This window comes from Mytilus galloprovincialis, chromosome 4, assembly GCF_965363235.1.
Source record: "Mytilus galloprovincialis chromosome 4, xbMytGall1.hap1.1, whole genome shotgun sequence".
NCBI lineage: Eukaryota > Metazoa > Mollusca > Bivalvia > Mytilida > Mytilidae > Mytilus > Mytilus galloprovincialis.
In genome coordinates, this window is record NC_134841.1 from 9,678,709 (window position 1) to 9,822,887 (window position 144,179).

General features: G+C 31.8%; 1 protein-coding gene and 1 long non-coding RNA gene across 3 annotated transcripts; one reads left to right on the forward strand and one right to left on the reverse strand.

Annotated features, from left to right (window-relative positions):
- Nucleotides 1–22,100: 22,100 nt before the first annotated feature.
- LOC143071315 (zwei Ig domain protein zig-8-like) lies at nt 22,101–88,281 on the forward strand. 2 transcript variants are annotated; one of them, XM_076245554.1, is made up of 9 exons: nt 22,101–22,377; nt 34,366–34,997; nt 77,140–77,270; nt 79,005–79,224; nt 80,024–80,047; nt 80,526–80,828; nt 83,831–83,869; nt 84,100–84,129; nt 85,090–88,281. In XM_076245554.1, exons 2-9 carry the CDS (start codon nt 34,919–34,921, stop codon nt 85,206–85,208), a joined length of 945 nt encoding a protein of 314 aa, XP_076101669.1. In that variant the 5' UTR covers nt 22,101–22,377; nt 34,366–34,918; the 3' UTR covers nt 85,209–88,281. The 2 variants fall into 2 exon arrangements, with proteins under 2 accessions (XP_076101669.1, XP_076101670.1); XM_076245555.1 differs by lacking the exon at nt 83,831–83,869 and having other exon boundaries at nt 22,105–22,377.
- Nucleotides 52,778–54,838, reverse strand: LOC143071314 (uncharacterized). The gene is made up of 3 exons (XR_012976862.1): nt 54,212–54,838; nt 53,736–53,837; nt 52,778–53,253 (listed from the first exon to the last, which is right to left on the reverse strand). It is a non-coding gene; the product is annotated as an uncharacterized LOC143071314 (long non-coding RNA).
- Nucleotides 88,282–144,179: the final 55,898 nt, after the last annotated feature.

Sequence of the window (144,179 nt, forward strand, 5' to 3'; positions counted from 1 at the left end):
TGTAACCCGGATTTGTTTTCTCTCAATCGATGTATGACTTATGAACAACCGTATACTACTGTTGCCTTTATCTATGACATCATTTTACTAATTAGTTCCTTATTCCTAATTACTACTTTTTAAAAATTAAGATCAGTGTATCTTAACTTAGTAATACACTTATTATTCATTGACATTTGGTTTCAGTAATAGGAACTAGAACAAGATCTCTGTCATTGCGATATTGGGAATATGTATATAAATCACCAATACCTACCTAATTCTTGCAAAAAGAAACAGTTTAATAAATCCCTCCGGATCACCTGAGATCAGCCCTAGTTTTTGGTGGAGTCCGTGATGCTTATTCTTTAGTTTTCTATATTGTGTCATGTGTACTATTGTTTGTCTGTTTTTTTTTTTTCATTTTTAGCCATTGCGTTGTCTGTTTATTTTCTATTTATGAGTTTGACAATCCCTTTGGTATCTTTCGTCCCTCTTTAATAAAATTCTCGATTCGTGTTTTAATATAGTCTTGGGATTGGAAAATACGAATAAAAAAAACTTGATTCCTGTTGTATTAGTATGCAATTGGAAAACAAGGCTTTTTTCATCGCACATGCTAAGGTGATTGTCATTATCTACCCATTTTATTTCATCATGTAAGCAAACACTTTATTATCGAACCAATTAGAGAGTGAAAACATAATGTAGGTTTGGAATAACATAGTTTTGGGCTCAATACATATATTATTTCCATCAAGTGATACAATTTCAATGTCTCCTCATAATGAATGAAAAACTTTCGAAATCATTTGCGTTTTATTGTGATGAAAAGTGATTTAATCAAATTGCACTCTCTTCGGCAGATCCTAAACGCCTTAAAATTATTGGAGAACTACAATTAGTGAAAAATGTCCTACTTATTCAGAGTTAATTTGATTGGGATGATGTCTAGTACCAAATATATCTATGTATTGATGTCTCAAAATTAGATATCTTAATTGACATATTTTTCTCTCATTGCTCTTTACACTCGCATATCTGACACCAGCATCATGGAGCTCAATATAAACCTTCTGCTGATTTCAATCCATAAAATATTTCTAGCTTTGATTAAAATATAGCAATTTTGTACTAGTATACTAATTAAAACTTATAATGAGAGGCATCAATAACATGACATACTTTTTATGTCGTTTGACCTTTTTTTGTTGTTGAGATATTGTCGATGTTTTCTGACTTGGTGATAATTCGCTGTCAGGTAACCAAATATGATAAGTTATTATTTATTCCATGGAAGTTATTTTGACAATAAAATAACATACAGTTCAATGAAAAATCAGTCTGATCGAACTTTTATAAATTCGTGTGTCAGATGCCAAAAACATTATTTAATGTATGAACTGAACGATTTGGCAGCGTACGATATCGGGATGACTTTTCATTAATATATATGAATGACTATTATTAAGCTTTTTGAAAGTTACCTTGTTTATTTTCTCGAGATATTCGTTAAACATCAGATTCTATAAAGACATGGTTGTACGTTAGTATGTCTCTGCGTGATGAAAGCTGATGTGTGTTTTTAATTGTTCAGCGCTCAAATGAATGACAAGCGAAAACATTTATTGAAATCGTATTCGTCTACTGGAATCTAATCGTGATCAAAGTTCAAGGGGTTACCAAAGAATTCAAATGCTACGTAAAACGTATATACATTTGATATTTGGTTGGTATTGAAATGAAATAAATCTTGAGCATGTCTTCGGAAGTTTTACAAATTACATCGTTCTAATTTCAGACAGGATTAAAGGAGCAATGTCAAACACATGTAAAGGCATCTAAATAAATGAGCATACCGTAACCCTTACGTCATATCAGATGCTGAAAAAATCTGCCGAGACATAAAATCAATTCTTGGTCGGTGTGATATTCTTTTATACATTCATTCGGTCTTATTGAGGTTAAAAGGCAAGAAACTGAAATATGTATTACAAGGAATTCTTTATTGAAACATTGTAAAATTGGCATCATATAATTCTTTTGAAAAAATACATACTAAGAACATTTTAAAACTTATTGATCATGTAGTTAGTTGATCAAAATCCAAGTGAACTGTCGTTTTTGAAATGATCTGAGATATATTTTTTGGTTGATAAAAATCAAGAAATCAACAGCTTTTAAAATTTCATCAAAGACGTTTATACGTAAAAACACATTTTGAATCATCGGATGACATTCACCAATAAGCAAAACCTTTTCTGTATTTTAAAATTAATGTAGCCCTGACATGACAAAATTCAACATAATTCAAACTAGAACCGTGACTTGAATTGTCATTTTGATGATAAACTCTCTTAATGGTATACGTCTTACCAGAACTAAGATATGTATCGTACAATGGAATAAGGAAAAAAGGTTCCCTCTATGGAAACATCAGTAAAATTACTGATTAATTAATATACTAGTAAATTAAATGATTACTGTCCTGGTATTCTACGTTATTAAATGTAATCAGTAAAATTAATTCTCATTACTGCAATATGTATCAGATTTGCATTTACATAAAAGAAAAAGAGTCCAGGGTACCGTTTCACAACGCCTTCGTACGTCCATCGTAGATAAATAGTAGGATTTACAGTCGTTTTACAAAGCCGTCGTAAGTTAAGATGGTCGTAAATAATGCGTAAATCATATGGTAAATGAAATTCTGAAGACGTACTGACGAATATGTTAAAATAACAAAAGAAGTTTCTAATTTCTGTGTCAGACATTTTGAGTACAGGTACATGTATAATTATGTTTCTTTCTACCTTTGATATACTACACTACAATTTATGTGGATTTGTGGTTTATAACCTCGTGGTTATCTGTCTTTGCAGTACTCATATTGAAGAAATACAGTCATTCTTCTACAAGGAAGGCAGAAACATACACGATCTGGTTTTATCATTAGCTTTAAAAAAAGACGGATTATGAGTCCAAACTTAGGAACTTTGTTTCGATGATGCCTCTTTTAAAGATGCATTTCAAAATCAAACTGAAAAAATGATAACACTGATATAGAGTTAAAAATTTCATTTTGTTATGTTATTGTTATCCCGTTAACTCAAACAGTCTAATGTTGAGTTAAAAAAAAACTATTCATGACAATCGAATAGATAGCTGTCGCAATGATTTGTAGTCATTGGTCACCACTGTTTATATGAGTGATGAATACACATTTATTTTTATATATCTCTAATGTATATAAATTGTAGTCATCTAACAGAATAAAAATGGTCTATCTTGCGCATTACCGATATGAAGTTTCGAAAAATTAACAGAACAAGAATTCATAAAATGTTGATGGGGTAGATTAGCAAACTGTCTTTTTACCAAGGTATCCACTTAACACTAGTGCAGTCGATTATTTTACTATTATTCTGATAATATGAGAAACGATCATTTACTCAAACATGCTTGTTGACAATCGTTTTTAATCTAGTACAGTTAGTTAATAATCTAAAACATTTCGAATGCATACTTGTGATCAAATTAGAAATGTCTATAGTTCTCTTTTGCTGAAACAGAGAAGATGGCTTGAACTGTATCTGCGGAACATTGGACGAAATTGTTTGCTATTATTGGTTTCCGGATTTGCTTACGTCTAACTTCAAGAATAATGTCTCAGTCTCTGTAAATTCAACTTCTATTAAGAAACGTCTTTCCCACCTCTATGAGTATTATCTATCTTCAAAGTATACAAAGGGCACACTATTCCCAAAGAGAGTTCATGATATTTGGTGTCTTTTTCAACAGTACTGTTCGTTTCTCTCATTTATAAAATTACAAGCTGATTCATTGTCAAAGTCGTTTTCATCAGTAATGGCCGGATAGTATTACATTGTTAACTTAAATTTTAACCAATCAAACATCAGTATTATATTTTTATTATCTTCACCAACTGACCCAATTACATTGATGATTTGTTTTTACACTTGTAACACACCCAAAGCGGTTGCAGTTGCGATTAATCTTATCATTTTCCAGGAAGTTCTTAGTTACACATGTTTATAATAGTTTTTTCCGTATTCGTTTAATCAATTTGTGATACCTATGAAATACGTTTCCTTTTCACCTTTCAATTTACATTTGAATGTTATTTTTTTATACATAAATTTGACCCCAGGAACAGACCCGGTAGTCCTGTGGTAGCTTGCTCACACTTTGTGCAGGAGGTAATGTGTTTTTGCACCACTCCAGGTTAGTTATTTTAACCGGTATGTGTAGATAAGTAAAATATATTTAAGAGTAAGTGTGATAGAGTAGACTGTTACCTTATGAGCTTTCATATATATTTTCGACGTCAACAAAACATTATATACACAGTAACAACAAGCTGAACCCAACAATAAACTCGAGGGTTACAAAAGCGTCAGTTTTATGTATAATCTAACATTATTATGTATAAAAGATAATCTTCATTATATATTCAAAATGTTTATTCATCACTTACTCAATCATCTATAACCAACCTTATACTGATTTTTATTTGTGTAATACTAAAACACACCCTCGATATCGCGGGTCTGTGACTGAATCAGAGTTTCTAATTATGTGTAAGCCTTATTTTAGCCTGCGTGTTTAGTATTGGTATTGTCATCTGATAAAGTTATGCTGAATGCAGTTTTTTCTGCTTTCAAAAATTGTCTATTTGAACCCGTCAACCTGGAACTTATCAATTATTAGTATTATTAATTATTTGGAAATCAAAAGGGCCTGGAATGGAGTAATTCATCTGACAAATGCGGAAAGTTTAGATAAGGTAATAGGTAACATGTAACATATAATGATATGTCTACAAGGAAATCGCAACGGAACTTATTAATTTGTCTAAATGCTTATTTTTTGAAACAGTAGTCGATGTAAAACAGTAAAATTTTCAGTGTACCCTATCAAGTATATATACCCTTATATAAGTTTGACTTGTAGCTTTCTTCGGCTATACCTTTATTAGGTGAACAGAAAACGGTTTTTAGATTTATTAGTATAGATGTTCAATCGTTTGCTTGGTTCAACCAAAAAAGTCTAGCAGCCTGTGTTCTGCATCGAAACAAAATACGCTCCTTAAATTCAGTTTAAAGTAGGACATAAACGAACTTTCATTAAATTGTTTAAATACCACGCTGTACATTCAATAATTATCTTTCGAAATTCTATAATAAACTATGAAAAAGTTTATTTTTCAATTTACATCGTTTAACAATGAATAATAATCAACGAAACAGCTTTCAAACTGAAAATGAATAAGGAACTTGATCATTTATCATTTAACTGTAACACTATAAAAAGTTTCATCAAATAGTATATTGTAGCATAAATTGCATGTCTTATTTTACAGAAAAGGCGAATAAAGGCTTTCGTGTGTTAACATGTATGCATAGCTGTCATAATTATAATTTATTACCAATTTTTTTGTTAGAAATGAAATTACAAGGAAATAAAATGTTCATTTGAGACCTATAAATATATTTACTACCTTATCGCTCAACTTAATTTCCCATAGAGGATTCCTGCATTCAGTAAAATGTCTATATGATCATAGAAACACATTTTTTCTATTAAATTATTTTATTTGATACAAGTGATACCAAAGTCGACAGAAAAATAATTTCAAATATTTTATATCATAATTGCAAAAATGAAGTGTTTAGTAAAACTGATGGATACAATTGCTAGAAATCAAACAACACTTGTTTGTATATCCAAAACACACAACGAACTTAAAAAAAGAACGAAAATCAAGCTTACGAATTTAGTTTTCTCAGTGCAATGTACCATTATCTTTTCTTTGATTGAAATGAGTTTGAAGAGGGTCTGATTTTGTTGGTGTTACTCAACCATACATTCAGATGGTATCAAGGCAGCAGGGATTCTAAATCCGCTGAGGGAATTACAGAAATTTTTAAAAATAAGAGATCTAACTATATTTGGCTAAATTTGAGATGAAGTAAATAATAAGTAAAATATCAAAAATATCAAACTCCAAGGAAATTCAAAACAGAAAGTCCCTTACCAAATTGGAAAATATAAAGCAACTCAAATTCTGGTGTTAGACATGTTACACTGTATATATGATGAAGAACTTCTGTAGTAAAGTTGTCAGATAGTTATACTTTAAGTTAAATTTGATGTGACGACAAAATGATTAACATTATCATCATTTACGACACAGAAAAGCTAATCTGAACAGTACCTTTTGTGTACGTACACAATCTACTTGTTACTTTACATCATGTAATACGTTATAACCCTAGCTATATACTACCATATAAGAGATAAAGAAGGACTAAAGAAAGATATATTTCAATAAAGTCTATTTGACTGAGTGTACTATTGCGCTAGAAGCTTGGTCAATATGGGAAGTTCAACAATGGTTCCTTTCATGGTCAGAAATATGGTGATATCCTCAATTCCAACTACGGAACGTTCTAAGATTAGTGTATAATGTGTAACCAACACCTACACATTTGCACAGGTTTATGTTACTAGCTATACAATCAAGTACTCAGTGAACGTGCTGAGGTGGTAGAAGCAAAACACATAAATACTTATCTATTGATATCCAGTGTGCGAAGGAGGGGGAAACTATGTGAGTGAACAAAGTATGTCATAAAGATTAAAACCATGCACGCATTTGACGTAGATCTAGGAAGGAAGCAGCAGCTGCAATATCCTAATAAGGTAAAATCTAGCATACGACCCGACCTGATTTTCTGGTTTCTTCAGGCAGTAAGATATTGGTAATTATAAATCTGACGGAAAGAGGACAAAGTATGATGGAATGTTTATTTCGTGCAGAGGTTGAAAATGGCAGTTGTGAAGCTTTTTGTTTTGCTTCAGAGGTTTACCTGCATAAGCAGTATGTGGATGTTTTCTGTAGTATTAGTTACTGGCCTACATAGACAATCAGCTATACAGACAAAGGCAAATCAACAGAGATAAGAAAGATAGTAGTAGCTGGAACCCCCATGCTATGAGCAGTGATTGATTATCGCTGTGGATCCCCATCTTGAGAGAGTACCGAGTTGAAACACATGCCAATGAATTGCATTGGCTGTGGACAGTGTTTGTAAGTAACTGCTATCCTTTTTTAATGAAATATAAAATACAAACGCAGCTTCCGAAAATTATAGACACATTCGATGCTTAATGGGAGCTTTTTTAGTTAACATTTAGTGGCAGTTTTAGCGATTACTTTTCTTGTCCAGTATAAACATATTTGTTTAATCTAATAGATTTATATTACTCCAGAAAACTTGATCAAGGTCATCCAAAAGTATGATTTGATAATCTGTGCATCGGGTATTAGACTCGACATTTATGTGATTAAGCAATCCGACCACACGTCCAACATAAAATCGAATGAACAAGTTTCAATAAAATAGAAGAAAATAAAGTCTGATCTTTCCATCTCGGTATGACATATCAAACTGTTTGTAATAATCTGTAATACTTAAACAATATATACAGTAATATTCGATCTTACCATGCTAAATGTTTATTAATAAGACTAATGTTCTTTTTAGCACGGTAGACATACATTACAATGCGACGGTTTATCTACACTTTTATTACGTTATCAATAATAAAATATTAACAACTTACATGGTATTTTTTTCTTTCAACATTTTCATTACCCCTAGACTAGTCTGTAATGTCCTCAAAGGTATATATTGCCGACATTCAACATTCATACAACCGTATAATTTTCTTCTTTACGAGATTCAATCAAATTAAACAATCTCTTAGAAGATGAAAAATGCATTTATGCATTCCATGATATTCAATTACAGATATATATTTCCGTGTTTTGTTGAGTTAATGTAATTTTAACGGTGTCTATATCAGTCTACAGTCCCTAATTGTGTAACAATATCATGTAATTAGTCCTCAGCCATATCTTCCCAGGTCACAAAACTAATGCTTCACGGAATTGATTGTTGAAATCATAAATACCACGACGAACACGATATGACGAAAGAGACATTTCTATTCATAATAATTCGCTACATTTTACGATATACAATTGACGTCTTTTGTGTGTAAAATGACATAAATGTCATGACATTTGACTTTGTAAGTCTTTTATTAACCATTTTCTATTTTACGCAGATTTGATTTTCTTGAAGTAAAGTGACAACTCTGATAGCATTTCTTAATATTCACATGTTATTACATGTTCCTTGTGTTAACTCGACCTATTCATTCAAACAAAGGATACACAAAGGAATATTATCGTATTAAAATTATCTGCTCATGCATGAATGGTCCACATTATATACATATTTTGAATAAAACACTTGTTATCAATTTGTTTTGTTCACGTATCGGTGACAATATTAGGGAATTTGGTGCGACTGTCATACAAGAGGTTTAGATAGCTATAAAACCAGGTTCAGTCCACCATTTTCTACATGACAAAATGCCTGTACCAGTTAGGAATATGACAGTTGTTATCCATTCGTTTGATGTGTTTGAACTTTTGGTTTTGCCATTTGATTGGGGACTTTTGTTTGAATTTTCTTTGGAGTTCAGTATTTTTGTGATTTTACTTTTTGATACGTTTGAGCTTTTGATTTTGCCATTCGATTTCGGACGTTCCGTATTGAATTTTCCTCGGAGTTCGATATTTTTGTACTTTTTACTAAATTCGCGGCGTTTCTTCTTTTAATTCAACCTTTCAATGGGTCACGCATCAAATGTTATTGAAAGGATTTGTCTAATGGTTTTTCTTAGTTATCTTATGTATATAGTTTTTAAAGGTACCAGAATTATAATTTAATACGTCAGACGCACGTTTCGTCTACATAAGACTTACCAGTGACGCTCAGATCAAAATAGTTGTAAAGCCAAACAAGTACAAAATTGAAGAGCATTGAGGACCCACAATTCCAAAAAAGTTGTGCCAAATACGACCAAGGTAATCTATTCCTGGTATATGTTTGGCGACATTTTAAAAGTCTCTTCAGTGATGCTCGATGCGTAAATGGTTGGAAAAAACGAATACCAATGACAAATCGTGCGCGATTATGTCTTGCATTGTCATATTGAATAACTGGTCTATCATCTAACACGCACGATAATCAAAATGAGGCGATGATACGATTATGATCAGGGTGTCATCCCGGTATCATGGTTTATGCAGGATATCGCAAGTCATGGGAAAACACCACCCATACTGTTACACAAAGCAGTTGTACCAAGGATGTTATTGTCCTCATATACGGTGTTTCTTCCCTCAAAACACGTGTTCTACCGTCGACAAATTTCAGCAAGAAACGACTTTCATCAGACCAGTAAGTTCCTCTCCAGCTGCGTAATTTGCACATGCGTATGTTCCTAGTCCACTGCAATTTAAATATGTGTACGAATGGTGATGAAACTACAACGGTTTGAACAGCGGTATACTACTGTTGCCTTTATTTACTATTTACAGAAATAAAACTATATTAGGCAGGATATATTGCCTTGCAACATAATATAACTATCTGTATCACATACAAACCAAAAGAGTACAAGGCACTCAACACAAGACATCAAATTAACTGCTCTCATTTCGACTACATTTTGCTGCATACATATTGAATACCCCGTGAAGATAAAAACAGACACATCTTAAAGGATAAGTTACGTCTTGTAGCTTACCTTTATAATCAAGTCAACCGAATGATTTTGTTCATCAACTTCAAAACAAAACTTATGGTCAATATTGTAAACACGAATAAATGATCATGCAAATAAACTCATTTTATACTGTCAAAATGTTCAACAAACGTTTGGACAACCTTAAATATTTTGAAACAATAAATAAGCCAGATATTAGCAATGTGTTTTACTGACGAATATCAGGCAAAGTTGACCATAGTTGTATTTGGACATTTTTGTTTCTGTTTTGGTTGTTATACATCCTTGGCTGTAAGCTTTCCTGATGAAAGAGAATCCAGAAAAGAGCTTTGGACGCAAAGAATTCGAAGTGATGTTTATTTTCGACTATGCGTTTATAATAAAGTGCTTGTCGCTTTTGTTTTTTGTCTACGTTTACAAAAAGATAAAGGTTCGCTTACCAATTTGATAGTTCAAAATAAGCAATCATCGGTTACAATTAGTATAATCTTGTCCAAGAACGATCTCAACCAAGATTGATTGCTTCAATGACAGAAAATATTGATTGGGTATATCCTTGACCGGAAATCTAATTCCAGATCTGAAATTAATTTCTGGCTAAAACAGTATCCTTCTTTATTTTTCTCTTCCAGGAAGTATTCCGATTTACCTTTACTCCAAATATAACAATGTAAAAATACGTACTTTATTTAAAAGGTCTTTTATGAAATTTGAGATCTCCAAATTGTTAAATTATTGGTTTGCCATTTTAAATATATTTAATCTGTCGTATACCAATCAAATACTAACATTGTTCTTAGTCTACATGTACTGATTGTATTATAAAGTTAATGTTATTGCATGGATATTCCTGGCTATATGTTTTCTTTACTTCGTTATATAATTATTCAATAAACAATCAGAAATTCACAAGAGCGTGCTCTTAAATAGTTTAATGATTATACGTAGTACACTTTAATGTGAATTGTATGTATTTACAAGATTATAGTCCCATCCTTTGCATGACTGACTAAAAGGCTTATATGGATCCAAGTATGTTATTGCTATTTTATGTACACAGTGAGATTCTTTAATCAGTTAAAAAGGGGCATTCAAGATTGTGTACAATGTTTAATGGTAGCGAGGTGGTAACTTCTAGGATAGGACAGATTTATTCAGAAGCCGATGTTCTGTTGCTAATATCTAGAAAAGAATCTAAATAACAAAAGCATGTACTAATTACATTTAAGTTATTTTCTTAAAATGGTAATTATTTGGGTGCTATATTTGGTTTTGCTCTTGCAGCGAAAGACGACATGTTCACACTTAATGAAATAAGCACATGATCAGTCTTCTCATTATTTGAACAGAATTAATTTAGAGTAGGTTAATGTAAAACCATCGCACTAGTAACTTAGGAACTACTAGTAAACAAGTAACACTAGTGCATTATCGACAATTGTTTTTCTATACAAAACAATTGAGAGTAAAATAACAAAAATCCTTCAATAAAGTTCAAAACAAACAGTCACTTTTCAAATCACAAAATCAAAAGCTCAAACACATCAAAGGAATACAAAAACAACCACAACCACAACTGTCGTATTAATGACTTGGCAGAGGCATTTCCTTTTGTAGGAAATGGTGGAGTAAAGGCGGTTTAATATTTAGGTTAACCTTTCACTTGTTTGACAGTCGCAGTAAATTCCATGATATTGACAACAATGTGTGAGCTAAACAGACAGACATAATAGGTCCAAGATAGAGGTTCAGCAGTCAACATTATTTACAATCTTAATATCTATATATAAAAAAAAAACACAACAAAATAAAATAAAGAGAACCTGACTGTTTTGGTTAAAATTTAATGTTTACTAGCTGAAAATATATATGATAACTAGACTAAGTATATTTTAGCTAATGATTGTATTTATTATAGTGAGTTAGACACTAGTTACAAACACTTACTGATAACATATTATTTAATGATTATTGTCTTAATAGACGTATGTATACTGTAAACCTATTTACTGCCTCTTTTATGAAAGATAGAGATTTTCAAAAACAATTCATAGTGTACATGTTGTAACAGTCTAAATCTGAACCATAATTAGAATATTCTATGATGAGACAAAATGTAACTTGTTTTGTGCTGTTAGATACATGTTAGGTGAGCTAACAAAAAGACTAGAAAATAGACAAATAACTTGAATTTCATCTCTTGACCCGTTTACATTTCATGAAACTACCGAATTGGATTTTAAATTGCTAGTTGTTATGGTGGCTCACAACCACTCGAATGAACAGTTATCTCATTAGCATTGCTACCACATCGTCTTCTGTTTATATGTGTACAATATGTATCATATAGACCAAATAATAATGACATTACTTCCACACAAGGAAAACCCACCGTCACAAAAACTAAGCAGTGAACAATAAACTTTGAAAATGAGGCCATGTTCAGAATTTTTTTTACAAAGACATTGGTTGCACCTTATATTCCAACCGACCATTATTTCTAAGGCCGATGAAATGTTTTTTAAAGAGTGTTCGTTTATTGCTATTCGTTATTTTCGACGTTGTTAAAGACCGCACTTTGACCTTTATTAACAACAATGTAACTGCTACATGATTTGGTATGGGGTTGCATATTGACTCAGTGGCAATCATATTTTTTTTTTATATAGAATGAATCGAGATGCAATTATTGCAATTCCATTTTATTCTATAGTAAAATCACATGTTCAAAAGTAATGTTAATGGCACAGTTTTTGCAATTTGTTTATACAAATTATTTGAAAAGTTAGGTCAATAATCTAAATCATTTTATTACTTTTAGTCCAAAAAAAAAGAAGAAAATTGTTAAATTGGAAAACAATTCTGAAATGTGATTCATTTTCATTAAATACACAAACCGAACAATAAGATACGGGTACGCATTATCTTCATATAACATATTTATTAATTTACCTAGAAAAGTATCAATGACTTGAAATTAAAATAATGAAGTCGGTTAAAGTTAACAATCCCAAAGATCGAATGTCATAGAGTACAATTCCATCAACCTCAGGGAATTAATTTCAACATAGATTTTTAAAGACGGATCACGATCCTAACAAATCTTTTCATCTTCAAATTGACTTGTTAAAGACGTAGACATGCAATTGTAAAAAATAGACTTCGTAAAAGCTGAAAGTACGATAATGCGATTTTGTTCATACTATAAAACCGAATGAGAAACCAGTAATGCGGGGTTCACACATTGCCGATTGTTGCTCCCGTTTGATATCAGACAGCGATACGACACGAGAAGTGAAAAAGTCGGATTACTATCCTCAATCATCTGGAATATCCTATCATTGTCTTAACGCAGTCGTTTAAGTTCATAACAGATTCCTACGGGTCGGGAAGGGTCCGAAAAGTTCGGCGAACCACCCCGACAGTTAGGTGCGTCCCATAACATTCAGGGATACTCAGCCGATTTAGTCTAGTCGGATTACAATCGTGCCTATGTCGTGACAGTTTCTGCTGTATCTGCTCAAAATCCTTACAATGTTCTGTGTATTCTGGACGGTGTCCTATGGAACGGGAATGATCTGGAGAAATTTTTCATTCCTGTTTGTCTGCCGATTGAGTCCAGATTGCATCCAGATCTTGTCGATTGCGACCCGTTTTCGCCGAAACCGGTCCGGAACAGTCCCGTTATTAATACGAAATTCGTCAATAATACCCACGTCAGAGTCCCAACATTTACAGAATACAACACGACTGAGACCAGACAAAGCCGTTTGCAATGCGATAGAGTTGACCGTGATAGGATTACGTTCCGACAGTACCTGCTCATCCCGATTATGTCGACAGTTTTCTAACGGATAACTTCCGTCAGCGTCGGTTCACTGTCTGATCTCTGTCGGATAACATTCGGTAGAATCGGGACGCAGTCGTGACAGACTCGGTCGAATTGCGAAAGATACAAATCTTATTTAGAAGAGGATTGAGAACGGGATTATCGGGATAAAATCGCTTGAAAACGGTTGAATATCGACGCTTCCTAAACAATATCTGATTGTTGTCGTGATTAACAAATTTCAATTAAAGTTTGCATGTTCATCCACGATCCACAGGATCTTGATCAGACTTTTAACAAATTTTAATCGGGAATTGTCCTGTCAAGGACGGCAGTAAAAATCATGAATGTGTGACCCCAGCTTAAGCTTGATTTCGGAACAATAATGAGTAATAAGCAAAGTGATTATTCGGACTGACAAACAAAAAACAATAAAAAAAAAACTGGAAAACTAATAAAAGATAATCAAACATAGATTTCATATATGTCTATGTTTTATACAAGTGTGATGTATATATTGTTATTAACGAGACAGCAAACCCCCATCAGAATAGAGTTATCTAGAAGGTCCACAAACAGTCATAAATAAATCAAAAGATGTCTATCAAAGGGAGTATAGATTCATGCACAATAGTAGCTCATAATCATCTCATAGTCACAATAAATTGATTAATTTTGCAGAAATAGTTTCTTCATCAACACTTTTCGTAGTTCTACATTTGAAACAGTGTGCATTCTACACAAATGGTAAGAACAGATGATAAGTTCTTGTTCTTATTTTTGAAAAAAGTTTTTAAGAAAGAAAGCAGTGATTACCGGTCACTCGTCATCTCCAAGAACACATGTTATTGTGCAATTGCGAAGTTTGTTTTGTAAACAACATTTCAATAACAAACAACAAAAAAACAAACTTTTAAGTCATATTTTAATTTAGCGCTAAGTAATCAATTCAAATACAAGACGTAAACAACTACAAATGCAATTACAAAATGTATAGCCTTTATCAATAAGTAATTAATAATTACATAATAAAGTGCATTTAAGTTATGTACTACTAAACAGCTGTATTTCAAATTAAGTGTTAACACTTATGGGTATATAAAAGCAGAGATCACAGAATACTGGAACGACAAAGTTGTCTTACTCGGACACTAGTTATTCAAACAAATATAGTCGCCAAATTACCGATTCTTCTAAAAGTGTACCAACTTGCCAACCATACTGTTTAACTGTTTACGCGTAATATACCCAATTACAGAACATAATGTAAGTTTCAGTTTCTTTATAGCTAAATTCAAAGTCTTAGCAGCACTTTGTACCCATGCAAAGTCTGGTTGTAGGTACACGAGGACACACTAGTAAGTTCCTTGAACAACCTCAAACTATTGCTTTTTAATATATGTGCTTGTTTGAGAAGACTGTTTTTTTTTCCTCTTTTGAAAGCAGTGCCGTCTAATAAACTATGTAACAGCTGTGCGATTGAACACCAAATGTAACAGCTGTGCGATTGAACACCAAATGTAACAGCGTTATGATCTAACACCACATGTAACAGCTATACGATCTGACATCACATGTAAAAGCTTTCGATCTAACACCACATGTAACAACTATACGATCTGACATTATATGTAACAGCTTTGCGATTGAACACCAAGTGTAACAGCTTTACGATCTAACACACCACATGTAATAGCTATACGATCTGACATAAAATGTAACAGCTTAAGATCTAACTCCACATGTAACAGCTATACGATCTGACACCAAATGTAATAGCTATACGATCTGACACCACATGTAACAGCTTTACGATCTTACACCACATGTAACAGCATTACGATCTTACATCACATGTACCAGCTTTACAATCTAACACCACATGTAAAAGCTTTCGATCTAATACCACATGTAAAAGCTTTACGATCTAATACCATATGTAACAGATATACGATATAATACCACATGTAGCAGCATTACGATCTAATACCACATATAACAGGTTTACGATCTAATACCACATGTAACAGTTGTACGATATAATACCACATGTAACAGCTTCACGATCTAATACCACATGTAACAGCTGTACGATCTAATGCCACATGTAACAGCTTATCGATCTAATACCACATGTAACAGCTTTACGATCTAATACCACATGTAACAGCTTCACGATCTTATACCACATGTAACAGCTTTACGATCTAAGACCACATGTAATAGCATTATTATCTGCCATCATACGACACACCTTGTTACCTCGATTTGAATCCACAATCATTTAGGAGAACAATTCATACAAAGTTTAATTGATTATCAGGTAAATGAACACTTATTATCTCGGAAATGTATAGCTTATCCCCAAAATGATAGATAAAAGACTATAAGTTAACTGAGCAACATTACAGACTGTAGCGTGTCATCTGATTGAAGCGGGTTCGTCATCGTCATCGTCGTTCGACGTGTTCATTGGAGAACAGGCCTGCTTAAGGAATTTCGGAAGTTTCGTTTTCATCAATGAAAGATGAGCGAATCTCGCGTGTTTGATTAGGCTCCTAAATCTTCCTACTTTACTTATTTTTTTTGAATGCAATTTATAACAGATACCTGAAGGTAAACACAAAAACTTAATATTTTGAATAATTTCAACATTTCAGAAACAATAAATAACAAAAGTCATGTCCTAATCAGTAATGTTTTTTGTCCGAACCAGATTGTATTACCATCGGGATTTTATGTCCACATTTAATTCAGTGGTTTATAAGCAACAGCATCAGACTTAATATGTTTAATATCGCAAGACGCGCATTCAGATTATTAAAAAAAAAATGAAATCTAGGATTGCCATCTTCATTAATGCATTGGCCGAGTAATCGACTTAAGGTTTATCTAAATTTGATTCAGATTAGAATCACATTTGAGGATATACATCGTTTTTGTGTGTAAAACTCATTACATTAACTGCTTGATAAACGAATTAGGTATTGACAATTTACTTGGAAACTCAACATATACCCTCACGACACTTACCAAAGAGGAAATCTTGAATAACCATAGGTCTGTTCTGTTTTCGTTTGGAATTTCAACCAAAGATAAGAACTGGATTTCCCATCACTGTATTGGATACCTAAACTACATAAGTGTCCTTACAAACAACGGTATATTGCTGGGTCTTCCAAGTGCTCCAGGAAACCTCTTTCTAAATTATCAACATCTATTTTATCAGCAATCAAAGACGGGCTTCAAAGTTATTGTGAAACTGCCTATTCTAGAGGGGGCGTGAATCAGATGTGGATCCTTAAAAATTCCAAAGATCTTTTAGAGTACATACAATCTAACTCTCTTTCATCTTGTAACAGTATTAAAACTTTTGACTTTTCTACTCTTTACACAAGTATTCCACATTCCAAACTAAGAGACAAATTGAAAGAGTTGGTATTGCTTTACCTCATAAAAAAGAATGGCCAACGTAGATACAAGTATCTTGTCTTAGGGAGGGATAAATCCTACTTTTTGAAGGATCACTCTGATTCAAACAAAAAATTCTCTGAAACTGATATTATCAAGATGCTTGATTTCTTGATTGACAACATATTTGTTACGTTCGGAGGACGTGTTTTTCAACAGACTGTCGGCATTCCAATGGAAACAAACTGTGCCCCTCTACTTGCCGACTTTTTTCTTTATTATTATGAGGCTGACTTCATGCAGGAACTTCTTAGGAAGAAAGATAAGAAGTTAGCAATATACTTTAACTCTACTTTCTGCTATATAGATGATGTTCTTTCACTAAATAATTCAAAATTTGGTGACTATGTGGAACGCATCTATCCCATCGAGCTAGAGAGAAAGGAAACTACAGATACAGTTAAGTCGGCCTCATATCTTGACTTACATCTAGAAATTGACAATGAGGGTCGGTTGAAAACAAAACTTTACGACAAAAGAGATGATTTCAGCTTTCCAATTGTGAACTTTCCATTTCTAAGTAGCAACATTCCAGCAGCACCTGCATACGGGGTATATATCTCCATAATTTTCTTGATAGAGGGTTGTTGCTCACAAGGAGGCTATTAAACCAAGAGTTCCAAATGGTGAAGTTGAAATCATCCTTCGTAAATTTTACGGACGCCATCACGAGTTGGTTGACCGTCATGGAATAACCGTTTCACAGATGATATCGGATATGTTCCTTGCGTCGTAACTACAATCCCCTTCCCTTTCATGAATGTGACCTACCGAATTAGACTATTTACCGGATTTGTTATCCCATAAGCAAAACGACGGGTGTCACATGTGGAGCAGGATCTGCTTACCCTTCCGGAGCACCTGAGATCACCCCTAGTTTTTTGTTGGGGTTCGTGTTGTTTATTCTTTAGTTTTCTATGTTGTGTCATGTGTGCTGTTGTTTGTTTGTCTTTTTCATTTTTAGTTGCGATGGCGTTGTCAGTTTGAATTAGATTTATGAGTTTGACTGTCCCTTTGGTATCTTTCGTCCCTGTTTTAAAAGTAAAATCCTTAATATTTATTTCCTTCAACTTACGAATTTTTAATGTCTAATCTAACTCCAGTCTTTTATTCATTCTGACACAAAACTATTAAGCGAGATAACGAGAAATATTTTATAAAAACATTACAACTTCAATGAAAGTAACTTTGCTTCATTTTTCAAAGCAACAGAAAGGTCATTTAGAAAAGAAAAGACTACAGTAAGGGGTAATTGAAACGTGGGAGGCTAGTGCGATATTATTCCATAGTAGATTTGCTCAGAGTTATATAAGTAGTTAATTTGATCATCAAAGAAGAAAAAAGAGAAAACAGTCTTATCGTCTTTGCCTTCATCTAGATAAACTTCTCAAAATAATCTATTTGTTATAAGCGTGAATACTATATATGGAAACAGGCACGACGTTGCATTATTTGAAGACTTTCTGGACAACAGTCATGTTGTTTCAATTTGATGCATATAAAAGAACAGGGCGCATAAAAACACGATTATACACAGCCATAGTGTCCAGTGCACAATTACAAAAGTCTAAAAGTTTACCTGTGACAGTTAATGTTTACTCTGAAAAGAAATGCAAATTCGAAAGAGTGTGTTAAGATAGTTACTTTTATATAATCGCTATTGAATTTGCTATAGATAAAAGTGGGATCTTGATGGTTTAGCGTGATGGGGTAGATAGATTTTCTGGAAACCTATTATGTTGTTTAAATTTAATGCATTCTACAACAAATCGCATACTAACATAATATAGTTAGTATAACCATCTCTGAAATTAAATCTACGCTGATCCGTGTGGATTTTAAATCTAAAAAGGAACACAAATACCAAACTTTTAATTCACAACACCAATTGGACGTCAAGTAGACATCAGTGGTTATCATTAGTTCAATCCTAACTTTAGTAAAACTTTATCAGTTACGAAGTGGAAGACTGATAAAACAATTGTGCAAAATCTGGTTAACTATAACTCTTTGTGGTAAAAAACAAACTTGATCTTTTTAATGATGTTTCAACATTACTTTTACAAACGGTAAATTCCAAATATCAGCTCATCAGCAATATTTTCCATCAGCAGCTGCTGAGTATTTGAATACCTGCTTGCGACAACACCAGGGACTTAATATCCACACCCGATTCAGTCGTTTATCAAAAATTCACCAATGATACCAGACTTAATGGGTTTTTTTAATACGCCAGCTACACGTTCAATGTAATTAAGAATAAATTCCATGATTTCAATTTACTTATATAACTTCGCAAAATAACAGAATCAATGTACATTTGATTTGATTTGAAGGATCTTGTAAAAGCACAATTTTTTGTTAAGTATTTCTAAGTTATAACTTTAAATGAAAACTGGGTTAAATATACTCTATACTATATGGCAGATCCACTATATATAAATTCAGTCGTACCAAATATGTATCTCTTAACGTCGTCTTTCGTTGTTTATGACATGGCGTTGTCAGTTTCCCTTTGAATAACAACAAGTGTTCAATGGCTGTCTCATTCTTATCTTTTGCCCTTTAATTATAAATACGAACTAATAAACGAGATAACGAGAAAGAATTTCGAAAATTGTCAGAATTTCCGTGGTAGTAACTCTGCTTGTGCTTTTTTACCCAAAAAGGCCATTTGAAACAATAAATACTACATCAAGAGGTGGTCAAAACGTGGGCGTCATGTCTGATTATAATCACTATAAGGTTCAAACAAAATAATGCTTTGAACATCAAATATAATTAACAAGAGTTTGGGAGCATACTTATCAAGAGAACCGAGACATTAAAAGTGTGTAAGTAAGTTCAACAGTCTTATCATTCTTGTTATAGGTGTTAAACATTTAAAGGAACTACCAGGAAAACTCAAAACGGAAAATTCTTTATGAAATATCAAAGTCAAAAGCTTTAACACATCAGACAAATGGTAAACAACTGTCATAACTTATTCCTCCCTTTTCAGTCATGATGTATTTAGAAAAGTTTATGAGGATACAATTTAGTTGATGCGTTTCAATTGCTCGATGAATTTATAGTAAAACTATTGAAATATAATAATTGACGATGACACATTAGCCAAACGTATTGCGTTATGGTTGTAAATTTAAAAAAATCTTTTAATTGGGATAAATACATAAAAAAAAAACTGATAAAGATAAATAATATGTCCTTTTACAATAAGTGACCTACAGTACTGAGTGATTCTGAATTGAATAGCATTTACCTGATCATAAATGAAAGATGTATCAATATTTTGAAGTCATAGATTATTGTTAGAATATCTAATTTCCATTCAAGTTGAAATGAATGCAGATGATTGAAACAGTATTAAAGAAATATGTTTTGATATTTTGATTCCCGTCGGAATCAATTTAAGTTTGTAGACTACTTCGATAAATAATTAACTTTTGATCCGTTCTAATGATGTGTAAGTCATTTAACTCAAATTGCATACATCAAATTTACAACAGCTGTCAACAAATGATAAAAAAGGGTAACTAAGTTCAATAAGAACTGCTAACCAACAATGTGTAACAATTTGTCAAATATTTATATTTCAAATAATTGTTGTGCCAATCAGGCATCGCAATTTTGCATGCTAAGTGGCGAAGCAGCAACAGACATTTTATAGCCTCATGTTTGACCCGACATGGTATATATATATCGATCCTGGAATCCATGCACTCAAGGAAAGCACGCTGCGTTTTCCACGACCCAACTTGTTGCAGTTTTTATATTTGATAATTTTGTCGTTCGTTGTAAATTGTTCAAACATTATGTGAATCAGATCATTTATCCGTTTCCTTGGGAAGCTGTAAACATGCATGTATTCCAAAATGATAGGAAGTTAGAGTTCATGCACTTGCCTCAGTTTGTTGCTGTACTCCTAATTTGTATCTTTCTGGTGGTGTCATGAAATAGAAATCCAACCCTTATATAAGTTCCAAATAGAAAAAATACTCTGTAATATAATTTCCACTACGGAATTAAGGATTCAGACCTAGGAGCTGATTAAATATACGCGGGATTGGAAAGTTCATTCAAAGGTTCTTGGGACATTTGAATTGAATATGCTATTTAGTCGAAATTGTAAGTCACTATTAGAGGTAAGAATAATGAAGTCAATCTCCAGGAACCGTTTGGAATGGCATGTAAATATACCAGAGTCAGAGTAGATGGGACTTTCTGGTGGTTTCGTAGAGATGTTCTTAGTACATTTGCATGGTATGCAAACTGAAATTTTATTTCACTATTTGAAAAGAGGGGCGAAAGATAATAGAGGGATATTCAAACCCGTGATACGACAATAAACTCACAAGGCCATGACTAAGAATAAAGACCTAAATAATAGTACACAAGACACAACATTAAAACTAAAGACTAAGCAGCACGAACCCAATCAAATACTGAAGGCGATCTCAGGTGCTCCGGAAGGGTAAGCAGATCCTTCTCCACATGTGGCACCCATCGTGTTGCTTATGATATTACAAACCCGGTAAAAAGTATTACACTATAAGATGCTTTAAAATATATTTAATAATAAAAAATATAAATTTTTATATTTCTAAAGAGATAAGATTTCCAGATTTAGTGACTTTTGATATGCAAGGGTTTTCTTCATAATAAAATGCCCGTACTTAGTCATGCATATTACAGTTGTTTTCCATTCGTTTGATGTGACTGAGCTTTTGATTTTTTCTTATGATAAAGGACTTTCCGTTTTAAGTTTTTCCCTGGTTTGACATGGATGCAATCGCTTAATAAAATTCTTTGTACGCAACAACTTCTTACTCACACTTTGATTGAGTTTTTTTCTCTCTCGAACAGTATGTTACCCATGATATTATATGTAAATTGTTAAATGTAATTTTATAGCGTTGGTATAAGATGAACATATGAAATTAACTTTATAAGGTAGACAATTAGATAATGAAATTTGTAAAATCAAATTTGATAACAGATAAGGAGTTCCTGAATTAGTATTGCTATTTATCATTCACTTTCTAAACTCTAGTTTTTAGTGAACTTAATCGATATTAATACATTTGTACTAGGCGTGAAAATATGTGATCGATTTCATTCACAAGTTATGTTCATTAAGGTTCTATAATACTGACATGAAATTGACAAAAAGCATCTGACGACTTGATTGGTTAAACAGAATCAAAGTGCGTGTTCAAATGTCATAATCTTGAACTTGTTTATTTCTTGCACGGCTCGCTGCGTGATGTGATACTATTTGAATTCTGAAAGGTGGACGATAAACAAAATTGTTGAATGTTCCTTAAAGTGACTTGGATAAGAATTGTAAAGAATACAAAAATTGTCATTGTTTCTTTTGCAATGCTTTATACCTGAAAATAAACATTCAATGACGATACATTCAAACGGTAAGTAATTTTATTTCTAGGAATTTGGAGATCAGTATTCTTAAAACAAATTCGTGATTGCTATTACTTGATAGAACTTCATGGTATATTATTACTAAATATTAAGGTCAGTTGACATGTAACATATTATAGTTAACCTTTTCTTTCAAAATGAACATGTATTATCATGATAATGAAGAGAAATTAATAAACATGCATTATATTATCGATGAGAAATGAATAAACACGCATTATGATAGAAATAAAAGAACATAGAAGTAAGAAAATGTGGTAAAAAATGTATGCGTGCCAATGAGACAATTCAATATCACAATCATTATGAAAAGAAATCAAAGACACACATTATGAAGAAAAATGAAAACGTATACTTTTAAAGTAAATAGTTGGAGTTAGAAAAAAAATGACGCAAAATAGGTATTTTTTTACCGATATATTGAAATGTTCAAAATACAATTATAGAAGTTACGATGACTTTCAAACTTGATAATGTTTTGCCTTCGTTCCAAATCTTCGAAATATATGTATGCTCTGTCTCGAGTTGAAACATGTATCTTACACGATACATATACACAGATACATGTACGAATTCTCCGACTTACCCATTATGTGTGTTAACAGTGACTGATGTGCATGGTATTTATTAATGAAAATTATTGTATTTGAAAAAAATATTGTAATATGTGTATAGCTGAGTTTGAACAATGGTCAACTTTTGCATTCAAGTTATCTTTGTATTACCCTACTCACCATTAAACCAGTGATCTTACCATACATTTGCCAAATTAAAAAGAGAAACAAGATACTTAGGGCAAAATTAAAATCCCTTATTAGTAAAAGAAAGACTTTTAAAATTATGACCGAAGAGAAAGATGAAACAGACTAACACAATATATAAATAAAATGAAAACAACACTTTATATATAAAATACATTAGTCCGAAGAACTTTTATTTATTTACCTTTATCATGAACGCTCATAGACGACTATTTGAAGTCAAGATTTTATAAATTCAACAACAGTCGCTGAATAATAAAAAAAACCCTAAAAATCCATCGAAGGTCACCTTTGTCTGCAGGGTTTAAAACCTTAGTTTCTTAGTAAATTTAAAAGTTTGTTATACATCAAGTCATTATCAAAATACTGACTACTGAGCACATCAAAACCCTCGGGAACTGATAGCCAACCAGTATCATATAAATGTATGCAATACGTATAGAAGAATTTAAACATAGTTCGTAGTGTTAAGTTCTAAATAAAGATAAGACATATAACGATTAACCATTTTTTTTGTTATCATTTAAAGCTATTCCTTGGAAAAGAAAACTTTTCGCTCTATAAACCTATTATCTGAAAATATGCATCTGGGATTTCAACTGCCATAAAGTTACATCTATCGTTCAAGATATCATAAAACTCAATGTACTATAAGAATATAAGTTTTCCGGCATTTCAACTAACTGGTTTCTTATCGTTCTCTCGAAAGAGGGAGTAATTATAATTGTATGACATATCAAAATTGGTAATAATTGTTTTATATAAGTCTAGCATTTACCGGACGAATCTTTCGTCATATATATATATATATATATATATATATATATATATATATATATATATGCATCTGAGTTGTCGGAGTTCTTTAACTTTCTAATAAAAATATATTCTTATCTGATGATTTTGCAAGATTTGAAATTCTAATCGACAATGAAAACAAAACTCTACTACAAAAGAGATGAATTCAGCTTTCCAATTAAGAACTATCCATTTCTGTGTAGCAGAATCCAAGTAGCGCCTGCATACGGAGTATTTATCTCCCAATTGATACGATATTTCCGGGGTTGTGTGTCCTATCATAATTTCCTTGATAGAGTACTGCTACTCACAGGGCTGCTATTCAACCAAGAATTACCAAAGGTAAAGTTGAAATCATCCCTTCGTAAATTTTACGGACGCCATCACGATTTGGTTGACCATTATAAAATAAATCGTTTCACAGATGATATCGGATATGTTCCTTAACTACAATACCCTTCCCTTTTAACTTTCACGAATTTGACTATTTATAAGATTTGTAATAACATAAGCAACAAGACGGGTGTCACATGTGGAGCAGGATCTGCTTACCCTTCCGGAGCACCTGAGATCACCCCCCCCCCCACCGTTTTAGATGGGGTTCGTGTTGCTTAGTCTTTATTTTGTTATGTTGTCTTCTGTACTATTATTTGTTTGATTGTCTTTTTCTTTTAAGCCATGGCGTTGTCGGTTTATTTTCAATCTATGAGTTTGACTATCCCTCCGGTATCTTTCGACCCTCATTCATACTTTTCAGGACCGTTAACTAAGCAAACTGTTAATTAAATAAGTCAAAGAATTAAATAAGTCAAAGAATAATACTATTATGTTTCCTAATGCGTTTCTGAATGCCCCTGCTCAATAAACAAATAGAAGGTTCTAAAGAGTTTTATTGTATTGCGTTCTTGTTTTTAATTTCAACTTCAGAGGTTTTACAAAACTGTTAGTTCGTTTTCAACTTATATGTTGAAGTATCATTGAATGCATCGTTTTAAGCTTTTTTGAAATACCAAAGGGTGAGTGAGTAAAGACAAATTATAATACCACTTTACAAATATTACTCGTCCTTAACTTTTTTTTCTGGATAAGGAAGTAAGGTCACTATTAGCAAAAAACCTTGACCTACAATGTGGACAGTCTGATTAGCTGTGCATGATGTATACATACGTCAAATCATAATTAATACGTTAAGGTGGTACCAAACACTTTGATAAAAATAATTTGGCTCGTTTTATTTTCAGTTACTTTTGACAAAATATTTAATTTGACCCTTTGAAAAAAAATATAAATATTTCCAAAAACTTGAACCAATCACTTTCACAGAAAAAAAAAATGAATATATAGCAGTTTGTGAAACACTAATTTTGATCATTGAGAAGCTTAATATTTCCTTAACAATAGAATGTGATTAAAACATTTAGCTGATTTTACAGAGTTATCTCCCTGTAGTGTTAGGTACTAAAAGAGGGACGAAAGATATCAAAGGGACAGTCAAACTCATAAATATAAAACAAACTGACAACGCCATGGCTAGACATGAAAAAGACAAACAAACAATAGTACACATGACACAACATAAACCCCTACAAAAAACTAGGGGTGATCTCAGGTGCTCCCTGTAGTGTTAGGTACTATCTTAAGTAGTGGATCGTATAGAGAAAGTACCAGGCTCACTGCATTATAAGTAGGTGGTCTTTTGTAAAGGTACACTTTTTTAAATTCCAATGTTCCCTAATCCTTCAGCATCCTGAACTTGCAGAAAATATTGAATCTTGCAAAAACTGTTCGAGGGATCCGTATGTGGTATTTTGCAAGGATGAGTTATCTCCGATTCATTTATTTTATTTTATTTTCCTAGTGACATAGATGTGCATTTACTGTTTGCTACTGGACGTATATAAACCAACAATCAACCAAAATTTTACAATTATAAGTCCACACCAGTAAAACAAAATGTTATGATTAACAGCATGATTGCCAAAGAAACAAATGTCTTTTATAGTAGTTTTGTCTATCGTCTTCATTTTCTTCATTATATTGACTACTTTGTTTTAGATTTTTCAAACATCATATTGTTTTGACGAAAACTCGGAATATTGTTAATTGGGGCCGGCACATTAATAATTGGGATCTATATAGTTATATGTAAGAGATATCAACCTTTATCAGTTTTTCTTATTCTTTTGTATCTTCAACTCTATCAGCACAATTTGATGAGAGTAAATGAAACGACCTCTAGTGATTTCTTACAATATATACAAAATACTTAAATAAGATTGATGACAAATTAACAAAAATATCTAAAAGAAAAAAATATATGAAGATTTTGCCTCATTTATTGATCATTCCTTATCCAGTTACAATGTACTCAATAGACACTCAACTATTAAAACATTACTTTTTAACATTGATGTAGCGGAGTTTGTACTATGCACTTTTAAGCTTATTTGGTAATAAAGATGAACGTGTAAGAATTTCTATAGGGCACTGTTTTGGTAGTTTGGGAAGAAATATAAAAACAGACATTTGGAATAGGGACAATAAGTCTGATGACTGATGTAAAGAAATTACCAAGCTCTCTATTTTGGTAACAAGACATACACAAATGTAATGGCCAACAGTCAAACAAATAACAATCCACAAAAGGCTACACAGACAATTTTTGACTGAATAAAAGGACCATAAAAAAAAACCCACAGAATTTGATGGAACTGAAATTAAGGACTAACAGTTCTCCTTCCATTGCTGCACATGTCATGTTTCTCGTTACCATTAATTAATATTGTGTTGGTATTTCGCATGTTGTTGCATTCTGTAATGCAATAAACAAGTAAAGAAGGGATGGTATCAGTATATATATATAAAAGAAGATATGGTATGATTGTCAATGAGAAAACTGTCCACAGGAGATTAAAATGACATAGAATTTAACAACTATAGGTCAACGTACGGCATTCAACAATGAGCAAAGCCCATACCGCATAGTCAGCCCCGAAATGACAATGTAAAATAATCAAAACGAGAAAACTAACGGCCTTATGTATATAATAATATGAATGAAAAACAAATATGTAACATAAATAAACTGAACTACCACTGAATTACAGGCTCCTGACTTGGGACAGGCACATACATACATAATGTGGCGGGGTTAAACATGTAAGCGGGATAACAACCCTCTCCCTAATCTGGGACAGTGGTATAACAGTACAACATAAGAACGAACTATAAAAATCAGTCAAAAAAAGGCTTAACTCATCAAAGGAACAATATCTATTTTATAATTAAAGGTTCATTAATGGTTTTGCATAGATTCAACTTATATACAAGAACTGAGTATCTTTTTTGAAGATTTACACCCGAAAGTATTGACGTATGCCTACCGAATTTGTATCTTATAACCATCGCCCAATGTACTAAAATGCCATAGTAAAGTTGTGCCAATTTTAGAGTGCTAGCTTTTTCTTGAAGGTCAAATAAACTGTGTTGAACACTGGTGTATTACTGTTGCCTTTATTTTCCCTGACTGAAATATAAACTAGAACACATCCAATGGATTTAGTAAAGAGACGTCATAAACGTTCTGAGAAAAGTATGACCTTGTTTAATGCAAAATAATTATTTTCAATTTCTCTTGTTTCTTTATTTCTCCACAAATGCACTTTTTGCTACTAATTACATGTTCAGATAAAATCTACCTAAGCCACATATTAAGAGCTGTGACAACCATACAGACGATTGTTTGTTGAATAGGCTCGTCACATAAAGTATTCATTTAATAATACAATTTTTTTTGGCATATACGATAAAAAGATAAAATCATGAAAGACATGCAATTGTAAAATAAAAATACTGTTATCCTGTTGCATTGAAGTAGTAAGGTGTCCTTTTACATGAAAGACACAGCTGTGCATATCAAATGCAAATGATGAATTTATTTAAGTTATATTATTCGATATTAGTCTTTCATTTGTATATACTATTAGATTTTGTAATATGACTTATAATAATTTTTGCAGATATCTATACAGATAAACAGAATACATTATATTTATCAAATAATTCAACAACACATGTACTTCATCTTTCAATTGATTACCTTTTATTACAAGTCAATATAAATTGACAATTGAGCCATCACAGCTATCAAAATACTTCACAAATACGCTAATAAATATTTTATGCGACAATTGTATATGCAGTTTGTACAACAAATTCATAGTTTGTGAAATGAAACAGAAAAACAAACTGCTTCCGAAAGTTTCATATATTTCATTTGGCATTTAATTTATTTAGCCAGTTTGAATCTGGCAAAATACAAGATAAAATCACTATGAAATATTTAAATACGTCTGTGCTCTAGTTGAAAGATGTCGATCGCAAATAATGTGGATAATACTTTTAGCCTACTTTTGCCCGAAGAAGCACTCATATAAGAAAGTTTGGTAACATGACCACTGAAAAAAATTGGGAAACATGAACACTAAGCAACAATTAAAAAATCACGAGCACCAAGAAACAATGGCGAAATATCAACATAAAAATAACCCAATACGAAACATGAATACCAAGTAATGGGAAAACGAAAACACAAAACAAAAACCTAAAAAAAACAACGTAGAGCACAGAACAATAAATAATAAAAACATATATGGGAAGACATAAACACCAAAAAGTCTACGGAAAATATTAGCACCGAAAAAGTATGGTGAAAATGTTACCACAAAAAAGGTAAATTAAAAGAATAAATAAAAGATTAACAGAATTTCCTGTTCGATTACTTTTCCATTCGGTTTACTATGGTGGCAAGTTAATCAACCGACCTTTTGTCATTTTCTGTCTCGTCTGCCACAGATACAAGCCTTGATAATGTACTGCCTAATTAAGTGTGATTTCAAGTAAGATATTACAGCGTGAAACTGATTATTGACTTTCTTGTACATTTTAACTGGGTAATGAAATGGTCTTTTGGTCATAAAGTTAATTGAATTTATTCAGGAGGCAATAATGTTATAATGAGTATCACAATTGGATGACAATCAGTTCCAGAGTTATCTCCCTTTCGCTTCCGTTAACACTACTTTGCATTTCAGCTTTGAAAGAATAGATCTCAGATTATGTTCTTATTTGCTTTAAACCTTGAAAACACATGTACATAGTTACGGTAAAAGTCCAATATATTACTTAACATCAGATAGATGTTAATCTTTATTGACGTTTACCAAATTTCAACATCGGTACTCTATTGGCATACTGTTGCCTTTTTATGAAACAGTTAGTTATTATACTTGATATATAGAAGTGTTTGAGATTAACCTAAAAACGTCTATCGTTTAGACTTTCAAATTTCATACTCATATCAGAAACTGTTGAAAGGCATTACACAAGTATCTGTTCTAAATCATTAAAATGAAGAAAAAAAAAAAAAAACCCAAACAAACCAAAAACTGCATACTTTTCAATTCGTGATTTCAAAATAACTTAAATTTTTTTGGGTTAATTTGATTTCTGACTTGTAGCAAACATGACGCCATATGAATAAATATTTCCATTTAGCTACAATCACGTGTCACATGCTTAGTATTATGTCATTTCAAATTCAGGAAGTTGGTGTTTTGATGGTTTTATATTGTCTATAATTGTCCATATGCAAAAAGTTTTGGTATTTATGGTGGTTGAAATCAGAAAGTAAGCTTTAAGGACTTTCCGTTTTAAATTTACCTCGGAGTTCAGTATTTTGGTGATTTTAATATTGAGATAAATGACCCGAAACCTAATATATTAACGTATATCGCATTTTGTACTTTAATTTTAGCTATTAAAACATATAAACATAATTTTGTAGAGTACATGCTTACGTTGGTAACTTGGTATTCCTCTCTTACTTTTTTGTAGTTGTTTCACTTTTTATTAGTTGACTTCTCTTCAGACATATTGATTGACCATTTAATGCTTCTTAATTCTTACTTTGGTTTATGAAGGTTTCTATTTATTTGGCGGAATCATTTCCTGAATTTTATATTACGTATATGTTATTACATTTAAGCGGCTTTCCTGCGGTCAAGATTTCGATAAGAGCACTCAATATAATTTTGATTTATTAAATTGCCAACCTTCCGCCATACCAAAGGATTAACGGACGTGATTTGACATTCAATATGTGGTATCAGCATAAACATCCTACAATAAAATAAATTGCTTCGGTAATAATTAGAAGTTTAATGCATTTGCATTTTTTTAGACTTTCTTTAAATCTTGTTTTTGAAAATAAACCCCAACTTTTTATACATTAACATCAGTCACTAAATATGAGTGACTCAATGTCGGTAAAAAGAAGGTAAAAGAAAAAAAGAAAACAAAATACAAATATCAAGTCGAACAGATATACAAAATTCATGACCATAATAATAAGGATAAAATCGTCAAAAACAATTAAATTTGAAAATTCGTAGAACGCTAAGGAACGAGAAATACGACATTCACTAAAACCCGGGAAGAGTCAAGGTTATTGTAAAAGTATAAACATAATGATCCGGAATCATTAGTAGCATCGTTGTGTTGCTAATGTGATAATGGCAAGTTAAGAATATTGATGATATTAAGTCGCATTCGTTAATATTACAATCGAGACAAAAAAATAAACGAAAAAAAAAAATGGTTGCTACGAAAATTTGATCATATCCGTGGTCTTCTTTGACACGAACGGTCATAACGGTAGAAGAAAATGTAATGGCTTCCTATGTATAAATGTTGAGGTCAATTGTTGACGAGTGACTTAAAGAGAAAGAAAAAGTCGTGATGTAATAGACGTTGTCAAACTCTACAAATGTTGATGATTAAGACTATATTTCGAAACAGCTTTAAATATATCTCAATTTTAAATAAATATACGTTCGTTTATCAAATACAATAATCACCTTTGCTACCAAACTGTGATTTTAATGACACCATTAAAAAGAAAGGTATCCTTAATAAAGATATTCAATTATATATATAAAAAAAAATACATTTGTAGGTACTCATGTCGATCGACGATATATGTCAATTTTTATGAGACCAAACTACTTTTTATAAACTAAAGTAATAGTTAATTGATCAAAGAGAATGTGCAAAAAGAAAGGAATTTATTAGTGCAGTAGGATGCGACAGTAACACGCGACTTAGCCCATTATAAGAATATCGGTCGGTCTAGTACAAGTCAGTATTCCTATGAATTAATGTGCATCGTCCTTATTGTACCTGATAAGAGTATCAAGACGCTAAGTACTCCGTCAACCTGTTCATCTTTTTCAGCTTAATTTTACTTTATTGGTGATCGAGTAAAAACATTTTTATACCGCAATAAAAAAATAAATCATAATATTCCCTCCATGTATTGGATATTTGATAATTTTTAATTCAATAATAGCTTCCCGAGATTTTAATTGATGATATGTACAACAGTAGTTATTTCACACTTTTTGAAGTCTCTTAGGACAATGTATCTTGCTGGTCTGTATCGATCCATTTCTTTACTGGATTATAAAGTACTCAATTCCTTGAGGTAATTACCATCAGGGTTTGTGGTTTTTATCACATTCTCTCTGATCTACTGCAAAACATCGATACCTTTACTTTATTTACTTACACGTTAAATGTATAGTGTTATTTGTTTCATTGTGTTCCAGGATATATTGATATTTTTATTCTACTAAATAATGTGATTTTAACCAACATTTTGTATGTATCTACATAGTTAACATAGTTCAAGACAGAATTTTAAATTAGAAAAGTAGCCGTATCGGACATATTATGTTGTAAGTGTTATAATATATATTGTAATGCGATATAGGTTGTAGAGTGTGTATGTCCTTGGTCTACCATGCTAATATTTAGTTATACAGATTAAACGATTAGGGTATTAGTTGCTTGATTGCATATATGTATCCCATAAAACGAATGGATAACAACTGTCATATTCCAGACGTGGTATAGGTATTTCCGTATGTAAAAAATGATGGATTCAACCTGGTTTCACGGCTAGCTTTATATCTCAATTGTATGACTTTCGTATCAAATTTCATTATATGGACAAAGTAGAATCCATATTTCCATAGCTATACCATACTAGCTGTCCCTTCTTATTGTTAATTTTCCTTATATTTAATAGTGATCTTCCGTTATAAACGTTTGATGGTTTGTTTATGTCTAACTGGTATATATATACTTTTGTTTGCAACAATACTTTATATAACAATGATTGTATATTCAACTTAGTACTATAAATAAAGGCATCAGTAGTATACCGCTGTTCAAATGTCATAATCGATTGAGAGATAGAAAAAAAACAGCTATTGTATCACAAACCAATGAATGTTTTTTTATTATACCAGGTGAAATAAGTAAAGTGTTCTATGTCAAACCCAGCATTGTACAGTTACAGAAAAATATGGGAATGCAATAGACTTATTGACAAAGCTTATCATTATTGTTTGTTGATTTTCAATGCTTGTGTTTGTTTTTTTTGAAGATGAACATCTATCGTTTATTGTCAGTTAAAAAAAAACCTGGCTCACACTGTTTTGCTTTTTAACATTGAAATGTCATTATAAATTTGCTCTTTGTTTGTTTCTTTGTTATACTGGTTTCATTCACTATCGCTTTCCAAATTATCAAAACGCGTTAACTGCTACCTAAAATGAAATACGAATTAGATTGGCAGTTTTAACTCTTTTAGAAATAAGACTTGTTAAGCTTTCCAATGATACGAGAGTCCAAATAATAAATGACCTACATTGTAGCAAATGTAGGTCATCTTACGCCATTAACCAATTAGTACACCCATAGTGAATAGACAGCTATAAGATATCCGCCGACATGACAAAACGTGAAACAACTCAACGACTAAGCAATAAACATTAACAAACATATATTATGAAACGCGACAAACGACAACCATTTAATAACGGGCTCACGACGATGGACGGGCACATAAATAATCTGGCGAGGCTTGTGAGCTATTAACACTCCCTTAACATGGGATAGTGATTCAACAACCGATCAGCTAGCTTATTGCTGCAAGCATTATTTATTATAAAGAACTTGGTAATTGTGTTTACTTGTACTCATCTATTATGGTGTGAAATTACCTAATATAAGTTATATTTTACTTTTGTTTTATGGCCTCTGAATATTCCAATGATAGAGTTGAGGAGATATATATAAACATTATCAACACCTCAAATTGCAACAGTTTATTTTCCTGTCTGAAGTCTTGAACTTGTCGATGGTTGTCTGTGGTTATAGTTCAATGTTTTGTCCTTAAGGGAATTGGATGATGACTGATATTTGATAGTCTTTTTAAGTGTCACGTGGCTTTTTCTTGACATATCTGTTTATGTTTATATATTTGGTATTTGTCTGCATTTCATTGACGTATTCTGTCACGTAATGCTGTCATTTTAGCGGTATTTTTAGCATTGCTATATAAGCTAGCCAATAAACCCACCACTTTTTTAAAGATTTCATGTACATACTAGTAGTCAGGAATATGACAGTTGCTATATAAAAAAGTTTATGTATGTTGGCGTTTGTTTTTGTTTCATTTGATTAGTGTTTCTGTTGTTCCGTTGTTTTCCTTAATATAGTTACCGTGTTACTTTCGGTTTTGGTTTGCGACCCAGCTTATTTTTCGTTTAACCGATTTATGAATTGTGAACAGCGGTATACTACTGTTGCGTTTACTTATTCAAATGAAATTAAATACATGATCTACCGATGCTGTAGTTTTCAGATTTAGACTTTGATGTTAATAATTGTATCATTTTAGTAAATATGTAAATAGTACAGCTTTTCGTCAACTTCAGTACAATATAACTTAATTTTCTAAAGACTATAAGTTTAGATCCACATATTGAGTATCTGAAACGTCAAAACAACAAGACAGCCATACCCATCAGTAATCTATTTTTTAATTGTTTAATTTTATACCAAATTTAATAGATATAAATTTCTCCCACACATCAGTAATTATTGATAACCCGAAATAATAATTCTCGATTAAAACAAAATGATTTAAAATTCCCCAGTGTGTGATAACACTAACATACTCAACAAACACATTCATTGAGCATAGAACATGTCATCAGTAAACAATTTACAATAATCAATGGGAGGATTTTTCGTTTTAATGATATTTTTAGTTAGAAAACATTTATTAAGTAAATAATTGTAAGTGTTATCGTTTTATAATCGTGACAAATTCAATCTTTGATCAGGATGAACTTGTAATGGGTTGAATTGTATTGAAGATATGGTCATTCGATGATACTCAATCAATGATTCCCTTTTAATTTGTATTGGTAATTTTATTGGATTAAGTTTTGCACGATACGAATTATATGAAATATTAATGTTAATTGTCTTTATGTTTTGTAGACGAGGAGCTCGGGAAGCGATAGTGACATACACAAGTGAGATCCTGTCATGTAATAATACCATCTCATTGGAGTAGATTCCTCTAGATGAAAACTTTTGATGAAGGAGATAAAACAATATATACAATAAACTTTTTGTTTTTAGATCTAAATAATGTATCATATGAACAATTATTCTGGAAATTGTATGTAGGAAAAGTATACAAAGTAATAATAACGGAATGTCATTGAGGCATGATAATGTAATGTTATAACACCTCGGTTATTAAAGCGGATTTTTTTGTCTAATAGTTTTGCATGCAGATCTATTCACGAGTTGATACGAGATACGTTTTCATGTGAAATCGCTCAAGTATCGTGTAATTTAGATTGGATTTATTAAACTTGACATTTCAAGGAAAATACTAATTTGTTTCAATGTGTTGAAAACGAGAGTGTATAATTAAGACATTTATTCTTGATTTTGATACTTGGAACGGTTCTAGTGAAAGTAAAAGTGACCACATAGAGTATAGAAATAAAAATTGGATTTTGAGGTAATACTGAAATTAGCAATGGAATTGTATTACCTTCTGGTTCAGCGATCTATATGGACAGTTCAACTCCTTATAACGTTTCTAATTTCTTCGGAAGGTAAGTGAAAAATAAAGTTGTATACTGATTTATATAAACATTTTACAAGACTAAATATTAAAAAAAATATTGAAAATTGTTTATACAATTTAAGTTTTAAACCTAATTTAGATGGACCTATAGTGAAAACGGTATATACTGGAATTAGAATATTTACTCCTAAGAGTCAATAACTTAAACAGTTAAAAAAAATACAATATCTGCCTATATACGGATGTCCTTCAAAATTAAAAATATACAACACATCTGTCTGTGAACAGATGTGAAATAATCTTGAAACACAGCTTAACAATTTTGTTGATACAAACTTCCGTACACTAAATGAACCATGGACTTGTTCAATGATTCTAAATCAAATCTTGCATGCTTATATATTTAAAATGCAATGTGAGTAAACTTCCAATCATTCGTTTGTTTCAAAATCCCTCGGCAGGTGTTTTATAAGTTTGAATTATATTTATTGATGTAGGTTTATCTACTATTTAAGTTAACTTAATTGTTTCTACTATCTCTAAGTCAACAATAATCAATTAAACCTGTTACCTTCATTTGCAAAAATAAAACTATCCTTTATCTAACATATTGTTTTTATATGTTTAAGTATGTCTCATATATGTACTGAATGATCTGTCAGAATATTCAAATCCTGTGATTAAACTATAATTTTATATGTCTTTCAAGATGTCACCTTATTGTCCCTGAATTAAGAACTTTATTCCAGGTTTTGTATTTTGAAACTAAATGCGCTGACATTATTGGATTATTTCACATACAGTTGTATTATTGTATTTAATATGCCAAGAATTACGATAAAAGTACCCGCGGCTTCACAGATGATTTTCTCAATCGTACGGTAATGACAGTTCTAAGATTTCCGACTTTCCTAATTGGAATCCTTTTTATAGCACTCCCGGAATGCCCATGATAACGGTAATTCTAGTTAATGACATAATGCAATATAATAGCCATGATGTCGGCACTCTGCTTCAGAATAGATCATGTGTAAAACGTCAATTAATGTGATAAGAAAACTTTGCGTGTCAAGTGATGGACACAATACATCGGAAACAATATGATTGAACCTTTTATGTACATATGTACATCCTGAAACAGTGCAGGAATATAAATAGAAACGAGAGAGAGAGAGAGAGAGAGAGAGAGAGAGAGAGAGAGAGAGAGAGAGAGTTGCTTCAAAGCTATTAATCATGTTAATTTGATAAATATAAGGCTTACCAAGATTTATGGAGGGAAAAAGTAAAAATCACAAATATACTCTGCTCCCAGGAAAATATGGCAAAATCAAAAACTCAAACACATCAAATGAATGGATAATTACTGTCATATTTTTGAGTTGGTACACGTATTTCTGAAATATACAATCAAACAAACTAATTAAAGGGTTAACACCAAAACTTTTGAGAACAATGAAAGCTGACCTTCATATCAAATCAAATATTAAATCAGTTTTGATTGTTTAATGTTTTCTATCACTAGACCTGAAATTAGTTTTGAAGCCACAATAGATGAATCCAACATTATCTTCGGTTTTTGGAAATGAATCAAATTACATCAGAGAAAACAATTTTTCACTTCAAAAATTTGCCTTGAAGTTCAATATTTGGTTTATTTTGTTCTCGAATACATATGTTTTCGGGAGACAGAACACATGCTAATATTTTTTTATCAGTTGGTCTTTGGTTTGATTTTATAAAATACGGAATGAGATAAGAATTTCACATACAGAATGTATAAATCATGATCATAACCCAATTATTTTTGAAATTGCTAACCATGACTGTCTTTTGAATGCCCATGAATGGTCATGAGAAATTAATTTCAGATAGTTCTTTAAAAACAAACAATAAAATGCATTGCTTTTAACACAGCAATAGTAGTTTTATCAATATCTAAAATCTCATAAATCGGCAGAAAAGAAAAATCATGATAATACTGAAAAAAGCTGAGGGAAAAGCACAATCTTTAAAATGACATAGCCTGGGTTCCTGGATGTAGTTAACGTCACCTGATAACCGTGCATCACCAATCATGTGTATCAAAACACAGTCAAAATGTCGCAACTGTGAATAAAACACACTTTGTAAAATTATAAAATAGACTATTCTGGTAACTTAAGATCTAAGACTGCTCGAACATGTAGCGAGTAAATCAAGACACAGACAAATTGCATCGTTCAACAAAATTTGATGGTGCCTATAGCACTCTGTTATTATTCCTCACAACTCTATTTGTACAATCTTTTTGTAAAGTGTAAGTGCCGACCTATTTGTATTGTGTTTGGAGAAATAGTTTGAGCTAATCGTCGTGCATTGTTTTATTGGTTACGTAATTTAGCTATATAAATCTGAAGGTATATTTGTAAGAAATTCGAAAAGCGCAACATCGCGGATAATGGTCATTCTACAAGATTATGTTAACTTTATAGTTTTACTTAGTACGTTTAATAGGTGCACATTTTAAGATTGTTTGAAAGCACGTCTTTATTCAATACAAAAAGTTTAGGTTTCTATCTTCTGATACGAAATTGTCAATTGTTCGTTTGCTTTAATCCCAGTCACAGTTTTATAACGTATTGTAATGAAAATCTTGATTGCAAAAATTATTAAATCAAATGTTCTTTGAATTCGAATTGTTTTCTATGGTAAGTTCTTAAACCATTTGTGTTGTTTCTGACCAAAATATTAAGGGAGACTGTGTTCTTAACAAACCATTTGTATTGTTTCTTACCAAAATATTAAGGGAGACGCTTTATACAAGTTCCCCTTGTTTCCAAATCCCTGTTTGTCTATTGTGGAATTGTGTGTATTTCTATGTTGTGAAGTTACATTATTGTTTTAGATAAGAGAGAAGGTTTGGTATTAATAAAACGTTTAATCTGGCTGCAATTGTTTGGACCTGTACTAAATCTGATGTTCAGTAATTGTCGTTTGTTGATGTGGTTCATAAGTGTTTCTCGTTTCCTGGGTTTTTTTCATATAGATAGGTCCGTTGGTTATCCCGTTTGAATAGTTTTACACTGGTAATTTTTTAAGGCCCTTTATAGCTTGTTGTTCGGTGTGAGTGAATGCTCCGTGTTGAGAACCTTACCATGACCTATAATGGTTTACTTTAATAAATTGTGACTTGGATGAGACAGTCGATGTGAACATGTAAAATGTATATCATTCAATATACGCATAACGATGATTTTTGTTAAAGTTAAGGAGAAAAAAAAAAACACAACAACAATAATACAATACGACATTTAAAGAATATCATAGATTTAAAAAAAAAACAGACCCGTGTTTCAACAATTAATGAAGATTTAAATTGTCCAGAGTGTACTTTAAGGCTATGATTTAATTTACCAATTGAAAGTATGCAGTCCACATCATTTTAGCTCAATGGCGTTGTCAGTTTGTTTTAGATTTATGAGTTTGACTGTCCCTTTGGTATCTTTCGTCCCTCTTTTAGCTCAAGGTTTATAACGGTTAAAACAAATAATCGTATTGCATAATAATGAACTATACTGTTTATGGGAATTCGTGTCTGCAGAGAAAACAGAGGCACTATGTACTAAAGGGACAGTCATAAATCGAAGAAAAACCGCATGAGCAACATGTATTACAAGAAATCAGAGAAATATCAATCTACAAAACATAACACGAACCTGGCATGATCGATCTCACGTTCTCAGGAGCAGATTCTGCTCCACTTTTGACACCGTCATTCTTTTTCTGGCAAGTAGAATTTGGTTATTAATCTTATTCGATAATGTAGTTGTCTTTAAGACAGTACATGATGGTTGCTACGATAATTATCATTGATCATCCATGATACAGATGTTTCATTCCGGTCAAGCTAATCTTAATGACGCCTGTATAATTTCATCATTTGAACCTTTTGATTCAATTGACAAATTTCAAATTCGATGCATTCCCTTAAAAAACTTTGGTTTTAGTGAATATCATTTATGCGTTTAGGGGCGTCGTCACTTTCGATCCGATGTTGAGCGAGTGGTTGGTAAACTATAAAGCTATATTGCACGAATTACTCGGCAAATTGAATTCTTGCAATTATTGTCTTTCAGCACTGCTGTCATTTGGGAATTGAGATTAAGTACCTACAGAACAAATATCATTTCTAGTTTATCCTGCACAATGATGATCACTAATACGCATGTTAAACGTTTATAGCGCAGGGGTACAGGCGATCCCCTTTATCTGGTCATAAAGGCGCGCATAATTGACGAGTTTTTTTCAGTGACCGACAATTTCGAAAGTGGTCTATTGCTTTTTTGTAAGCAGCTCTGGAGTATCTATTCAACTGTGAGATAAAATCTCTATATGCAGGCGTTGTTAAAGTGTTGCTACACAACTAGAAAACTGAAATTCGAAAGATGCTTTTATATGAGTTCTGCCTTATATATAAGTAAATTTTAGGGTTTACCAGTAAATTTCATATCATAGTTTTTCACTTGCCTTTGGCTTCTTTTGACAAACTGTGAAGACATTCCTTCTTGGTCACATTGTACATGGCTCTCGTTGACTTTTTTAGCTGCGAAATTTTGGCATCTATTGAAAGGGGTAGGTCCGGTAAGGACCGATTTTGGCCTCAAATTTCAGGTTCATCTGACGAAAGATTTTGACCACTTTTTAAACACTTAAGTGTCTATTTCATTTGATTCAATTAGTTTATGTGAAAGATTTCAACTGATTTAGTCAATAAAAACGATCCGATTCAAGCTCAAATATGAAAAATCTACCAAATATGCCGAAAAATGTCACTTTTCAGATGTTTTTTTTTCAAAAATGAAAGTGGCCGCATCCGTGTTCATCCTCAACCTATATATATATTTTTATGTATTATAATTATCAAATACAACTTTCATTTCAATATTAAGGATGAACACGAAAGCGGCCACTTTCGTTTTACACGGAAACCGTCCAAAATTTAACTAAAATGCTAGAATTGTGAAGATTTCAGTAATTAAGCATGACTTTATGGTGCTATTACCCGATATATGTGCATGGTATTGTCAAAAACAACCCATATGTATGTAGTAGAAGCATTCTTCTGTCCAATAATAAACTTAAAGTTTACATTTTAACAATTTTGTAAAACTGCTATATTTTGGGGCCAAAAGGAGTCTTACTGGACCTACTCCTTTCTTAAAGGGGTAGTTGATGTGTCAGATATATATATTTTCTGAGGAAGGAGGTCATTATAAAGCGTTCTCAACACAACTTGTCGTGTCAAGTTCCTTCCAGAGGCGGATTTAGGGGGGGGGGGGTGCAGGGGGGTCCGCCCCCCCCTTTTTGGGAAAAAATTTGGTTGCTTATATAGGGAATCACTGAAGCGTGACTAGAGCGGGCCCCCTCTTAGGTCAGTCAGTGGGCCCCCACTTATGACAATTTCTGGATCCACCACTGCGGCTTCTATCTGATGATTGTTATATACATCAGTTTGATTGCTATCTTAGTCGTAAATAAAACTTTAGGATTTCAATAAATTGCTGAGTTGTGCAATAACAGAATTTCAATAACGATTGTATGTATTAGAGCCAGACGTCTTACATTGTGAATATACCAATAATTATAATCAAAATTCCAATATCAAAACCGACAATGATATATTACTTTCTAATTTTTTTTCTCCTTCATAATGAAAATTTATAGAGTCTGAGATAAATATATTCTAATAATAAGATTAAGTGGAACTTTGTTGTCGAACTTTTAAGGTATGAGAAATATCGGAATTCACAAACGCTATTTCTGACAAATTAAAAAAAGTGAAAAATTATGCTATACGGTATATTCAAATCGTTAAAAAAATGTATCAACTTATGAATTATTCATCAGGGACTTTTCGGCAGGGGAGTGTTTCAAACATTAAAAATCTTTCAAAAACATTCCATTAACTTGAATCGACCGTAAGAATGACTAGGCAAATACTTTTAAATATATCAAGTGATATGACCCTTTTTTTTTAACTCCACGTTGAAGAACATATATGTTAAAGTAATTCATGTACACACCATGATGTACAATCATGCATTTAACTGAAACGAAAGCAAAAAAAAATCATGTTCAATTGTCAATTGCAATTATATAAAAATGAGACTATTAAAAGTATAAATAAATTTATAAAGATACTTAGCTTCAAATGTAAATTCGTAATGTGTTTCCTACATAAAATAGTCATTTATTTAGCAAGAAACAGAGACAGTTCTCCACTTTGAAATAAAAGGACAATCTTGTTTTAAAGTCACAAACAGTTTTTATTTTGGTTCAATTGTACTCTTTTAGACAGTACGTTAGTCCTTTATTGCCTGAAATATATATTTAACGTATGTGTACATCTATAGAGATCAGTGTTTTGAAGGCTGACTAGTTAGATGTTTTACCCCAAACATGATTTTTCTTCACACATTTTCACAATATTTGAAAGGGATTTAATTTTGGACCCTGGTGGATAGTTGTCTCATTGTCAATCATTATTCTTTTACCACATTCCGTATTATCATATCTTACTTTATTATGGCCATGCACAGAACTATCAAATAATGCATTTAAATATTTATAGTCCTTATATTTTTGATTGAACTACGAAAAATATATTGATCTGATATAACAATGTAGAAAAAAATATATAATGAAAGGGTTTATGTTATGATTACACTGATATAGATAAAAGGAACTTTCTAAGCGTAGATGTAAATAAAGCATCGCACGTAAATATTTCATCGTACAATTATGAACATCTGTGATATACTAAGAGAGCATACAATACATTTATATAATTAATGGCCTTAATATGTTTTCGATAGACCGCTCACGAAATAGATATAGATCTAAAATAACAATAGAGCAAAATCTACATTTTAGCTGTCTTTTATGACAGTTCTTATCCATTCGTTTGATGTGTTTGAGCTTTTGATTTTGACATTTGATTATGGACTTTCCTTTTTGAATTTCCCTCGGAGTTCAGTACTTTTGTGATTTAACTGTTAATGGTCAATAACAGAACATTTAGATCAAACGAAAACTGTTTTTATTCATTTATCACAAATTATCATTTTCCTGTATGATGATGTTTCTCTCAAATTATAAAGAAGAACACGCATGAACAACTTTTACCAAAAAGGAATACATTTGAATTCCATCCATGACATGATGCTACAAAATTACTGGCAATACGATGGGTGACACATGTTACTCACTCCCATTATTCAAAGTTTTCATCGAATAAATAGATTAACGTGAGGGCTGAGTACCTTGACGTGCTTATCAAAACTGTAATTCTTTAAAAGAGAATTCAAAGGGTTAACCTATTATCATATCAGCAACAGGAAAATATCTAAAATCCATAAATTAAGTTATAAACAGCTCCGAGTCTAGACACGCAATGAATAAATTAAATTTACGACTACCAAAGCACTGCCTGTTTAACGATGATCAAGAACCCAATGATGGTTGTTAAGATAGCCAATACAATTTACCTAGAATAGGCATAGTAACATGTTCGGAATTTAGCATTCAACTTAAGTATGAAAAAGTAAGTGCAAAATCATTCAGATACACACTACAGATAATGAGTCGTAGAAAGGCAAAGTTACTATTAGCAAATAAAACAAGATGATTAGTCAATCAGCAGTCAACAAAACAATAGAAGCATACTTTAAAGCAATGAGATCCCACCAAAAAGTATAAATCGGGTTCTTTGAAGCACAGGCACTGATAAAATCTAGCCTTCCTTTTCCTATCATCATTTCCTTGATAGAAGGTTGCTGCTCACAAGGAATCTATTGAACCAAGAGTTTCAAATGGTGAAATTGAAATCATCCCTTCGTAAATTTTACGGACGCCATCATGAGTTCTTTGACCGTTATGGAATATCCGTTTCACAGATGATATTGAATAAGTTTCTTATGCCGTTTCTACAATCCAGTTAAGTTTTCACGAATGTGACATATCGAATTATACTATTTACCGGGTTTGTAATAAAATGAGCAACACAACGGGTGCAACATTGTTACCCTGTCGGAACACTTTGTTAATAAATATATTTAGTAAGTAAAATGATTGAGTTATCTTAATGTGCGTAGTATTTACTTTTACAACTTGTGACTTGGATGGAGAGTTGTCTCATTGGCACTTATACACATCTACTTATAAAATCATAATTACAATACAAAACTACACTCGTGATCATCATGTTTGTTTAAATTTTGCAAAAAGAATATCATACTTTAACAACATATTCATATGTCAATGATGAAATTGAAAAGTACATGAAGTTCAGACAAATTTATGATGCTAATTGTGTTGCACATGTTTGTGATGGCTGTTGCGCTCTTTTGTCGGTTAGTATTTTTGGCGGATGCCTTGGGTATGTCTTTTCCTGTAATATAGATTATAATTTCTTTGATGTATGGCTGCACATGTTACAAAGACTGTCTCGGTGTCTTACAAACAATCATATAAATAGCTACTCCAAAGACTTCTTCAGACTTCTTTCCTCTACAGTTTATAAATATACAACCATACAATTTATTCAGTCTTAACAGAAATAATTGTATTATCATTATCAGGTTAACCTTTAGAAAATCAAATTTAGAAAAAGAAGAATTGGTTTAAAATTCAATTTCTGGCTGCTTGGAATTTGAGTTATTATACATTATACGAAAGGAAAGATCAGACACCTCCAGGAAGTGAAAAACTCAATGCGTGAAATAAAAATGTAATTCGATAGGTATGTTCAAGTGTGACTAGAAAACAAACCAAATGCAAGTTAAAGGTACAAGAGTTGCCTACAATAAGGTTAGTTTAATATAGTGATGTCGTATAAAAGGACATAACACATCGATATTATACGAAATATTCAAAAGGTGAATACACTTAATACCATTTATCCAGAACAAACAATTATCACACTATGGAAACACAGTGTGTGATTTTTCTTACGCTAAAGATTCATTCAATTATATACGATTAATCCTGAAGAAATGGAGAATATTTGCTGTTAAGCAAAAGTTTTATTCAAATTTCTGTTAAAAGTATCCAAATTGAGTACTGTTGTGAATATTTGTGCTACATCTATAATTCTATTTATCACTCATTATCCAGTAAATGCGCGAGATCTGGCTAGCCACTAAACCAGGTTCAATCCACTATTTGTTGTTTAAATGTCCTGTACCAGATCAGGAAAATGGCAGTTGTAATCTTATAGTTCGTTTCTGTGTGTGTTGTTTTGTCGTTTGTTTATATGTTGCATTTCAGTGTTTCTGTTATTTCTTTGTTTTCCTCTTATAGTTGACGTGTTTCCCTCGGTTTTAATTTGTAATCTGGATTTGTTTTCTCTCAATCGAGTTATGACTTTCGAACAGCTGTATACTACTGTTGCCTTTATTTACCCCATATATTAAATTTAGAACTCTAGCCTGCAAGAGACATGTGATTTCCCTGAAAGCTACACACGAGTGTCGAAAGCTACATAAATTATCATCATTTATTTAAACCTAATAGATTGCTTAAATGCCACAAGCAAATCGTATAGTTAAAGTGTTAAGGATGAATCTGGAACGATGTATTTAGTAAATGATCTGCAAAAGCTTTTAATTTATTTAGATATTAAACATCTACAAAGATTTAGAAAAATATGCAAAACATGTATTATGTATTTATATTTCAGTCATCCCCTTTTTGGAGTGTGTTAGAGTTAATAATCACCTAATGAAAATAAGTTGCCAAAATGCTACATGGAAGCAATGCAGACCTGCCTTACAACTAAAATTGATCATAAATAAAGGCAACAGTAGTATACCGCTGTTCAAAACTCATAAATCCATGGACAAAAAACAAAATCGGGGTAACAAACCAAAACTGTAATAGTAGGGTCAACACTAGCGACCAATATTGTGTAATGTAGACTTGGTCCTTTCCTATTTGTCATCAACGATATCACAGCTTACATGATTAGAACAGTTTTAAACTACTCCTCTGAGGTTATTATATACACAACAAAATACCGGTATAATAGATGAATATATAATAATCACTTACAGTACAACAAAATGATTTCAATCTGTTAGATTGATTACTATAATACTCGACATCGTTGTGGTCAGTGAAGTTTTGGCTACACAAAAGTTGTCGTGTGTTCGGTCTCTTGTTTCGTGAATCTCTGGCCCGGTAATGAGACGGTTATAATGAAGCAAACGATTGCCTCAGATGCGTAACGGATACGAGTATAAATATGGAGGTAGTGATGCTATTGTTGGACAACTACAGTGTATTTGTTGGCCTCATATTTTACCTTTATATAAGGTTTTTATTTATTTTATTTGTTTATGTGCCATACATAAAACAATAGTCGGAAGTATATGATAAAGAGATTAATACATGGCATTTTGCATATCGGCTCGGGTATCATCCCTCGACCCATATCAGCACCTCAACTACGTCTCGGGATGATACCCGGGCAGATATGGAAAAGGCCATGTATTAATCTCTATGTAACAATAATCTTCATAAGCAAGATACAATATCTGTACAAGTAACCCATCATTGAATTACTGTAACAGACGAGTCAGAGCCGAAAATACCATCGATGTGTATGCCTAGCCTACGATGTCAAAAGAGACCATTATGTTTTCTGGTGTGTTCGTCTTTCAGATATTACGTTCCGTTTCAGGTTGACATTTTAGTTTAATGTAAATTTTAAAAGTTTCGGTAGTTTAGGGTCACACCAGCTTGAACCTTTAAGTTAGTACACTTGTTCATTAATACTTTTTTTTTTTTTTAAATTCGATCCAAAGTAGTGTTTCGTCCTAGATTTTGGAGTTCTCTGAGCATGGAAATGTAATTTTCTTGTGAACTCATATTCTGGTTTATTTTCTTTTGGCAAATGATGCAAATAAAAGAAACCGTGCATATAATACAAAGAAACAATACGTTATTTTTGTATCTTTTCCGAGATCATTTGCTATAGACACATCACTTTCAGCGCCAACCCCTATAAAATGAACATTTTAATTCATATTTAATGTGTGATATTCGGTCATTAATATGTTGTTATTGGTGTGTGGTATGGTCGTTAGGGAAATGGCTCAGAACCTTGTTATGGATTCTTATTTTTATATTTTGAGACGTATGATGAGTAAAACCGACATATAATTCTACAAGACAAGTTTATCATCTGCGAAATAACAATCCACAGTATTGAAATGTCTAGTAATCACGACATACTAGAATATACATTGAAAATAGAAATATATCTTCTCTTTTGTACCTTGTATTATTGCTTCAGAGCAGAACTTTCCCTCTTTAATTAATTCTCAATATTATTTATTAATACATTTATTTGCTTTGTAGGCGCTATGCCCTAGTATATTATGTATAAAAGAATAATTTAATAGCTTTGAATTGCATACTATTGAATAATTGATTATTAATCGTAACTAATGCAATTCCTTTTTGGATCTCTACAAGTTCATTTTATACCAATTGTTTTGATAATCTCGTTTATTATGCTATTAGTCATTTCAATGCAATACAGATTGTAAAAGTACAAATTTGTTATGTCATTTATAAAAAAAAAATTGAAACACTTCTGATAAATTCCGACGGCGTATAGGATGTTTGCAATGACGATACAGATTTTAGATTACTTTTTTTGTCTTTTCTAAAATATTCAAAACTGGCAATGGATACTTATAGATACTATGAAAAGTAACCATTTGTGCTGTAGTTAAAATATCATTAGGTGGGAACAAAGTGAAATAGACTGAAATTAAGTTCCCCTGAGTATATTCTCTTTGTTTGATTTTGTTTCCAGATATATATTCTTAGTATGTCTTGTCATTCAGCACTACAATGTCATTTTGTTCGCTTGTAATATGTTTAAGTCGCATAGTCATAAAAATTGGGAGAAAATGTTATTTTATAATGAGTGCCGTTCGTTTCAACTAATTAAATTTATGTCTTGTGTACATCAGGTATCAGCGTCTTTGTGTAAATTAAACTTAATTTAACTTTTTAATTAAACAATTTATGGTAAGCTATTGAGGTGGTCTTCTCTATTGATAAATAAAACTATACATTTTGTAGCTTAAAAACGTAAAAACAAATCGACCCTTTTAAGTTGACGCAAAATCTAATATGACTGTGCGTTTTGTAACTGCTTTATTGTTTCAATGCTTAAAGGGTGTCTATGGTACAAATGAATGCTTGTCAATTATCATGTTAACTATTGTTTTATAAACACTGTGTGTTTACTTTTACGACTATATACGTCTTTCTGGCAGTACTCTGTATCTTTCATGAAACTTCGTATGTATATTCCTTTTACTTCGGATTCGTTTTAGTGCTAACGTTTTATGTATTATATGAGACAATATCTGAAAAAGTCTAATTTCCATGTTCCATCTTTCACCAGCAATTATATTTTTATTCAGGCATTATTTTGGAAAATTTTAAGTTTCAGTATTAACTACAGTATATAATGCACCAACTATTGCCAATTAAACACTTTTTCTTATATTTCTTAAAATAAAATATTATAATTTAGATATACAACCCCACCCCCTCCCCCAAAACAAATCATGTTGTCCGGTGTTTTTGACAACTAAATCATTCAAAGAATATATAATTTAAGTAAACAGGCTTCCAATTTTCACAAATATGATAGATTATTTAGAAGACTTGTCACTTATCTGTCTGATTTTGTTATAACTAAAGCAACTTTTTGTTTTTCTATGTTGTTATTTTATGCTGTTGTTTCGGAAAAAGGGAGAAGGTTTGGATCCATTAAAACGTTTAATCCCGCTGCAAATGTTTGCACCTGTCATAAGTCAGAAATCTGATGTACAGTAGTTGTCGATTGTTTATGTAATTTATACGTGTTTCTTTTTCTTGTTTTTTTTTATTTAAATAGATTAGACCGTTGGTTTTCCCGTTTGAATAGTTTTACACTAGTAATTTTGGGACCCTTTATAGCTTGTTGTTCGGTGTGAGCCAAGGCTCCGTGTTGATGACCGTACATTGACCTATAATGGTTAACTTTTTTTAAATTGTTATTTGGATGGAGAGTTGTCTCATTGGCACTCCCACCACATCTTCCTATATCTATTATAAAATTTTGCAATGTTAAGGGTCTTTTAAATGTTGTCCCAAGGGGTAACTTCCCTCCTGTTATCACTGGTTTATTTCACCTGTGGAGATGTTTGAAAGACCAATATTTTATTTCTTGTAATGCAATGAGAAGAGCATCATTTCCTGAATGTATGACTACATATGTATAGGTGAATGGCAGCCAGTTTGAAAAATCCGAACTCCCAAAGATCAGAAATTATAGAAAAAAAAAATTTGTTGTTCTCTTCTGTTACAATCTTTTGTTGTTCAAGATCATTTGATGACCTCTGGATAATCTGTTTTAAAATATTTGTGGTGTTTGGTGTTCAACTCATTTATATGTGCTCCACATCTCTTTCTATTCATTTAACTTTTCATATGTCACGTACCTTAGCTCGTAAACGAAAAGGACGCAACCTTTTTTTAATTGACCATTGAAAAAGTCCAGTCATCATTTATAACGAAGGATTTTAGATTAAACCAATTCAAATGGATAAATCTGTTGACACTGGCTATTCAGGGTAATTCTTTGTACTGTATAATCTTTCCTGATCTATTCTTCAGACATTCAGTAAGAATTAAATTAAATCTTCACTTTATATGGTCATTCACATTGTTTCTTTTAAAAAACTAATGCACATGTGATGTAAATGACACCGTGTTAATAATTCCACGTATACAATTCTACTAAGTAATTCCTAAATTGTCTTGTTCATCATGCTATACAATTACATAGAAATTGGAATTTCAACAGACTTAATACCAGCAGAAAAAAAACTTAGATAACAAACTAATTTGGTCTTCCCTTTTCCAATTTCATTTTTTTCTACTGTTAAATTACATTTATGAAAGATTTATATATAATTTACACTCCTTGTATAGAATTGATTTATACTATTTAGTATTAAAACAAAACCATCTTGAAACGATTTTTCAAAAGGACATTGGTTAATTTGCGAGTTGATTAATGATCACAGCTACAATTATAAACTTCTCGCGAGATTTGCTGAATTCCGACTTCAAGATGTGAAGATTAATGTCTTCATTAAATAATAATATCTTCTGGATGATTGAAGAAACTTTAGTTGTCTGATATTACAAAGTAAGAAAATCTACGACTCCAAGCATACACTGTTGGAAGGATACATCCAATTAACTTCAAGGGAACTACTAGTACAATATATGTCATTCCACTTAAACCGTCATCGGGAGGGGAGAGGGGCGCAGGTGGTCCTTAAACTAATGTTAGATGTTATCTAGAAAATAGTAACTCCGCCACATTATGTACATGTATGTGCCTGTCCTAAGTCAGGACCATGCAATTCAGTGGTTGTCGTTTGTTACTGTATATCATATTTGTGTTTCGTTCAATGTATTTTTTCATTAATCAGGCGTTAGTTTCCTCATTTGAATTGCTTTACATTTGTCATTTCGCGGCCTTTTACAGCTGACTATGCCGTAAATAGTTATCAAAGGTACCAGGATTATAATTTTTACGCCAGACGCGCGTTTCGTCTACATAAGACTCATCAGTGACGCTCATATCAAAATATTTATAAAGCCAAACAAGTACAAAGTTGAAGAGCATTGAGGATCCCAAATTCCAAAAAGTTGTGCCAAATACGGCTAAGGTAATCTATGCCTGGAATAAGAAAATCCTTAGTTTTTAGTGTTTTGCTCATTGTTAAAGACCGTACAGTGACCTAATGTTATAAGAGTTGTCTCATTGGTAATTATACCACATTTTGTTATTTTTATATTTACTTTCACCATATTTTACGGGACGTCGAACGGGACTCTTGTGGTTTTGTACTCGAAATTCAATTTTGTACGGACAAAAGAGAGTTTTGTTCGACAAAATGAGTTCAGTATAACAAAATTTGTAGTATTCTACAAATTTAAATTTTGTCATAAAAAATTATCTTTCAGTAGACAAAAGTTACGTTTGTGATGACAAAATTCATTTTTGTATTACAGACTTGACTTTTGTTACCTAATTTGAAAATTTGAAAATTTGGCGACAAAAGTCAATTTTATATGCAAATTAGTTTAGTTTGGATTCTGTCAACTAATTTGCATACAAAATTGACTTTTGTGAGACAAAATCAAAAAAGTCAATTTTGTCGTCACAAATTGAATTTTGTCGACACAAAATTGACTTTTGTTAGACATGATTGAATTCTGTGAGACAAAATTGACTTCTGTGAGACAAAATTGACAAACTTAAATTTTTTCTCACAAAATTGAATCTTGTCTCACACAATTGACTTTTGTGTCTGAATTTCCATCCCAGGTAACAAAAGTCAATTTTGTATGCATATAAGTTCATATTTGCATACCTTTTTGACAAAATTGACTTTTGTCATGACAAAAATGAAAATGAATTTTTCTCAGGACAAAAATGAATTTTGTCTACAAAAATGATTTTTTTCATTACAAAATTGAAGTTCTCATAAAACAAGTCTGGCCCCATATTCACAAAACTATCGTAACTCTACGACTGTCGTAAGGTAAGGTTTACGATATCGTAAGTTGTAACTTGTATTCATGAAAGAAACTTACGATGCGAGATGTTGTAAATATTGTTATAGACTTACGACTGCTCGAGGCATGTCATAAGTTGCAAAGTTACTATCGCAAATATGGCGGCAGCGCTAATGTTGAGAGAAAATGATAGATTTTTTAGACGAGAACGAGTATTTCTAGATAGATCTAACCCCCTAGATAGGCCTGATGACTTTTTATTGAGGGCATACAGATTTCCGAGGCATAAAATAATTGAGCTGTGCAATGAACTAAGACCAGATTTAGAGAAGGCAACTCTTAGGTCTCATAGTATTCCTGTACATGTGGAACTGCAAGTTTTGTCTGCTTTACGTTTCTATGCAAGTGGTCGTTTCCAGAATGTCATTGGGGATGTATTTGGATTGAGCCAACCAAGTATCAGCAGATGTATAAGTGATGTTACAGACGCTTTAGTCAGAAGGATAAATCAGTACATAAAGTTCCCAGATGAAGCCGAAAGAAGAACGAATAAAAGTGACTTTTACAAGATAGCGCATTTTCCGAATGTAGTGGGTGTCATTGATGGTACTCATATACCTATCAAGGCGCCCAATGACAATGAATATCAGTATGTAAACAGAAAGAATTTTCATTCAATAAACGTTCAGTGTATATGTGATGCCAACTTCAAAATTATCAACGCTGTCTTCAGGTGGCCCGGCAGTACACATGATTCCTATATCTGGAATAACTCACAAATTTGCAGGCAGTTTGAAGAAGGTGACATAGCTAATGGCTGGCTCGTAGGTAAATCAATATTATATTAGAAAACTAGACTAAGTACTTAAATCTCGATAACAACAATTGTCCCAACACTCTTGGCCCATGAAAATTAACATTATTTTTATAATAATTTCCTGTTTATTGGAAGATCTTTTTTTATTCTGTTTGAGTTAAGGTTACATTTTTAGAAAACCCTTCCGGAGCACCTGAGATCAACCTAAGTTTTTGGTGGGGTTCTTGTTGCCAATTCTTTAGTTTTTCTATATTGTGTCTTGTGTACTATGGTTTGCCTTCCCATGTTTATACGGGTATGGTGACATATCTTCCTGTTGATTGTTTCATAATGATAGAGCACGTAAAAAAAGCTTGGTTTACATTTGTTACACATTAACGTGTTCTCGTATTGAATATGCATTTAGTTTGACGCAGAACATTACACAAGTAGCAGATTCAGGTGCCTGAGTGAGTGTAATCTCTTTTTGTTTGTACGTTAAACCAGTAGCAGATTCAGGTGGCTGAGCGAGTGTAATCTCTTTTTGTTTGTACGTTAAACCAGTAGCAGATTCAGGTGGCTGAGTGAGTGTAATCTCTTTTTGTTTGTGTGTATCTCCTTTATTCACAATAAAATCGATGACAAAAAAAATATAAACCCACACTCGGCAAGTGACTGGTTTTGAAATAATTATTTTTGTTGATTTACAGGTAACAGTGGTTACGCTTTAAAACCTTGGATGTTAGTTCCATATATGCCTCTACGCCAGCTGAAGAGGAGTTTAATAGAAGACATTGCCGAACAAGGGTGATCATTGAGCAGCTGTTCGGAATCGTAAAATCTCGCTTTAGATGTGTTCACAAAACAGGGGGATGCCTGTGTTATGTTCCAGCAAAATGTTGCAGAATAATTGCAGCTGTATTTATTTTGCACAACATATGTGTGGATAATAAGATACCATGTCTTGAAAATGACAATGTACCAGATGAACACAATGACCTAAATCCGCCATTGAACGAAGGTGTAGTATGTGGTAACGGACAACAGGTCAGAAGAAATCTCGCCGCTCAGTTCGTTTGAAAAAATGAACAGCAATAAAAAAGATAAATTTACTTCAAATACTTTTTCACTATTTTAGTTTTCACACTCACCAAGAAACAGCTTTCTCAGAACAAAAAAATATGATTAAGATTTTTTTTACATTTGCAGGTAACTCATCATGGAACCAGATTGAGAGTTAAATGGGGATAATAGATTAAAGTTCTGTTGACTTAGTTGTTTGTCCTCTTAGGAGATAACTGTATTGTATTTTAAGCTCCGACGGCATCAATTGGGGATTTGATGGTCGCAAATTAAGTTTACTGGCGACGCGTTAGCGGAGACAGTAAACGGGTATTTGCGACCATCAAATCCCCAATTGATGCCGTCGGAGCTTAAAATACAATATTGTTATCTCCATTCTAATGAAACTGACAGAACACAACGTTAAAACACGTAATTAAAATCTGTCATATGTCGTCTGCGCTTGCGCGTACGTCCCATAGCATCAATTGTCAATTGATGCCATGTAAAAAAGTGACGTTATCCCAATCAAAATGAACTTTACAAACGTTGTTGCATTGGAATTCTAATTTGAACCTCTTGGTTTCAATTTCCAAACGACTTTTCTCTATGTCAAGTCTATCTTGCTCTACTTGCAGTCTCCTTTTCTCGACAAAGAGCCGTTCCGTTTCAATAATCATTTTTTCCTTTTCCACTACAAGCAGCTCTTCATTAACACTTTTCCCTACTGTTACCGATCTTTTTCCTTTTGATGAGGTGGCTGTTGCACTGGAACAACTACTCACTGCAATTGAAAATTATCAATGAACATATTTTTAGATGAGAAAGAACAAAATTAAGACACACAAAAAAAAAACAACAATAAATATGAACTAAATGAGAGACACTATACATTAGTATTTTTAGAAACCTAAAAACATAGGCTAATGGTTCTTTGTAAACTTCATCTTAATCATTGATCAATTTTATACAGTGAAAGCTATACTCACAGGCGCTGGAGTACAGACATCCTTTAACATTTATGTGTGGTTGATTTCTCATTGTTATATCTTTATTTGTGATTTTGTATGTGAATTAAAATTGAACGAAGTCTTGGGGTAATTTCAATACCATTATTATTTTGTCAACTGTGGCATATTTAAATTGACCATATAAATGATTGGGAATATATTTATCTAAAACTGAAGGAAAATGCGTTTTTATAAAACATAAACCTACTTCACCAATTGAAAGTGTGTAGCTATAATTACAAATTATGGAACTGACCTGGCTTAGCTGGTATATATGTTATCTTTGGGCTTTCATTGTTGTTTATAGTAACGGTCTCCTCAGGAAATGCAATTTGGTGTACACAGGAAACGGCAGTGTCTGTTAAAAAATAAGATCATTATCATATTAAAAAAAATCTCTTTGGATGACTCGAGGATGATAATGTAATATAATAATAAAGTTTATTGTTTTCTATTTGGTATTAAATTTATATATAAAGATCCATGTTGTTACATCTTTCTCAATTTGTCAACCGTTAATGACAGTCAATGAAGTTTAAGAACATCAGTTGTTCTACCTGTTAAAGGCAGATGCGTTTTGTTAAATATACTTTTGCTAAAAGATTTAAAATTTGTATTTGTTAATCCAAAACCAGCTCGCTTCTGATTTTGAAATAATAGGAAAGTTGAATAAATTAATAAGAAGAAAGTGTCCGAGAGGAATGTTAAACCATTGTAATAAACGTATCTCACCTCCTCTTTCATTTACATTCGGTAAATCTGTCGTTTCTATCCCGCCACTAATACCATTGATTGCTGTTGGTCCAAGTATTCCCAAGACAACACGCTCTGTCTCATCCGGGTCATTACTCAAGTCAACTGGGCCGCCTCCAGTTTTGTTCAGTGATCTCTTATGTTGGGAATTCTTTTTCTTTGTTTCGCTTTTAATATATGTCCACTTTCTTTTTATTTCTTCTTTTGATCTTTTAACTTGTGACACTGCGTTTACTTCCTCAACAATCTGTTGCCATCCGCGTTCTTTTGCTAGATGAGTGTCAGTGTTGTTGAAGCTGGAAAATAGCAATTTTTGTCTTTGATGTATACCGTCCGTTAATGCCTTCAGTTCGTCCTTCATAAAATTTGGCCTTCTTGGCGTTGACATGTTGTTGGGTTTTGACGGTTCGAATTGACGTAATGAATGACGTCATACATTTTTTCTTCTGACGTCGAAGAAACAGGAGTCTCCCGTCTCCCGCCGTTTCCTTTTCAATTTTAACTCTAAACGGACAAACCAATGTTTTAAAACGCTAACGGTCTATTTTTTTCTAAAATAAGATGCACATTCTTGAAAACTGACGCATGTTAGAACAATTTGTTTAAAGTAAATCTTCATTTAACTAATTGTTTGAATACAACAAAATTTTCCATCATTTATCAAAATAACAATAGCAACTTATTTCAGAACGTCTTTTATATATATATATCAGACGTACTTATAAATATAATTATTTTCTGTGACTGTATCTTACATTAAGTTGTATGATCCTTTACTATATATAATTGAGCTGATCTATAACAATAACATCTCCATGCCTTATATTATTATGTACTGTAGTACATGGCTAGATTAAAACGGACGAGGAAAGGTAACACACGGCCACTGAAAGCTTTATTATTGTAGAGCCCAGGTGGTCGTGTGGTCTAGCGGGACGGCTGCAGTGCAGGCGATTTGGTGTCACGATATCACAGTAGCATGGGTTCGAATCCCGGCGAGGGAAGAACAAAATATTTGCGAAATTTACAGATCTAACATTGTTGGGTTGATGTTTAGACGAGTTGTATTTAAGGAATGACTGTAATATTTTTTCTGTCTATGAATAAATAACATAAAAAATAACGCGCGAAATATTACAGTCATTTCTTATAATTTAATTCTAAATTCCATTTTAAACCGTAGAAAACCATGAAAAACGTTGATGACGTCAGGGTCACATGACTAAATTATGTCTATGGGCTCATATCAAAATAACGTCAGCCAATCAGACGACGCGTTACATCAATAATTAAATTATATATATATATATATAAAGAAATAAATATTCAACTCTAGTACGAAAGGTTATACACCAACGAGCAGACAATTTTTAAATTGATGTTTATGATTTAAAATGATCAGAAGTCACTGACTGTATCACCCATCGTGTAAATCTCTAAATTCACGGATAGATAAGGTTAACAATCCGATAATAAACTTTCAATGGTATTTTTTAACGCCATGTAAAATCAGAAACAAAAGCAATTTAGCAATGTTGCGTTAATTTTTGAAAAAAATTATGCTGGATATAATAAAATGATCATTAAATAGGTGGCAAGGACTAATTGAGGCAGCACAAGCTGAAACAATCATACAATTAAATCACATCAAATAATCTTGTTGTTCTCTATATTTTTTTAAACTTGAAATGTCATACTTTAATGTTAAAATTTTTACTTTTACATTATATTGACTTCGAATCAAATTTCTCTGATATCTAGGCGATTTTTTTTTTATAGTAATACATAAAAATAGTCGATATTTATGACGAACACGAACAGATTGAGATTTCGCACTCGAGATATATATTTTTAATGTTATTTAATAGAGTTTCAAATGTTTTTTTCTCTCGTTTAAATCACTTAGTTTAACGTGCATTTTAGTTTGTTTTGTAAATATTTACATGCGTATATATTTATTGCAAGAAATATATCTGAAACGGATGAAATTGCACACGCAGCTGCAGCTTTCGTTTAACAATATCATTGAAGATAACACATGTAGAAATAACTTTAACATTTGAATATGTCTAAAATAACTAGAGATTGTTGTTGTCTTGTTATATGTATCAACCAATTTGAACAGGATAAATTATAAGGCGCATACTTTCTAAGCATAAACTATCCAAAGAAGGCAAAGATATGTATTTGTTGGGTAATAAAAATAAGAAGGCGTAGATAAATCCCGTTCTAGATACAGAGAGCGAAAGCACGTCAACAGTAATAAAAATACCAAGAAAATATCAAAAATTTAATAGACGTCCGAAAAATACATTTTTATTTGAGGTAATTTCAAATATGGTACAATATTTTGAAAAATTATGATGGTCTGCATGCTTTACAACACACAGTACCTCATAACAGACATATGACCCTGAACCTCAGATTGTGTTATCTTCTTGTGAATCAAAACAGTCGGGTTTTGACACATAGGTATCAGCATTTCAGACAAATGGAAACTGGATGTAGATATAAGAAGATATGATATGAGTGCCAATGAAAAAAATCTCCATCACAGTCATAATTTAGAAATTTAAAGCCTTATAGGTCAAAGTACGGTCTTCAACACGGAGCCTTTATAGACTAGATCTGTCCACTTAACTTCAATGTCGATATCCAATCACAAGGGCTGTTTCTCTCAGTGAGACTGGATAATCAATCCAAAGAGACAGAGGAGATAACACATCAATTGGCTACTAAATTGAAAATGTCTCTGGCGCAACTTCGTGGATTGATCAACCGGACACGAGGGAAAGGGCATGCTCCAGATCCTGAACACGAAGATGAGGATTTCCTTTCAGGGTAATCATATTTTCTGTCGTTCTGGTTAAGAGTTTGAAAGTTCGTGGTCCATAAAGGTTGATGATGACGATGATGTTGAGGAAAGAGGGATGTACAGTCCGGGAACAGACACTTGTTTTATTCGCATAAAAAACAAGGCTTAGAAATGTCTTTGGTCAACAAATTAAATGTTGCTTTGAAAATAAGGCAAAATATTTTTTAATGGTAATGACCTAAACCTTAACATTAGTATTAATTTTGATACAATTTTGTTTAGCATGTTATATTTTTTAAGTACACCTATCAATGAAAGGGGACCATTAATATAAGATAAACCTTGTTTCCGAATCCGTTTGTAGGATGAAAATTTAAAGGTTCTGCATTTTTTTTTACTTATCTCTGTCCTGCCTTTTTATTTTTTACTCTGTCTGGTTCTGTGGTTTTTTTTTATTAGTCTATCTTGATTTTTTTGGCCAAGTTAATCGTCTTGTGTTTTTGTTTTACTCAAAACACCGGTCCTGCCTAACTTCATCCATTTTCGCATGTTGTCCGGTGTTTCATCTCAAGGAGGTCTTGTTTACTTCCAACTTTTCAGATTTTAGATATGGATTGAAATGATTTTTTTTTAGGTTCGCCATAGCAAATTGCGCCAATCTACAAAGAGGTGACCATCGGGTTTAAAATTACTGAAACTTACAGGCACTTTAATTGTTTTACAGTTTGAATGAAGCTAACCAAAGATATTACCTTTGTCTTCACACTCAAAATGATCGGCTATTATTAATACCAGTATTATACGCCCTATTGACAAAATATATTCAACTCCTTTGGATTAAATGTTCAAAACACTGACCTTCCACAACAAATTCCCACAATGAGCCCCTTTAATCTATATTTCATTTCGATTTTTATTGTCAATTTGATTTTGAATGGCCAAACTGTTTTAACTGGCAATATGAATTGATTCAATCTGAACCTGAGAAAGTTCGAATAAGAGTAAACATGAGTCAAGTTGATCCTTAATATCAAATAAATACCAACAAACACCATGCGTGAAATCATAAATCATAAACAGAAAACTCAGATGACCATGTCTTAAAAACAAAAGAGTGTAACGAAAAATAACACAGAAATTCGAAAATTGAGCAACACGAACCCCATGAATAAAACAGATGGTGCCCTGTCAGGAACAGGAGTTCATACTTCAGTGCTTTTTTTTTACTACATTTAAGATAACACTGAAAATTATTGAAATCGCTACCAAAATAAAAAGAATTCTTTTATATTTGAAATCAAACAAACGAAACTATTTATAATTATTGTTCAGGTATTGTAGGAGAACAAAAATCGGTATATGACTGACTATCTTGCTTTGTCTGTGCTAACTGGACGATATTAGAAAGATATACCTAGTTCATTGGTCATACTAAACGTTTGGTAGATTTTGTCAAGCTAAAACAAATACTGTGATACTGTTTTTCATGTAACAGAATTCTTCCGAAAATCACAATCAATAAAATAAGTCATTTAACAGTGTAAGCAAGAGAACGATGAAACTACTTAGCAATGGAGAGATTAGAAACCAATTTTTATCTGTTTTGTTTAAACCTATTCTATGGTATCAGAAAGTACCATTATTTCATTGACCCTCATGATAAATCAGGAATTAATTTCGCAAAAAAAAAAAATGCTTCAGTTAAAAAAGAAAAAAATACTCTTCATCGTCTTTTATAATACATGTAGTTCGATATGTTTGCTCGTCCTGTAGTTATTCCTTCAGCCGGATTTGCACGTGTTAGGTAGGAACATCTATATTAAAAAAATCGTTCATATGCTAGGAAGGAATATCAGGTTACATTTTGTCAAGCACCAGAAGAAGAGTAAACTAGTAATTAAATTGCAGCAAACTTAAATCGACGTTAAAGTGTATGATTCCAACGTTACGTTGCATTTTACGTTAGAACACATTTTCATGTATAACCAAAATTGAAATTTCTCAACTAGTTTTTCATCGATCTTTTTCAATTTTTTTACATTGAGTTGGCATTAGTATTTTCTGTATGATCAATAAGAAATCTGATAATTCATCATTTTTGCCATAAGGGTCGTTTTTGCTTGTCGGGCGTCATATATAAGATTAATCAGACAAACAGACTTTTCTCCTGACAGTGTTAACCATAGGCCTGGGATTCGGTACTCGATCGGTAAACCAAAATAAAACGGATACTCAAAATGCAACATTTTGTTAACTTATTAAGTTTTCTGTGTTATATGTTTCACATTAATTTCATATTCATGTTTCTTGACGATTGACGACAAATAAGTTTGCGCTACGTATTTTGAAACAAACTATAGCTTTGTATGCAATGTTTTGCTTGATATACTGGGAATTTTGAAAAAAGTACAATAGTAAATTCAATGCAGAAAATGACCCAATATTTATAGCACACCCAAAGTATTATACACCTATTAACTGGGTGTGAGAGTAATAGCAAGTATGTTGTCCCTGAGATACCAACTATTGCTGGAGGCAAAGCCGAGAGCAATAGTTAGTATGTGAAGGGACAACTAACTTGCTATTACCCGCACAACCAGTCATTAGATGTTTTATTATTTTTCTTATTTGCACATGGCGTCAGAACAACGTTTTATTTAACTATTTTGAATTTTAAAAGCCTGATAGAAAACAGTTGCATAATAGCCTTGATATTTGACCTCGACAAATAGCATTTCTTGAATACTTTAGGATAAAGTTTTTAAAAGAGTATCCGAAATGCATAGTTTATAAATCAAACAATCAAAATGTACAGCCGTGTTAAATTTCCTTTCAGTTTTTAAAGATTAGATGTCACTGAAATTTCTTTAAATGAAATATCTCAATACAAGATACTTATTCATATAATATAGGTATTGGAGTGACAAATTACACAATGATGACAATGAGTGCAAGCATGTTGTAGGAATTATTCAAAAATTAAGACATGAACATGACCGTGTTGATATCGATGATGAGTTTAATTTCATAAAATAATGAAACGTGGAAAAAATTTTAGCGCGAATTAAAATAATGTTACCAAATATTGTAACAAAGACTATTTTCATGATATTTCAGCTTTTTAGATATATTAACTATTTTAATCATTTTTTTTTCTCCGCTGTCATCCCCGTCTGCCTCTGGTTTTATGTTCTACATTGATTAAAAATCACGGTTCATTTTGTTTTGTTTTGATGCGTGATATTTCGTTTTGTTTTGTTTCGTTTTCGTTACAAAGTTTTGACATATTTCAAATTCAAATTATAATTTGATTTTAAATCGGGCACTTGCTGACTAAAATCCTCCTCTGTTACGTAAAATGATTGTTCTGTTGATTTACGACATTAGCAACTGCGAGAAACTTGCAACAGTACTACGACAACGTTTGAGAATACAAATTACGACATATCGTATGCATGTCGTATATTTACGATAAATAATTACGATACGACATGTTGTATCTTATCTTTAGTGAATACGGGGCCTGTATCACATAGTTTTGTAAGACAAAAATGATTTTGTTATGACAGAATTGAATTTTGCACAAAACCACAAGAGTCCCATTCGGCGCCCCGTATATTTGTCGTTAATTTGCTGTGTTGAGTCATTTATAGTTCACACTATCAATACCATAACATTTCAACTGGAAATATTCAAAACCATACAAATGGTGTTCCCAACTCAACAGCGCCCCATCTGATCAAGACGACGAATTAAAAAAGTCAAGTGAGGAAATCGAACTTAAACTGCTAATAATATTTATGAAATTGACAATTTGGTAGTGAATCCCAATCCTGCAATGATTTATTTATTTAGAAGTACAAAATATTTAGTTATTTTGCCAAATTCAATCAACAGTTAATATATTTGAGAAGACATTGGGTTATGTAATTTATCGCCGGTATTTGCATTTATGTGTTTTATAATCTGTTCCTAGACATGCAACAAAGTTATCTAACAAAGACATTGTCATGCAGAAAGCTTTACTAATCTAAGTGATTGCGCAAGAATGAATTAACCGTACATCACTGCTACGGGCTTTAATCGTAAGTTTTATTTAATACCAAACATTTCTTTCATTATTTACAAAAGAATTAAATTTACGCAAAGAAATGCCAATTAAAATATTTGAGAGGTTTCTGTTAAATTACAGAAAATCCAAAGGGAAATTACAAGCAGTAGGCAAAATGCATTCTTTGATTAGGTCTTTAATGTTTCCCCAATACGCAATCACTGTCATTCACTGTAAAATTATAGCAATCAAAATTTGACTTAAACTGACAGTGAAAATAAAATGGAGACAGATGAGGATCATAAAGGGAGAAAACTCTCATTTACATTAATTGAAAAGGATTGGAACTGTGGAAACATGTTTAAGGAAACAATGAAATGCTAGATTGCTATTTTTCTTTGCAATTGGTATAAAGAGATATTCCCGTAATCACGATCAAATAGGTATTTAGATGAGGTGTATAAAAACAAAGCGCGTTCCATCAATAATTGTTAAGTTTTATCATCCTCGTATTATTTATTTAGCTAATAAGTGTCTTAACGTAGGATTTAAAAATCAGACAACACAAACGAAGCAGATTATTTTCTTAAAATTAAATAAAAATAACAGAAAGTATCCCCCATTAACTTAGCCGACCTACAAAAAATGTCTGTCCCGTTCAGACCTCTTTCAGTGTTACCTCTTGGTTATGCTTTCACTTTTGATTAGTGAGCTTAACATACATTTGAAATGTACTTTGTATGTAATGATATATCGCACAAGAGTTCAGATGAAATACAAGCATACTTACAAACGTATATATAAAGCTCAGTTGTAATAAGACATCGTAATAGCGAAACAAACAAATTTAAAGATGATTATAAGGTTTACAAAGAAGTCCTCTTTAATGTATGTTATAAAAATTATGAATTGATTTCATCGTTGCTGATGAGCTCCCAAAATGTTATTTGAATTAAAAAAAAAGTTTTTTTTTTAGAAGCAAATTAATTCATCTTGATTAGATATAAAAATCTGCGGGAAATCATTAAAGACTATATTGCTCCTGTTTTTTGGAGTGATCAGATTCATATATATGGGAAAATCATTTTTTCTCATCTATGGTAATATCTATAATACTAAGATAACGAGGTCCAATTTGTCAGCCGTCATGGGGTAAAAACGACAATTCAAAGAATTCAACTTTATATATAGCTAATATTGGACAATGGTGTAGATTAAAAATTACAACACTCCAGATCCTTTTGTTTTCCCCATAAATAATATTGCCAATAATTAACAAGTTCCGGTTCAAATCCGATACCGATACCAATAGCATATGTCACCTATTACCTATTACCTTATCTGTACGTTCCGCATCTGACAGGCGCACCACCAAACCGCGTATTTAGGATTTTGCTATATACACAGGTCGTAATCACAGGGTTGACACTACTAAATTCAATCATTGTCAAATTGTTCCCTATTGTAGTATTTTAATCAGTAAGACTAGTCTTTCTAAGATGACAACACGAATACTAAAAATAAGGTGTATAGGTACAGTTTTTTGTTAGCGGGCATGACGTAAAACAGCGAATTAAAGAATTCAACTTTATTTATAACTAGTATAGGACAATGATGTTGATCAAAACATACACCATTCCATGACCTTTTGTTTTCCAAATAATTAATATTACAAATTATAATTGATAAGTTCCAGGTCCAAGCAGAGAAAACTGTGTATCTTATAATCGGCATGACTTTATCAGATGACAACACTAATACCTTTAATTCAGTCATGAATCCGCGATATCACAGGTTTGTTCTAGTTAACATATAAAATCCCGAAAAATAGAAAACCGGAAATTTTATCGCTACAAGGCTGTTGAAGGTGATGTAGGACAATAGTATATAGACCCAAATCGACCCCTCTACAACATCAAGAAACATGTACGTCTTTAAAAAAAGGGTAATTCACTAATTGCAACTGTGTGTCTCCTAATTTTAATGGCAGATGTTGAACAGCCAAAACAAAAAAAGACAGACAGCATTTTTTTCTTTATAATTTATTCATACTTCTTCATTCCCCCACCCAAACAATAAGCAACGTTTATTAAAATTCAAATACTTTAATGACCTTGAACAACCTTAATATCTGTAAATATATAGTTCTCCCTGAATAAGCATATACTATTTGTTACTGGACGTTAAAAACAAAATTCAAAAAAGCAATGAACTTATATTGATGTAAGGCAGTTGACATTTTTAATGTTAAAAACTTTTGAATAATATCAAATTTAGTTAAAGGTCTTATTTTCTATACCAGTAACGTTTTGCTGACATTTGATTGCAAATTTCGCTTAAATTAAAAATAATTGTGTGTTTTAGAGCCTTAGAGAATAGAAGTTCTATATTCCTAACGTCACGGAAAAGCATTTATGTTTTTGTGAGTGAGAGAGAAAACCACAGAACTTCGTCAGTTTTCAAATACATTCAAATTGATTTTGAACACAAAAATAAAGAGAACGTGCAAGTACCAATACAAATAATTCACCACAATAATTATTTGATTTACCTAAAAGTGTGGTACTTGCATGTGCTCATTACATCCTACTGATATTTTACGATTAAAATCCTTTCAAATATGTGCCAAAAGAATTTTCTCAATTTTGATTTCTGTTGTTGTTGAACAGTTGGAATTATGCTTTCTTTCAACTGTAAAATTTCCGTATAGTTTACATTAATTTATCAAAACACTAACAGTAAAACTGTGCACGTACATAAAATAATTATCAGCTAAGATCATATGATTGTGTAGTACTTTAAAATTTACGACAGAACAGGCCATTAGCGCACATTCTCCTTTAGTATGTATACAAACATTTTTCTTTGCTCTTAGAAAGATAACTCAAATAGACGCTAAACTTATATAATATGTACCACAGTTTACAATTTGAATATTAGATATAATATAATATTATATAACTTTCAACTTCCCAAAGGACAGTTTATGTTTGAATCTGATTGTATTGTGGTATTGGCTTTTTGGTAGTAAAATATCTCCTTATATGATCTTCTGTATGCCCGCGTCACACTGTCCCGATTTTTACGCCGATGGCAACACGATTATGGAAATTTTCAAAATCGGGACTGATCGTATCCAGATCGGGCTATTCGTAGTGCCATCTTTAACCATCGTAGAACCATCGGCCACTTTTTCTAGCCTTCGGGGACAACTTCGGGAAGGGTTCTAAATTTTTTAACATGTTAAAAAATCCCCGAAGGTGCGACCGATGTTTAGGGTTCGTATTGAGTTCGTATCACCATCCTCACCATCGCAATGTCACCGGGAATGCATCTTTGAACATCGTATTGCATTCGTGTTTCCATCGTTTCCATCGGGCAGTTTTGACATTACGATGTCTACACGAATGAATCACGAAGCTAACCGAAGGTCTTACGATGGCAACACGACTTCGTGAAGACCTCGTAATCCCGTCGTGATGCCATCGAATAAAAGTACGAAGGTGACAAGATGGAACTACGACGGCAATAAATCCAGCTAAATGTAAGTTAATTTTCGCGCTTAAAAGTGCCATGCGCGATATGCACTGGTCAGTCTAATACGACAGTTAAGAAAGACGTTCACAAAACATGGACCTCATATCATATGATTCTATGAGAACTAGAAAGGCGACAGCGTTGTTTCTATTAATTCAAACGGAACAAGAAGAGCAGGTATTACAGGCTCAGGATTTACTTTTACAAATGAAACATTATTTTTTGTCAATTTTTCATATCAAATAACATAATAAAAATCATAAACGCGCCTCGTATACCAACACTGCAGGTACACGTATATAGGGAAACCAACTTTTTCTTCATTATTCTGATTTTTTATGTATCGTCTGAGTTGTTGTTACACGAATGTTTACTCCATAAACATTTTGTTTTCTATATGTCATATTTTGCCGCATTTTTTGCTTTCCCCACATCCTTCCTTTAGTCTATATTATTATGATATTCTCCTGGAAAGAGCTCTTTTTAGATAAAAGGGATCAACGAACCCATTACCTTACGTTTAAGATAGATCAGTAAACATTGGCATAATTATGAGTAATTATTCAGACTAATGCACACATTTTACAGTTCAAACAAGGCAATGCCGAGCGTGGCCTCCCCTCGTATGTAACATATTGGGGACAAATATGGACACTACATAATGATACATGATACATAAACTATTTTTTTTAGAAATCAACCAAATTATTCAGTAACTGGAAATACCCACGGTCTTCCGTCTTATGATTAAATCAAAAATTAAATGTACAATATAATGTAAAATATTCAATATTGATCAAACAATTTAAAACGCGTGATGCCTTCGGCATATAATTTAAATGCATCGTAAGCTGTACACGACGTCTTTTAGACATCGTATGGCCATCGCGCCATCATCGTAATCCATCGTGTAGCCTTCGTGATCCATCTTGTAGGCTTCGGCTGAGATATGAAGCTTAAATATCGTCTTCGGTTAACCTTCGTATGTCCATCTTTTGCTATCGTATATACTTTCGGCACCCTCGTATAGACTTCGTTATTCATCGTACTTGCTTCGGTCACTTTTGGGTATTTTAACGAGATCGGGACCAACTTCGTACGAACTTACAATTTTTGCATTCTGGTGTCCATCGTATATAAAAATCGGGACAGTGTGACGCGGGCAGTATACGTAACAAATGATGCTAACAATTTCTCTGTTTAATACATCATTTAAATATGTCTGAAATGAAGAATTGTCCAGATGATAACCAATATATTCTACAAAGGAGGGTCCTAATGGTTTTAATTCATTTCTATATTGAATTTCTTAAATATTTTGTGGCCATTACTCTCTATTCTTTATTTTGTCCCATTATTCTTTATGTATAACCATCTCATTAATTATTTTCTATTCTTCTTATTTTCCCCATTATTCTTTATGTATAACCATCTCATTAATTATTTTCTATTCTTCTTATTTTCCCCATTATTCTTTATGTATAACCATCTCATTAATTATTTTCTATTCTTCTTATTTTCCCCATTATTCTTTATGTATAACCATCTCATTAATTATTTTCTATTCTTCTTATTTTTCCCATTATTCTTTATGTATAACCATCTCATTAATTATTTTCTATTCTTCTTATTTTCCCCATTATTCTTTATGTATAACCATCTCATTAATTATTTTCTATTCTTCTTATTTTTCCCATTATTCTTTATGTATAACCATTTCATTAATTATTTTCTATTCTTCTTATTTTGACCCATTTTCTGCACTACTAACCCACTATTCTCTATTCCGTTAACTCCATCAAGCCCCTTACACAATATGTTTACGTCAAAATGTCTCACATTTGTCGTGTCATCGTATAAATATTAAATGCTTTTTTTTCAACCAAATCAATATTCTGTTCTTTCTATTCCATTTAGGCAAAGTATAATTCATACGTCGACTAACTTATGGTACGTAGTTTACCCTACAATAAAGATAAGTGCTATAGACTATCAAAAGTTATTAGTCCTATAAGCTTGTACCCTTTCTATATGTAGATTGGTATATGTGATAAACATCTGAATTTATAAATGAACAACTCATCGAAATAGCAATACAATTATTTATAAATGTATGAATAAATATTGAAAATATATATATTGGTTTGAAATCAAATCCAGCTATTGTGATAATATAAGCGAACTTAAGTTACTGCGAGAAGAATCTTCGGTATTCCCTTTTCTCACTAGTGTGTTTATTCCGATTTAGATGATACACTAGTGCGCGTCTTCAAAAAAAAAAAGAATTTCTGTCCACTGCAAGAAAAAGTTCTTAGTTACAATAACGACAAATACTACAAAGCAAGATCTTGAAGTCATACAACTTTCGAGTCAGTTTTTTTGAACTCGTACTCCAAAATCAACCCATCAAAATGCTCGATTTCATGTTTCGAGCACGATTTTTGTGCTCCGAGCACTGAGCAAATTTTTATGACTTCAACCCCAAATGTTGACGACCATCAAGATCCTATATTGAAATTTAACCTGAACTTCTTTTGTTCGTATGTGATATCCTGATCGGTTGAGTTGGATATGTTACTTTTGATGCCCTTTGCATGGAGATTTTATCATCACTTTCCTTTATGGATATACTTTTAAAATATTGAAGACTATTACTCTTTTGTTCAGTAAAGATTATCAAATAAAACTTCGGAGCATAGATCCTCATTTCGTGTAATCAAATCAGGAGTTATTAAGTTATAAACATCATGATTAACATCACCTGTTTTAGTTTTCTCGTTTGAATTGTTTTATATTTGTCATTTCTGGGCCTTTTATAGCTGACTATGCGGTATGTGGTTTGCTCATTGTTGAAGGCCGTACAGTGATCTATAGTTATTAATCTCTTGTCATTTTGGTCTCTTGATGATAGTTGTCTCATTGGCAATCATACCACATCTTCTTTTTAAAATCACTGAATGAACTTAACTTGCATGCAAACTGTTTCAGTCTCAATTTTTCAGTATCCCCTTTTCGTGGTAATCTAATCACGAGCGATTTCATAAACAAATGTAACCTTAAAAATAAAATAAAAAGCGTATGGTAAAGTACATTGTATAGTTTCTATTTCTGTTAGTATATATCTTTGACAATCAGAAATGTGGTTGAGAAGAATGAGATCTTGATATTTGTTGCTCAATGCATGCCCGAATTCTTAACATACATCTCAAATATGTCAAGGGATGTCATGTGCAATTTATATGTCTACGACCTTAAAGACAGCTGTTGCATTGTATTGGCTATAAAACTGTTACAAAAAAATCTACATACTCTACAAAACCTTTTTTCCTACTTACTGAAAATGAAAGATTTCAGACTAGATATATGTTACTGATAGTTGTTCCGTCTTTTGACATTTTTTGTCTACTCTTATTTTCATTTACACTTTTATATTTACAGTTAAATATTTTCTTCGATTTCAAATTATGTATTTGTTTTGATCCAATCGAATGTTTTACGATGTTGTAAAAGCAACTGATCGATATGTTTGTTATCGTAATAAATATTCAATTGGGATATGAGTTACCTATATGTCCTTCCACCATTGGGAAATAAACATGTAGTGTGCGATGGTTATTGTGCCCGAAACATGTAGTGTTCGATGGTTATTGTGCCCGAAACAAGTAGTGTTTGGGATGGCTGTCGTAGACGCAAGAATGTAATGTTTGCGATAGCTGTCATTCAAAATCCAAACAGTTGTCTAGAGTTTTTTTCTTCGATATGGTCAGTCAAAACTATCGAGTAGAATTGTATGTTTTAACTGATTACCTGGGAGTAAATGATCGAGATCACGATTGCATCGTTTTGACCTTATTTTTGCGTCCATTGTACGCTTAACAACTTACGTTGCATTGAATTTCAGTTTAAGGTAGAAAATAGTTCAAAACTTAATGGTTGTTTGAATGATGTAAGTTAATGTATGAGCCATAATAGTTTATCTGCCATACCTCTCTATGACAAGGAGTGGCATAAATACTGTTGAAATTACACCGGTTAAATAGCAAAAGTCTTGTCATAAACTTCTTTTTAATATCAAAGAAAGGCGTGCAGAGTTTTGGTTTACAAGCAACTGTTGTACAACAGAAAATGACAGAGAGTTCTTAATTGTGCTGACAAATGTAATTCATTTGTATGTTAAGGCGCCGAAAATGAAAAAGTAAAAACTTCATTGATTTTGAAAAAGAAATGTAATTATGTTCTTTATTCAGCATAGCTTGTGGGTGCACATTTAAAATACATTGCGATGACTAAAGTCATTTACTATTTCATTTAAATCAAAATTAAACTTCCAGAAAATACGCCAACGTTGCATTTTCAATTGGAAAAATGCAACAAAGAAAGAAGTACGGCAAATATTTGAATAAGTAAAAAATATTATTAAAAAAGCAAAACATTGACGATACAAAATGCAATAATTTAATTTTGGATGTAACGCGTCTTCTGATTGGCTAACGTTTTGTTATCAGCCTATAGACATAATTTAGTCATCTGACCGAGACGTCATCAACGTTCTTTCATGATTTTCTACGCGCGTTATTCAGTGTGCACCAAATTTTTTATGTTATTTCTTCATAGACAGAAAAAAATATTACAGTCATTCTTTAACTGTATTCAAAGTTTTAAGCATTCTTCATAATTGTGTGCATTGCCATTTCAGCCGGCAATTAAGGCATGATGTCTTGAATGTTTATATACTTGTTTGCCAGTTCGTAAAAATCAGTGTGAAATCTACAAAAATTATAAGTAATAAAAATACTGTATGTTTGAGTAAATGGTTAAATGGTTCTTAAACAAAGCCTCCATATAAAATATTTGCTATTCATCATGTCAATCTACTAAGTATAAATTAACAATCAAATTTTGTGAAATCATTACACGAACAAATGTTCTTTTCGAGAGCAAATTCGCCTGCAATATTTTACAAAGTCTATATGACAACTTAGACTGAAAAAGGGCATTGCGATTCACCTTTTGGTCTCTCTTTAATTAAATGTCACAAGACGTTTTCAATTTACAAATCTCTGAAATGACAGCAATCATTTGAACCTTTCCAGTATCTGATTGACAGCTTGTCTTATTGTAAATATTTGCCATATTCCCCGTCAGCAATCCAAACATAGACTAGTAGGCTTTTATTACACTGCTAAATGACTGAAGTCAGACGTCATTAATGAGTCTATCAAATAGGTGCGTTCGAAAACTGACATATGTTGTTCTATATTTTCATATAAACCATACTTTATTCAAATATAAACAATAATACAGACACATCATGACAATCACTTGGCATCACATGTTAGATTCTTATTGTTCAGGTATCAATAGTGTAATGTAGAGTAAGTGATTTGTCTGACAGTTTAAAATCAATTTGATAACTAAAACATATTGTTAAGAGTATTAATATTCGATCAGTATTTGTGAACATAACTATAAATTAATGTTTTTCTGTAAATTAAATGTCTATATGCCTTTCAATTGATTGTCCTGTTTTATTACTTATGCATCAGTACGAAAAGCATTTCATACAAATGAAACAATCCTTATGCTTAGACACAATAATGTTGTCTGGGAGTATACAAATTGTTACGCTCATCTTCAAGCTCTTGTGATAACGTATATGTTTTTATTATGTATAAGACCATTATATCTTATTATTCAATCATATACTGAAAGTTATATTTGAATGTTCAAATGATTTTTGATATAAAGGGTATTATACTTTATTTCAAAGTTGACTAATAAACTTGATTCCTATGGTGAGATACTAGGACGATGTACTTAATTATAAAATTTTGCATGTGTTCGAACGAAAGCATCATTGAGGTAGAAAACACGAACATGATTTATAAAACGAGACGACCAACCCTCTTATCGTAAGAAAACGAACGCCGGTTAGCAATGAAAAGGTTTACGTAACACGCTATGACGTCTAAGTTAACGTGCTAACTCACTCGAACGAGATAGTTTAAAAGGTTAAGTACGAGACATGTTGACGAACATACAAAATATAAATGTAAAGTAAGAAGACAGATTGTCGTACAAATACTAATTCAGATAAGAAAAATTCTTAAGCAACGAAACATGTTTTTTATTACACCATCGAGACAAATCTTATAAAATTAAACATGTTAACTTTTAGGTGCCACCCAAACGAGATTATCCATAGCTTCAAACTGGTTGACTTTCAAATGCCTCACATGTAAACGTGGGACCTCAAAAACTAAGATACAGGTGAAGGAAAAAGTATAAAAATATGCACACGAAACTTAAAAACTTAAACTGCAGATAAAGCACTACGTACTGGCCCAATCCCGAGTACTATCGAATGCTCCAGCTTTGTAAGCTAAATGGCTTTTTGTCACACAGTTAAATTAATGAACAGAATTTAGTTAATTTGGCTTTTATTGGATAGTAAAACATGACTGGCATAAACAAGTCATTTAATTAAGTCTATTACATGAATTATTAAGACGAATAAGCATTCCTATGCAGTATATACAAAATGCATTGTTTATATGTCACGCTCTTATTTCCGCTTTTTGCATGATCAATGCCAGGAACTTTTAATCAATTTTCATTAATTGTATAAAATAGATGTATCAAACTGATGTGTGTGCGCTAAAGAAACTCATGCGACCAATTATCTCCATTGCCATAACTTTATAACAAAAACCTCGTCAGCATTGTAATGAAAGGAGCCAAAACGTCTTATATCAACCTTGACTGTAAAAGTTTCAAATTTAATTCTTGTAGCCATCATATTTTATAAAGATGAAATTTTCATTTATTTAAATCATGCTTGTAGTAAACCACGTCATAAGCGTTTCTTGTTTCTCTCTTTTTTTTGGTGATTATACTGCTGGTTTTCCTGTTTGAACTGTTTTACACTCGTCATGTTGGGGCTCTTTATATCTTGCTGTTCGGTATAAGCAAGGTCTCCGTGTTGAAGACAGTACTTTGACCTATAATGGTTTTTCTTGTACTCATTGTGACTTTGATGGGGAATTGTCTCACTGGTACTCATCCCTATCGTCTTATTTCTACCTTCACCTTCTAAAATTGATTGTCTGTAAACAATGGTACCGACCCAAAGTAAATACATATAAACCAGTATCATTATCAAATAAAAGATGACACCCAAATGCTATCGACATTATTTCTTTAATTATATATAGTGTACCAATGTAATTGTATATGCAGAGACATGAAACATTTATATCCCGACGGAAAACGTTTTAAATAACTAACTGACAGCTATTTCGTCAATTTGGTCTTGGGGAAAAGTTATCGATAATGTGGTTAAAAATCTCCCTCTCTCTCTCTCTCTACGTGTCCACGGTCTTGATCGACAACCAGGAATGTTTTAATAGACATGTTGTAAAAAAATTGTAGTCAGAATTCCCCGTTGTGTTATCAAACACGCGATTAATCTGCAAAGTTTTAATGTTATCAGATTTTTAAACTTATGGTATTTCAGTTCATCAAGGGCTCAAGTAAATTATATGAAAACATTTAGAACATGGTAAATATAGCATGCCCTATTTTTCCTGTCATTATTTTTTATGCTATATTTTTAGTCGAAAACAGTTATTTACAATACCTATATAATACTGGATAAAATAATTCTGTTCTTAAGGAAAATTTAATACTTTTTTAATACATTATATCTCCACATATTCTATAACAGTTTATTTATTATTAAGAACCGAATTCTTCTGTTTCTAATTTTTATTGGAGTGTAAAAGCGTTCGTCGAAGCAGATTTCGTATGATGCAGGGAATACTAAAAATGTAAGCATGATCAACTTATAACTTGAGGAGACAGTTATCGCTGAAAAATCATCCTTTACTTATGCCAGTTTATTGATTGAAAATAGATTTGCATCAATTAGACAGTCCGCTATTATCCCTGGCATATAACTGTTGTGGTGTAATATAAAGCGTATAAATATATTTTAAGTGATTGAAACAACAAAGATACATTTAATATTTATAAATGATACTCAATAAAAAGCTGTGAAAAAAGCTGACATGAATTTCTAAAGAGTAAGGTCGTTTCAAAATCCTTGTATCAGTACATGTACCATTTATTTGATTAAACATCCCACGTTAGTGCTATTAGAAGGTAGCTTAATTGGTTGACATGGAGGGATTTAGGGAATGATCTGACCTTGCTAAAATTCATGACATTCTTATATTTGCTATGTTTTAGTTTCTTTCAATTTCATATATGTGTTTTTAATTGATCATTATTTACCCTAGACGTATGTTTTGATTATTTTCTTTCCCCGTAGGCCTTAAAGAATTAGCGCTACTCATACCGTGTAGTGATATTTGTAAGGCCTCGATATAATGATTCAAAACTGAAAACCAACGGCAGGAAAAATGCTAGAAATAATGAACACACAGATAATACAAAACGACAAAAAAATAACTAAAAGACAAAAGACAGAAAGTAGTGACGTAGGAGTACTCAAAGTCACTAAAATCTAGTTCAAATACATTTATATTAATTTAAGAAAAATCTCAAACGAAGATATCTGCTTTGTCGTTAAGATGAAGACCAAATTAACTTTATGTTATCAAGTTCATTGAATTGTTATGCATAACATACACAACCGCAAATCAAGAACTTCGACGGCGACGTTATCTAAAAATTGGTACTTGAAATTTCAAAGTGTGCTGATTTTTCTGTGATCTTCCTAATTTCACAATTAGAGAAACAACAGACTTTAAGAGACGGTAAATGATTTCATTAATGAGATACCTTTGGGAATAGTTTACGTAACCACTAAAACAGAAATAGATGTTTATAAACTTTTTAGCATTTCAGTTATGTAATACTCGAGTCGACAAAATGATCGGTTACAAAATTATATCATCTGTTCATGATACAAAACTAATCAATTTTGTAGAAAAAAATATCCGCACCAGTTTTCGATCTAATCATTCATCTATCCAGATATGATAATCTGTTTAAAATTTGTGATCAAGAAAAAAATAATGTTCAATGAGTGATTATTCTTAGCGCATTAAAGGTTCGTAATATATATTTCAACTGTACGTTGGTTAATGAAATGAATACTCGGGCATGTCGGATGAACACCAGAGACTGAAATAAAGTTGACAATTTTCACACCTACTAGACTTAATTAAAATGCATATTTACATTAACTATTAACATTTTAATATGACCGAAATGAAGTGTTTATACCATTAATATGTTAAAGTCATGAAAACTATTATAATTGATGGCAATTTCAACGAACGCAATGAAAATGAACAACTACATTTGTACCTGTATGAACTAATATAAGACAACAACCAATAAGAATAGCTTGTCTCGAAATGATTGATTGGGCTTAGGTTTCTTATATTACTATTGGAAATATTTATTGTCTATTTAGGTGTCAAACAATTAAGGCACTTCTTCAAAATCTGCAAGGGTCCCTCAAAGCCCAGAGAGCGTCAGTAGAATTGCAATTATTAAGCGAAGACTGAAACAAATTGTTCGTCTTGTAACATCTCTCTTTATAAAATAGGAATTAGGGAACTGAGGTATTTGAGTATCTCTCTACTGGATAAATTTGATGTCATCCCTTCTAAAATTTGATGTCATTGTTATACGAAGAACAATTCTTCCACTTTTTCAAGAGTAAGGAATCTTTGAACGCGACTAAAAACCAAAATTTGCTTTCCAAGCGGCGAAGTGGCTTTTTACGGGAGCACCTGAAATATACCCTATTTTTTCGGGTTCCTTTTGTTCACTTTTTTGTTTTCTTTGAACTTCTACAGGCTGTCGTTTGTACTTTCTATTCGGCCATTAGACTGGCATTGGTATTGTTTGCATATAATGGATTTTTAATGCTTCTTGTTGTCTTCCATATTTAAAGTTCAAAATCTATACTATAAAACGAGAAGACCTCATTTTGTGTGTCGCTTCTCCTCCTTCCCTAATAAATCAATAATCATACCTCTGTGTCCTATAGGTACCGTGCATAGTCGCATTTGTCACTATTCAGTTTCGGTTATTTTGGGAGAAAAACAAAAATAGGCGTCCGGATGTTGATTCCGTATTCAAACCGACTTTTAAGTCAGACATGACCTCCGGTTTTAACATCGAGAACCAATCGTATGATAGATAACAAAAATGAAAAATAAATAAGCCAATCAGGGCGTTGTCCATATCGTGTTTTTTTAGATCCTAAGAACCACTACTATTATACCTCGGTGTAAACTTGCTCATATTTTTCATAAGTACTCGGACGGGGACAGGACAATTATTTAGCGTGTATCTGCATGTATACTATGACTGATATTCTACTATAATATTTAGAGACTGTCTTTATAATATAGCAGTGATCTCCATGGAGAAGAAACTTAGAATTAATAGTATATAGAAAATTAAATACACTTTAATTTTTATAATATAGATACGTATGTTCATAGTATATAGAAATGCGAAAATAAAGGAATATAACAGTAAACAAAATAATAACGGACTTTGAAGAAAAGAGAGAGGGCTTACACATATTGTCCTGCCACGGTCTCCATGTGACTTTTGATATCAGTTCTTAACTTCTCCAGACATAAAATCTTTTACAAAAAATCATCCTAAAATAGTTAACATACTTTCAACCAAGCTTAAAATGCCCGCGATTACGCTTTTAAGTCAAACAGGACTCCCGGATTTAAACTTGCACATAAATTTCATAAGAGTACTCTTGGACAGGACAACAATAATTATCATCAGTCGCTTTGATATAGACTCTCTATATATAAGGGACGACATCAAAAGATCAATGTAGGATAAAATAATTAAATCAAATAGGTTTGGGTTGGGATTAAACTGCTGCAAGCTTTGTTTATCCGATATTTATTTTTACAGATATCCATATTGGTCAATCAATTTTTCCCAAATTGAGTTAAGAGAGGGGGAGGGGGGGGGGGGGGGGGGTCAGTGAAAAAACTATGTGAATTAAGTTTTTTTAGCCTTCATTGAACTTTTGATGTCGTCCCTAATAAAGCAGTGATCGCATGGGAGAAGAAACTTGAATTTAATAGTTAATAGCAAATACACTTTAATTATAGTATATGTATGTTCATAGTATACAGAAACGCAAACATAATGGAATTTAACAGAAAAAAATAATAACAGACTTTGGAAGCAAGGGAGAGGGTTTTAACTGTTTCCAAATACCTATGAATTTTTATACCTTTTCTGAAATTTTTCAGACATGAAATCTTTTTCGAAAATTTTCCCTACAACAGTTTACATACTTTCAACCAAGCTCTAAATGTCCGCGATTTCGCGGGTGTGTTCTAGTAACTTTTTAATTGTCAATCAATCTGTGTTACTTTCCACTCAAATACATCTGTTCATCAGCTACTCTTAACGTTCCACAATGAATAGTAAAAAAAGCCCTCTATATCAACAACCAAATCTCTGTTAATACAATAATGCAGCATAGTTAAACTAATGGAATTTAAGCATTATTCTGGGATAACAGTAAAATTTATCATCGAGCTCCACAAGAAACCCAATACATTCTTCGTATAACAATGGCGTCATATTGTTTCTCGAGGGAAAAAGACAAGTATTTTGAAAATTGATGTATATATTGTGAGGCTTCATAAAGTAATGATTATTTTCTATGACTTTGATTAATTATTTCTTTGCTTTACGTAACACTTTCATAATCATACATCATTGAAATACAATAAGAATCCATTGAAATCTTTTCCTTTGGCAGTGTTAAACATGATACCCGTCGATAAACATCAAATTAATTTTTATTTTACAAGCTAGAAGCTACATTCTGAATCTTTATGAAATTCTGATTAAATCAAGCTGATTGCAGCATTTAATGCATTATGTATTGTGATGTATTAGTTTCAGTCTAGGATGAATACACGAATGACATATAGTGTCGGAACTAAGTCAGTTTATCGTCACCATGTGTTGTTTGTTGTTATTGATGTCTGTTGTCCTGAAAAGTTGGCTATTGTGGGTTGATGTGGTATTTTTAGTTTGTTTAATGATTAATTTTATATGTAACTTTTTACATGTACATGTATTGGAAAACTAAGTTAACGTCACATACCAATGTAGTACATGTATGTTTACGTAGAGCTTAAAATCACGTCTACAATTCTTTAATACTTGAATGGTGATGGACTTTTTAACAGTTATTTTGCCAAAAGAGAGATAGTTTTTTTTAAGTTTCTCCTTTCCACTGTTACACGTTTGATAGTGTGGTTAATCTGAGTCGAATGTTTTGGTTAGATGAGATGATTGGTGTTTCATTTTAGAGTTAACCCATATCATCGATATAATTTTTATAGTATCCGTTTGAAATTTCTTTAACATGGACGTAGCGGAACATAAAACTCTATTGCAAATAATAAAGATATAAAAGCATTAAAAGCATACAAAGTGTAGCAGTCAATATTTTTATACTTACAGGTAGGCATTACAGAAGATATGTCTATAGACCAACAGCACCAGAAATACTTCCAGATGCAACAAATATTACCGTCCATAGTAATGAAAAAGTCATTTTAAAATGTACAGTCAGAAACAGGCGGACAAAAGATGTAAGTATTTGTTAATATTTATGTATATAAAGCGTTTTATTTTGGATAAGTACCAGAAAGGACTGAGGTATATAGACAAACGTTTGGAACCTAAATTTATATCATAACTACATGGGATGTTATATGGAAGAGGTTCTTAATAGAAAGTTAAATCTTTGTAGGAAGAGATGATATCTTAGTATTGATATTTCAAAGTTAATGGACACACCAAGACCATGGGTTGCATAATTTGAACGACAGAAGCTTATTTTATATTTTCAGCTTATAAATGTTATACCAATTAAGTTAAAACGAAGGAAAAGGGGGAATGTAGCTATTTGGGCTGTTGTGAAGAAACCATTTTTATTTTTTTTTTTAACAATTTACATTGTCTCGCACGAGCTTCATCAACGTAGTAAGACTTATAAATTAAGGTTAATATACTCGTGAATTGCGCAAAAAAGAACATAGAACATACATTACGCGATCTAGCAATTGAGCTTAAAATTTACAAGTATTAATTTACTTTAGAAAAACAAGAATGGAGTGGCCTCACAAGCTTGCGATAGGTTTAAAAAAAAGAAGGTGTTGTATGATATCATTGCCATTGAAATAACTCTCCACAAGAGACCAAATGACACAGAAATTAACAGCTACAGGTCGATCACCGTACGGCCTTCAACAATGAGTAAAGCCTATACCACACATATTTTGTAGTTAACTCTAAAAAACTTTTTTTATGTGATCTTTATAGAAGGTTTGATTGAATTCTGAACCCAATTGTCAAGTGCACTGAAATCAGTACCTTACATTTGTAATAAATTATTGTATTACTTTGTAGATTCATTTTCCCTAAAGTAATGCAATATCTTACACCAATTTACATGCGTTATATTACAACATATGAAAATCAAATTAACCAAAAGGCTTGGGATATACCATGAGACATTGAACATCTATTACAACAAATAACGTACTGAATTGTTGTATGGTTTTCTATATACATGTATAAAAAAGATTGTACCATAATCGGAACTGATAACATAGAGTAAAATAAGATCTTAGCCATGACATGATTTATATAATGTAATTGTATAATGATAGAAGTAGGTTAATAGACCATTCTAAAGTTATCACCGTCGTGTAATTACCAAATCGCATGTATGTAGTACATGTGCTAGAATGTAAGTACAATGACTCGGTGTATAATTGTAATGTATAACTTTGAAGTTCATTAGGTACAACCACGAAATCAATTACAATGCGGCAAATTTCTAAACTAAAATATGCATTGATTAACTTTTTTTTTGAAAGATTGCAATGCCATCATTTCATTATTTTATTTCTTTATTTTTTCTTTTTTCTTTTGGTTTATAGATTGCAATTGTTCGTCGTCTCATTTCTGTACGATTTTTTAAATTGTATTTAATGTTTTGATTTGTTTTCTCATTCATTTCGATTGATCGTGACAGTTTCTGATTAGCGTCACGATGTTTTCAAACATTATACTAGTATCTGAATATCCGATAGCTTTTAACACAATAATTATTTCACAATCATCATAAATGATCATTATATATAAAGCTTCCGTCCGGTACAATAATGAGCAGAAATGAATGCAATTCGAAACATTGAACAGTTTTGACATCCATAATTGTTGCATACATGTATGCCCTTTATTGAAATTTCTTGTGTATCTATAGTTAAACAAATGCATGTTCTTTTTTCCTTTCCAATTTCCTTTTCTCGTTACAGGTTCAATGGCGTCTTGTACGTAAAAGATGGCCATTAACTATTGGTACAGAACCATGGACAACTGATAAAGATATCAGCGTCCTTTATAGTGTAATTAATAAAACAGACGAAAGTTGGGACTTGGTAATCAAACGAGCTAAACCAAGACATACCAATACATACGAATGTCAAATATCATCTACACAAAGTAATAGACGATATGTATATCTTAGAGTTTTAGGTAAGTTAACAATGTATACTATGTGACATTTTATTTTCAGACGATACCTGTGATACGAGCCAACTGTTTGGGGAAAAATCTTGTCTCATTAAAACACTATTATTATATAGAGAGAAGAAAAGCAGTGAATTGAATGTTGCAAGGTTAATATACGCCATAAAGTATTACAACGACAAAGAAACCAAAAAAGACAAACGATTAACGGAGTAAGACCCAAATGGTCGGGTGTTCTAATTATTGTTTTTATATCTCACTGTATTATATAATATTTTGTGAAAAACACATGTCACTATAATAAATTATAATTTACTTACTTACAAGACGTAGTTTAAAACTGAAAGTAGAATCTTTGGCCTTTTGAAAATTAATTAAACCATTATAATACGCGATATCAAATGCTGTATGGACTAGGAATTAACAAAACCAAAGCGTGCCCGACCAAATCGAACTTTCCCCAGTTTTATTTTATTAATTTATTAAATTTTACCTATTAGAGCTTTGTCAGTCTTTCCTGCTGATGTTTAAAACTGGAACATAATATGTTTTCATACATGTATGCGTTTGTTTATCAGTATTCTGTTTTTTTTATGGATACTTATTTCAAATCTGCATCATACTGCGTTTTGTCAATTTATCTTACTAATTCAGAGAATAGCTAATGCAGTTTGTGTCGGTTGGTTCTTGTTTCACTAGATTTCTGATTAAAATATGTTTTATTCATATAATTGCAGGAGTTTGATTGGAAAGTCTAATAATAAAATAATTTGTTTATCAATATATAGTTTTACTTAAATTGCAGCACAACCCAAAGAGAAAAGACCAGGTAAATATATTTTATTATGCAAAACTTTAGAGATACAGTTTGGAATGATTGTTGTTTCCACAATATCCAGTGTCAAATATTTTAATCATATCAAAAACAAGAAAAAAATCTACAATAAATTCAATAGGTATTTTAATTAATGCTGGACTTGCATAACTACTGCCACTGGAAACTAGGTTTGTGGATATATTGAGACATGGAGTTTGTTCTTGCAATAGTCCACTAACGGGCCCTCAAGTGTTCTTCAAAGGTTCTGCTAAACGGAAACACAACGTAATAATATTTTGAAAATAATTTTATACCCAATGCTACCAATGTGTTATTCAAATAAGTAATAATCGATTGATATGTTATCCTATGTATATTTGTAGTTTATTCACTGTTTTATGTGTACTATTTCTGTTGCGTCCTCCAAATTTTAACAAAATAAATGATTAATAAAAAAATATACCATAATAAAGCACATTTTTATTTTCAGGTATAAGTTTAACAGGGACAGCCTATTTAGATCTTCATCAGAAGGTTAACTTAACGTGTAATGCTACTGGGTTGTTTCGTGCTCCAGACGATATTGACTGGTTTCACAATGGTAATATCATTGACCAAAAAGATAAACAATGGGGCGGAAGGTTAAAAATTTACAAACGAATACAAGACGTTCCTGGGAGGATGTTGATTAGTGAACTTATTATTGAAAAAAGCACATTAGAGGACCGAGGAATGTATGTTTGTCGAAGTTCTGAAAATGAAGCTTCAAGTTTTCCAGTCAGCATTTTAGATAGTAAGTATGGCTCTGGTATACACACGTTTTTTTTTACTGACAAACAAATGATTTACATTTCTGCAACGATTGTACATCGTATGTTAACATTTATAAGCACTTTATAAATACATACGAACAATTTGTTCTGGATACACAACTTGTATGCTTATGTTGTGCTCATGAATTACTGTGTCATATATTGTAGCCTATATAGCATCTACACCTTTTTCATATGAACAACAACTTAAAACGCTTTAAAAACCCCAAAGCAATGTGTGCATTTGTTCGCTAAACCCTCTTATAAAAAGTTCTTATCATTGTTAAATGTATATGCCTTAATTGGCAGAAGTCTTCAACTGTTTCGCCATTTTTTTTATTATTTGCTATGCTGCTGCATGGTTGGGGATTTATTTGTCTTGATAGACACACACGAGAATAAAGTTTCATTAATATATATATTTTCATAATAATACAGATGCTTCTCGTTGAGCAGGATATTTTCAGGAGCACCTGCGATCACCTCCGGTATTTCGTTTGGTTTTGTACTCACTTTCTATACTGTGATATTCTGACCATTCTATTTTCGTTTAATATGATCGACTCACAACCCATTGACTTGGAAACTTTCAGTAAAATTATACTTGTCCATATCCTTTTTTAGCTCACCTGGCCCGAAGGGCCAAGTTAGCTTTTCCCATCACTTGGCGTCCGTCGTCCGTCGTCGTCGTCCGTCGTCCGTCGTCGTCGTCCGTCGTCCGTCGTCTTTAACTTTTACAAAAATCTTCTCCTCTGAAACTACTGGATCAAATTAAACCAAACTTGGCCACAATCATCATTGGGGAATCTAGTTTAAAAAATGTGTGGCGTGAACCGGCCAACCAACCAAGATGGCCGCCATGGCTAAAAATAGAACATAGGGGTAAAATGCAGTTTTTGGCTTATAACTCAAAAACCAAAGCATTTAGTACAAATCTGAAAGGAGTAAACTTGTTTATCAGGTCAAGATCTATCTGCCCTCAAATTTTCAGATGAATCCGACAACCCATTATTGGGTTGCTGCCCCTGAACTGGTAATTTTAGGTAATTTTTGCTGTTTTTGGCTATTATCTTGAATATTATTATAGATAGAGATAAACTGTAAACAGCAATAATGTTCAACAAAGTAAGATTTACAAATAAGTCAACATGACCAAAATGGTCAGTTGGCCCCTTTAGGAGTTATTGACCTTTATAGCCAATTTTTAACCATTTTTCCTAAATCTTAGTAATCTTTTACAAAAATCTTCTCCTCTGAAACTACTGGGCCAAATTAATCCAAACTTGGTCACAATCATCTTTGGGATATCTAGTTTAACAAATGTGTGGCGTGACCCGGCCAACCAACCAAAATGGCCGCCATGGCTAAAAATAGAACATAGGGGTAAAATGCAGTTTTTGGCTTATAACTCAAAAACCGAAGCATTAAGAGAAAATCTGACAGGGTTTAATTGTTTATCAGGTCAAGCTCTATCTGCCCTGATGTTTTCACATGGATCGGATAACCCGTTGTTAGGTTACTGTCCTGAGTTGGTAATTTTAAGGAAATTTTGCCGTTTTTTTGTTATTATCTTGAATATTATTATAGATAGAGATAAACTGTATACAGCAATAACGTTCAGCAAAATAAGATCTACAAATAAGTTTACATGACCAAAATAGTCAATTGACCCCTTAAGGAGTTATTGCCCTTTATAGTTAATTTTAAACATTTTTCATAAATTTTTGTTAATTTTTAGAAAATATTTTCCACTGTAATTACTGGGCCAAGTTCATTATAGATAGAGATAATTGTAGCAACAAGAATGTTCAGTAAAGTAAGATCTACAAACACATCACTATCACCAAAACACAATTATGTCATGAGTTTATCCGTGTCCATTGTTTAATATGCACAAGACCAAGGTGAGCGACACAGGCTCTTTAGAGCCTCTAGTTTGTATACCTAAATAATTGGTGTTCACTGATAATAATGAATAACAAATCGAGTATATGTTTCGTCTCAGCTGACCGACTTTTCACGGAATTGAAGTTTGAATTTATTTCCTGGTTGTCAATATTTAACAAATACATAAAATGAATTTCCCAGTTTCGGTTTAAACTCAATAGCACAGTTTTGCTTGTATTTTCCCCTGATACACCTCGCTTTTAATTAATATTCTATAAAGAGAACTTGTATATTATTAATTAAGGACAGACTTTTCATCTCTTAGTCTGAACGTTGTCTTATTGACAATCGTATAGTCTAATTATTTTTATCTCATGTCTGCATGCATGACAAGTTTGTATTAATGGCAAAGTATGAATGTACTCCATATCAAAGTTTAAAATCCAATTAAAAAGGTTAAAAACTACAAATAAAGATGTACCTAAGCACTATCTATATGGACCGAGGAAACTAAATATGATTCTAACACAATTCAGATGCTATTTATCTTTCTTGAACTATGACTTGTTTAGAGTCAATATAGTTGCTGATCCATCTTGCTTTTGTGGATGTAATATTGAGACTGTACACCATTTCCTTTTCGACTGCTCTTTATTTAAACACCAGAGAGAAATTCTGATGAACAATCTAAGATGGCTTCCTGGTGACCTTATACTGAATGTTAAGTTACTTACATCTGGTAATCCGAATCTCTCGTATGAACAAAACGTGAATATATTCAAACACGTATTCGAATTTATCAAAAGGTCTGAGAGATTTCTTGTTATGTAGAAAAATGTATTTACGGTACATCCACGTCATCATTATCATCATCATCGTTTTCAATGTTTACATTTATTTCTGTTTCATTTTTTTCTCAATTGATAGACTCGTAAAATATTGTTTATTTTGATATTGCATGCTCATATTAATATTGTATTGTAAATTATTGTCATTCGGAGCGGACTTCATAAGTATGGGTTACTTGTGTCCAATCCATTTTACTTTGAGTAAATAAAATATGTTTAAACTAAACTAATGCACTTTTTTTCTTTAGCAAGAACAACCTATCGATATAATAATTGGTTTTACAGAGGTAAGGAGACACGTGAATGCTGCATAGACTCTTGTCATTAAAACGCTATAATGTCATCGGTTTTGTTTGTAAATCTTCCCTTTTCTATTATTCGCTTGGTATATCTATAAATGTATGTTGAACTTCAATGTATGCACTGTTTTTTTTAAAGTATTCGTTTTTTATTTTATTGAAACTAATAATTTTCATTAAGAACTTTGAACAATGTAAACATATTAATATCATTTCAGATGGGGTACCTAACAAAACAAAAAGATATGGTAGGTATTTTTTTTATATAAGATGTTCGGTAATGATAAATTGAAAACAAATGCGGTATCATATAATTGCGAATTAAGAAGTTTAAAGAAAATTGTTATCCTGACAACCAAGAATAACAAAAGGCTATTTTTCTAAACAGATTTTGGGCTTCATTTTCACAAAAAATAATGTGAATCTCCTTTGAAAAACGTCGGTTTTCGAACGACTTACAAGTATCATGTTCACCACATAATAACTTATAAACTACACGAGTTTATTATTTATTGTATGCATGTATTGTTTTGTTAACAAATAATAACTGAACGAACGTAATTATTTCGAATATTTTGAGTAAAAAAACAAATTAAAACTACAAACCATTAATTTTAAAACAAATGATTGAGATATTAAAGAACTTGTCATCTTTCAAAAATATGTGACATGGTACAACAACTAGAAAATAACGAAATGTGTATTTTTGATATTGAAAGGTAGAGTAAAACTTACCTGAATGGTACAATTACATGAATGGTACAAACTTTATTACACAATATGCGAATTTAGGCAATAAACGTCTCTTCAGTGAAGGTCGAAACATAACGTTTAAAAATCGAACACTTCTTCAAAATCTACAAAGCTAATTATAATAAAAATATACAAAAAGTACAGCCAAAGCGTCGATTGCCAAAAAAAATAATACTGGAATGTAGTTCATTTAAACATTTTTTGAAATGCAATATTTGAAACTTTGATTGTCACAGTAGCTGATGTTTTCAGATTTCAAAGTGTCATTAGAAATAAACAATGCCAACAGCTTTAAACTTGAAAGCTGTCATATTTTATACATATATTTCATTAACCTTGAATATTTCACAAATCTTGAATGTTGACATACACATATCAAATCGACTAGCAGATAATTTAAACAGACCATTCACTAGAATTTACAGATAATTCTGAATTTTTTTTTAATGTTTTAGGTACAGAAAAGGTTTCTGAAAATAAAGCAATCGACAAGAATTCAAACAGTGCAGCATTTAATTCTATACATGTGGTTTTAATTACATGTATTTGTGTGTTTGTGTCGTGTAATAGCTGATAGAAGTAGAGACGGACAAAATAGATTCCTTAACATACCTATGTGCCTTTCCTCTAGTGGTGTTTGTGCTCAGGACATTAAAGGCCGAAAGGACATTAAAGGCCGAGTTATAAATTCTGTGGTATGTAATAAGATAAATGCATTCCAGAAATGCTTTAAATCGAGATGATGTGATAGCACTCTGGACGATGATTAAATTACTGAAATGCAGGATCCAATATATGATGGATGAGATGTAACACTGATGTGCCATAAAAACTAGACCAACACTATTTGTATTCATACAGCAATTAATGCAAATGTTTAAGACAAACAATCAAGTGTTTGGCAATGCAATGAAATACTTTGTATTTGTCTGTCGAGACAGTAATAGATATTATCTTTTGATCTGATATATACGAATAAAAAAGACCAAACGTATTGTCAGAATGATTTAAATGTGGTTTAAATTCAATCTGATTATTATGTATATGATTTGTCTATATCATTGTGCATCTTTGTCAGAGGAATTTTGCAATCCATAACGATTGCCAGAAGTTGTCAACCGAAATGAATATATCGGTTATTGAAATGTTTTTCCCCTCTTAAAAAGATGTGTTTACAAAATGCTTGTTTGTTTACCCAATGCGAATGAATCTAAAAAGTTTAAGACGATAATACGATGGCATTATTATCAGTGAATAGGTACACTGTTCAAAATATCTGGTTTAATGTTTTTTTCTTTCGTGCCGTTTGATAAAAGTATTAATTGAAACCTTTAATAGTGCACTTAAGAATCTAAATTAACAGATTAATTACAATGATAGCATTATTAGACGTATGAAAGTGGATTTATGTAAGTTGGTAAATTTTGTATTATAATAATAACGTTTATAAAGAGGGTTGAAAGATACCAGAGGGACGAAAGATACCAGAGGGACAGTCAATTGATGTCTGGTTTCATCAGTTTATTAAAGTCAATCACCTACTCTTGGGAATTTTAATATTTCGGGTCTTTCCGTTTTGAATTTTCCTCGGAGTTCAGTATTTTTTTGATTTGATTTTTATTCCAGTTGTTCTAATTTCTAAAAAACAACAATGTTTTATGATCGAATAACATGTAATTGAACGTCATTTCAGTGTTCGTTGAAAATAAAAAAGTAGCGGAATGAAAACCTTATTGAAATATATTTTTGAATTTCAGCTTTGATACATGTTATTAATGATAATCGTTAGAATAAAACTATTACCTAATTTAAAGCAAACATACAGATGTTATCAGTTTAAGAATGCAGTGATCTTGTTTGTGTTAAAAACTCGTAAATGACGTAAAAATTCAGCTATATTTTTTTTTAGTTGAAAAAGTAAGAATCTTCCGTATTGCTGTACTATAACCACTTAGATTTTATATTTTACTGATTTAAAACACTATTGTCTACAACATATTCAGTATAACTAAAAATACACGATATTGTTATTATGCATTTATTGATAATGCAATAGTTCTCATGAATATATCATTAATCAGAATTCCAATATGTTATATACTTTGCAAAATTATGAAAACAATATATAATTTTCATATAAATTTCAAGTTCACTTTAATAATAAAAAAGTTTTAAGATTTTCGATATTTGGTTTGATAGATCTATTCTAGTTATTCGAATATGTTGTCTTTGCTAGCCATAATTATGTTTACAATGTATTAACTTTGCGCAAAATGTAAATCTCGGACATTTACATCTACTAAAGCAAAATAAGAAATGAAACTATCAGAAAATTACACAAAAACTGTTCACACAAGGGTAAATAGTGCTTGCTCCAATAGAAGTAGTAGTATTTATCGTATTTCTCAATTGCAGACTGTTTCGGTCATCATCATACTGGGCCGTCACTGTTAAAATGTAGTGTATAAGATAAATGAGATTTGTTGAATCTGTTTCAGAAAAATCAGACAAAAGTCCTGTTTAAGACCTAAAACTTCCAAACTAGTTGAATTCTACGACCGTAATAAACAAAAAGCTACATGATTATTGAAACCATAATTTCAGTATTAAAAAACTTTAAAGCATGTAAAAGACCAGTTGCATTTACACTTTTTTGAAGTTGCTAATTAAACATTTTTTAGTATTCTCGTCGTTGATATTGTTTTTTTACTTTCACTTATGATTTGTGATTGTTCCATTAGTAAATTTAATGAAAATTTAATCAAAATGGTTTTCTGGATTGTTAGTGTAAAAAATTGAAACATCTTTTTAAATTAATGATCTTCCCTAATAATGTTGGTTAATGACAAACATCGCCATATATCATAGTTACCATCATTGCTAAAAACTTATCTCGATTGACTCATAACTTAACAACTGAACAGTTTGTATATTTGAGCCATTTGGCATACAATGTAGAGTTATAATACAATGGTTATTCCGATTATCAATCGTAATTGATGGCGTTCTTATTCGTCATAAATGGATGCATCGTTATTAAAAATACAACGTATAGATATTACAAAAGTTCAGAATTTATTGTAGAAAATACTGTTTAGGATGGAAAAACTTCAACATGTTAAATAAAGAATATCAAAATACATTGTAACATTTATTTCGCAGAAAGAATTCTGCTAGAAAAACAAAATGGCATTAACTGTATCTTTTACTTAAAATAGACTGTCGGAGGAAAAGACTGTAAAATATCCGCGTTACAGCTTGCTTGTTCAAAAAGCAGTCCTTTCTGTTTTAGAATATGACAACTCCATGAATATAAAATGAAAATCTGCAAAATCATTGAATGTCATAATCACGTAACAATAGTATCAACGTGAGCAAGAAATCTTACAGTATGAGTGACTAGTATGATCTTTCTTACTTTTATTGGTAGAAATATACTGTAATGTTATTGTTGAAGTAGACTACAAAACTAGTACGGTACAAAATTATAACAACCTTTATTTATATGTTTTAAAATATATTGTTTCCATTTATAATATATTGTTTGACTTTAGTATTGTAAACTCACGTTCTATGACTTTAATCTGTTTTAACGTTGTTGGAGCTGTTTTGTAATGATAATTTTGAAATAAATTTATTTTAATAAATTTAGATTTGTCCTATTAACATATCAAAAACAGACTGTTGATTTCATATTCTCATACTTGAAGGGTTTTGGTGCTCAGTCTTTTGTTTTCATGTAGAAAGTGTTTTGTTTTCCTTTTTCTGTCTTTCCATTCATTTTTCATATCTTCCCATTGTTTTGTTGTTATATGAATTTCTTTAGTTTCCATTTGGAAATTTTCGCCTCTTTGTGTAACAAGTTATCTTTTGAGCGACCATCGATGACTTCACAAGGTCTGAGTTTTTGTTTTGTTGACCATCTTTTTAGGGAAAAGCAGGAATTGTTTTCGTCAATGGTCAAAAACTGTTTGCTTTCAATTTTTTTGACATGGTGTTCATTTGATCAATAATATATATATTTTTTTGTCAAAAGTCTGATGAAGCGTGCAAAGGAACGAAAATATCAAATACGAAAACAATCCACCAATGGTTCTTTCCCGTGGAAAGATTAAGGAGTTTGTAGTTTACCAAAGTTTAAATCTCATATCAAGTTTACAAACAAAAGCTGAAGAAATATATAACTGAGTTCATTCCAAGTTTCGTTATGAAAGGTTATCATAGGTTCTTAAATTCGTTCATTGAAGAAGACAAGGGAAATCTTTGCTTTATAAATCTTTCTAACACAATCATGAGTATTAATGTTTGGTATTTATATGACATGCAATATAACGTGAATATTTGATTTTAAATTCCTATTTAGATACTTTATTTGTAAATTACTTCGGGTAAATGAAATTTTTAAAGGAAGTTTTTTTTACATAATTTATGCACATACTGTATAATACAAATTATCGAATGTCGATTTGAAAACTGAATTATTATTATCATTGCCCTTGAACTTCGTTCACAGTTTTAACCTGGTGTCTTTGATGAGTTGTGTTTAAAAGATCCGATATGTAAAGCAGTCATGAAATTTATTCGCAATGGTACAAATTAGTTACCTAGCCCTTGCTCTCGAAAGAAACTTATAACAACAATCTATTATATTCCGGGGAATATCAAACAAACTAAGATTGAAGAAACTCATCACATAGTTTTTTTTAGCGCTAAACGAACCAAATCTACTTAGGATTCATATCATACATTTGTAAAGGAAACGGGATGGTGAGTGCTACGAATAGAACAGAACACATCTATTGTCACCTGTTAAAGTTGACAATGAAATATGATATACAAGGCTTATAATTTAAATCACCAGGAACGATGTCATTTATTTCTTCAAATGTCATGTACCAAGTCAGGAAAATGGCCATTGTTATATAATAGTTCGGTTTTGTGTGTGTTACATTTTAGTGTTGTGTTTCTGTTGTGTCGTAGTTCTCCTCTTATATTTGATGTGTTTCATTTAGTTTTAGTTAGTAACCCGGATTTGATTTTTCTCAATCGCCTTATGAATTTTGAACAGCGGTATATTACTATCGACTCGTCAGTAATGGACATGGTAATGTATCAAAGAGACAACAACCAGACCAAAGATCAGAAAAAAAGCACATGACCACTGACCTGCACCACATTTTGTTTTCGTTGCCACTCTCCTGCACCATATTTTGTTTTCATTGCCACTGTCCTGCACCACATTTTGTTTTCAAGGCCACCGTCTTGCACCACAGTTTGTTTTCATTGCCACTGTCCTGCACTACATTTTGTTTTCATTGCCACTGTCCTGCACCACATTTTGTTTTCATTGCCACTGTCCTGCACCACATTTTGTTTTCAATGCCACTGTTCTGCACCACATTTTGTTTTCATTGCAACTGTCCTGCATCACATTTTGTTTTCAATGCCACTGTCTTGCACCACATTTTGTTTTCATTATGTGGAATAAGTAACAAACGAGACAGAAGATACCAAAAATACGTTTGAGGAAAACAGTCCATTAACAAAAATGACAAATTACAAAAACAGTCTATGTTAAGAACTACCATACAAACTGCAACCTTAAAAAACAGGAGCACAGTCGAAACCGTTAATTGGTAAACATACTTTTTTAAATATCTATCATGATCGATGCAATAGGTGCAAGTTTTTCGATAAATTGTATTTTGATAATTTCATTGGTAGTTCAGCAAGACATGACAAGATCTAAGACCTCTTCAAGTGTTTAGAAACAAGAATATATGTACATTGAACACAATGCGCAGCTCACATAACACATTTCCGTTGGCATAGAATCGCAAATTATGTTGGAAAACTCTCATTTTGTACTTTAATTTATCATAAAAATCAACAAATGAATTAATAAATTTGAGAATGGAAATGGGGAACGTGCCAAAGGGACAACAATCCGACCATAGAAATAACAACAGCAGAAGGTCACCAACAGGTCTTCAATGTAGCGAGACATTCCCGCACCCGGAGGCTACACTAAGTACAAAACAGATATTTTTACACTTCATAGTGAACCCCCTTAATTTAAAACTTTAAAGTTATACGGGACAAACGCACGAACGCACAGAGTGGAAAAAGAATCGTCATTACAATCGTATCCCGGACAAAAACATATAATAATTACATTTATCTTACCTCCAATAGATTTTACACGTGGTGACTATGTATATTTGATAAAGAGAAATCTGAAAGAAATTAACAGACAGTAATAATATTTTGTGAAAAACACATGTCACTATAATAAATTATAATTTACTTACTTACAAGACGTAGTTTAAAACTGAAAGTAGAATCTTTGGCCTTTTGAAAATTAATTAAACCATTATGATACGCGATATCAAATGCTGTATGGGCTAAGAATTAACCAAATCGAACTTTCCCCAGTTTTATTTTCTTAATTTATTAAATTTTACCTATTAGAGCGTTGTCAGTCTTTCCTGCTGATGTGTACAACTGGAACATAATATGTTTTCATACATGTATGCGTTTGTTTATCAGTATTCTGTTTTTTTTTTTATGGATACTTATTTCAAATCTGCATCATACTGCGTTTTGTCAATTTATCTTACTAATTCAGAGAATAGCTAATGCAGTTTGTGTCGGTTGGTTCTTGTTTCACTAGATTTCTGATTAAAATATGTTTTATTCATACTCTTGCAGGAGTTTGATTGGAAAGTCTAATAATAAAATAATTTGTTTATCAATATATAGTTTTACTTTAATTGCAGCACAACCCAAAGAGAAAAGACCAGGTAAATATATGTTATTATGCAAAACTTTAGAGATACAGTTTGGAATGATTGTTGTTTCCACAATATCCAGTGTCAAATATTTTAATCATATCAAAAACAAGAAAAAAATCTACAATAAATTCAATAGGTATTTTAATTAATGCTGGACTTGCATAACTACTGCCACTGGAAACTGGGTTTGTGGATATATTGAGACATGAAGTTTGTTCTTGCAATAGTCCACTAACGGGCCCTCAAGTATTTTTCAAAGGTTCTGCTAAACGGAAACACAACGTAATAATATTTTGAAAATAATTTTATACCCAATGCTACCAATGTGTTATTCAAATAAGTAATAATCGATTGATATGTAATCCTATGTGTATTTGTAGTTTATTCACTGTTTTATGTGTACCATTTCTGTTGCGTCCTCCAATTTTTAACAAAAGAAATGATTGATAAAAAAATATACCATAATAAAGCACATTTTTATTTTCAGGTATAAGTTTAACAGGGACAGCCTATTTAGATCTTCATCAGAAGGTTAACTTAACGTGTAATGCTACTGGGTTGTTTCGTGCTCCAGACGATATTGACTGGTTTCACAATGGTAATATCATTGACCAAAAAGATAAACAATGGGGCGGAAGGTTAAAAATTTACAAACGAATACAAGACGTTCCTGGGAGGATGTTGATTAGTGAACTTATTATTGAAAAAAGCACATTAGAGGACCGAGGAATGTATGTTTGTCGAAGTTCTGAAAATGAAGCTTCAAGTTTTCCAGTCAGCATTTTAGATAGTAAGTATGGCTCTGGTATACACACGTTTTTTTTTACTGACAAACAAATGATTTACATTTCTGCAACGATTGAACATCGTATGTTAACATTTATAAGCACTTTATAAATACATACGAACAATTTGTTCTGGATACACAACTTGTATGCTTATGTTGTGCTCATGGATTAGCCTATATAGCATCTACACTCTTTTCATATGAACAACGACTTAAAACGCTTTAAAAACCCCAAAACAATTTGTGCATTTGTTCGCTAAACCCTCTTATAAAAAGTTCTTATCATTGTTAAATGTATATGCCTTAATTGGCAGAAGTCTTCAACTGTTTCGCCATTTTTTTTATTATTTGCTATGCTGCTGCATGGTTGAGGATTTATTTGTCTTGATAGAAACACACGAGAATAAAGTTTCATTAATATGTATATTTTAATAATAATACAGATGCTTCTTGTAGAGCAGGATATTTTCAGGAGCACCTGCGATCACCTCCGGTATTTCGTTTGGTTTTGTAGTACTCACTTTCTATACTGTGATATTCTGACCATTCTATTTTCGTTTAATATGATCGACTCACAACCCATTGACTTGGAAACTTTCAGTAAAATTATACTTGTCCATATCCTTTTTTTTGCAATAACTACATAATTGGTGTTCACTGATAATAATGAATAACAGATCGAGTATATGTTTCGTCTCAGCTGACCGACTTTTCACGGAATTGAAGTTTGAATTTATTTCCTGGTTGTCAATATTTAACAAATGCATAAAATGAATTTCCCAGTTTCGGTTTAAACTCAATAGCACAGTTTTGCTTGTATTTTCCCCTGATACACCTCGCTTTTAATTAATATTTTATAAAGAGAACTTGTATATTATTAATTAAGGACCGACTTTTCATCTCTTAGTCTGAACGTTGTCTTATTGACAATCACAAGTCTAATTATTTTTATCTCGTGTCTGCATGCATGACAAGTTTGTATTAATGGCAAAGTATGAATGCACTCCATATCAAAGTTCAAAATCCAATTAAAAAGGTTAAAAACTACAAATAAAGATGTACCTAAGCACTATCTATATGGACCGAGGAAACTAAATATGATTCTAACACAATTCAGATGCTACTTATCTTTCTTGAACTATGACTTGTTTAGAGTCAATATAGTTGCTGATCCATCTTGCTTTTGTGGATGTAATATTGAGACTGTACACCATTTCCTTTTCGACTGCTCTTTATTTAAACACCAGAGAGAAATTCTGATGAACAATCTAAGATGGCTTCCTGGTGACCTTATACTGAATGTTAAGTTACTTACATCTGGTAATCCGAATCTCTCGTATGAACAAAACGTGAATATATTCAAACACGTATTCGAATTTATCAAAAGGTCTGAGAGATTTCTTGTTATGTAGAAAAATGTATTTACGGTACATCCACGTCATCATTATCATCATCATCATCGTTTTCAATGTTTACATTTATTTCTGTTTCATTTTTTTCTCAATTGATAGACTCGTAAAATATTGTTTATTTTGATATTGCATGCTCATATTAATATTGTATTGTAAATTATTGTCATTCGGAGCGGACTTCATAAGTATGGCTTACTTGTGTCCAATCCATTTTACTTTGAGTAAATAAAATATGTTTAAACTAAACTAATGCACTTTTTTCTTTAGCAAGAACAACCTATCGATATAATAATTGGTTTTACAGAGGTAAGGAGACACGTGAATGCTGCATAGACTCTTGTCATTAAAACGCTATAATGTCATCGGTTTTGTTTGTAAATCTTCCCTTTTCTATTATTCGCTTGGTATATCTATAAATGTATGTTGAACTTCAATGTATGCACTGTTTTTTTTTAAAGTATTCGTTTTTTATTAATTTTTTTAGGCCAATGTTTCCATGATTTTCTCATTTGAACACAACCAGTCAAAATAAAGCAAGACAAAATTTATCCGGTAAAATTGTCTGTTTTGACAGTTTAGAACGTTTTTTTGCTATAAATATCAAAACAATTAAAAATATAACAGGGAAAATTTAAACGTTCAAATACAACGACCAAACACATACCTAAGAACGTCAGCATACAGACAATTACAAACAAACACACACAAAGCTAAACGCAAGACACGTACAGAATGATGTATAATATATAGGCGCTTGTTTATTATTGTTGAATTACTGTAAACGATGTTTGTTGTTTTATGCCCCATGTATGAGCATTATGTTTTCTGGTCTGTGCGTCCGTTCGTCCGTTCGTTCGTCCGTCTGTCCCGTTTCAGGTTAAAGTTTTCGGTCGAGGTAGTTTTTGATGAAGGGGAAGTCCGATCAACTTCAAACCTAGTAAACATGTGCCCTATGATATGATCTTTCTAATTTTAATGCCAAAATTAATGCCAAAATTAGAGATATTATCCCATTTTCACGGTCCACTGAACATAGAAAATGATAGTGCGGATGGGGTATCCGTGTACTTGGGACACATTCTTGTTGTTAGTAACACAATTCCAAAACAGCATTTCTAAATAGTGGATTAATTGATCTTATTGGCGAAGAAAAATATTGTGACTTTTGCACTCCGTGACATGTGAATCATTACATTACAATAATTTTCATTAAGAACTTTGAACAATGTAAACATATCAATATCATTTCAGATGGGGTACCTAACAAAACAAAAAGATATGGTAGGTATTTTTTTTTATAAGATGTTCGGTAATGATAAATTGAAAACAAATGCGGTATCATATAATTGCGAATTAAGAAGTTTAAAGAAAATTGTTATCCTGACAACCAAGAATAACAAAAGGCTATTTTTCTAAACAGATTTTGGGCTTCATTTTCACAAAAAATAATGTGAATCTCCTTTGAAAAACGTCGGTTTTCGAACGACTTACAAGTATCATGTTCACCACATAATAATTTGTAAACTACACGAGTTTATTATTTATTGTATGCATGTATTGTTTTGTTAACAAATAATAACTGAACGAACGTAATTATTTCGAATATTTGGAGTAAAAAAACAAATTAAAACTACAAACCATTAATTTTAAAACAAATGATTGCGATATTAAAGAACTTGTCATCTTTCAAAAATATGTGACATGGTACAACAACTAGAAAATAACGAAATGTATATTTTTAATATTGAAAGGTAGAGTAAAACTTACCTGAATGGTACAAACTTTATTACACAATATGCGAATTTAGGCAATAAACGTCTCTTCAGTGAAGGTCGAAACATAACGTTTAAAAATCGAACACTTCTTCAAAATCTACAAAGCTAATTATAATAAAAATATACAAAAAGTACAGCCAAAGCGTCGATTGCCAAAAAAAATAATACTGGAATGTAGTTCATTTAAACATTTTTTGAAATGCAATATTTGAAACTTTGATTGTCACAGTAGCTGATGTTTCCAGATTTCAAAGTGTCATTAGAAATAAACAATGCCAACAGCTTTAAACTTGAAAGCTGTCATATTTTATACATATATTTCATTTAACCTTGAATATTTCACAAATCTTGAATGTTGACATACAAATATCAAATCGACTAGCAGATAATTTAAACAGACCATTCTCTAGAATTTACAGATAATTCTTAATTTTTTTTTTAATGTTTTAGGTACAGAAAAGGTTTCTGAAAATAAAGCAATCGACAAGAATTCAAACAGTGCAGCATTTAATTCTATACATGTGGTTTTAATTACATGTATTTGTGTGTTTATGTCGTGTAATAGCTGATAGAAGTAGAGACGGACAAAATAGATTCCTTAACAAACCTATGTGCCTTTCCTCTAGTGGTGTTTGTGCTCAGGACATTAAAGGCCGAGAGGACATTAAAGGCCGAGTTATAAATTCTGTGGTATGTAATAAGATAAATGCATTCCAGAAATGCTTTAAATCGAGATGATGTGATAGCACTCTGGACGATGATTAAATTACTGAAATGCAGGATCCAATATATGATGGATGAGATGTAACACTGATGTGCCATAAAAACTAGACTTCAACACTATTTGTATTCATACAGCAATTAATGCAAATGTTTAAGACAAACAATCAAGTGTTTGGCAATGCAATGAAATAATTTGTATTTGTCTGTCGAGACAGTAATAGATATTATCTTTTGACCTGATATATACGAATAAAAAAGACCAAACGTATTGTCAGAATGATTTAAATGTGGTTTAAATTCAATCTGATTATTATGTATATGATTTGTCTATATCATTGTGCATCTTTGTCAGAGGAATTTTGCAATCCATAAGGATTGCCAGAAGTTGTCAACCGAAATGAATATATCGGTTATTGAAATGTTTTTCCCCTCTTTAAAAGATGTGTTTACAAAATGCTTGTTTTTTTACCCAATGCGAATGAATCTAAAAAGTTTAAGACGATAATACGATGGCATTATTATCAGTGAATAGGTACACTGTTCAAAATATCTGGTTTAATGTTTTTTTTCTTTCGTGCCGTTTGACAAAGTACTAATTGAAACCTTTAATAGTGCACTTAAGAATCTAAATTAACAGATTAATTACAATGATAGAATTATTAGGCGTATGAAAGTTGATTTTATGTAAGTTGGTTAATTTTGTATTATAATAATAACGTTTATAAAGAGGGTTGAAAGATACCAGAGGGACGAAAGATACCAGAGGGACAGTCAATTGATGTCTGGTTTCATCAGTTTACTAAAGTCAATCACCTACTCTTGGGAATTTTAATATTTAGGGTCTTTCCGTTTTGAATTTTCCTCGGAGTTTAGTATTTTTGTGATTTTATTTTTTTCCAATTGTTCTCATTTAAAAAAAAATAACAATGTTTTATGATCGAATACCATGTAATTGAACGTCATTTCAGTGTTCGTTGCAAATAAAAAAGTAGCGGAATGAAAACCTTATTGAAATATATTTTTGAATTTCAGCTTAGATATATGTTATTAATGATAATCGTTAGAATAAAACTATTGCCTAATTTAAAGCAAACATACAGATGTTATCAGTTTAAGAATGCAGTGATCTAGTTTGTGTTAAAAACTCGTAAATGACGTAAACATTCAGCTATATTTTTTTTTTAGTTGAAAAAGGAAGAATATTCCGTATTGCTGAACTATAACCAATTAGATTTTATATTTTACTGATTTAAAACACTATTGTCTACAACATATTCAGTATAACTAAAAATACACGATATTGTTATTATGCATTTATTGATAATGCAATAGTTCTCATGAATATATCATTAATCAGAATTCCAATATGTTATATACTTTGCAAAATTATGAAAACAATATATAATTTTCATATAAATTTCAAGTTCACTTTAATAATAAAAAGGTTTTAAGATTTTCGATATTTGGTTTGATAGATTTATTCCAGTTATTCGAATAGGTTGTCTTTGCTAGCCATAATTATGTTTACAATGTATTAACTTTGCGCAAAATGTAAATCTCGGACATTTACATTTACTAAAGCAAAATAAGAAATGAAACTATCAGAAAATTACACAAAAACTGTTCACACAAGGGTAAATAGTGCTTGCTCCAATAGAAGTAGTAGTATTTATCGTATTTCTCAATTGCAGACTGTTTCGGTCATCATCATACTGGGCCGTCACTGTTAAAATGTAGTGTATAAGATAAATGAGATTTGTTGAATCTGTTTCAGAAAAATCAGACAAAAGTCCTGTTTAAGACCTAAAACTTCCAAACTAGTTGAATTCTACGACCGTAATAAACCAAAAGCTACATGATTATTGAAACCATAATTTCAGTATTAAAAAACTTTAAAGCATGTAAAAGGCCAGTTGCATTTACACTTTTTTGAAGTTGCTAATTAAACATTTTTTAGTATTCTCGTCGTTGATATTGTTTTTTTACTTTCACTTATGATTTGTGATTGTTCCATTAGTAAATTTAATGAAAATTTAATCAAAATGGTTTTCTGGATTGTTAGTGTAAAAAATTGAAACATCTTTTTAAATTAATGATTTTCCCTAATAATGTTGGTTAATGACAAACATCGCCATATATCATAGTTACCATCATTGCTAAAAACTTATCTCGATTGACTCATAACTCAACAACTGAACAGTTTGTATATTTGAGCCAATTGGCAGACAATGTAGAGTTATAATACAATGGTTATTCCGATTATCAATCGTAATTGATGGCGTTCTTATTCGTCATAAATGGATGTATCGTTATTAAAAATACAACGTATAGATATTACAAAAGTTCAGAATTTATTGTAGAAAATACTGTTTAGGATGGAAAAACTTCAACATGTTAAATAAAGAATATCAAAATACATTGTAACATTTATTTCTCAGAAAGAATTCTGCTAGAAAAACAAAATGGCATTAACTGTATCTTTTACTTAAAATAGACTGTCGGAGGAAAAGACTGTAAAATATACGCGTTACAGCTTGCTTGTTCAAAAAGCAGTCCTTTCTGTTTTAGAATATGACAACTCCATGAATATAAAATGAAAATCTGCAAAATCATTGAATGTCATAATCACGTAACAATAGTATCAACGTGAGCAATAAATCTTACAGTATGAGTGACTAGTATGATCTTTCTTACTTTTATTGGTAGAAATATACTGTAATGTTATTGTTGAAGTAGACTACACAACTAGTACGGTACAAAATTATAACAACCTTTATTTATATGTTTTAAAATATATTGTTTCCATTTATAATATATTGTTTGACTTTAGTATTGTAAACTCACGTTCTATGACTTTAATCTGTTTTAACGTTGTTGGAGCTGTTTTGTAATGATAATTTTGAAATAAATTTATTTTAATAAATTTAGATTTGTCCTATTAGCATATCAAAAACAGACTGTTGATTTCATATTCTCATACTTGAAGGTTTTTGGTGCTCAGTCTTTTGTTTTCATGTAGAAAGTGTTTTGTTTTCCTTTTTCTGTCTTTCCATTCATTTTTCATATCTTGCCATTGTTTTGTTGTTATATGAATTTCTTTAGTTTCCATTTGGAATTTTTTGCCTCTTTGTGTAACAAGTTATCTTTTGAGCGACCATCGATGACTTCACAAGGTCTGAGTTTTTGTTTTGTTGACCATCTTTTTAGGGAAGAGCAGGAATTGTTTTCGTCAATGGTCAAAAACTGCTTGCTTTCAATTTTTTTGACATGGTGTTCATTTGATCAATAATATATATATTTTTTTGTCAAAAGTCTGATGAAGCGTGCAAAGGAACGAAAATATCAAATACGAAAACAATCCACCAATGGTTCTTTCCCGTGGAAAGATTAAGGAGTTTGTAGTTTACCAAAGTTTAAATCTCATATCAAGTTTACAAACAAAAGCTGAAGAAATATATAACTGAGTTCATTCCAAGTTTCGTTATGAAAGGTTATCATAGGTTCTTAAATTCGTTCATTGAAGAAGACAAGGGAAATCTTTGCTTTATAAATCTTTCTAACACAATCATGAGTATAAATGTTTGGTATTTATATGACATGCAATATAACGTGAATATTTGATTTTAAATTCCTATTTAGATACTTTATTTGTAAATTACTTCGGGTAAATGAAATTTTTAAAGGAAGTTTTTTTTTACATAATTTATGCACATACTATATAATACAAATTATCGAATGTCGATTTGAAAACTGAATTATTATTATCATTGCCCTTGAACTTCGTACACAGTTTTAACCTGGTGTCTTTGATGAGTTGTGTTTAAAAGATCCGATATGTAAAGCAGTCATGAAATTTATTCGCAATGGTACAAATTAGTTACCTAGCCCTTGCTCTCGAAAGAAACTTATAACAACAATCTATTATATTCCGGAGAATATCAAACAAACTAAGATTGAAGAAACTCATCACATAGTTTTTTTTAGCGCTAAACGAACCAAATCTACTTAGGATTCATATCATACATTTGTAAAGGAAACAGGATGGTGAGTGCTACGAATAGAACAGAACACATCTATTGTCACCTGTTAAAGTTGACCATGAAATATGATATACAAGGCTTATAATTTAAATCACCAGGAACGATGTCATTTATTTCTTCAAATGTCATGTACCAAGTCTGGAAAATGGCCATTGTTATATAATAGTTCGGTTTTGTGTGTGTTACATTTTAGTGTTGTGTTTCGGCTGTGTCGTAGTTCTCCTCATTATATTTGATGTGTTTCGTTTAGTTTTAGTTAGTAACCCGGATTTGTTTTTTCTCAATCGCCTTATGAATTTTGAACAGCGGTATATTACTATCGCCTTTATTTATTCATAGTACTCGAGACTCGTCAGTAATGGACATGGTAATGTGTCAAAGAGACAACAATCAGACCAAAGATCAGAAAAAAAGCACATGGCCACTGACCTGCACCACATTTTGTTTTCGTTGCCACTGTCCTGCACCACATTTTGTTTTCATTGCCACTGTCCTGCACCACATTTTGTTTTCAAGGCCACCGTCTTGCACCACAGTTTGTTTTCATTGCCACTGTCCTGCACCACATTTTGTTTTCATTGCCACTGTCCTGCACCACATTTTGTTTTCATTGCCACTGTCCTGCACCACATTTTGTTTTCAATACCACTGTCCTGCACCACATTTTGTTTTCAATGCCACTGTTCTGCACCACATTTTGTATTCATTGCAACTGTCCTGCACCACATTTTGTTTTCAATGCCACTGTCTTGCACCACATTTTGTTTTCATTATGTGGAATAAGTAACAAACGAGACAGAAGATACCAAAAATACGTTTGAGGAAAACAGTCCATTAACAAAAATGACAAATTACAAAAACAGTCTATGTTAAGAACTACCATACAAACTGCAACCTTAAAAAACAGGAACACAGTCGAAACCGTTAATTGGTAAACGTACTTTTTTAATTATCTATCATGATCGATGCAATAGGTGCAAGGGTTTCGATAAATTGTATTTTGATAATTTCATTGGTAGTTCAGCAAGACATGACAAGATCTAAGACCTGTTCAAGTGTTTAGAAACAAGAATATATGTACATTGAACACAATGCGCAGCTCACATAACACATTTCCGTTGGCATAGAATCGCAAATTATGTTGGAAAACTCTCATTTTGTACTTTAATTTATCATAAAAATCATCAAATGAATTAATAAATTTGAGAATGGAAATGGGGAATGTGCCAAAGAGACAACAACCCGACCATAGAAATAACAACAGCAGAAGGTCACCAACAGGTCTTCAATGTAGCGAGACATTCCCGCACCCGGAGGCTACACTAAGTACAAAACAGATATTTTTACACTTCATAGTGAACCCCCTTAATTTAAAACTTTAAAGTTATACGGGACAAACGCACGAACGCACAGAGTGGAAAAAGAATCGTCATTACAATCGTATCCCGGACAAAAACATATAATAATTACATTTATCTTACCTCCAATAGATTTTACACGTGGTGACTATGTATATTTGATAAAGAGAAATCTGAAAGAAATTAACAGACAGTAATAATATTTTGTGAAAAACACATGTCACTATAATAAATTATAATTTACTTACTTACAATACGTAGTTTAAAACTGAAAGTAGAATCTTTGGCCTTTTGAAAATTAATTAAACCATTATGATACGCGATATCAAATGCTGTATGGGCTAAGAATTAACCAAATCGAACTTTCCCCAGTTTTATTTTATTAATTTATTAAATTTTACCTATTTGAGCTTTGTCAGTCTTTCCTGCTGATGTGTAAAACTGGAACATAATATGTTTTCATACATGTATGCGTTTGTTTATCAGTATTCTGTTTTTTTTATGGATACTTATTTCAAATCTGCATCATACTGCGTTTTGTCAATTTATCTTACTAATTCAGAGAATAGCTAATGCAGTTTGTGTCGGTTGGTTCTTGTTTCACCAGACTTCTGATTAAAATATGTTTTATTCATATAATTGCAGGAGTTTAATTGGAAAGTCTAATAATAAAATAATTTGTTTATCAATATATAGTTTTACTTAAATTGCAGCACAACCCAAAGAGAAAAAAACAGGTAAATATATTTTATTATGCAAAACTTTAGAGATACAGTTTGGAATGATTGTTGTTTCCACAATATCCAGTGTCAAATATTTTAATCATATCAAAAACAAGAAAAAAATCTACAATAAATTCAATAGGTATTTTAATTAATGCTGGACTTGCATAACTACTGCCACTGGAAACTTGGTTTGTGGATATATTGAAACATGAATTTTGTTCTTGCAATAGTCCACTAACAGGCCCTCAAGTGTTCTTCAAAGGTTCTGCTAAACGGAAACACAACGTTATAATATTTTGATAATGATTTTATACCCAATGCTACCAATGTGTTATTCAAGTAAGTAATAATCGATTGATATGTAATCCTATGTATATTTGTAGTTTATTCACTGTTTTATGTGTGCTATTTCTGTTGCGTCCTCCAATTTTAACAAAAGAAATGATTAATAAAAAAATATACCATAATAAAGCACATTTTTTATTTTCAGGTATAAGTTTAACAGGGACAGCCTTTTTAGATCTTCATCAGAAGGTTAACTTAATGTGTACTGCTACTGGGTTGTTTCGTGCTCCAGACGATATTGACTGGTTTCACAAGGGTAATATTATTGACCAAAAAGATAAACAATGGGGCGGAAGGTTAAAAATTTACAAACGAATACAAGAAGTTCCTGGGAGGATGTTGATTAGTGAACTTATTATTGAAAAAAGCACATTAGAGGACCAAGGAATGTATGTTTGTCGAAGTTCTGAAAATGAAGCTTCAGGTTTTCAAGTCACCATTTTAGATCGTAAGTATGGCTCTGGTATACACACGTTTTTTTTATTGACAAACAAATGATTTACATTTCTGCAACTATTGAACATCATATGTTAACATTTATAAGCACTTTATAAATACATACGAACAATTTGATACAAAAACACAACTTGTATGCTTATGTTGTGCTCATGGATTAGCCTATATAGCATCTACACTCTTTTCATATGAACAACGACTTAAAACGCTTTAAAAACCCCAAAGCAATTTGTGCATTTGTTCCCTAAACCCTCTTATAAAAAGTTCTTATCATTGTTACATGTATATGCTATGGAACGCCACAGCTGTCTTATGTGGAACTCTGATATTACTTTATGTTGTTTTATCATTACTTAATGATATTTTGTCTTTACTTGATATGGTTTTGACATTACGTAATGATGTTTTAATATAACTCAATATGGAATAGTCATTACTTAATGATATTTCGATATTTCACGATATGGTTTCGTATTGACTTGATATAGTTTTGTCATTACTCGATATGGTTTTTTCATTACTCGATGTGGTTTCACCATTATTTAATATGGTTGTGTCATTAGTCAAGGTGGTTTTAACATTACTTGATGTGTATGTGACTTAACGTAATGCAATTGTTTCATTACATGATGTGATTTTGTTATTTCGTAATGATCATTTGTCTATTCTTTATATGGTTTTAACATTACGCAATGATGTTTCAAAATTTGACCATTTTACACTACTTGATGTGTTTGCTTCATTATTTGATGTGGTCTTGTCATTCCTTGATGTGGTCCTGTCATTCTTTGATGTGGTTATCCCATTACTTGATGAGGTAAAACCACAGGACCCATTCGGAAAAAACCTGTTCTATTTTTAGATAGATTTCCATGTTGTATGTGCTTTTAATGCGTTTGGCCATCCATCTAATTAGTGTTAAAATTAAAGTTCGGGTTACTGTTTAAGTTAAACTTTGAGTTAGTTTTCGAATGAAAGTCATACTTATTATTAAAGTTCTAGTTAGAACTGGTTTTCGGGTTGGACTTCGAGTTTGAGTCACATTTTAAGGCAGAGTTCTAGTTACAACTTTGAATTTGAGTTACTTCTTGAGGTAGAGTTTGAGTTAGATTCGAATTAAAGTATTAAGATTTCGAGTTGAAATTCCAGCTATTTTATATGTCTTTTTGAGTTCGTAATTAAATTTTCTATCGCGGAACAAGGGCTTTTGCTCGGGCTTTCGAAAAGAGGGCTCCTGGATATACGTACTAAATAAACAATGTTGCAGTACACAAAACGCAACATAGGAGTTGAAATAAAGTTAGATGTGGTGTGATTGCCAATGAGACAACTATCCACCAGAGTTTAGATGCAGTGGATGTAAGAACTCATATATCGGCAACCGGACAGCCTTCAACACTCCGTATAGTCAGCAACATAAGGCCACCATGCACTATGTGAAAAAAAATTAAACGAAAAACTTACGCTCTATTTTACAAAAAAAAAACAAATATGACACATATGTATAGAACGACAACAATTGAACTTCGTGCTCCTGACTTGGGTCAGGTACATAAAGAAAGTGCACGTGGCGGAGTTTAACATGTATGTGAGAGAACATCGAACTGTAACAGTAGTGTAACAGTAGTGGAACAGCACAACACGAGAAAAAAATGTAAACTAGACAAATCGATGACCTCACACTCCAATCATTTAACCGCTTATACCCAAAAAAGGACAAAGTTCAATTTTTCTCTCAAAAGAGGAAAAATAATAAAAAGAAAAAACCCTGACCACATGCACACCATCAATACATGTACAAACAGCTAGCGGAGTGATAATTTCTTAGTATTCAAACTGTAGGAGAAGTTATCTGGAAACGCCCTACTTATGCAAGTAAATTTCCCAAAAATGACAAAGTTCAACTTTCTCCCAAAAGAGCACATATTAATAAAAATTAAACCCTGACCACATGCAGCACACCTTCAATATATGTACAAACAGACAGTAAAGAGAAAACTTCCTAGGATTCAAACTGTTGGAGGAGTTATGCGGAATAACTGTATACCCGTAATGGGACTGAAAGACGGACAGACGGACAGAGGCTAAACACTATGCCCCCAACTTTAAGTTGCTGTAATGTTGCGGTGGCTAAAAAAACAGTTTCAATTGGCTGACTCAATAGATCGGTATGACTGGGTAATATTTAAATCCATCGGGGTGATCTCGGGTTCCTCAGAAAGGTAAGGAGATTCTGCTCAACGTGTGCCATCCGTCGTGTTATTTGCGAAATTACAAACCGAGTGATTGGGTCGTATTTGGAAGTTCACATTGGAGTAAAAGATGAAGGTATTATGGTTACGACAACTGGAACATGTTCGTCGTAACATGTAAAACAGATATTCCAAAAAGTTTATTTTTCAATAACTGCGAGGTAGATCAGAGAATTCAATTGATTAAAAGTAAAAGATTGATATTCGTATATAGGGGCAAATGATCATTTTTTTTTTAGAGAAATCTTATTTTATAGTATTGATGCTTTGTCGCTTAGTCCAAGCACCCCTCCTCCGATTTTCCAGTGACTTAAGAGTGAAATGATTTGAAGTGTCTCATTTTTCAACAAAAAAGTATTAGTCTTTTGATTTGTGTCGAGCCTGCGACATAAATGTAGCGACAGTGAGACACAACAACGTAATCGAATGTGGCGTCAATTCGGGACCTTTTATAGCTTACTATGGGGTATGGGTTTTGCTCATTGTTGAAAACCATACAGTTTTGTTTTAGTTAGATAAAACCGAATTAAACTGTTTTGTCATGATTAATTTATTACCTCCATAAAGTGTTTTCAAACTTGTATAGGAGTTTGTCCTCAATATCAAGAAAAAGCATCTTCAGAAAAACATTTTTTTAATTTTTTTTGACCGATGAATGCACAGCCGATCAACATTACGCATTTACACTGAAAGCAGCAATATCAGGCGAGACACAGCGTTCGAGGACTTTTTTTACAAATTTATTATAATACTGCTTCTATTTAAAAATTTCGGATCAAATAATAGGACCAAGTGGTTTGGGGATATCTCAATTATGTCCGAAATACAGTAAAATTTTTAGGATTTTATTTTTTTGATTATTGTCTACCGTTCCCCTTTTTCATACCTAATAACTTTGAACAACCACTCGAACTTTAATTTGATTTTTAACTTTGGCGATACCCATCCAAAGCACATTAAACAAACGACGTATTGAAATCTGTTGAAAAATAAATTTTTTTCACATAGTGCATGATGGCCTTTTGTAGCTGACCATACGGAGTGTTGAAGGCTGTATGGTTGCCTATAAATGATTTCTTACATCCACTGCATTTAAACTCTGGTAGATATTTGTCTCATTGGCAATCACACCACATCTAACTTTATTTCAATTCCTATGTTGCGTTTTGTATACTGCAAAATTGTTTATTTAGTACGTATATCCAGGAGCCCTCTTTTCGAAAGCCCGAGCAAAAGCCCTTGTTCCGCGATAGAAAATTTAATTACGAACTCAAAAAGACATATAAAATAGCTGGAATTTCAACTCGAAATCTTAATAAATCTAAATGAGACTTTAATTCGAATCTAACTCAAACTCTACCTCAAGCAGTAACTCAAATTCAAAGTTGTAACTAGAACTCTGCCTTAAAATGTGACTCAAACTCGAAGTCCAACTCGAAAAACAGTTCTAACTAGAACTTTAATAATAAGTATTCATTCGAAAACTAACTCAAAGTTTAACTTAAACAGTAACCCGAACTTTAATTTTAACACTAATTAGATGGATTGCCAAACGCATTAAAGGCACATACATGGAAATCTATCTAAAAATAGAACAGGTTTTTCCAAATTGGTCACGTGGTTATACCTCATCAAGTAATGGGAGAACCACATCAAAGAATGACAGGACCACATCAAGGAATGACAAGACCACATCAAGGAATGACAAGACCACATCAAATAATGAAGCAAACACATCAAGTAGTGTAAAATGGTCAAATTTTGAAACATCATTACGTAATGTTAAAACCATATAAAGAATAGACAAATGATCATAACGAAATAACAAAATCACATCATATAATGAAACAATTACATTACGTTAGGTCACATACACATCAAGTTATGTCAAAACCACATTGACTAATGACACAACCATATTAAATAATGGTGAAACCACATCGAGTCATGAAAAAAACCATATCGAGTAATGACAAAACTATATCAAGTCAATACGAAACCATATCGTGTAATATCGAAATGTCATTAAGTAATGACTATTCCATATTGAGTTATATTAAAACATCATTACGAAATGTCAAAACCAAATCAAGTAAAGACAAAATATCATTAAGTAATGATAAAACAACATTAAGTAATATCAGAGTTCCACATAAGACAGCTGTGGCGTTCAATAATATGCCTTAATTGGCAGAAGTCTTCAACTTTTTTTTATTATTTACTATGCTGCTGCATGGTTGAGGATTTATTTGTCTTGATAGACACACACGAGAATAAAGTTTTATTAATATGTATATTTTAATAATAATACAGATGCTTCTTGTGCAGCAGGGTATTTTCAGGAGCACCTGAGATCACCTCCGGTATTTCGTGTAGTTTTGTAGTACTCACTTTCTATACTGTGATATTCTGACCATTCTATTTTCGTTAAATACAATCGACTCGCAACCCGTTGACTTGGAAACTTTCAGTAAAATTATACTTGTCCATATCCTTTTTTTTTTGTAATAACTACATAATTGGTGTTCACTGATAATAATGAATAACAAATCGAGTATATGTTTCGTCTCAGTTGACCGACTTTTCACGGAATTAAAGTTTGAATTTATTTCCTGGTTGTCAATATTTAACAAATACATAAAATGAATTTCCTAGTTTCGTTTTAAACTCAATAGCACAGTTTTGCTTGTATTTTCCCCTGATACACCTCGCTTTTAATTAATATTCTATAAAGAGAACTTGTATATTATTAATTAAGGACCGACTTTTCATCTGTTAGTCTGAACGTTGTCTCATTGACAATCACAAGTCTAATTTGTTTAATCTCGTGTCTGCATGTATGACAAGTTTGTATTAATGGCAAAGTATGAATGCACTCCTTATCATAGTTAAAATCCAATTAAAAAGGTTAAAAACTACAAATAAAGATGTACCTAAGCACTATCTATATGGACCGAGGAAACTAAATATGATTCTAACACAATTCAGATGCTACTCATCTTTCTTGAACTATGACCTGTTTAGAGTCAATATAATTGCTGATCCATTTTGCTTTTGTGGATGTAACATTGAGACTGTACACCATTTCCTTTTCGACTGCTCTTTATTTACACATCAGAGAGAAATTCTTATGAACAATCTAAGATGGCTTCCTGATGACCTTATACTGAATGGTAAGTTACTTACATCTGGTAATCCGAATCTCTCGTATGAACAAAACGTGAATATATTCAAACACGTATTAGAATTTATCAAAAGGTCTTAGAGATTTCTTGTTATGTAGAAAAATGTATTTACGGTACATCCACGTCATCATTATCATCACCATCATCGTTTTCATTGTTAACATTTATTTCTGTTTAATTTTTTCTCAATTGATGGACTCGTAAAATATTGTTTATTTTGATATTGCATGCTCATATTGATATTGTATTGTTGATTATTGTCATTCGGAGCGGACTTTATAAGTATGGCTTACTTGTGTCCAGTCCATTTTACTTTGAGTAAATAAAATATGTTTAAACTAAACTAATGCACTTTTTTCTTTAGCAAGAACAACCTATCGATATAAAAATTGGTTTTACAGAGGTAAGGAGACACGTGAATGCTGCATAGACTCTTGTCATTGAAACGCTATAATTGTCATCGGTTTTGTTTGCAAATCTTCCCTTTTCTATCATTCGCTTGGTATATCTATAAATGTATGTTGAACTTCAATGTATGCACTGTTTTTTTTTAAAGTACTCGTTTTTTATTATTTGTTTTGGCCAATGTTTCCATGATTTTCTCATTTGAACACAACCAGTCAAAATAAAGTAAGACAAAATTTATCCCGTAAAATTGTCTGTTTTGACAGGTTAGAACGTTTTTTTGCTATAAATATGAAAACAATTAAAAATATAACAAGGACAATTTAAACGTTTAAATACAACGACCAAACACATACCTAAGAACGTCAGCACATAGACAATTACAAACAAACACACACAAAGCTTAACGCAAGACACGTACAGAATGATGTATAATATATAGGCGCTTGTTTATTATTGTTGAATTACTGTAAACGTTGTTTGTTGTTTTATGCCCCATTTATGGGCATTATTTTTTCTGGTCTGTGCGTCCGTTCGTCCGTTCGTCCCGTTTCAGGTTAAAGTTTTTGGTCGAGGTAGTTTTTAGTAAACATGTCCCCTATGATATGATCTTTCTAATTTTAACGCGAACATTAGAGATATTATCCCATTTTCACGGTCCACTGAACATAGAAAATGATAGTGCGGATGGGGCATCCGTGTACTTGGGACACATTCTTGTTCTTAGTAACACAATTCCAAAACAGCATTTCTAAATAGTGGATTAATTGATCTTATTGGCGAAGAAAAATGTTGTGACTTTTGCACTCCGTGATATGTGAATCATTCCGTTACAATAATTTTCATTAAGAACTTTGAACAATGTAAACATATAAATATCATTTCAGATGGGGTACCAAAACAAAACAAAACAAAAAGATATGGTAAGTATTTTTTATATAAGATGTTCGGTAATTATAAATTGAAAACAAATGCGGTATCATATAATTGCGAATTAAGAAGTTTAAAGAAAATTGTTATCCTGACAACCAAGAATAACAAAAGGCTATTCTTCTAAACAGTTTTTGGGCTTCATTTTCACAAAAAATTATTGTGAATCTCAGTTGAAAAACCTCGGTTTTCAACGACTTACAAGTATCATAATCACCACAGAATAATTTGTAAACTACGAGAGTTTATTATTTATTGTATGCATGTATTGTTTTGTTAACAAATAATAACTGAACGAACGTAATTATTTCGAATATTTGGAGAAAAAAAAACACATTAAAACTACAAACTATTAATTTTAAAACAAATGATTAAAATATTAAAGAACTTGTCATCTTTCAAAAATATGTGACATAGTACAACAACTTAAAAATAACGAAATGTATATTTTTAATATTTAAAGGTAGAGTAAAAATTACATGAATGGTACAATTACATGAATGGTACAAACTTTATTACACAATATTCGAATTTAAGCAATAAACGTCTCTTCAGTGAAGGTCGAAACATAACGTTTAAAAATCGAAAAATATACAAAAAGTACAGCTAAAGCGTCGATTGCCAAAAACATAATATTGGAATGTAGTTCATTTAAACATTTTTTGAAATGCAATATTTGAAACTTCGATTGTCACAGTAGCTGATGTTTCCAGATTACAAAATGTCAATAGAAATATACAATGCCAACAGCTTTGAACTTGAAAGCTGTCATATTTTATACATATATCACATTTAACCTTGAATATTTCACAAATCTTGAATGTTGACATACAAATATCAAATCGACTAGCAGATAATTTAAACAGACCATTCGCTAGATTTTACAGATAATTCCTATTTTTTTTTAATGTTTTAGGTACAGAAAAGGTTTCTGAAAATAAAGCAATCGACAAGAATTCAAACAGTGCAGCATTTAATTCTATACATGTGGTTTTAATTACATGTATTTATGTGTTTGTGTCGTGTAATAGCTGATAGAAGTGGAGACGGATAAAATAGATTCCTTAACAAACCTATGTGCCTTTCCTCCAGTGGTGTTTGTGCTTAGGACATTAAATGCCGAGAGGACATTAAAGGCCGAGTTATAAATTCTGTGGTATGTAATAAGATAACTGCATTCCAGAAATGCTTTAAATAGAGATGATGTGATAGCACTCTGGACGATGATTAAATTACTAAAATGCAGGATCAATTATATGATGGATGAGATGTAACATTGATGTACCATAAAAACTAGACTTCAACACTATTTGTATGCATACAGCAATTAATGCAAATGTTTAAGACAAACAATCAAGTGTTTGGCAATGCAATGAAATAATTTGTATTTGTCTGTCGAGACAGTAATAGATATTATCTTTTGATCTGATATATACGAATAAAAAAGACCAAATGTATTGTCAGATTGATTTAAATGTGGTTTAAACAAATTTCAATCTAATTATTATGTAGATATTTCTGTATATGATTTGTTTATATCATTGTGCATCTTTGTCATAGGAAGTTTGCAAGCCATAACGATTGCCAAGTTGTCAACCGAAATGAATATATCGGTTATTTAATTGTTTTTCACCTCTTAAAAAGATGTGTTTACAAAATGCTTGTTTTTTTACCCAATGCGAATGAATTTAAAAAGTTTAAGACGATAATATGATGGCATTATTATCAGTGAATAGGTACACTGTTCAAAATATCTGGTTTAATGTTTTTTTTCTTTCGTGCCGTTTGACAAAGTATTAATTGAAACCTTTAATAGTGCACTTAAGAATCTAAATTAACAGATTAATTACAATGATAGCATTATTAGACGTATGAAAGTTGATTTATGTAAGTTGGTAAATTTTGTATTATAATAATAACGTTTATAAAGAGGGTTGACGGATACCAGAGGGACGAAAGATACCAGAGGGACAGTCAATTGATGTCTGGTTTCATCAGTTTATTAAAGTCAATCACCTACTCTTGGGAATTTTAATATTTAGGGTCTTTCCGTTTTGAATTTTCCTCGGAGTTCAGTATTTTTGTGATTTTATTTTTTTCCAGTTGTTCTCATTTTAAAAAAAATAAACAATGTTTTATAATCGAATACCATGTAATTGAACGTCATATCAGTGTTCGTTGCAAATAAAAAACTAGCGGAATGAAAACCTTATTGAAATATATTTTTGAATTTCAGCTTTGATACATGTTATGAATGATAATCGTTAGAATAAAACTATTGCCTAATTTAAAGCAAACATACAGATGTTATCAGTTTAAGAATGCAGTGATCTAGTTTGTGTTAAAAACTCGTAAATGACGTAAAAATTCAGCTATATTTTTTTTTAGTTGAAAAAGTAAGAATCTTCCGTATTGCTGAACTATAACCACTTAGATTTTATATTTTACTGATTTAAAACATAATTGTTTACAACATATTCAGTATAACTAAAAATACACGATATTGTTATTATGCATTTATTGATAATGCAATAGTTCTCATGAATATATCATTAATCAGAATTCCAATATGTTATATACTTTGCAAAATTATGAAAACAATATATAATTTTCATATAAATTTCAAGTTCACTTTAATAATAAAAAGGTTTTAAGATTTTCGATATTTGGTTTGATAGATCTATTCCAGTTATTCGAATGTGTTGTCCTCGCTAGCCATAATTATGTTTACAATGTATTAACTTTGCGCAAGGTGTAAATCTCGGACATTTACATTTACTAAAGCAAAATAAGAAATGAAACTATCAGAAAATAACACAAAAACTGTTCACACAAGGGTAAATAGTACTAGCTCCTATAAAAAATATTTCGGTCATCAGCATACTGGGCCGTCACTGTTAAAATGTAGTGTATAAAATAAATGAGATATGTTGAAACTGTTTCAGAAAAAAACAGACAAAAGTCCTGTTTAAGACCTAAAGCTTCCAAACCAGTTGAATTCTACGACCGTAATAAACCAAAAACTACATAATTATTGAAAACCATAATTTCAGTATTAAAAAACTTTAAAGCATGTAAAAGGCCAGTTGCATTTACACTTTTTTGAAGTTGCTAATTAAACATTTTTTAGTATTTTCGTCGTTGATATTGTTTTGTTACTTTCACTTATGATTTGTGATTGTTCCATTAGTAAATTTAATGAAAATTTAATCAAAATTGGTTTTCTGGATTGTTAGTGTAAAAAATTGAAACATCTTTTTAAATTAATGATCTTCCCTAATAATGTTGGTTAATGACAAACATCGCCATATATCATAGTTACCATCATTGCTAAAAACTAATCTCGATTGACTCATAACTCAACAACTGAACAGTTTGTATATTTTGGCATACAATGTAGAGTTATAATACAATGGTTATCCCGATTATCAATCGTAATTGATGGCGTTCTTACTCGTCATAAATGGATGCATCGTTATTAAAAATATAGATATTACAAAAGTTCAGAATTTATTGTAGAAAATACTGTTTAGGGTGAAAAAACTTTAACATGTTAAATAAAGAATATCAAAATACATTGTAACATTTATTTCTCAGAAAGGATTCTGTTAGAAAAACAAAATGGCATTAACTGTATCTTTTACTCAAAATAGATTGTCAAAGGAAAAGACTGTAAAATATATGCGTTACAGCTTGCTTGTTCAAAAAGCAGTCCTTTCTGTTTTAGAATATGACAACCCCATGAATATAAAATGAAAATCTGCAAAATCTTTGAATGTCATAATCACGTAACAATAGTATCAACGTCAGCAATAAATCTTACAGTATTAGTGACTATTATGATCTTTCTTACTTTTATTGGTAGAAATATACTGTAATGTTATTGTTGAAGTAGGCTACAAAACTAGTACGGTACAAAATTATAACAACCTTTATTTATATGTTTTAAAATATATTGTTTCCATTTAAAATATATTGTTTGACTTTAGTATTGTAAACTCACGTAATATGATTTTAATTTGTTTTAACGTTGTTGGAGCTGTTTTGTAATGATAATTTTGAAATAAATTTATTTTAATAAATTTAGATTTGTCCTATTAGCATTTCAAAAACAGACTGTTGATTTCATATTCTCTTACTTGAAGGTTTTTGGTGTTCAGTCTTTTGCTTTCATGTAGAACGTGTTTTGTTTTCAGTTGTTTGTCTTTCCATTCATTTTTCAGTTTCCCTTTGGAATTTTTTGCCTCTTTGTGTAACAAGTTATCTTTTGAGCGACCATCGAGGACTCCACAAGGTCTGAGTTTTTGTTTTGTTGACCATCTTTTTAGGGGAGAGCAGGAATTTTTTCGTCAATGGTCAAAAACTGTTTGCTTTCAATTTTTTTGACGTGGTGTTCAATTGATCAATGATATATACTTTTTTTGTCAAAAGTCTGATGAAGCGTGCAAAGGAACGAAAATATAAAATATGAAAACAACCCACCAATGGTTCTTTCCCGTGGAAAGATTAAGGAGTTTGTAGTTTACCAATGTTTAAATCTCAAATCAAGTTTACAAACAAAAGCTGAAGAAATATATAACTGAGTTCATTCCAAGTTTCGTTATGAAAGGTTATCATTGGTTCTGAAATTCGTTCATTGAAGAAGACAAGAGAAAAGTTTGCTTTATAAATCTTTCAAACAGAGTCATGAGTATAAATGTTTGGTATTTATATGACATGCAATATAACGTGAATATTTGATTTTAAATTCCTATTTATATACTATATTTGTAAATTACTTCGGGTAAATGAAATTTTTAAAGGAAGTTTTTTTTACATAATTTATGCACATACTGTATAATACAAATTATCGAATCTCGATTTGAAAACTGAATTATTATTATCATTGCCCTTGAACTTCGTACACAGTTTTAACCTGGCGTCTTTGATGAGTTGTGTTTAAAAGATCCGATATGTAAAGCAGTCATGAAATTTATTCGCAATGTTACAAATTTGTTACCTAGCCCTTGCTCTCGAAAGAAACTTATTACAACAATCTATTATATTCCGGGGAATATCAAACAAATTAAGATTGGGGAAATTCAACAACACATAGTTTTTTTTAGCGCTAAACGAACCAAATCTACTTAGGATTCATATCATACATTTGTAAAGAAAACGGGATGGTGAGTGTTACAAATAGAACGGAACGCATCTATTGTTACCTGCAGTTAAAGTTGACCATGAAATATGACATACAAGGCTTATAATTTAAATCACCAGGAACGATGTCATTTATTTCTTCAAATGTCATGTACCAAGTCAGGAAAATGGCCATTGTTATATTATAGTTCGGTTTTGTGTGTGTTACATTTTCGTGTTGTGTTTCTGTTGTGTCGCAGTTCCTTCTCATATTTGATGTGTTTCGTTCAGTTTTAGATAGTAATATAACTGGATTTGTTTTTTCACAATCGCTTTATGAATTTTGAACAGCGGTATACTACTATCGCCTTAACTTATTCATAGTACTCGAGATTCGTCAGTTATGGTCCATTAACAAACATGACAAATTACAAAAACAGTCTATATTAAGAACTACCATACAAACTACAACCTTAAAAAAACAGGAACACAGTCGAAACCGTTAATTGGTAAATTACTTTTTAAATTATCTATCATGATCGATGCAATAGGTGCAAGGGTTTCGATAAATTGAATTTTCATAATTTCATTGGTAGTTCAGCAAGACATGACAAGATCTAAGACCTGTTCAAGTGTTCAGAAACAAGAATATATGTACATTACACACAATACTCAGCTCACATAACACATTTCCGTTGGCATAGAATCCCAAATTATGTTGGAAAACCCTCATTTTGTACTTTAATTTATCATAAAAATCAACACATGAACTAATAAAATTGAGAATGGAAATGGGGAAGGTGTCAAAGAGACAACAACCCGACCATAGAAATAACAACAACAGAAGGTCACCAACAGGTCTTCAATGCAGCGAGAAATTCCCGCACCCGGAGGCTACACTAAGTTTAAAACTGATATTTTTCACTTCATAGTGAACCCCCTTAATTTAAAACTTTAAAATTGTACGGGACAAACGCACGAACGCACAGAATGGAAAAAGAATCGTCATTACAATCGTATCCCGGACAAAAATATATAATAATTACATTTATCTTACCTCCAATAGATTTTACACGTGGTGACCATGTATATTTGATAAAGGGGGACACATGGTTAGTTACCATATAGGGTTAGCAACCGTATGGGGTTTGTAAGTAGTTACTTCCCTTTCAAAACAAAAAAGATGCCACAACCCTTCATAAAAAGAATACGGTATTGAGGAAAAATCTGAAAGGATTCAACAGACGACGAAATGACGATGAAAGGTTGAAATAAGTTCATAAAACTTAATTAAAGCTAACAAGTTGTTGCTGTTGGCATAACGGACTTACTTCCCTTAAATATAAAAAAAAAAAAAAAAAATAAAAAAAAAACAGAAATCTGAAAGGAATCAACAGACAAAAAATAAACACATGTAAAACACGATTGAAACAAATTCATATAACAAATTTAAAGCTAAAAAGTTGTTATAGTTGGCATTTTATCGTTTAGACAAATGGAAGTATAGGATCTGAATACTCAATATTGAGGCCTTGATTACTTTGACAGGCCGCTTGGAAATAACATATGTGTAGATAGTCGGTAAGATAAATTCGTTGAACGGTGTGCTAGTGACATAATACGAGATATATGGGATCAGTAAGTTCCATATAGGGATTCGAGGTTCGCTCTCATCCCATATGGAATTTACTGACTCCATATATCTCGTATTAGGTCACTAACACACCATGTAACTCGTAATACACATAAACTAGTAAATAAAAGAAATATAGAATGATGCATATCATAATACGACAGATTGCAGGTACTAAATATATCATATATCTTATTTTTTTGTTATATTGAATTCGTTTTTTTACATTATACAGATGAAAGTCTAAGAGTATTATTTTTGTAGGTTATTCGGTCAAACGAATACTAGCGAATAGTTATCAAAAGTACCAGGATTATAATTTTATACGCCAGACGCGCGTTTCGTCTACATAAGACTCATCAGTGACGAAAATCGTCAAAACATACGTACAGCATTTCGTCATTCCTATTCAAAATTGAAAAAATGGGGTTAAAACTAATTGCATTTAAAAAATTTTCAGTTTTACGAAGAAATCATATATATCCGCAATATTTCTTATAACGAAATCATCAAAAGTTATCTGAACCCTTAAACTAAAATTGCGAATAGGCTGATACTGGAGGGATGGGTAAAATAGGCTGATACTGGAGGGAATGGGTAAAATAGGCTGATACTGGAGGGATGGGTAAAATAGGCTGATACTGGAGGGAATGGGTAAAATAGGCTGATACTGGAGGGATGGGTAAAATAGGCTGATACTGGAGGGATGAGTAAAATAGGCTGATACTGGAGGAAATGGGTAAAATAGGCTGATACTGGAGGGAATGGGTAAAATAGGCTGATACTGGAGGGAATGGGTAAAATAGGCTGATACTGGAGGGATGGGTAAAATAGGCTGATACTGGAGGAAATGGGTAAAATAGGCTGATACTGGAGGGAATGGGTAAAATAGGCTGATACTGGAGGGATGGGTCAAATAGGCTGATACTGGAGGGAATGGGTAAAATAGGTTGATACTGGAGGGAATGGGTAAAATAGGCTGATACTGGAGGGATGGGTAAAATAGGCTGATACTGGAGGGATGGGTAAAATAGGCTGATACTGGAGGGAATGGGTAAAATAAGCTGATACTGGAGGGATGGGTAAAATAGGCTGATACTGGAGGGATGGGTAAAATAGGCTGATACTGGAGGGATGGGTAAAATAGGCTGATACTGGAGGGATGGGTAAAATAGGCTGATACTGGAGAGAATGGGTAAAATAGGCTGATACTGGAGGGATTGGTAAAATAGGCTGATACTGGAGGAATGGGTAAAATAGGCTGATACTGGAGGGATGGGTGAAATAGGCTGATACTGGAGGGATGGGTAAAATAGGCTGATACTGGAGAGAATGGGTAAAATAGGCTGATACTGGAGGGATGGGTAAAATCAAATGACATTTTGATTTGTTTGAATCACAAGGAAAAGGGTTCCATTATTTTATTTTAACAGTTACAATTCATTAAAACAAAGGCATGCAAACTTACAAACTTGATTAAATAGGTCATAACATATTTGAATTAAGAGTGAAGAAGTTTGAGATCAAGAATAAATAGGAGCCCTTAGAGACGACATTTACCGGAACGACATTAATAAGACAGCTGCTTCTATAATGTACTTGTAGTAGTTATAGTTTCAATATTTATAAATAGATATATAAAAAAAATATAAATATTAAAGACCGATATACTATCAATAAAAGTATGAACATTAAAGACAGATATGTAATTCATATAGCTCTATTAGGGTTGATTATAAATGAATTAAGGACATCTTCAGTTGCATGCAATGTAATAGAGTTTTCTGACTAATATAGTAGATAGCCATCATTTACCTGCGGAAAAACACAAAATTTAACCTACGTTTAAACTTTGAAACGGATGAAAATGTCAATAACTTGAAGTGTTCAAACCGGTCCTGTCTGCATAATAATGTTATCACTGATTTGTTTTGTCGATGACATGTATGTTCAAATAACGGCACCGACTTTTATGAGCATGAGAAAACTACATCTAACAGCAATACAATAACGATACAAACGCTTGGCATGCAACCGTTTACATTTTACAATACCTATAAACCTGATTCAAAGAAAAAAGACGTGAAAATATGTTGTAAATTGCCATAACATGATTTCGTCGCACGAATGAAATAAAAAAAGTACGGATATCTTCAAAAAGGAAAAAATAATTTGATTAATTGACAAGGTTTTCGCCTTTTATGGTCTGTTTTTTCATTGCCTTGTATATTCGATAGAGATGAAGTTGCAGAACTAGACAAATCTCATAAATTACTTCAAGTTTTATGATCTTATGTTATCATACAGACAAAAAAGCAAAGCTATTAATCATCACGCACGTATAGAAGATACCAAATATAATGATTAAAATATGGTGAACAACCTTTTAACAAACGGCTCATTTGGTCTGGGTGCAATCTACAGTTATAAACTAGACACGAACTATTCAACTGATAATCAACCTCTGCTCCGTCTTTGTCTGTTACAATGGCAATATTTTGCTAAGGAACAACACAACAAAAGAATTGGTAATCAATCTCGTATTATGAAAGATATATCACTAGAATATGTATGTATTGTTCTTACATCAGCCATTTGTTATGCTTTACGTTGTAGTAAGACCAGCGATATTAATTCAACATTCAATCATCAGTTTCGAAATTACATCGTAAAATTTGCGTTATATATGAATATGTTAACGTAAGAAGACCTTCACTCTACGCCATTTAGTAAGACGTACCATATAGAAATTATATGGTATTTATTTTTATAAATTTGCAAGGGATTGTTTGCCCACACATAGATTACCTGAGCTATATTTGGCACACAAAAGGGACGAAAGATACCAAAGGGACAGTAAAACTTATAAATCTAAAACAAACTGACAACGCCATGGCTAAAAATGAAAAAGACAAACAAACAACAGCACACACGACACAACATAGAAAACAAAAGAATAAACAGCACGAACCCCACCAAAAAACTAGGGGCGATCTCGAGTGCTCCGGAAGGGTAAGCAGATCCTGCTCCACATGCGGCCACCGTCGTGTTGCTTATGTGATAACAAATCCGGTAAATAGTCTAATTCGGTAGGTCACATTAATGAAAGGGAAGGGGATTGTAGTTACGACGTAAGGATCATATCCGATATCATTTGTGAAACGGTTATTCCATAACGGTCAACCAACTCGTGATGGCGTCCGTAAAATTTACGAAGGGATGATTTCAACTTCACCATTTGGAACTCTTGGTTTAATAGCTTCCTTGTGAGCAACTTGTTAAAATTGTGAGTCCTCAATGCTCTTCGACTGGGTACTTGTTAGGCTTTCTAACTATTTTGATCTGAGCGTCACTGATGAATCTTATATAGACAAAACGCGCATCTAGCATATTGAATTATTAGTCTTGTACCTTTAATAACTATACATAAAAGTTTAAAGAATAGAATTCTGTAACTGAATCATAATGACATTATCAAATTGTCCCATTTTCTCTTTCCAAACATGCCAAATCAATACAAATTTGCCTTATAAGAAAAAAAATAATCGACTATGAGAGTTGCTATCGAAAGTTTTGCAAAATAAAGCGTAGAAAAAAACTGTCAACTGAAAATAAAAGATTTAAGTAGAATGCAAAAGCCGAAATGCGATTATTGCTGCTTTTGAGTAGAATTTTTGGTTTTCTAGATCTAAAATATCAAATTGTCCCATTTTCTCTTTCAAAACATGCCAAAGCACAATATACATATCAAACTTAATTTGAATATGTGGGATGTTTGGTTCAAAAGAAGTTATCCAAAAAAGAAATGTTGAATGAAATATCAGTATTATACAAGCTGTAATAACTTGACCTTTGATTGAGTGATCGAAAAATCAAAAATCAGTATAGGGGTCTTTTTTTACATAAGGCACATTATCCACACAGACTTGTGAAGATGTGATTAATTGTTTAAAGACATTTTCGACAACTCCAACCTACAAAAGAGGACGAAAGATACAAGAGGGACAGTTAAACTCATCAATCGAAAATAAACTGACAACGCCATGGCTAAAACTGTGCAATCTTCATGTAAAGTTTCAGGAATATATATATATATAGCTTCAGGGAAAATATCCTAAAACTAGTCCAAATTAGCTGGTGAAGATTTTTTTTAACGATATTTTTTTTGATTCAACCTTATTTACATGTAAATTAACATTCATTCTGTATAATTAATAACTACTTGTGTAACTCATTGTCTCATATCTAAGAACTCCAAGAATTGATAGATTGGACAGTTAAGGAAGCATACATCATGTATGTCCAATCTGTGTTGTAAATCAGATTACCTCACATAACTCAGTATTGATTAACTCTCAGCACGAACCTTTAATTAATCGACAGGAAATATTTCCTCTCTAAACTTAATTACTTATCTACCGCTCTTAATCATATTGTACTCCAGAATCCTGCAATGTGTCCGATCAACTTTACTGATTACGTTGTCCCCTGTGATTTTGTTCAATTTTAGTTCCTTGTCTCAGCAAATTCTTTTGTGGTAAAAAAATTTCCAGAGACTAATTGGTGACAATTAGCACTAACGATCGGAAACACATATTGCGCACGGGTATCAAAACATAATTTAAAATCTGTGGAAGTGCATACTGTTAAGACGTATGTCAATCTGATTAAAATCAGATCCTCTCGCTTCGTTGCGTTAGAATTGCGCAGTAAGACTCAGACAAATTTTCCTATTGGGTCATGTTCAAGTCATTTTCATCACTTCAATTGAATCACTGTAGATGCTGGCATGTTTAAATTGTCTATTGTGTATTGTTTTGAACAAGAAGGGGTTGCCAGGGGGTAAAGACATATAGTCATTCGTATTTCTTCCATCCATTCATAATGAAAACGAGTCAAACACAGAATGTAATTATTTGCAGCCATGGAGGATCATAAGGGAAACGTTAAATTCAGTGGCACAATCTTTATATGTTTTGTTAACAATCATAATCAATATTTTATTAAACAGATTGTCTGTACCTGCATGTACCTATCATGTTCTCATTAACAGTCGCAATTCAAATTCCCCACCTTTCCTCCTAGTAAACATACTTTGCAGCACCCATCTACTATGTCTGTAATGTTTTGTATAATTTGTTCTGGTTCTGACTAAACATGAACTTGCAAATTGTTTCTAATGGAAATCGAAAAACAACTTTTTATCAAGCAGTTATTGTTCTTGTCTTTATTGAGCTACACGATAATGCAATTTTGTAATAAGTCTGTTAATAAAAAAAGTTCCCTTTATGTACAAATGTATATGGTAAGTTTGTGTTTCTCTAACTTCCCTATTATCTATCACGATATCATCTATCTGTTTATAAGCTATTCTATATTCAAACGACTGGCATTGTACACGATTCATAACATTGCATAATTTAATTACGAAACGAAAAAAACTTGTTGTTGTAGCGTAGAAATACTAACATGCTAATACAACACTTTATTTAGTGCAAAACAAATAGTATCTTTTCGTCTTATATTTCGAAAGAAGTGCACCTGAATCTGCTTAGATTTAGAACACACAAATTACTAAAAAAATAATGTTCATAATGAGAAAATAAAGTCTTTAAAACAACAATATTCTAAAATGACGTGTTTCATTCGCTCTGTGAATAAACCCATGCTTTAAATCCAATAAAATTTGTTTGCACATGCGTTTATTGACAACTGCAGAATAATGAATTTTATCGAATTAGCATGCATTTAATATATTTAATTATCTTAAAACACTTCCAACCTCCTAAATGATGCACATGTTGTTACTAATTCATTTAGAATGACTGTAACGTATTGCAATTCGAAATTGACATACTTTGTCAAAGATACGACAACCGTTTATGCTGGCTGTTAAAAACTCCTCTCTCTGAAAAATCGCATTGCCAGTCGTTTGCTTTTTACAAACAAAAACAGGAGGTTCATGGAAGAGCCTACACAAACGATCTGCACTTTTACACATCGGACATAAAAATTACCTTAATTGTCCTAATCAGAATCGAAATAATTAATACAAGCTATTCTTTATAGTAGTTTTAACTATCTAACTATTTGTTTCTTTATTATTATGAGGCTGATTTCATACAGGAACTTCTTAGGAAGAAAGATAAGAAGTTAGCAATATCATTTAACTCTTCTTTCTGCTATACAGATAATGTTCTTTCACTAAATAATTCAAAATTTAGTGACTATGTCAAACGCATCTATCCCATTGAAGTACAGATAAAGGATACAACAGATAAAGTTAAGTCGGCCTCATATCTTGACTTACATCTAGAAATTGACAATGAGGGTCGACTGAAAACAAAACTTTACGACAAAAGAGATGATTTCAGCTTTCCAATTGTGAACTTTCCATTTCTAGGTAGCAACATTCCAGCAGCACCTGAATACGGTGTATATATCTAGCAATAGATACAATGTTCCCGTGCTTGCATTTCCTATCATGATGTTCTTGATAGAGGGTTGTTGCTCACAAAGAAGCTATTAAATCAAGAGTTCTAAATGGTGAAGTTGAAATCATATCTTCGTAAAATTTACGGACGCCATCACAAGTTGGTTGACCGTTATGGAATAACCGTTTCACAAATGATATCGAATATGTTCCTTACGTCGTAACTACAATCCCCTTCCCTTTTATAAATGTGATCTACCGAATTAGACTATTTACCGAATTTGTTATCTCATAAGCAACAAGACGGGTGCCACATGTGGAGCAGGATCTACTTACTCTTACAGAACACCTGAGATCACCCCAAGTTTTTGGTGGGGTTCGTGTTATTTATTTTTTAGTTTTCTATGTTGTGTCATGTGTACTATTGTTTGTCTGTTTGTCCTTTTCATTTTTATCCATGGCGTTGTCATTTTATTTTCGATTTATGAGTTTGACTGTCCCTCTGGTATCTTTCGTCCCTCTTTTTAACATGGGTAGGCATTATATTCGTGTTATTTAAGCCCTCACTATCGTTCGGGCAAAAACTAATCATGGATATAATGCCTGCCCATGTTAAAACTACAATAAAGTATAGCTTGCAACAATTATTCCTTAATTAATGCATGGAATTTTTATCTTTTCTTGACGATTTAAATGAAAAAAAAACTCATAAGATAACCATGTTTGTCCTGTCTTCAACTTTTAACAGATTCACTATAAATGTGCCAGTGTTTATTTATTTGTTAACTAATCTATTTGGTGAACCATGATATCACAATTGTCCTAGTTTAGAGAGCACAGATCATAATCAACTTATGAATCTGCAGACCGGAATGTTACATTAAACAAATTAGACTTTTTTGATATGAACAGGTTATTTTACTTTTAAATTATATCAATAAACAAATGTTAGTATCCATATGTGTTGTACGTAAAAATCATAATATTGGAATTTTGTAAACTGTATTATTCTTGCAAACATAGTTTGCTACAACGGAAAACCGTTCTGTTTTCATATTCTGTTGTAGTTTTACTGTAGTCACTTCATTTCCGGACGAAGTTGACAAACGACATAGATTGAATTATCACTGGACGTTATTAATTAGGACGAATCTTTAGTAATGTCAATGACAGATATGTATCTAGTTAAACCAATCATTTGGACGGATCAGTTCTGATTAAATTAAAACCAAATTGTTAATCAATTTTGATAAACAAAATAGAATTTAGAACTAATACAGAAATTAATAACGTTTTAAGGAGGCAGGCGAGTCTGTATAATTTCTTAAAAAAAAGAAACGCAGAAGTCATCTATGAGAAATAAGCCAAGTAAGTAGCACAACAGCATCCACACGAACAGATCTATATGTAGCTTCCTTTAAGACGAAGGTAGGATTAAAAATGGTTTGATGAAGGTAAGTGGGTATTCTGAACCAATTACCTGGATTGGATAATCTGATCGATATCGTAGTCACATCAATTGTTTGGGATTTTTTGTTACCATTATCCATTCCCAATTTAAAAAAATAAACCGTTTTTCATTGAGGAATTATCAGTATTTTTACCAATTTGGCAGCTATTATTGTTCTATCTTAGTTGTCTGCCATGTCTTTCAACGTTACAGGTCATCCCTTTTATGGATACAAATATATCTTGTGTACCATCATCCGTACGTGGAAATATGACCAATTTTGGGCCCAGATCTGCGTCGCTGCATGTGATTGATTTGGGTCGCATATATACTGCAGTATAACTGATCATTCCCATTTTTTGAAGGCAAGCAAGGTTTGATGAAACATGTCCTTGTACAATAAAAAAATTCACTATCGATGGCCGCACAGTATATGTAAAAATTACTAGCTCGCTAAAATTAAACGAACTCAAACTGCAAATCAAAATGTAAACCATTCCATTATTTTCAAGTAGCAAAGCAACTTTGAAGAATATAATAATCCTACCCAAGATCATTTGGACAGACGAGCTGCTCCTGTTCGAAATTATGTTCGGTAATTAGATTTTGGAAATTCGTTTCTTTTGCATGGTACAACAGGGATTATCACACGCTACTCGCATACTGTATGAGCATGGATAGACTCATCAGAGATACCAGGATTGAAATTTTGTACTTGCACCAGACGTGAATTTTGTCTACCACAGACGCATTAATGACGCTCGAATAACAAAAAGGTAAAAAGGCCAATAAATACTTAATTTGAAGAGCATTGAGGACAAACATTTTCTTTACGTTTTGTCAAATAAGGCTAAGGAATACTCCTGAGGTAGAAAAGCGTTAGAGTTGCAAAAATGAAAGGTTTCGTAATAGTAAACTTATGACCATATAAATGATAATCCATGTCAATACAGAAGTGCTGACTACTGAGCTGGTCATACCCTCATGGCCCTTTTCAAATGATATTTGTTTCTGAATACAATATTATATTAAAGTTTTGGATTGAAGAAGCTGCTTTTGAATACGGGTTTCAACTTCCTCATCGATACACTCATCATAGACACCTGGATTAAAATTTCATACGCCTGACGCGTTATATTTCTTTGTAATTATTGTACTACGAATGCGCCAGTTCTTCACCTGGCGTGTTGATGCTGTTTTGTTTTCTTACTATTTTCAGCACTAAAGTATTATTTTCATTTTTTTTAAGTCTTCCTTTTTTTGCTGCATATGTTCGAATTCATATATGCGATAAAAGAGGACGGCGGCATTGACTTAGTTTATGTCTTCCAAAAATGACGTTACATCCAATTAAAACAGGTTCCATTGTATCCTTTTCCGTATTCAGTGAGCCACTTATACAAATAGATAAGATGATACGTGTAAGATACAACACCGTATCACTGCGAATGTGATAATAAGTCGTTTTTAGCACGCCAATGAGGTTTCTATTACTTATAACAATATTCCTTTATAATAAATACAGGATGCCACTTTTTGATATTTTTCGCTTGTTCACCATTCACGAGTCTGTTTATATCTTGCTATCATATGTTTATGTGATTCTGAGAGAACGGAAGAGTTATACGGGCAGATTATGGTCACTATAATTACTAAAACATTGAATAAAACCATCGTCAACCACACACTGATATGATTTGATAAACAATGAATCTGTAAAGAATTTGTTTGCCAACGAATAAATAAATACTTAATATTAATCAGTAAAGAGGTCATAGAATTAATACATGTTATCGAAATCTGTTATGAAGCATACAGTTTGATAGGGTATTGTTTTGTGCGTTTGACCTGACGTACATGTACAGGTTATTCTAATATATTTGTATACCACTTATGAAGGAATGTGCATTTTTTTTTGATTGAATGAGCCTCTTAAATATTATTAGCATCAACATGATTTACTAATGTTAATGTACAGTAACCGATCACAGGTGATAATAGTCCCAATAAATCTACTAAACGATATTTTAAAAACTGTAGAAAAAAGTAGTAGGTTGGACAAAGCCCCAATATGATCAATAAATCTAGTAAAATGTTTGACATAGGATTTGATAATTGCACAATGAATCATGCTTAAACAATAACTAAATTATATTGTATTCTTTGACGTCACAATTAGCATCCTATCAATCATCCGACAACCACATTCAAAGTACATAATTGCTTTATGATTATATCTTAATCAATGGACACCGATTGATTTGATTAATGTTAAAACTTTTCCATCTATTATACAATAACAAAAACATCACCAGTGACGCTAACAGAAAAAAAGTCGAAATGACCAAATAAAGTACGAGTTGAAGACCATTGAGGACCCAAAATTCCGTTTTGTTTGATACATATAGCTAATGAAATCTCTTCTCGCCGCTGAAATTTAAAGTATTTCTAAAACTCAATATAAAAATAACTAAATTAACCATATCAATAATAATTGTTTACAAGTGTTCAATCGCATTTTCAGATGCTCTATGTGTGGACGTTTACCAGCAAGTGATGTCTGTGCTCTAAACAAATCAATTACCAATTCAGTCGGCAAGTTGTTCTAAATCGGAAGGAATGCATTAATTTAAAAAAGTTTGTTATTCGATCTCGTCAGTTATTCAGAAAAAGAACTTTTCTTTCGACGAATTAATCAGATATATATACGACAAATTGACATTATTTCCCAGGAGGTCCAAACCTAGACAGAAGAAGCAAAGATACTGCTCATCACAGATGAAAGCATTTGAATGCATATGTTCTGAGAATAATTGCAAAACAAGTTTTTTATCTATTTTATCGCTGGAAGAAAATTTCATTGTGAAATCAAGAATCGTGTAGAATCGTATTTAATAAATTGCTTTTAATTTGATCTAAAAGTATGCCACTGGTCGTTTTCCTCATGCCAGCCCAGCTTTTATGTTGACATGACGTATCTTTGATATTTACATTTTCTATGAATACTAAACATAGAATGTTAAACTATCCGAAACTCTAAGACATGTTCTATCCAAATATAAAGTTTACCTTTAGGCAATTTTGGCTGAACTTTTTTGATTTTTTGTTTTTTTAAGCACCACAGCTTCATATTTGATTTGGACCTCCCAAGGTTTTTAATTCAAACGCTACTGATGAGTTATATAACGGGAACATGTGTCTAGCGTTCAAACGTATTAATCCACGTATCTTTAAATATTTAAAAGCCACAAACCTAAAAAAAAAAAACGTTTTGAGGATTTAACAAAAATAGAACTAAACAGAACAGCCACATAAGTCTACTAAATTATTAGTGTTGTTTAAGCAAATCCATATTAATATGAACGATAGTATCGTCTATACTAATCTAATTGTCATAAGTATATCATCAATGTTAAACTAGTCTAGACACTTAACGGATATATTTGTACAAAACAAATGATATTATCGATAATGATGATATGAATTGATTTGAAGGTCATACATTACGATTGATTGTTTTGATATATTACACCACTTCAGCGCTATTGTCCATATGATGCGGTTGTCAGTTTTCATTGGTGAAGGAAGCCGGATTGTAAGGAGAGAATCACAGACGTTCGACAGGAAAACGACAATCTTTGTCATTTTGGATCGGAATCGAAAGCATTGTTAATATTTTAGTGTTTTACTTATTTGCCCTGTATTTCTTTCACGTAATGTCGTCATTTTAAAGATATATTAAACATTGCCATATAAGCCGGAGCTTTGGCTAGTCATAAATCTAGGTGCAACCCATCATTTCGTCTTAAAATGTCCTGTACCAAGTCAGGGATATGTTGTGTCTAATCCGTATGTCTTCTTTGAACATAATTATGTTCAAACTATACTAAACTAGGGATATGTCAGTTAAAAAAATATTGTTTCTATGTATGTTGCATTTGTGTGTTTTTGTTGCCCTTCAGTGTTTCTGTTGTGCCGTTGTTTTTCTCTTATAAATGATTTGTTTCCCTGGGTTTAAACTCGAATTAATCTATGACTTTTGAACAGCGGAATTCTACGATTGCCTTTATTTATACCTTAATTTGTTTTGTGAAAATATAGACGAGGACTACACACTTGAAAGTGTGATTATTTGACAATAAAAATTCAATTAAACAAAAAAAAAAAAAAATAAAAATAAATAAACGTAATGTTAAAGTACCATTTATAACATATAATTGATTTCATATTCAATCTTTGAGATAACTGCTCTAATAGTCTGGAAAGTAACAAATTCTATACATAGTTCCATCATGACAGTTTGAAATTATTGGCTAATTAAGCAATACAATACAAAAAGATTCATAATTGATAAAATTCCAATTTCAGCTGAAACAATAATTAAAAACACGTTTCTTTCTAAATAGCTTTTTACAATCTAATATCATGTAAAATGATTTCATATTATGATTTGATTCTTAATCTTCATCATCTGTATGTTTATTACCTTAATACAAAATACGGTTAATAATAAGAATGTCAGTAAGCACACAACTTCTATGTTTTGCCTTTGATTTTATACAACAAACATTTGAGATGCGTCGGATAGAAATCGACCTTATGTAAGTTCACGTACGCATGTACATGTATAAAGCCTTTGGTGGATTTTCGAACATTTAAATGTGAAATAAAAGATGAACTTTGGCTTATTTTGTAGGGGTTCATATAACAACTAAATTTTCAAGTAGTCACAGACTTTCATACAGACTTTGTCAATTGTCAACCCGACATCAAAGTTAACATATACATGTATTGATTTTCATTTGCATGAGGTCGATTTCTATCCGACGCAGCATGAATGTCCAAAACCAATATATCAATCATTTACCAAACTTTGTTCACTTCTACACTGTTCCAGTTTTACTAATAGTCGTTAACTTGTATGGTATTAAATACATTTCCAGGGAAAGATAAATTGCAACCTTCAGACATATTATCGATGCAATTTATTTCTTATAAATCTTTAATTTGTCGAATGTTCTCCTTGGACAAATGTTTTATATATAGGTGTTATATATCAGGTCCTCTGTATTTTTTGATTTAAGTGTTTAGCACTAGAATGTGTTTTATCAATCTGACCAACATTAACATTAAGTCTAAACTCAAATAGCGTTCTAGATGGTGTTGTGTTTCAAATGAAAATATCAATCAGTTCTGTTATATTTAAAAATGAAAGGTGTGTCCTACTGATTTTAATTCAGCTGTTCGCTCAAAGGACCAACTAGCAACAAATATAATCTAAAACGAAACAAAACCCATTTCCGGGTAATTCTGAGTTTTAAAAAATATTCACCGTAACTTACAGTTTGCTAATGCACATGATCAAACAAAGGAATGCTAATAATGTAAGACTGGCAATCAGATATCTGATTTACTGACAATGGGATAATGGTTTGGTGAATAAGTGTTATTCAATGGCAGGTAATGCAAACAACGTGTCTATGTAATAAGAACTAAACCTTGCTGAGCTGGATTTTGTAACTTGTTAGTTCACAAGATACGATACTCTAGAAGAACTAGAAAAAATGGTACTCTACAAGACCACATTATTTCGACCTCGAGCTAAAAAGCCTTTCATCTTACTCCTAAATTCCACAAACATAGTGGAAAGGTATCAAAGTTCAATTTCCATGGCTTTGATTTGCTTTATATGGTTGACCGAAAGCTAATATCCTACGGTAATATGACTTTTCATAAAATTCTAAGGGAGAAAATACTATCCTACAGGATTTTGTCACTGTTTTTAGTCCAGTTGTCGAACAAGTCGAGCCACACAAAAAAAAATTTGTATTTGCTACCCATAGAGGTACTTTATTGCCAAATTTGATGATTCTACCTTTGGAAATACTGTGGTTCCAATTTGCACTCATGAGAAGTTCAAAATAATCCCAAAACTTGTTCAAAGCTAATTGACTAACCACTATATGTGAAATAAAGATAATGCCTGATATTTGCTTAAGGAATATATCTCCACATTCAAAACTGATTCCACATTTGTATAGTCTATTATAATAGATTAAGTCCTTGCTGCCGTTTCATAAAGAAATCGCTAATAACGACTAACGTACATTTTGCGTGTAACTAACGACTACATAACGCTTTGCGACAGGTTTAACCACACGTAATTAGAGTTCGCGATTCACACGTAATGTACGACCATCGCAAAGTACTATTGTTTTATGAAACGGAATTTTAACGTTACGTTTGGTTAACGTTCAAACTATAGGGGTTTCCTTTTTTGAATATTATGGCAGAGCATCTATGAAGAGAACTTTTGATTGTCAAAATGTGCATCTTGTGGAGTAAAATGCAACTATTATGTAACTTTCGTGCATTTTAAATCTCATGAACATAAGGTTGGTCAAATAATTTCTTTTTACATGTATCTTGTCATTATTGAGATGTTACAAAAGTAAGAGTTTTCCTTAAACTTGCAATAAAGTGACTCCATATTATGCTTAATAATTCACTTGCATCAAAGAATGGAGTGTTATAGTTTGGCAAGAACCTCAATTGTCTCATAATAACTTTTCATTTTTATGCTGCAATATTTTAGCATGCCGGGACATTTAATATTGCCATAGTGATACGATATTCCATGGTTTGAGATTTTTGAGATTCTTGATTTGATCAACTGTCAAGTTTGATATTCACTTTGAAAATTTTCGGACGCCCTCGCGTCTTGGTTGGGTACGATATTATATATTTGTTACGGCTAGACAATGAAGATATTTCTAAATTATTTTTCTAAGTCATATTCTCGTCTTCCTTTTCTTACCAATGAACATCACAGGGAATGACTAACAATTAGTATTTTACTTTGTTTATGAAATGAAAGGTTATTCGATGTAAAGATTTGTCGAATCTCACATGTTCCTCTGTTTTTAACTGTTAGGCATATGAAAGTTTTATTTTAGAGGAATCATACCAGCAATCTGCTATTTGTCTCAACGTCATTGCAGTATTTAGAAATTAACTCAAAAGATGTAATTATATACGACAAATCGAATGAATAATTAAAAAAAGGTTAAAAAACCATAAGGTTTAATAATACATGTTTTATTTGATAAAATATTATGACTAAGCTTTATATCTGTTCAGGAATGTTAGTCCCTGATGGAATGCACTGCATTGAATGTTTGAACACTCACAATGAATTATTCAATATATTTCATTGACATGAGTTCTAGGGACGCTTATCATATAATAATTTAAATTATTAAAAGACAAAATTTATGTCTAGTTTTATGACATCGCATAATCCTATTCCAAGTCCTTCAAATCATATATATTCATTGTAAGAGATTAAATAAATATGTTTTACTCATATAAATCAAACTTTCCAAATGATAAGCAAAACAAAACCCCACATATTTGCAATAGTATAGAAGTTTGACTGTCCTTTGGTATCGTCCCTCTTGTCAATGTCAATTTTTCTTGACGAAGTTTCCTACCAGTATATATATATTGATACACATCTGCTTAATTTATGAATTTTGATCCATTTGAATTACATCACATTTTTATTTTTCAAGTTAGAAAGTAAGTACTTATTTTCAAAGAATTAACTATCATTTAAAGAAAAGTTTTCACCTTCAAATGAGCAATATATTAATTGTCCATTTATTTGTGCTTTTGAGGTAGATTTGAATTAAAAAAAAACACCGATTAATTGTAAAAACAAAATGTTATACAACATGCAAAGGAATGCTGTTCTCGGCCATTATATCTTAACAGCACATGGAACATTACAATTATTGTCTGACTTAATTTTTTTCCAACTAACATTTACCTTTAACGTACTTAACTGGTAAAACATCTGAAAATGTCGGTAACATCCGTTGAGCCCGTTGAGTACTTTCGAACGAATGATGGCGTACATTTATTAAGGCGACATAGTGTCAGTATACTTTAAAGGCATCATGTCCTAATATCAGTGAGTGATGAAAAGCATATATTTATTAAGGCTTCATTGGGTCAGTATTCTTTTAAGGCTTCATGTATAATATCAGTGAGTGATGAAAAGCATATATTTATTAAGGCGACATTGTGTCAGTATACTTTTAAGGCATCATGTCTTAATATCAGTGAGTGATGAAAAGCATATATTTATTAAGGCGACATTGTGTCAGTATACTTTTAAGGCATCATGTCTTAATATCAGTGAGTGATGAAAAACATATATTTATTAAGGCTTCATTGGGTCAGTATTCTTCAAAGGTATCACGTCTTAATACGAGATCTTGATGAAAAGCATACATTTATTTAGGCGACATTGGATCAGTATATTTATAAGGTATCATTTCTGAATAATAACCTTACTTCTGATGTTCCTCTAGTGGTAGGCCCAGTTCAATATATTTTCAGTAATTTATCAATCTCGTACAGTAATTTCTTCGTGACAGAGGAGAAATTCATATACTGACAAATTGTGTGAATCAGTGTTGCATCTGTCTGTCTGCAAGTTTTGTCTAGATTGAAAATATCGGTTAACATCTTTAGTTGGGTACCAAGCTTTTCTATCGATATGTCATTTGAATACAATTGCTGTTGAAATCTTCTGGAATTTCTAATTTGCTGAAATAAGAAAAGGGATGCTATTTCCGTACTGCTATATGTGGCCAATTTGTGTTTTACCAAACACGGTATCCTCACGTTGAAGAAGGAAATATCTCATAGTGGCTGATACCACTCTCTCTCTCTCTCTATATATATATATGTATCATGTACTGAAGTTCTCTTTCCTTTGACCGAGATGGATACATAATGTTGTTGTTCGGCGTCTGCAAATTAAATGTTATTGCGGAGACAATTTCAAGTTTAAATAGGTCGTAACAATTTCCCTCGTTGCTTTCTAGCACGTCTAGTGTAATCATTATTTGTATGCAATATACTTGTTGTAGTGTTGCTTAAAAGATTCAAATATGTTTGATTATGACAATCTGATCCAACCATGGGATTATTCTGTAGAAAATATGACCCGATAAATGTTGAGTTTATATCCTTGGGTTGTGCTGACTAAAGAAAGACAGTCCGCATTGACTTTCTTGTGTGCTGTTTGTATTTCATGTTTCATTTCATTTCATTTTATTATTTTTATTTAAAATAATCCCCATCCCATTTCTGCTTTTAATCTGAAATATATAAAAGTTACTTGAAAATCAAGGGTGAGTATCATTAAAAATGTGTTAAAAAATAAGCCCTGAGGCAAGTAATTTTTGAATATCCGAACGAAAATACAACACAAAACAAATCTCAAAGATAGTTTCTGCAAAGTGTGTAAACGGATCAAGAGTGGGAAGGTCAAACAGTTTAGAAAATGGAGTTATTTTGACCAACTAGATTGTTCAATGCATATTTATCAATCGTGAACAGCGAAGGGACGCCCTGGGCAAATTTCTCGTAGCAGGATTAAAAAAAGTCAACAGATCACTACATTTCAATACCTCAGTCAACTCTTTAACTGTGAACACTAAGAAGCATAACAGATGTATTCCAATAAAGTTTAAATTAAACAAAAAAAACTTTCTCGGAGATGTGAAGCCTACAATGTCATAAGACAGAAGATACATTATAGCTTCATCTGCAAAGACTCGTTTACAAAAGGTTAATTGACGAAATAAAGTTTAAGAGCACTGAAAACCAAAAATTCTGAAAGGTTTTGCCAAATACAGCATGATAAATTTTAGCATAAGAATAAAATACCTTATAAAGTTGCCAAGAAATCAATTATTAAGAATTATAACTTATATTTGGTAATGAACATTTTCTAGTTGAAGGCGATATTTGAAGAATACCTACTCTCTGGTATCATCCGTTTTTGTTTCCACTCATGTTCTTAATAAGCCGTCTTAATTCTTTCCTCACAGTTAATATACTCATGATTGTCTTTCTTTTCTTACACATCTACTGTCTGTACAAGAAACAGTCGAACTGTTTTGTAATTCTTGATCATCAGTAAAACTAATGATAAATTTGAACATGCAATCAATCATAAAAGAGATAACCGGAATTATAAAAACAGTTATAGTAAAGTACAACAGATCCAAAACTACTTGCAACGAACTGAGAAAACAAAAGGCGCGGAAATGCAGACATAAAACGAGAAATAAAAACCATTCGAGAAAAAAATATAATATTGAATTATCAGGTATTTCATTTAAGAAATTTCCGAAGCTTGTAACTTCTCAAATAAATACAGATACGGCTTTTTTATCTTTTGAAAAAAATGCTGCATTTTCCTGAATATGTGCCTTTTCAAGGTGCAAAAAGCATCAGTGACGAAAAGTTTGACTCCAAATGATTACTCAAATGAGGGATTGTTTGTTCATAGTAAATTTATTTAAAAATTTCAAAACCACGATTTGGATGTTCAAAACATTCATTTTGATTAGGGACAGTCTGATTGACCACAAAAAGACTTCTTAAGGAAGATCGAATGACGTCACATCTTGTCCGATTAAAGTAAAGTATTATCTCTGGTAAATCAGACAATAAATCATGTAAATCAGAAAATGTAGCCCAACACAGACAACTTAATTAATGTTTTATCAAAGTTACAGTAATGTTGTTATTTACAATCAACAATACAGCGTATGGCACTCAACGTCGTGGTGATAATGTTCTTAGCATTGCATACATTTTGGATTTATTTTAGGCGTCCTGGATCTTTTTTCTAAACGATTCGAACTTTTATTATAATGATCAATTAACATTAATTAATTGATTAATAACTATTAAGACGTGCTTTGGTTGATATATGCATAACATTGTACAATGCTACATGGTACTTTAAAACAGTATCACTAGTATTAAGAATTAAAAACAAAAGTTATGTCACAAAATTCTTTAACCTAGAGGGTTATATATTATGTTATAGAACAATATTTTCAAGAATATGTACGATTGAACGAAATACCTACGACTCTATATATAGCTAATAATTTCAACGTATTTATATTAAAACTATTCATATTTATATACCGGTTTATAATACAGCAGCCAAAAGAAGATAAAAATTTTGATTTTTTTCAGCGGTCACATCATATATATATATATATATATATATACAAGAGCGAGTACAAAAATTTACAAGAAATGTATTTGAATTAATGTTTTGACACCAGAATATATTGGTTGCAAACGGGCAAAAATTTACAGAAAAAACAGCCTGACGACAAGTTCTGTTTGAGATATCTAAACGACATTTTTGAGACGTGAGTAGCATATATATAAAGTCATTGGAAACATTTTACAAAATTTAGATTTTAAAAATGTCACTTTAATGTACACAGACTAGCAACATAGTTTCTCGAACAACGTTTTGTATATGGTTTAAAAAAAACGCATTCTAATTATTTCTTCACAGAGAAGAAAAATATATATGTATCTAAGTGTAGCAATTATAAATGATATTACCTGTGACCTACCATAACTGATTTGTCGTTGGAAAGACAACTTATGCCGTATACAGAGGCAATTTATTATAGAATACTTGTAATTAAAGCCAAAGTGACCAATCTAACACCTTTATATGATTAAGCAGACATTTATAAAGCTTTGTATGCTAGGTCCGGTGACAATTTAATCTATGGCATTTGTCAATTCAGACCAGGAAATGAATAATGACATTGGAATAAACAAAAAGAAAGCAGATCTGACTGATATATTAGAATTCTCATTTACATAATAATACTTTTCACATTTTTCACATTAGATAATGCTATCAATCTCCGGAAGAAACAAATACCTACAAATGAATGTTGATTTGTTCATTACACTTGGTCTTGTCACAACTTGTTTATTCAGAATACATTCAGGATGGGTTCTAGCTCTTAGATCGGTTATAAATAAAGGCACCAGTAGTATTCCGCTGTTCAAAAGTCATAAATCGATTGAGTGAAAACAAATCCGGTTCACAAACAGAACCGAAGGACACACGTCAACTCTTAGAGGAAAACATCGAAATAACAGAACACAAAAAAGGCAACGAAAAACAAACAACAATGCAACAGTCATAGAAACGAAGGATATGTTAAGAAAAAAAGGTGGCCTGAACCTGGTTTCGAGGCTAGCCAAACCTTCGCGTTTCATGGCAATGTTGAATATACCACTAAAATGACAACATTACATAACGGAACCAAAGTACAAAAAATAAAATATAATTCCTGCAATTATACATCACAATAGTGAAATCGTATAAACTAATAAAACGGTATACAGGCTTTCAGAGCAGTCATTGGATCACTTTTTCCTGTCGGCTGGGGTTGTTCTAGATGAAGTTGATTCCAATTTCTAATAGATTACCTAAGCCATATTTGGCACTCCTTTTTGGAACTTTGGGTCCTCAATGCTTTTCAACCTTTTACTTGTTTGGCTTTATTACTATTTTGATCTGAGTCTTATGTAGACTAAACGCGCGTCTGGCGTATTCAATTATAATCCTTGTAACTATTTATACCACTGGGTCGATGCCACTGATGGTGGACGTTTCGGCCCCGAGTGTATGACTAGCCCAGTAGTCAGCACTTCGGTGTTAACATGAATATCAATTAAATGGTAATTTAAATAAAGTTCCTGTTGACAAAACTTTAAATTTGTCGAAAAAAATAAGAATTTTCTTATCCCAGGAATAAATTAGTAGCAATATACCAACTTCACCTGCATATGGAATATACATTTCCCAACTTATTCGGTATTCAAGAGCTTGCAGCTCCTACTCAGACTTTGTAAAACGTCACCAATGTCTGAGCAGAAAGTTGATGAACCAGGGGTATGTCAAAGAACGTCTCGTCCTATTTCTAAAAAAGTTCATCTGAAGGTACCCAGAACTTGTCGATAAATATTCCGTATCAACTTCACAAATAATACACGATGGCCTTAAGTATAGATTTTGCGTACTGACGTTGTTTATCATCTTAATAACGTGTTATATTATTCTTTTATTTGTCTTTATTAATATTACTTTTACTGTTAAGTCTGTTTTTTTTAGATATCCCTTTTGACTTAACTCTGTGCTTATGTATCCCATCATACTTTGAACGACAAAATTATTTTATGATGTGACTCTGTACCTATGTATCGTGTCATACTTTGAATGACAAAATTATTTTATTGATTAATAGTACTTTTACTGTTAACCAACTTTTTTGTGATATACATTTGACGTGACTCTGTACTTATGTATCCCGTCATACTTTGAACCACACTATTATTTTATTTATTATTACTTTATACTGTTTAGTCAGTTTTTGTTATATCTATTTTGTGTGACTGTATTTATGCATCCCGTCATACTTTGAACGACAAAATTATTTCATGTCTACCTGTGCGAATTTCAAACGCGCAATTTTACACTAGTACTCAAAACCCTCCTTCCTTAATGTGTGCATTTTACATAGACAAATAAAATCATATAATATAATCAAAATGAGGATGTTAATTTGATGTGTGCTTCATCGTTACATTTGTTGTTTTTATAGTGATTAATATGATAACTCAATGTTGACTGCTGTACCCCTATTTTTGACATTTTTAATTATTGTGTCTGTTTGTTTTGTTCAAAGATCGGTGACAATATAATGGAATGTGACACAACTGTCATACAAGTGAGAGGTTTAGCTAGCTATAAAACCAGGTTCAATCCACCATTTTCTACATTTGAAAATGCCTGTACCAAGTCAGGAATATGACAGTTCTTGTCCATTCGTTTTTGATGCGTTTTGTTATTTGATTTTGCCATGTGATTATGGACTTTCCGAATTGATTTACCTCTGAGTTCAGTATTTTTGTGATTTTACTTTTTACCTTAGCCGTACTTGGTACACCCTTTTTGAATTTCGGGTCTTCAATGCTCTTCAACTTTGTACTTGTTTGGCTTTATAACTATTTTGATCTGAAATGTCGACGAAACGCGCGTTTGGTGTATTAAATTATAAACCTGGTACCTGGTACCTGGTAAACTATTTAATTGTAACCTGGTGAATGTTCAAATGTAAATAACTGTGGAAAGACTTGCTGCTTTAAAGACACTGCGCATAATTTTCACGAGACCATACACATTCAATATGAATTCGGTTCCGTACTTGAAAGAAGAAGGAAATGGCGTTAAGCAACCAACAATCAATCATGGAAAAATAGTTATTAGAACAACTTGGTTTTGATGTTATATTGAAGGTTGAACTTATATTTCTTAATTTTGAGTTAGCAGCTTCTCTGCACAATCATTTAGCTAGATAGGTTTTGAAAAACCCCATGAGGACATTTAAGAAATAATGTTTCATAAACCAAACGAATGATATGAAAAAAAAAATGTCGCAGATCTATTTTTACTGTATTGTAAACGGTATACGTGCCATCTGCGTCATTGAATCTGTTTTTAAATTCCTACGGGTGTCCTTCAATTTTCATATTAATGTAAAAATATTATTAGATGATTTTTAGATCACTGATAATCAAAATTTTCAAAAGATAAAAGATAACACCAATCAGTTTGTTTCTACCATTAAATTATTGTTTTAGATATAGACATAAAAGATTTTATTCCTATATTCATTCTTTTGATGAAAACATGATAATGCAGTTTAATTCAAAAACATGATTCATTTTTTCCGCCCGTCGCTTACAACAGACATACGCACATTTTGCTTTATGCCTATATGGTATTTCCAGCGTATTGTCATTTATTTACTTTAATGCAGTGTATCATATGGCAACCATCGTTATTGAATACTAAATAAAGAAATTCCGCCTGACTGTGGACACGATTTTGCACGCTAAGTTACGGATTCTTTATATTCGACCTAACTGTAGAGGCATTTCTTCATGTTAACACATCTCTTTCTTTAAATTGTTTTTTAGTAAGAGCGGTCTTGATGGGTTTAATCCAGAAAAGTGCATCGAATTCAAATACTTTATGTTTATTTATACAGTCATTGTATTGTCAAAATGCCGATTATTCTATGACGAAATATCGAATAACGACTTATAATTTCCAACTAATGGTATGATCTGCCGTAAAAGAATATGCTATTTATTGAATATTTTTAAATTTGATGCGACTGTTGTACAAGTGAAAGGTTTAGCGCTATAAAACCAAGTTCAGTTCACCATTTGCTACATTTGAAAATGTCTGAACCAATTCAGGAATAAGACAGTTGTTGTCCATTCGTTTGATGTGCTCTGTCATTTGATTTTGCCATTTGTTTAGGGACTTTCCAATTGAATTTTCCTCGGAGTTTAGTAATTCTGTGTTTTTTTCTTTTTCATAACAGCGATATACTACTTCATAATTTATCTTTAAAACGCATGTTATACAAAACAAAAAATTTCTTCTTTTTCGAATGGCACAAATGGAATTTTTTCATTGAACTTGGATCAAAACAAGACTCGAAAATTGTAGATGTCATCTATAATAATGGGTTTTATTGAAATACTACTTGTCGACATTGATTTGGTGGCTAGCATTCACCTTATGTCGAATGCTCGCTGGAGAATGGCATAGTTTCTAAAACTTTAAAAGATAGTATCTTCATTTTATAGTTGAAATTTGTGTATTCTATAGACTAATTAATCAGCAGTATATGAAATATTCACAACAACTCCACAGAGGATAATGAAGCAAATATCATATAGACCCTGATACAATCTACGGATCTGACACTTCTTACGAAATATTGATGGACATGTTCAATACAAAATAACAGGAAACAATTCAGTAGATCAGTCAGATGCTTACCAATGAAAAATTAGGATAGTAATTGATATACAAAACACGAAAATCTTATAAAATATCAAACAAACAACGCTTTTACTGCTTCCCGTTTTCATTAGTAAAAGTCGTAGACTGGTATCCTTCCTTTGTATGTTTGGCCTTTACAGATATAAGGTTTATGACCATCATCCATCTCCTTCAACTCTTGATATTTATCGATTAAAAAATATGTTAAAGTAGAAATGTGTGTAAACATGTGTTGTTGTTAAAGCTTTTTCGTTCATGAAATCTTTTAAAACGAATTTTCTTGAGAAGAAAAATAAACCCAGACATTTTGTTATATGTGAATGAGACAGCAACCTAACAACCTATATATCCAATGACATGAAGAGGTCAACACATATATTTATATTTAGGGTTCGAACAACAGCGTAATGAAACATATGATACTTATATGAAAAACAATCATTATGAAAGAAATAGCTTAAATTCTATCCACTTCAAAGACGAACGGTCATTTCGTTACATTTTTATATGTTCCGTTTCTGGCTTAACAATAAATTGGTGGTTCTAAACAGTAATTTCTCAGATATATAAATGAACGTAAAAGCAAAGTCACTAAGAAGAAATACGAGAGAAAACACTTAGATCAGCAGGAGGATTGGGAAATATTATGGAAAAGGGAACTAAACTTAAATTGAGTGCCGTTGCATTATTAATTGCTTAAACACGACTCATTTGGATTTTGTTGGATAATCGCCACATAATCAATCATATCATTTCTCCTTTTCTTATAATAATATCGTTCATTCATATGATATTCATCTACAGAAATATATATATTCATCTGTGGAGTTTTTGCATTTGTCAGCTAATTCCAAATTACCTGTGTAATTGTATTCGAAAAAGGATTGATACTGATGAAGGTTTTATTATCTCTTATATTCACACATGTAATAATCCATTTGATATTTTTTTTATTTACAATAAACTAACTACATGTACAGTTTTTCGAATCTGAATCAGCATTTAACTGTGATAAGGGCAACAACTGTAATGAATTTACAGTATATCATCAAAACGAAGTGTTTCTTATAATGATGCATGAGCTTATTACTAATTGAGAACCAATTAAAACTTATGTTAACAAGTTATACTGCTAAACATGTATAATACGTATATTTGTATATACGAATAATTTAAACATTTTCAGTATACATAGTATTCATTTCCGTCGATTAAGTATAAAACTTACACAAGGATAGTTTTTACTTCGTATCATTATAATTCTCAGTTCAGATCTTATTTGTATATTTTTATCTGGAGTTTTGCTGACATTCCAACATTATATTTTCCCTAAATAACGACAACAGTAGTATCCCGTGTTCAAAGGTCGTGAATCGATTGAGAAAAAACAATTCCCGGTTTCAAACTTTAACCTGGGAAACACAAAAAACAAAGGAACCACAGGAACACTGAAGTGCAAAAAAAAAACAAACAAAAAAACGAATAAAAAAAAACACACCACACAAAACAAAGGCTCGCGTTACTGCTCCATTAATTATATAATTGTCATAAATTTATCACAGAAAAAGACTCTAGGTTTACTGAAATGTTACTGCCCTTGTAAGCTGTATACGAACATTTAGCCATGGCGTTGTCAGTTTATTTTGGATTTCTGAGTTTGACTGTCCCTTTGGTATCTTTCGTCACTCTTTTTAACCTAAGTTGGTTGACCGTTATGGAATAACCGTTTCACAAATGATATCGGATATGTCGTAACTACTATCCTCTTCCCTTTCATGAATGTGACCTACCAAATTAGACTATTTACCGGATTTGTTATCACATAAGCAACACGACGGGTGCCGCATGTGGAGCAGGATCTGCTTACCCTTCCGGAGCACCTGAGATCACCCCTAGTTTTTTGGTGGGGTTCGTGTTGTTTATTCTTTAGTTTTCTATGTTGTGTCGTGTGTGCTGTTGTTTGTTTGTCTTTTTCATTTTTAGCCATGGCGTTGTCAGTTTGTTTTAGATTTATGAGTTTGACTGTCCCTTTGGTATCTTTCGTCCCTCTTTTAAGAGATACGAACTGACACACTCTTATTCCTGACTAGATCACATGAAAATAATCCAATGAAGCCTGTGTTTCGAAAAAGAGACATTAGTATCAGGTTGGAAGTAATTTTTGTTAGTGTTATGTTAGGTCCTTCTGTATATTGGTGCTCTTTATTGAAATATATCACTACCGAAAACTTTGGCATGGATCCTATTTAAAAAAAAAATATTGTATTCATGTACATTAAAGACGATATTCGAAACATGTAACGTATATCAATTCTTTGAATGTGCATATATACGCAAAAGTATAGCTTTTCATTGAAATGTAAATTTATTGGATATTTTGATTCTGATGTACAAGAATAGCGCGTTTGTAAAATATTAATTGTGCGTTTTAATCCTTAAAAGGTAAATTCACAAAAATACTGAACTCTGAGGAAAATTTCAAAACGGAAAGTCCCTAATCAAATTGCAAAATCAAAAGCTGAAACACATCAAACGAATGGATAACAACTGTCATATTCCTGTCTTGGTACAGGTATTTTCTTATATAACAAAACAGATCTTTTTTATCGTGTCGCTTCCTGAACAAACAGATCTTACAGATATCTTCATACTAATTATAGCAAGCATTAGACTTAAAGCAAACCTTACAGCATTTGAAAAATTGAACTTCCAGTTTACCACAAAAAATGAAAACAGTTATAGCTACTTCACACATGAAAATGCTCGCGGGAATCTATTACGTCATCATTAGAATAAAGGAATGTTAAACCTCAAAGGATAACTACAAATCAAATGACCATGAACTTGTATCATTCAAAAAAAGATATAAGTTACTGTAAACAATATTGTTACATTGTTATCAATAGCTTTTTATGCGCTTAGGAATCCCAATAGACAAAAATAATAATGTATTGGCCAATTATCAGCCAACTGACTACTTAATTAACGTCTGTCAGTAATTGTTGATATGTCTGCCATACTTGACATTTACTGGGGTTGTCAAGAAAAATGGGAACCAAAATAGTGATAATCAAATCAATGGGGATATAAACTGTACTTAATGATGGTTATAAAAATAGGAAGTCAATCAGACATTTTAGTCACATCTATCAAAATAATGCCACGTACTTTTAAGAGCCTGATCATCTTCTATTATTTTGTTCAATGATAGGACAAAGGTGACTGCAACATAAAACTGTAAAAATGATATTCAATAATGTATATAGAAACTCATAGCAATAAAATCAACATTAGTGGTATTACACAGGCAAAATTTGCTCACGTGAATTTCACATGAATCTCAATAGAAATTCACATGAAAAATTTCACGTGAGATTCACCTCAAACGAGCTTATACATGAAATTCACGTGAAAAATTTCTCATGAATTTCAGGTGAACTTTTCAAACAAAAAATTGGTATTTATCATGATTTTACCTTAATTTGAAAATTTAGATGTTGTTTGAATAAACGTATTTACACATTTGGTATTTAGCTGTATTTTGCCTCCGAATGACCTTATAACACCTCCGAATAACCTTTTGATGTCAAGCAACAATCTCTTTTTAGTTGTGACGTCATATGTTTTGATGATGAAATCAAAGTTTACGGGAACCTGTGTGATGTTATGTAATGGCGGACATATTTGCATACAAATGTAAATACGTCTATTACTTTTTTTAAAAAAATCATGTGAATTTCACATGAACAAAATTCATGTGATTTTCATATTAATTTCACGTGAACAAAATTCATGTGAAACTCACATAAACTGTTTTCACGTGCGTTTGCGTATAAGCTCGTTTGAGGTGAAATTCACGTGGTGAAATTTACATGAATTTAAATTCACGTGAAATTTACATGAATTTAAATTCACGTGAAATTGATGTGAATAAAATTTGCCT

What these genes read in the sequence shown, in the direction of transcription:
- LOC143071315 (XM_076245554.1), top strand. Translation starts at nt 34,919, where the DNA reads ATGGAATTGTATTACCTTCTGGTTCAGCGATCTATATGGACAGTTCAA. An exon ending in TGTATATCTTAGAGTTTTAG is followed by an intron (nt 79,225 to 80,023) that starts GTAAGTTAACAA and finishes CTTAAATTGCAG; the next exon opens with CACAACCCAAAGAGAAAAGA. An exon ending in ACCCAAAGAGAAAAGACCAG is followed by an intron (nt 80,048 to 80,525) that starts GTAAATATATTT and finishes TTTTATTTTCAG; the next exon opens with GTATAAGTTTAACAGGGACA.